Source organism: Panicum virgatum, chromosome 3N, assembly GCF_016808335.1.
Source record: "Panicum virgatum strain AP13 chromosome 3N, P.virgatum_v5, whole genome shotgun sequence".
Lineage (NCBI taxonomy): Eukaryota > Viridiplantae > Streptophyta > Magnoliopsida > Poales > Poaceae > Panicum > Panicum virgatum.
Genome location: NC_053147.1, coordinates 35,618,399 through 35,759,629, shown reverse-complemented (window position 1 = coordinate 35,759,629; position 141,231 = coordinate 35,618,399). Strand labels below are relative to the sequence as shown.

The window sequence follows — 141,231 nt, the reverse complement described above, 5'->3', positions numbered from 1 at the left end:
GTATAACCTATCCTCTGCCGGGCCTTTGCTTTCACCCAGCCTGAGTTTTCTTCTAACGGACGCCCCCCTTTTATAGACCAAGGGGTGCGGATACATAGGATGTTGGTGCCCCGACAAGTGGGCCCAACGTACTGTGCAGCATACTGTTCAGAGTACTCAAACGACTACAGTGGTTACGAATCTTTCCTCCGATATGCTTCCATGCCCTGCTGACTCTCTGATGAAAGGAGGTCTTCTCTTGTCCCGTCAGCAAGGTGACCGTTGGGGGAACGTAGCTTGCGGCGTGACCTGTGGAGGCTATTATGTAGGCGTCATAATGGGCGAAACTGAGCCGTCGTATCCGTCTGTTACGGCAGACTGTCAGGCGCGGCGTGGGCGGCGCCAGCAGCTCCACTATCTTGGTAATACGCGATCAATAGTGCCCCCTGGTCAAAGAATCGCCTCGACTTCTGCTACATCAATGCGGACGTCCACCTACCACAATAAATGCAGTGGTGGGTGAGGCCTTGTATGGAGACCAAGCGGCCTTGTATACGTATCCGTGCTTGTAGACACGTGTCGGCTCCGGACCACCCCGAGGCAGGGCGTCGACTTCTTCCCTTAGCGAGGGGTCCGGTTACTATACAGGTGGTCCGGGATTCCATCAGGGGTCCGGGTCTTCCGCGGGGGTCCGGGCTCCACGGGAGGTCCGGAGCTCCGGCTGCTGGCGCTCGAGCGCTTGCCTCTTCCGGGACACGCGGTGTCCCTGGACCTTTCCCAGCCGTGAGGCAGGTCCGGGACCGTTGACGGGAGAACAGGACTCCGGACCGCAGGGGTCCGGCTGTTTGGTCGTAGTCAAAGATAACTACAAGGCCCTTGCCTAGACACAGCAAGAGAGGGGGTACCCCAGTCCTGGGGTACCGACAGTGGCCCCCGGGCCCACCTCGGGAGAGGTACGAACCCGCGGGTGGGGCCACTACCGTGATGTGTTCCTACGCAGCTTGATTGCGTTGGTGTGCTCATGGAGAGAGCGGGCGTCCCGGACCCCTGAGGCCGGTACACCTGTTGCCAGGTTTAGGTACTAGAGTGTGGCGGAACCACCCAAAACTACTGGGCCCGGGTGCACTGATCTTCGTTGCTAAGCAACTCTGACCCAATTTGGCACTCACCGGTAGTTCCTCGAGTGAAGCCTCGATAAAAGCCACGCTATTCCAGGATCAGCAGACAACACTCACACGAAGGTGAGCCCAGAGATTACAACACAAACCATTTCATACAACTCAGAGTGATTGCAGCGGAAAGAAAATTTATTACAAACCATGTTCAGAGTAGCACAGTACTACGGAGTTCCAACTACTCAATTATTTAAGTCTCATGTTCAGCGGAAGCATTAAAAGATAACTAACGAAATAACGTGACGCCTCGGTAAAGCCCGTACGAATGCGTCACTCAGCGGGAGGGTGATTAGCACTAGCTGAAGGGCCATCCCACTCAACCGACCAACCCGGAGGCAGAGTACAAGGCCAAGTAAGACTCGCAAACAGATCTTCAAAGTTAGTACCTGAAAAACAGTGCCACAAGCAAGGCTGAGTATACTAATACTCAGCAAGACTGACCCGTCTCCGGATACAACATAGTCCGATAACTAGACATGCAAGGCTTTTTGGTTGGTAGGGTTTGTTTGCCAAAAATTCCGCTAAGTGTTGATCCTTACTTTCAGGTTTTACTTAGCCAGATTCTAGTGGAATTAACCATTCTAAATTTGCCACTAACTCTACTCAAACATGGTAGAGCAACCATTTAATCAACCAGCAGTATTATCATCATCCTGTTCCACTTGTTACTCTATGTGACCGAAATCATTAAGCAATCTCATGCCGTGAGAGGCGGACGATTCCGAATCGAATTTCAACCTGGCCAGGGGAACCTAGACCACACGCATGGGGATTGACTTCGCTCCCGCCCACGCTACTTTTCCCCTTTCTTTCCAGTCCGTGGATCCGGGTCACCCTCCCCGACTACAGAGTCCGACCACTCTGCACCCGTACGTCGCGACAAAAATATAAACCCTACTTCTACCAAGAGGGTGAATGGTCGTTCCACTCGCCGGTCCAATCAGGTACTTAAGCTTACCGATTACCATATTTCTCGGTATGTGGCTAGTACTTTCAAACGCTTAACGAAATGAGCCACACACCACGACCTTAGCCATTTTTGACTATACCAGCGGGGTATCACAACTACACAACCCCGCCCTTGTCCTTACATTTCAACAGGAATTAAAGACAGTACAATTCCTATTTGCTCGCGAGAGGCAGGAAACCACTCGACTTCTACCGTACCTATTTAGCATGGCAACTAGTCGATAAAAAGATCCGGTATCAAACATAGGTTCCTAGGGATCATGCATCTATGGTTTTCGATCAACGCCTAGAAAACTTAAATGCAGAAAAACAAAATATTACAGTACATTAATAAATAGATAGCTGAATGATAATTCGGAAAATAGTGGGATTATGCTCCGGGGCTTGCCTTCTTGGGCACTGTCAGGCAGAAAAACTTCGGGGGCTTGGCCCAGGTCTTGAGACAAGTTAGTACAGTTCAGATTAATCTCCTGCTCCGCACGAGAGTCCGCGGGCACCAGTTCGTAGTCTCCGTCCGCGAGATTAACCGTTTCTATATGCAATGCAAGATTATGAGTTATTCATGGATAACAATTTCTTTCCTTCACGATAAAGTTGTAGTCCACTTAAGTTATTTTAGTGCCGATTTCACATTTCAATGCATGGGCAATCGTTTATAGAGTAGTAAGCATAACTATGGTTATTCATGAATGAGTGGGGTTTTGGGTTTTTATTTTTAATTTCAACACATAACATGCTTTCATTATTTCTTAACATCACAACTACTAGAGAGCTAGTGATGAACACTAAAGTAACTCAGATTCAAAATAAGTAATTATGGTATAGATTTCAACATTTAACCATAAAGCAAAAACTATAACTAATCATGCAAAAGGATTACTCTAGTTACTTCATATTTTTGTACAGAATGTTCCACATGGATTCTGATGCTACAAATTTTATGCAAGCAACTTCAAAGCATGAACTCAGTACTGCAATTTTTCCAGATTTTATACACTTATATAGCAGAGGTGATAAAAAGATTAAAAACAGCAAGCCATTTACGAAGATTAATTCTACAGAAAGTTTTACTAAGGATTTGGTTCTAAAATTTTTACCAGAGACTATTCATGAGATAAACATACTTCAGAAAATTTTTCAAGATTTAACTCACTATGATAAATTAATTATTCAGTTAACTTAGCATGAGTTTGCATAAATTTATCAAGGTGCATTTGACCAGTATTGCATCTGAACTTTTTATTACAGATATACTATACTCTAAACAAGATCATGCCCAAAAATCATGCCCAGAAACATTGTGGATTACTCAAAACAAAAATAGTAAACCTAACCATAAGATGCTAAGCATGATTATTTGACAAAGCCAAACTCAGTAACTGCAGCTCAAAATTTTTAGACAGGAACACAGAGCTAAAATGAGACTCCAGAAATAAACATGGATTTTTCTGAGCATAACAACTATATATGAAGAATTAAGTTGATTAAACAAGCATAAATCATGGTATATAGCAAATGAACTCTAATAAATTTGAATTTTTGAGATTTGCAGGGATTCAGTGGCACAAGGCTGTAGTAAAATTTTCAGAGCAAGTTCATGCACATATTTTCCAGAATTAAATCGAGATTGCTAACAACAGATTAGAGAATCTTGATTGTTCTAACCCGATAACTGTTTTGGTTTGGTGTCATCTTTTTACTGTGATCTTAGCATCCCATTAGTTATAACATATCCAAAAATCAATGTCCTTTGATGAGCAGAACTTCATGAACATGCATAAAGTGGTTTTCTTAATCTTTTCCCTAGATTAAATTCGGTTGAGTTTCTGCAAATGTGAATGTTACAAAATTTGTAGATTTTGTTACAAGGATTCCAGATCAGTTGAGTTTGCATTTTTCTGATTTTTCTGTGATTTGTTTCGCATTTTAGAAGTTCCCTGGTATACACTGTAAATCTTGCAGAGACACCCTTGAACGAAAAAAACAAATTACAACCGGGTCCTTCGCCGGCCTTCTCCGCCGTGGCATCTTGCCGGTGGTGTTCTGCGGTGCAGGGCTTACCGGGGCTGCCACGGGGAGGCGCGTGGGGGAGAAAGGATCGAGGAACACCTACCCTGGTCGACGTTCGAGCGTTTGGAGCACAGGTTCGAGCTCGTCGGCGTTGATGGCGGGTCGGTTGTTCGGTTCGCCGGCGCTGGAGGCGAAGGAGGGCTTGGGGTAGGGGAACAAGGCGCGCACGAGCACCGCGTGAGCTCGTGGATGCTTCTGGGGTAGCTGTCGGGCTCGGTCTTCCCCGGAGATGGCCGGTCCGCGGTGAGCCTGAGCTCGCCGGCGGCGGCGCAAGAAGGGAATGGCGCCGGGAGGGGGTCTGGGTTCGATTCCGCGCGCGGGGAGCGTATCTAGGAGGTGGCGAAGCTATTGCGGTGGTCGGAGGGAGCAATGTGGGGCTGGGCTAGCCGGTCCGCGCGAGCGGGATCTCGGCGGCCATGGCGGAGCGGCGGGAGGAGGAAGAAGGGGAAGAAGGGGCGCGTCTGTGGGGTTCTGTGGGTCTTTATAGGCCAACGAGCTCCTGGGTGAGGAATGGAGCGACTGGGGGCGGTCGATTTGGGTCAGGGGCGCACGACGGCGAGCGGGCGGAGCGGCAGCGGCGCGGCGCATGGCGGGGTGTCGTGGCGGCTCGGGAAGCGGCCTGGGACGCGTGTGGGCGTGGGAGGGTGCCAAGGGGCGGGCCAGGTGGCGCGGAGAAGCTTCCCCGGGTCCATTTGGCCGCGGGCGCGCGGTGGACGAAGTCCACCGGCGGCGTACGGCGGGCGGCGCGAACAGAGCAGCCGGGGGAGAGAGAGATGGAGATAAGGGCATAAATGTGATTTCTGAAATTCCAGGGACCTCTCGGTAATCTAAAATTATCTCCTATTTGGAGGGCTCAAATGGAAAAGTGTTGAATACCACTTTTGCATAACTTTTCAAGATCTACAACTTTCGTGTTATGCAAATTTTCATTTGAAACTCACATTTCGAACTATTGGTGCATTTGCATATTTGCACAAAAGGACTCTAGTTTTATTCAGTTTTTGAATTGATTTTGGCTGAAGTTCAATTGAGCACATGTCAATTGAAACACCTCTCATGAGCCAACAAAAATTTGGTGCACATTTTTGAATTAAATTTTGAGTAGCTTTTCACTCCTTTTTCTTTTTCTTTTAATTTCTTTTGTATGATTTGTCTTTTACTTGATCCTTTCTCTTTAAATTAATTTCTCAAATTTTTCTTTTAACTTTAACTAAGGTACATTGATTGGATTTAAAGGTGCTAACACCTGAGGTGTCACAACCTACCCCCCTTAACAAGAATCTCGTCCCGAGATTGGATGATTGAATTTGAGGTGGGGAAAAATGATATACCTGAGGTAGAGCTAAGGAAACCCGGATAGTGTCGATTAAGATAATCCTCTGTCTCCCAAGTGGCTTCTTCTTCAGTGTGATGAGACCACTGAATTTTATACATTTTTACCACCTTTCGACGAGTACCTCTCTCTTTTTGATCCAGAATTCTGAGTGGATATTCGGTATATGAGAGATCGGGCTCCACTAAAATTTCCTGTTGATCAATGATTTCCGTAGGGACTCGAACACATTTCTTGAGTTGGGATATGTGGAAAACATCATGGATGGCGGCAAGTCGTGAAGGAAGTCGCAAGCGATAAGCCACGGGTCCACATTCTTCAATGATTTCATAGGGCCCGACGTAGCGGGGTGCGAGCTTACCCCTGACTCCGAAACGTTGAACGCCTCGAGTTGGGGATACTCGTAAATAGACGTGATTACCAACCATGAACTTCAAAGGATCCCTTCTTTTATCGAAATAACTCTTTTGCCGAGACTGGGCTGCTCGGAGATTTGCTTGTACTATTTTTACTTTCTCTTCAGCCTCGACCACTAATTCAGGTCCAAAGATTTGACGCTCTCCAGTCTGGGACCAACTCAAAGGGGTTCGACACCGTCGACCGTACAAGGCCTCGAAGGGTGCCATCTTCAGACTGGCCTGATAGCTGTTATTATAGGAAAACTCCGCCAAGGATAAACATTTGTCCCAGTTCTTGTCATAATGAATGACACATGCTCGAAGCATATCTTCAAGAATTTGATTAACCCTTTCGGTCTGTCCGTCAGTCTGTGGATGGTAAGCTGAGCTTCGAATTAATTTAGTTCCGAGAGCTTCTTGGAGTTGCTCCCAAAACCTTGCCACGAACTGAGGACCACGATCCGATACAATTGTTTTGGGTATACCGTGTAGGCAGATAATCCGATCCATATAGATCTCAGCATATTTCTTGGCTCTATATTCAGTATGCACTGGAATAAAATGAGCAGTCTTTGTGAGCCTATCAACAATGACCCAAATGGAATCATGGTGCTGAGAAGTATTTGGTAAGCCCACAATGAAATCCATGCTGATATCTTCCCATTTCCAGGATGGAATTGGTAGAGGTTGGAGAGTTCCAGCAACTTTCAAGTGACTAGCCTTCACTCTCTGACAGGTGTCACATTCTGCGACATATTTGGCAATCTCTCTCTTCATGCGAGTCCACCAAAAATTTTGTCTGAGATCTTGGTACATCTTGGTGCTACCCGGATGAATAGAAAATTTAGAGAGATGTGCTTCGTCTAGGATTTGTTTCCGCAGATCAGGATTCTTGGGAACGACTAGGCGATCCTCGAACCACAAAATTCCTTTATGGTCCACTCGGAAACACTTATATTTATTTTCACCTGCTACTACTTGCTGCTTGATGATACCAACACTTTTGTCGTGTAATTGTGCCATGATGACCTGGTCATAGAGTGTCGGTTCCACCGAAATATGATTCAAAGAACCTTGAGGGATGATCTCTAATTTCAGCCTTTGCATTTCAGCACACAATGTGTCATTATATGACTCCATTGATAGGCAATTGCAGTGAACCTTGCGACTGAGCGCATCGGCTACAACATTCGCCTTGCCCGGATGGTAATGAACCTCCAGATCATAATCTTTGATTAATTCCAGCCATCTTCGTTGCCTCATATTCAGCTCACTTTGAGTGAAAATGTATTTGAGACTCTTATGGTCGGTATAGATATTGCAATGAGTGCCCATAAGATAATGTCTCCAAAGCTTGAGAGCATGAATAACGGCGGCTAGTTCCAGATCATGAGTGGGATAATTCAGCTCGTGCGGCCGAAGAGCTCGGGAAGCATAAGCTATCACCCGATTGTCTTGCATTAGAACACAACCAAGACCAGTGCCTGAAGCATCACAATAAACGTCGTATGGTTTATTGTTGTCAGGTTGAGCCAAGACCGGTGCAGTGGTTAGATGTGCTCTCAATGTATGGAATGCTTCATCACACTTTGTGTTCCACTTAAACCTAACATCTTTTCTTAGTAGTTCTGTCATGGGCTTAGCAATTCTGGAGAAGTCCGGAATAAATCTGCGGTAATACCCCGCCAAGCCGAGAAAACTGCGGATCTGATGAACTGAAGTAGGAGGTTTCCAGTCCATCACTTCTTGTACTTTGCTGGGATCAACTGAAATGCCTTCACTAGATATAGTGTGACCCAGAAATTTGACTGTGTCCAGCCAGAATTCACACTTGGAGAATTTTGCGTACAGCTTATGATCTCTGAGACGTTGAAGAACAATGCGCAGATGTTGCTCATGTTCCGCCTCATCTTTGGAATAGATCAGAATGTCGTCAATAAAAACAACGACAAACTTGTCAAGTTCCGGCATAAATACCGAGTTCATGAGATACATAAAATAAGCCGGAGCATTGGTGAGACCGAAAGACATAACCAAATATTCATAGAGACCATATCGGGTTGAGAAGGCGGTCTTGGGAATATCGCAAGGCCGGATTTTAATTTGATGATAACCCGAACGAAGATCAATCTTGGAGAAAATCTTTGCTCCAGCCAATTGATCAAACAGTACATCAATGCGGGGAAGTGGATATTTATTTTTGATGGTCACCGCATTGAGAGGCCGGTAGTCAACACACAACCTCAGACTGTCATCCTTCTTCTTTACGAACAATGCTGGGCAACCCCAAGGTGAAGCACTTGGGCGAATAAAACCCTTGTCCAAAAGTTCTTGTAGCTGGATTTTTAGTTCAGCTAATTCTTTAGGCGGCATTCGGTACGGCCTTTTTGAAATAGGTGCGGTACCAGGCTGAAGTTCAATGATAAATTCAATATCCCGGTCTGGCGGCATACCAGGTAAATCGTCCGGAAACACATCTGCATATTCACGGACTACCGGAATATCTTCGAGACGAATATCTTTCATGGCATAGGCACAAGAGTTGTTGCATTGGTGATGAGGTAAATATAGAACCGATTGACCATGAGTTAGAGAATTTATTTCGACAGCTCGGGAAGTGATATCTAACACTACCCCATGTCTTTTCATCCATTCCATTCCCAAAATAACATCAATTCCTTCTAGTGGTAATAGGATTAACTCGGTTGAAATCGTTCTACTACCCAACTTAAGCGGTGCTGTTCTAACCATTTGGTTGGATGCTATTTTACCACCAGGAGTAGATATCATATAAGAGCCTTTGGTGTGGCAAAAATCTAAACCAACTTTTGCTCCAAACTTAGAATTAATGAAGCTATGAGATGCACCAGAATCGAATAAGATAACTGCGGGGTGATGGTTTATAGAGAATGTACCCGACATGATTGGTGCTCCCTCGGGAAGTTCAGCAAGATTGGTGAAGTTAAGTCGGCCCTGCCTGACTTGAATGGTTTGCCTCTTGCCCTTATTCTGATCGTTCCTGCGAGAAGCCTGCCCTTGAGTTTGTCCCGCCTGGGGGCACATCTTGGCAAAGTGATCTGGACTCCCGCATCGGAAACAGCGGTTATTGTTATCAGGGCGAGCGGCTGGCTGAGTATTCGGCCTAGGGCCGTTCTGCTGCTGCTGAGCTTGAACCAGCTGCCGCAGAATTTCCGTCTGGGCGGCAAGAACCTCAGCAATACCCACTGGTGGAGGAGGTGGAGGTGGATCGCCATTCCCTCCGGCTCCAAAACCACTAGGGGTGCCTCGAGTTGATCCAACCATCTGAAATGTGAGTACTTTTGCATTAGGCTCATCATTATCATCATTTCAAATGGAATATACAACTCAAATGACATGGAAATACTGGAAGTTGCTTAATCAGGTTGTGCAGCAAAACCAGCGATACGAAAACGCTCATAACTAGAGTTCGGTACATGATATGGACTTGAAATTTTTACAAGAGATAGGAAATTTCATGATCTACAACTTTGGTAGTCATCACAAAGTCAGATTTCCAAAGTAGGGTAGTCGAAAAATTCAATTACTCCTCCTCTGGTTTTTCTGCTTCACAGAAAACAGAGCTTCTGTAATTTGCGATTATCTCCTGCAATACCAATCCGTTTGGGCTGAAATTTTGCGAGCAGGTTCCTGATGAAATTTGGAACAACTTTGGTATTCAACTCAAGAGCTAAATCAGAAAGGAAAAGAGGATAAAAATTCGAACTAGCTGCTGCCTTCAGCCTTTTGCAGATCACTGATAATTAACACTAGTAGCATTAGGGGTTCATTACATCCATCGTGCTCTCATTTCTGCTTGGTCACTCCTAACATCAGTACTAAGGGGGGGTTACTCAACTCTAAGTTAGCCTAGTAGCCATGATCCAAAAGTAGGCCACACTAAGAGGAGTCTACAAAAGCTAAGAAACAGCGCCTCGGTCTACATGTTGACCGATGCCTCACTCGCCGCGGAAGTGTGAACCTCAACCGGTGCGGGCTGCGGCGCCTGGTCCTCGGAGTCCATCTCTGAAACGCCCTCTATCTCCTGGGGCTCGTCCTCCTCGTCCACCTGCATCTCGTCGGGAGGTGCGTGGAGGGCATCCTGCGCGTGCTGTATCGCGTGGAGCTGCCCCTGAGCCTCGTCCACCTCAAGCTGCAGGTCGTGAAACTGGTCCTCCAGGAAGTTGATCGTAGCGTCACGATCCGACACAGTGTCCTGAAGCTCGTGAACCTGGCCGTGGAGCTGGGCGATAAGAGTAGCCCTGCTCTCGAGCTCGGTACTAGCCTCCTGAAGCTGCCCATCTCTCAGCTGGACTGCCAGGTGCAAGGCCTGAGCGTGGTCCACCAACTGAGCGACGGCGTAACTCTGGTAAGTGTGAAGCCTGTAGAGGCCGTCCAAGCACATCGCTGTCGTCCGAAGTGCCCCGACCGGGTCAAGGGTAGCGACCACGTCCACGTGTGCCATCCGGTCGAGCCAAAGCGGGTCTGCCGGGTCAGGTGCAGGGAACAACCCGAACGCGGTCAGAACTACCTCCAGAGGGCGCAAAGAGCAAAAGGTGGTCATCGCCCTCATGGCGGTAAGCTCCCAGGTGTCCAACAGGTAGTGACCGACCATCTGAGTCACGATCGGCTCCCACCCGTTGAGCGGGTGCTGTGGAATCACCATCGTCACACTGCAGCGACGAACTCCGTCCTCCACAAACTCGTGGCCATCGTAAACCGGTGGCTGGAGGTATCCGGCTGCACTCAAAAGCTCCCAAAGACGGCGGGGAAACCCGTCCCAGTGCAGGCAGGCGGAGTGCACGTGCCCCTGCGCGTCAACGACCAGCAGCTCTTCCATCTGTCCCAACAAAAGACCGATGGATCAGCTGATGGTAACAAGAACTACTAACTCCGGAACAGTGAAAGAAATGGCCAAAACTGTAGAGAACTTGCTTCAAAAATTCTCAAAAATTTACACAAGATCCCTCTGATATTAAGGAACAATTCACCTAGTAATCACTAAGCTCAATTCGGATTCCATGGGGGTGATATGCTCAGGTATTCAGAGTGATGTCAACCAGGAAAACTGAGTGTCCAGAGAGGGTGTATTTTGACTATAACTCTCAACCCAGACGTCAAAATTTTTTCAAATTTTTATGGTAAGCTCATCACTTAGTTGTCTACAACTTTCATGTTGAACGATTTTTAGTTTGAACAACTTATAATGGTCGAAAAATTTCGTCTGTATAGACTGTTCAGAGTTACAGTTTTACACAGGGTTGATCCAAAAATACAAATACCATGCTAGAAGGCTTCAAAAATTCTCAAATTTTTACAGCAGCTTGATAACTTAGGAAACATCATTTAGTCTTACTACCCCAAGTCGATTTGAGTAACTTATCAGAAGGTTAAAATTCGTGGAAACCAGGTTACAGACTTTCTGGATGCTCCGTAGGATAGTATTTTCGCTGATTTACTTGCGATTTCTCCAGAGATTTATTTGCTAACCTTTTTGAGAATGAATGCAGAACCTATACGTCCTCACCAAGGAAAAATTTCCAAGTAACCTTGGTCTTACGCGATGACTTTGGTGGCATACATATTACGTCTCTCCCTATATAGCTACTCGATATAGCTAGATAGCCTATAATTCGATTTCGAGTTAGCGTACCTGCAGAAGATTGACAGTATATAAAATGAACCTTTCGTGCCAGCACTCACGAAAGCGTCCCCATACATTACCGATCACTATAGAATCGGCATCCATACCATTACCGCCGTATGGACAACGTTAAGCATACGTTATCGAAACAACGTATTGACTGAGTACCGTCTTTGACGGGGAATTGAATTCCAATTTCGAACCATTACTCCCCATATACTTAACCGAAGTTGGTATATGGGCAGCAGCTCAAGTAGGCCACTGCTTGAGCTCCAGCGTTCGGCTCGCATCACCGACGGGAAGGTCAGACTCCCTCAGCTGACTGAGTAAGCATACCTTCGTGGCGATGATGTAGTCGCAGAATTTAGATTACAGAATTTAAATACTGAAAAGTAATGTGCTGGAAGTTAGCCATACAAAATAAGCCACCTGATTATACCCATAAGATCCCATAGGGCTTTACGTTCTAGACTTGTCCTTGGAGATCCTAAACTCTTTCAAAAACTTTAGTAGTTTTGAAGTCAAGTTTTAAATTGTTGTTTTGAAAACCGAGGTTGCCATCTCTGGTAGGCTGTCTGCGAGCTCTGATGCCAGCTGTGGCGGAACCACCCAAAACTACTGGGCCCGGGTGCACTGATCTTCGTTGCTAAGCAACTCTGACCCAATTTGGCACTCACCGGTAGTTCCTCGAGTGAAGCCTCGATAAAAGCCACGCTATTCCAGGATCAGCAGACAACACTCACACGAAGGTGAGCCCAGAGATTACAACACAAACCATTTCATACAACTCAGAGTGATTGCAGCGGAAAGAAAATTTATTACAAACCATGTTCAGAGTAGCACAGTACTACGGAGTTCCAACTACTCAATTATTTAAGTCTCATGTTCAGCGGAAGCATTAAAAGATAACTAACGAAATAACGTGACGCCTCGGTAAAGCCCGTACGAATGCGTCACTCAGCGGGAGGGTGATTAGCACTAGCTGAAGGGCCATCCCACTCAACCGACCAACCCGGAGGCAGAGTACAAGGCCAAGTAAGACTCGCAAACAGATCTTCAAAGTTAGTACCTGAAAAACAGTGCCACAAGCAAGGCTGAGTATACTAATACTCAGCAAGACTGACCCGTCTCCGGATACAACATAGTCCGATAACTAGACATGCAAGGCTTTTTGGTTGGTAGGGTTTGTTTGCCAAAAATTCCGCTAAGTGTTGATCCTTACTTTCAGGTTTTACTTAGCCAGATTCTAGTGGAATTAACCATTCTAAATTTGCCACTAACTCTACTCAAACATGGTAGAGCAACCATTTAATCAACCAGCAGTATTATCATCATCCTGTTCCACTTGTTACTCTATGTGACCGAAATCATTAAGCAATCTCATGCCGTGAGAGGCGGACGATTCCGAATCGAATTTCAACCTGGCCAGGGGAACCTAGACCACACGCATGGGGATTGACTTCGCTCCCGCCCACGCTACTTTTCCCCTTTCTTTCCAGTCCGTGGATCCGGGTCACCCTCCCCGACTACAGAGTCCGACCACTCTGCACCCGTACGTCGCGACAAAAATATAAACCCTACTTCTACCAAGAGGGTGAATGGTCGTTCCACTCGCCGGTCCAATCAGGTACTTAAGCTTACCGATTACCATATTTCTCGGTATGTGGCTAGTACTTTCAAACGCTTAACGAAATGAGCCACACACCACGACCTTAGCCATTTTTGACTATACCAGCGGGGTATCACAACTACACAACCCCGCCCTTGTCCTTACATTTCAACAGGAATTAAAGACAGTACAATTCCTATTTGCTCGCGAGAGGCAGGAAACCACTCGACTTCTACCGTACCTATTTAGCATGGCAACTAGTCGATAAAAGATCCGGTATCAAACATAGGTTCCTAGGGATCATGCATCTATGGTTTTCGATCAACGCCTAGAAAACTTAAATGCAGAAAAACAAAATATTACAGTACATTAATAAATAGATAGCTGAATGATAATTCGGAAAATAGTGGGATTATGCTCCGGGGCTTGCCTTCTTGGGCACTGTCAGGCAGAAAAACTTCGGGGGCTTGGCCCAGGTCTTGAGACAAGTTAGTACAGTTCAGATTAATCTCCTGCTCCGCACGAGAGTCCGCGGGCACCAGTTCGTAGTCTCCGTCCGCGAGATTAACCGTTTCTATATGCAATGCAAGATTATGAGTTATTCATGGATAACAATTTCTTTCCTTCACGATAAAGTTGTAGTCCACTTAAGTTATTTTAGTGCCGATTTCACATTTCAATGCATGGGCAATCGTTTATAGAGTAGTAAGCATAACTATGGTTATTCATGAATGAGTGGGGTTTTGGGTTTTTATTTTTAATTTCAACACATAACATGCTTTCATTATTTCTTAACATCACAACTACTAGAGAGCTAGTGATGAACACTAAAGTAACTCAGATTCAAAATAAGTAATTATGGTATAGATTTCAACATTTAACCATAAAGCAAAAACTATAACTAATCATGCAAAAGGATTACTCTAGTTACTTCATATTTTTGTACAGAATGTTCCACATGGATTCTGATGCTACAAATTTTATGCAAGCAACTTCAAAGCATGAACTCAGTACTGCAATTTTTCCAGATTTTATACACTTATATAGCAGAGGTGATAAAAAGATTAAAAACAGCAAGCCATTTACGAAGATTAATTCTACAGAAAGTTTTACTAAGGATTTGGTTCTAAAATTTTTACCAGAGACTATTCATGAGATAAACATACTTCAGAAAATTTTTCAAGATTTAACTCACTATGATAAATTAATTATTCAGTTAACTTAGCATGAGTTTGCATAAATTTATCAAGGTGCATTTGACCAGTATTGCATCTGAACTTTTTATTACAGATATACTATACTCTAAACAAGATCATGCCCAAAAATCATGCCCAGAAACATTGTGGATTACTCAAAACAAAAATAGTAAACCTAACCATAAGATGCTAAGCATGATTATTTGACAAAGCCAAACTCAGTAACTGCAGCTCAAAATTTTTAGACAGGAACACAGAGCTAAAATGAGACTCCAGAAATAAACATGGATTTTTCTGAGCATAACAACTATATATGAAGAATTAAGTTGATTAAACAAGCATAAATCATGGTATATAGCAAATGAACTCTAATAAATTTGAATTTTTGAGATTTGCAGGGATTCAGTGGCACAAGGCTGTAGTAAAATTTTCAGAGCAAGTTCATGCACATATTTTCCAGAATTAAATCGAGATTGCTAACAACAGATTAGAGAATCTTGATTGTTCTAACCCGATAACTGTTTTGGTTTGGTGTCATCTTTTTACTGTGATCTTAGCATCCCATTAGTTATAACATATCCAAAAATCAATGTCCTTTGATGAGCAGAACTTCATGAACATGCATAAAGTGGTTTTCTTAATCTTTTCCCTAGATTAAATTCGGTTGAGTTTCTGCAAATGTGAATGTTACAAAATTTGTAGATTTTGTTACAAGGATTCCAGATCAGTTGAGTTTGCATTTTTCTGATTTTTCTGTGATTTGTTTCGCATTTTAGAAGTTCCCTGGTATACACTGTAAATCTTGCAGAGACACCCTTGAACGAAAAAAACAAATTACAACCGGGTCCTTCGCCGGCCTTCTCCGCCGTGGCATCTTGCCGGTGGTGTTCTGCGGTGCAGGGCTTACCGGGGCTGCCACGGGGAGGCGCGTGGGGGAGAAAGGATCGAGGAACACCTACCCTGGTCGACGTTCGAGCGTTTGGAGCACAGGTTCGAGCTCGTCGGCGTTGATGGCGGGTCGGTTGTTCGGTTCGCCGGCGCTGGAGGCGAAGGAGGGCTTGGGGTAGGGGAACAAGGCCCGCACGAGCACCGCGTGAGCTCGTGGATGCTTCTGGGGTAGCTGTCGGGCTCGGTCTTCCCCGGAGATGGCCGGTCCGCGGTGAGCCTGAGCTCGCCGGCGGCGGCGCAAGAAGGGAATGGCGCCGGGAGGGGGTCTGGGTTCGATTCCGCGCGCGGGGAGCGTATCTAGGAGGTGGCGAAGCTATTGCGGTGGTCGGAGGGAGCAATGTGGGGCTGGGCTAGCCGGTCCGCGCGAGCGGGATCTCGGCGGCCATGGCGGAGCGGCGGGAGGAGGAAGAAGGGGAAGAAGGGGCGCGTCTGTGGGGTTCTGTGGGTCTTTATAGGCCAACGAGCTCCTGGGTGAGGAATGGAGCGACTGGGGGCGGTCGATTTGGGTCAGGGGCGCACGACGGCGAGCGGGCGGAGCGGCAGCGGCGCGGCGCATGGCGGGGTGTCGTGGCGGCTCGGGAAGCGGCCTGGGACGCGTGTGGGCGTGGGAGGGTGCCAAGGGGCGGGCCAGGTGGCGCGGAGAAGCTTCCCCGGGTCCATTTGGCCGCGGGCGCGCGGTGGACGAAGTCCACCGGCGGCGTACGGCGGGCGGCGCGAACAGAGCAGCCGGGGGAGAGAGAGATGGAGATAAGGGCATAAATGTGATTTCTGAAATTCCAGGGACCTCTCGGTAATCTAAAATTATCTCCTATTTGGAGGGCTCAAATGGAAAAGTGTTGAATACCACTTTTGCATAACTTTTCAAGATCTACAACTTTCGTGTTATGCAAATTTTCATTTGAAACTCACATTTCGAACTATTGGTGCATTTGCATATTTGCACAAAAGGACTCTAGTTTTATTCAGTTTTTGAATTGATTTTGGCTGAAGTTCAATTGAGCACATGTCAATTGAAACACCTCTCATGAGCCAACAAAAATTTGGTGCACATTTTTGAATTAAATTTTGAGTAGCTTTTCACTCCTTTTTCTTTTTCTTTTAATTTCTTTTGTATGATTTGTCTTTTACTTGATCCTTTCTCTTTAAATTAATTTCTCAAATTTTTCTTTTAACTTTAACTAAGGTACATTGATTGGATTTAAAGGTGCTAACACCTGAGGTGTCACATAGAGTGCTCTCCACAGGGCGATGAAGGTGTAGGCTTAGGGTACGGAACCAATTTAAGCGGCTACACAGACTTCGGTTGCGCCTGCATCGCAGCTGCAGGGGCAGCAGCAACAACAGCAGCAGCCGCAAGAGAAGAGGCCCGGGCTCCGGGGACGCTGGGTACCCGGTACTTCTGGGTTAGTGTCATCCTGCTCTCCTCCCTTGCGCCGGTGCTCTGTTTTTTTTTGTTTTTTTTATGACTTTTCTGCTTTGCTACCAGGGCTACCCGCCCCAGCGGTTCTTCTACCATCGCTGGCACATCGGCAGGTGCCCAGGCGGCGGCGGCCTCGGCGTCGACAGCGACGACGACAGCAGGTGCGGGACCCTCAGGTACGGCGACCTATGCTAGCCCCGTGGTGCGTGACGTGATGCTGACTGGCGTGTCATTTTTAGACTCTGCAGCGCTCAGCGCGGCGGCGGCGGCGGTGGCGCCGGTGCTGGGTGCAGCCGCGCCCGACGCGACGACGGTGGAGACGCCGATACTGAACGCAGCCGCACCCGCCTCAACGGCGGCGGAAACGCCGGTGCTGGGTGCAGCCGCACCCGATGCCGCGGCGGCTGAAATGCCGGCTCTGGACGCCGCGGCCCCCGACGCTGCAGCGGCGGAGGCGCCAGTGCCGGGCGCAGCCGCACCCGACACGGTGGTGGAGGTGCCGGTGCTGGGCGCAGCCGCACCTGACGTATCGGCGGCGGGGGCGCCGGTACTAGGCACAGCCGCACCCGACGCGGCGGCCGCAACCGCACCCGACGCGGCCGCGTTCGCCACGGCGGCAGCGGGGGCGCCGGAGCTGGGTTCGGCCGCGCCCGACTCGGCGGCAGCGGGGGCGCCGGAGCTGGGCTCGGCCGCGCCCGACTCGGCGGCAGCGGGGGCGCCGGAGCTGGGCTCGGCCGCGCCCGACTCGGCGGCAGCGGGGGCACCGGAGCTGGGCACAGCCGCATCCGACGCGGTGGCAGTGGAGGCGCCGGAGACAAGTGCCGCAGCGGAAACCCCTACCTCCAGCTCCGGTCCTGTTGCAGAGGAGGAGTTGGAGGTGGTCTTTGGCAGGCGGATCCTGCAGCTTCAACTCCCGGAGGAGGATGCGACTCCGCTTCCTCAAGTGCTGTTGCAAGTTCGGCGGTCGATCGAGGAGGCAACCTCCTCCGCCGAGGTGGCCTTCCGGCGGGAGTGGTCTGCTCTGGAGAGCGAGCGTCAGCGCCTCTCCGACTGGCACACCCGCCTGGAAGCGCACACGAAGGCTGAAGCCTCCCGCGCCGCGGAAACTCGGTCAAAGCTCAATGCGGACCAAGAGGCCTACCGAGCCAACCTTAGGAAGGTGTTTGACCGAGAGTTCGCGGTGTCAAACCGAGAGAAATCCTTGGCGCAGCGGGAGCAGGACTTCACCCTGGAGGTTGTTGGCTTCGCTGCTCAGCGGTCCGACCTCGAGGCTCACCTCGCAGCCCAACAGTCCGAGCTGGAGACTCGCAGCGAGGACCTCGAGGTCCGGAGGCAGGAGCTCGACGTCTTCTCTGCGACTCTGCAGGGATGGCGTGAACAACTGCAGGAGAGAGCCCTCCAGCTGACTGCCAACGAGGCGGATTTGGAGGAGGGCCGGAAGTCCCTCGCCAAGCGGGAGGCCCACGCCACCGGCATAGAGAAGGAACTTGGGCGCCAGCGAGACTCGCTCAAGAAGCGGAAGGCATGGGCGGAGCAGAGGGAGACCAAGCTGGAGGAGAGGTCCCGCGAGCTCGAGGAGAGGTCCCGCGAGCTCGAGGAGAGGTCCCGCAAGGTGGAGGTGGCCAAGGCGGCCTTGGACACCCGGGTGCAAGAGGCGGTCCGGGAGGCGGTCCGGAAGCACCAGGAAGACCAGCGCGTTGAGGCCCAGCGGATCGCTGACTGGGCAACCGAAGCGAGCCTAGCGCTGGTACCACTTGGTCTGAGCCCGATCCAGGTGGCGGAGCCGCCAGCTTCGATAGCTGACGCCCTCTCGGTGCTGAGTTCTGCTTCGGATAGGCTCCAGCGCCTGGGGCCAGTCCTTGCTGGACAGCTTGAAACCGAGGGCCGCGAGCTGATCCGGCTGGTGGCGGAGCACATCCTGACCTGCCTCCGGAGCCACGACCCGACCATCTCGCTGGCGCCCGTGGTCAATGGCCCTGTAGCGGAGACGGAGGCCGCCGCTCGGGACAGCGTGCAGGAGGTCGTTGACTTCGTCACCGCCTACTTCAAGCGAGAGCCTGCAGACCCTTGAGCTGGGCATTGTATCTTTTTCCTTTTGCATTATGTAACAACTTGTACTAGCTGAAATTTTTTGGAGTAGAAAAAAACTTCAACTTAGCTGTTTGTCAGTTGTTGATTTGCAGTATGCAGCACCCCCGGCGCCCTGGCCCCCTGGCAGATAGGTTCAGTCGCTTAGACCTGTCTGCCATTTGAGCCGTAGAAGATACTCCGGACCTCCTTGGCATAGGACTGCATAGCCTGTAAGACGAGCAAGCGCCTTGTTCCCTGTGTAGTATACAGGAGTACAGATAGAAGAATCAAGTTCGCTTATATAGTAGCAACGATACTGCATCTTAGCTATTTGACGCATGCAGAATTCATCCATGATGTCTGGGACAAAGCGGATGCCCCGGGCCCCCTGGGAGAGAGACTCAGTTGCTATGAGTCTGTCTACCATCGAGACTGGCTCTTATCCTGCATGAAAGCTTTGAAGCGGATACCCGGACCCCCTGGTAGGTAGGCTCAATGGTTTGAGACTGACTACCACTAACCTGTGTACCACTTCAAAGTTATAGCTTAGTAGCAGACCCGCGGGGCTCATTCCTGACCAATCCCAGGCTGGTACCAGGTCCAGGGCTCTAGATGCGCAGGCCCAGGTAATTCAGTGCTTGCTTCAGAGTGGTGGAGTGCGCAGGCTTAGGGTACGGAACCAGGCTAAGGCACTACACAGGGCTCCGGACCACTCTAGGAAACAGCACGATCTTTCCGGACCTGGCTTCAGCGTCCCAGACCTTTCGCAGCAGTGGGTGAGGTCGCTTTGTTGTACTCGATCCTTTGAGATATAAGGCTGGACATGCCGTATTGGACTTAGGAAGCCAATTGCTGAGCTGAAACGAGGTCCGGGCCTCTAATTACCCGGTTCCAGGTACTAGAGCACTTGTTACAGGATGGTGGAGTGTGTAGGCTTTTGGGTACGGAACCAGCTAAGCGGCTACACAGGACTCTGGACCACCCCCGGAAACAAGCTCCCGCTCTCCAGAGTAGGTCCTTAGGGGTCCGGACCCCTCTTCGGCGGCAAGAGGGTCCGGATCTGTACGGCAGTCCAGCAGCTCAATGCAGATCTTAGTTGTAGCAACAAGAGTAGGGGTCCCCGCGGGGGTTAGAAAAACGAAGTTTCCGAGAATCAAAATGTGTAATTTAACCTTGACACAAAGACAGAACTAGGAGGAAATCTTTCCTTTGCAATCTTGATGTACATGGCTTGCGCGATGGATGCCAGAGGCCGGGTTTACGAGGTCGGACCTCTACCGCTCTGAGCCGCGCGTTAGCCGCTAGTGCGATGGATGCCAGAGGTCGGGTTTACGAGGGTGGCCCTCAACCGCTCTGGGCCGCACGCTAATTCTATCTTATTACAAAGGAAAAGTTTATTTCCCAGTTCTGCCTAGGTGTAAAACTTACGCAGATGCTCTATGTTCCATGGGTTGGGCAGCGGCACTCCATCTTCTGTGGCGAGGCGAACGCATCCGGGCCGGCATACCTCTGTAACCCTGAAGGGCCCCTCCCAGCTGGGGGAGAGTTTGTGGAGCCCTGCTCGGCTCAGGACCCGTCTGAGGACGAGGTCGCCAGCCCGGAGCTCCCTGCTGTGCACGAACCGTTGATGATAGCGCCGGAGCGCCTGGTTGTAGCGTGTGTTTCGGATTGCTGCTCGCCACCTTCGCTCGTCAACGAGGTCCACGTCGTCGCACCGCAGCTGCTCCTGCATGGATTCGTCAAAGGCCTGGACTCGTGGTGAGCCCAGGTGAATTTCTGGGGGAAGGCATGCTTCAGCCCCGTAGACCAGGAAGAACGGAGTCCCCCCGGTGGCTCGGCTGGGTGTGGTCCGGTTGCCCCATAGTACGCATGGAAGCTCGTCAACTCACTTGGCACCGTGCTTCTTCAAGCAGTTGTAGGTGCGGGTCTTGAGTCCCCTGAGGATCTCTGCATTTGCTCTCTCAACCTGTCCATTGCTGCGGGGATGTGCTACGGACGCAAAGCATAGCTGGATGCCGATGTCCTCACAGTACTCTTGGAAGAGCCTGCTTTTGAATTGGGTCCCGTTGTCCGCGATAATGCGGTTTGGGACACCAAATCTGCACACAATGGACCTGAGGAATGCGACTGCCGATTTCTTAGTGATATTCACCACAGGAGTAACTTCCGGCCACTTGGTGAACTTGTCGATGGCGACATAGAGAAACCGGTAGCCGCCGACAGCCCGGGGGAATGGCCCCAGAATATCCACACCCCACACAGCGAATGGCCATGAGGGCGGAATCATCTGCAGAGCCTGAGCTGGGGTGTGTATTTGCTTTGCATGGAACTGGCATGCTTTGCAGGACCTCACCAGCTCAGCCGCATCCTGGAGTGCTGTTGGCCAGTAGAAGCCATGCCGAAAGGCCTTGCCAACAAGCGTGCGAGAGGAGGAATGACTTCCGCACTCGCCTCCATGGATCTCCGCGAGCAACTCGCGGCCCTCTCCCTGGAAAATGCACCGCATGAGGACACCGTTGGCGCCACGGCGGTAGAGATCCCCTTCTACCACCGCGTAGCGTTTAGCCAATCGGACTATGCGCTCAGCAGAGACATCGTCGTCAGGGAGGATGTTATCTTTCAGGTAGTCCCGGATCTCGGAGATCTATGCATCGGGAGCTCCCAGAGTAGGTGGGGGTGGCTCTGTGAGGTCGCCAGGTTCCTCAACAGAGCACACAGCACAGGTCGGGCACCATAGGTGGAGTGCTGCCGGGACCGTTGGCTTCGAGGTGCCAGCTTGATCCCCTTCACCCAGCTCGGCAGTCTGGGCGGTAGATTTCAGCAGCCGTCTTTCGAAGACACCCTCGGGCACGGGTGCCCAGGTAGATGCTCTCGCGGAGAGATCATCTGCTGCTGAGTTGAGCTCGCGGGGAACATGTTGCAGTTCCAAGGCGTTGAAGTCCTTCTCGAGCTTCCTCACGTGTATGAGGTATGCCGCGAGCTGGGGATTGTTGCAGTTGCAATCCCCTCGGACCTGCTTGATGATTAGCTGTGAGTCCCCCTTCACCAGAAGCTGCCGGACCCCCAATGAGAGGGCTTGCGTCAGGCCGAAGATCAGAGCTTCGTACTCCGCCATGTTGTTGGTGGCCTTGAACTCTAGATGCACCATGTACTTCAGCTGATCTCCGTTGGGGTCGATGAGGACCACACCAGCTCCGGCCCACTTCTCGCGGGCGGACCCGTCGAAGAAGAGCGTCCAGTGAGGCTCGGTGAGAACTGGTGTCCTGATTTCCGGCTCTGGGGGTCCAGCGTTGACGACCGGACCCCCAGAATTACTTGGGGAAGGAGTCCACTCTGCTATGAAATCAGCCAGGATCTGGCTCTTGATTACATGGCGTGGCTGGAAGTCCAGTTGGAACTCTGCCAGCTCTGCTGCCCACTTGGCGATATTGCCTGTGGCGTTGGAGTTGTGCAGGATCGCTCTTAACGGGTAAGAGGTCACTACAACAACTCGGTGTGCTTGAAAGTAGTGGCGCAGTTTCCGGCTCACCATCCTTGGCCAGGAGGACCTTAGTGCTCCCCTGGCGAGCTTGCTCCGTCCTTTCAGCGACCAGCACCATGCTGACTGCCTCCGCAGACGCAGCAAGATACAGAAACAACGGCTCAACGGGTTCTGGAGCCACCAATACTGGCAGCGAGGTGAGGTGCTGCTTCAGCTCCTGGAAGGCCTGTTCAGCCTCTTCGGTCCAAGAAAATGGACCGGACCTCCTCAATAGCTTGAAGAAGGGAAGGGCTCTCTCGGCCAGCTTCGATATGAAGCGGCTAAGAGCAGCGAGAGATCCAGTAAGCTTCTGGACGTCCTTGATGCGGCCAGGAGGCCTCATTGCTTCGATCGCCTTGATCTTGGCTGGGTTTGCCTCGATGCCTCGATGTGAGACCAGGAAACCCAGCAGCTTCCCCGCTGAGACGCCGAAGATGCACTTCTCTGGGTTCAGCTTCGTGCGCGTGGCGCGGAGTCGGTCGAAGACGAGGGACAGGTCCTCCACTAGTGTTGACCCTACGTTAGTCTTGACTACAATGTCATCGACATAAACCTTAACAATATCTCTAATTAGATTACAGAATATTTTGTTCATAGCCCGTACAAACGTGGGCAAGGCATTCCTTAGACCATACGGTATGACAATGTAGCAATAAAGCCCATCTACTGTTACAAAGACAGTATGCTTCCTATCCTCTCTAGACATCTGAATCTGGTGGAAACCAGAGTATGCATCTAGAAAAGACAAAAGGTCGCACCCGGAGGTGGAGTCCACGATCTAATCGATACGCGGAAGAGGATAGGGGTCTCTTGGACATGCCTTGTTGAGGCTGGTGTAGTCGATGCACATCCGAAGCTTCCCGTTGGCCTTTGGGATGACGACTGGATTGGCCAGCCACTCGGGGTGGTGGACCTCCTCGATGAAGCCGGCGTGTAGGAGCTTGCGGACTTCTTCGCGGATGAAGTTCTGCCGCTCCACGGACTGCTTCCGAGGCTTCTGGCGCACCGGCGTGGCGTCGGGGTAAATCCTCAGATTGTGCTCGATCTCTTCCCTGGGGATCCCGGGCATCTGCGACGGTTCCCATGCGAACACGTCGACATTTGCCCAGAGGAAAGCGATGAGCGCGTCTTCCTATTTCTCCTCCAGGTTCCCCGCGATGCGGGTGGTCCTGGTGGAGTCCGCTCCAATCTGCACCGTCTTCACGGGAACATGGTCCGGATCGGACGGTTGGACCTTGGGAGCCTTTGCAGGCGCCTTAGGTTGCGAGGTGGACGGATCCTCCTCGGAACGTGCAGTCTCTGCCGCCAGAGCATGCAGTCTCTCAACTGCAGCGACGGCAGCGGTGCGGTCGCCCTGCACGGCGAGGACTCCGGCAGGGGAAGGCATCTTCAAGACCAAATACCCATAATGGGCAATGGCCATGAAGCGGTAGAGTGCCGGTCGGCCAATGATGGCGTTGAACGGAAGGTTCACCTCCGCAACATCGAACATGACGCTCTCTGTGCGGAAGTTCTCCTCGGTCCCGAACGTGACCGGCAATGTGATGCTCCCCAGAGGGAACACTGGGTGTGGGCCCACTCCGGAGAATGGGCGAGAGGGAGTCAGCTTGGACTCCGGGATCTGCAGCTGCTTGAACGCTGCATAACTGATGACGTTGAGGCCAGCCCCACCGTCAATCAGCACGTGGTAGAGCCTCACGTTGGATATGACAGGAGCAGTGACTAAAGGTAGCACACCAGCTCCGGCCATATTCTCCGGGCAGTCGGATGGCCCGAAAGAGATGGTGGTGTTCATCCACCTCTAGTGCGGCGCCGCCTTCGGGACCCCCGGTTTCACCGAAAGAACCTCCCGGCGAAGGGTCTTCACGTCCCGCCGGGAGAAGCTCCCAGCTTCCGCCATACATTACGTACAGCTTCTTGCGGCGGTCGCCGTTGTCGGAATCAGAGTCGTCGTCGTGATAGACGCCCTTCAGCTCTCGAGCGGGGGATTGGTACCCCAGCTCCTTCTCCCCGGTCGCGGCCCCGCCGTCGGAGGCCTTCTCCTTGCCGGCGCGCTGGCGAGGAGGGGGTGAACCGTCCTTAGAGGACTGCTCACGCCGCCCACTGACCCGCTTGGCGAGATTTTGGATCTCGCGGCAGTCAGCGGCGCTGTGGCGGGCAGTGGGATGCACTGGGCATGAACCTCCGCTTCCACCTTGCGGGCGAGGGCGTTTGCCGTGTGCATTCTGGCCCCCAGCGGCTGCCGCCGCAGCCGGTGTCGCCGCTGGCGCGGCCGCTGCAACGACTGGTCCGCCAGAATGCGGTTCCCCGCGACCCTGGTTCTTGTTCTTCTTCTTGCCACCGCCCTGAGCGGTAGCACTGGAGCCACCAGCCTTGGCGTCTCCGTCTTGGGGGGCTGAGTGCCATGCACGGCCCTCAGCGGCCCTGGCACACTTGTCTGCCAGGGAGAAAAGCGTAGTGACGCTTTCCACCTCGTGCGTCGCCAGCTTCTCGAGCATCTTCTCATCTCGTACCCCCTGGCGGAAAGCAGTGATAATAGACGCATCTGAGATACGAGGAATGGTACCCCGTACCTTGGTGAAGCGCGAGATGAAGGCCCGGAGCGCTTCCCCGGGTTTTTGCCTCACGGCGTGAAGGTGTGCCTCCACACCATGCTGCTGGTATGCACTGGCGAAGTTCGCTGTGAACCTCGCACAGAGCTCTTCCCAGGACTGGATCGTCCCAGGTGTGAGGTTCATGAGCCAGGTCCGGGCTGGCCCAGACAAGGCTACATGAAAGTAGCTCGCCATGACGGCGCCGTTACCACCAGCCGCTGTGATGGCGGTAACGTACACCTGCAGGAATTCCGACGGGTTAGTGGTACCGTCGTACTTTTCCGGTAGGTGGGGGCGGAACTTGGGCGGCCATGCCACGGCGCGGAGGTGCTCCGCAAGTGCAGCACAGCCCACCCCAGCCACCGGTGCGCCTGACTGTATCCGGGCATTCACCGGAGGCCTGGGTGCCAGCGCGTCCAGATCAGCATTGAGGTTGCGACCCTCAATGTTGAGACGGCGCTCTCGCGCCCTCTCGACGGAGACGTGGGCATCCTCTCCTGCGCGCCGGCGGTTGAGCTCCGCCCGCAAGTCTTCTGTTCGTGCACCCCTCACGGTAGGGGAGCGCACGGACGCCGACGCCCCGCCTTGACGCTGGCGGTAAGGTACCACCGCATTGCCGGGCGGAGGTCGTTGCCCAGTCCTTGCAGAACTGGAGGGGGCCTGAGCCAGGTGGAGGAGACGGTCAACGTCATCCCGCCACTACTTCAGGGCGTCTGGCGAGGCTGCCTCAGCCGGAGGGGTGCGGAGCAACTCCCTAGCCGCTGCCAGCGCTCCGCCGCTCGCAGCCTGCGAGGTGGCCCTTGATGGGCGCCCTGACTCTTGCCGGCGGGCGGCGCGCGCCGCCGCCAGCGGTGGCTGCTCCGCAGGCACAGTTGCCCCTGGAGCAGGAACGCGAGAGGCATGTGGCGTGGAGGATGCCACACCTTCCGTCATCTCCACGTCTTCCACGCGAACCATGGGGACGAAGAAGAGATGAACTGCGACCAGTTAATGCTGTCCCCACGGACGGCGCCAAATGTCGCGGGATTTCTGGGGTACCCACAGCCGGGTGGCGGAACGCACCCGCCTATTCCTAGTGAGGGAGGACTCGTGGAAGTACTTTGGTGATTGGGCTGATCTAGCTTTGGGACAAACTCACAAGAACACACGATTTAGAGTGGTTCGGGCCGCCGGAGCGTAATACCCTACGTCCACTGGGAGATGTATTGTTCTCGGATGTGTATAACCTATCCTCTGCCGGGCCTTTGCTTTCACCCAGCCTGAGTTTTCTTCTAACGGACGCCCCCCTTTTATAGACCAAGGGGTGCGGATACATAGGATGTTGGTGCCCCGACAAGTGGGCCCAACGTACTGTGTAGCATACTGTTCAGAGTACTCAAACGACTACAGTGGTTACGAATCTTTCCTCCGATATGCTTCCATGCCCTGCTGACTCTCTGATGAAAGGAGGTCTTCTCTTGTCCCGTCAGCAAGGTGACCGTTGGGGGAACGTAGCTTGCGGCGTGACCTGTGGAGGCTATTATGTAGGCGTCATAATGGGCGAAGCCGAGCCGTCGTATCCGTCTGTTACGGCAGACTGTCAGGCGCGGCGTGGGCGGCGCCAGCAGCTCCACTATCTTGGTAATACGCGATCAATAGTGCCCCCTGGTCAAAGAATCGCCTCGACTTCTGCTACATCAATGCGGACGTACACCTACCACAATAAATGCAGTGGTGGGTGAGGCCTTGTATGGAGACCAAGCGGCCTTGTATACGTATCCGTGCTTGTAGACACGTGTCAGCTCCGGACCACCAAGAGGCAGGGCGTCGACTTCTTCCCTTAGCGAGGGGTCCGGTTACTATACAGGTGGTCCGGGACTCCATCAGGGGTCCGGGTCTTCCGCGGGGGTCCGGGCTCCACGGGAGGTCCGGAGCTCCGGCTGCTGGCGCTCGAGCGCCTGCCTCTTCCGGGACACGCGGTGTCCCTGGACCTTTCCCAGCCGTGAGGCAGGTCCGGGACCGTTGATGGGAGAACAGGACTCCGGACCGCAGGGGTCCGGCTGTTTGGTCGTAGTCAAAGATAACTACAAGGCCCTTGCCTAGACACAGCAAGAGAGGGGGTACCCCAGTCCTGGGGTACCGACATACATATTTATAAGTTTGCAGATCTAGCTGTAGTTTTGCAAAACTTTACTCTAAATTTTCTGAAGATCAACATGTTATTGAGAAGGACATGTTCAGCCTGCCAAAGAAAAACAGGGCTTATGTATGTGTTATAAATGAAAGGTGCAAAGGTCATTTTCTTAGTACTTAGTTTATGTGCTCAAAGCAGCGACCTAATTTGTATTGGAGGTAGCACAATTCTGGGGGCACAAATGTGTTATTCCCACATTCAAGCAACACGTTTGGTGTTCATTTAGGTACTACAGCATCCTTAATAACAATAAGACAAAAGGTAACTTTAACAGCAGCCTAGCTTCGTGTGTGCACGAGTATTATTGTGTATGTGCGTGTTGGAATGGATTTGAGAATGGAAATGGGGCATTTGGATCATAATACTAACAGGAGTATTAGGGGAAGATAGCATCTTGAGTGGAACGCTGGATGAATCAGATGATTTGGAGTTCTCCAACTTCATTTGCACATCTGGCTCCATGTCCTGCAGACACAAAACATGATGATAATTAGTAGTTATGATTTGGCACCATTGCAATAACTTGCAGAAACTGCATAACCTGACAAGCCAAATTCTCATTGGAGAGATGTCCGGTTTCCATTAGTGCTGATTGTGAAAGGTTATCTGACTGAAAAAGAAGTTTAATTATGACTTGTATCATACAATATCATATTACTAATAGAACATGTTCAAATAAACATACAGTCATCATCTGATTCCAGGGTCCTTTGTTTGACCTAAGACAGCCTCCCTCACACGAGCAAGAGCAGGTGCCACCAAGAAAATCTGGCAGTTGACTGCATTTTGTTAAAAAAAAGAAATGTGAACTAATGACCTCATTTCACAAAAAACTGGGCCATTGTGAAATGTTCAAAATAACAAAAAATATATGTAGACCACTATCTATATCAAAACCTAGTACAAAGAAAGGCAGGAAAAAATGCCAGGCCATCACATATTGCCCTGCCATTGGTTCCGGCATGAGATTAACAAAATGGAGGGAGGGAGGTTGGGGCAGTGACCAGCCAGGCTGCCGGAGAGTTTAGAGTTTTACACCCTCCACTCCGGCTTTCCCTTTACCTCTAATAGGCTAACTTGATGCCTAAGTAATCTACTACATCTGGAATAATCTAAAAGGCACAAATATACTTTTCTTATAGTGGAATATCCTAATCTACTAAATGGCCAAGTAATAATATGTTTGAACAGTGCTGTGACCTGTCTGAGCTTATTGGGCACATGCAAGCCTTGGGCAAAATATGCGCCATTAGGGCAACCACAATGTATTTAGCAAAACTGGTCCAAATAGCTAGGACCCACAGCACTGATCTTTTGCTATCTCTTGCCGCACAATGTGTTGTCCATAGTGTTAGAATACGTGTGTGAATGGTTCTCTCCCTGTTCCCTGTGCAGCCCCCTAGTTTCTTGTGCTAGTTTAATTCCCGGCCAGACCTCTCCTGGTAGTGTGTTCACACCATGGACCCTTGGTCTCTTAGGCCTATATATATGTAATCTCCATGTAATCCTATTTCATTGAGAATCAACACTCTTTCATGGTATCATTCGCCTAGGTTCTACAGCCTTGGCCCTTCCCCTTTCTTCCGCTCTTCCTGGCGCTGCTATCAAGCGCGCCCCCACACAGCTCCACACGCGCCGCTTGGTGCTGCTCCGCTGTGCCCCTTCATCGCCGCTCCAAGCGCGCCCACCTGACGCTGCTCCAGCGCGTCCCATGGCAGGTCTGCAAGACGACGAGGCCGCCGCCGCCGCCGCCGAGGAGCGCGCCCGCGCCCAGGCCGCGCGTGATGCTGCCCTCGCTCGTGCAGCCGACGCCGAGCAAGAAGCCCTCCTCGCTCAGGCCGATCGTGACGCGGCCGACGCTCGCATCCGCGCCGCCCGCGAGCGCGCCGCGCGCGAGCGCGCCGCTGCCCACCTTCCTCCCCCGGACGACGGCGACAACCTGTCCGACCACGCCGAGGACGCCGACGCTCCGGACTACGACGCCATCGCCCACCATGAGGCCGCTGCGCTCCTCAACCTCCACGCGCAGGCCGTCTCGGTGCAAAACATTCGCGCCCTCATCCCGCTCCTCCTCGATGTGACGTCCACCTTCTACCCCCGCTGGCGCGAGTCTTTCCTCCTCACGGTTGGAAAGTACTCCCTGAACCGCCATGTCCTCTCCGACACCGCCGTCCCCACCTCCGCCGACTGGGTACGCATGGATTGCGTCGTCCGGACTTGGCTTCTCGGCACCATCTCCGACGACCTTGCCGACACCATCTCCGAGCGCAACACCACCGCCCGACGGATGTGGCTCGCCATCGAATCTCAATTCCTTGGCAACCAGGCGACGCGCGCCCTCTACGCCGACGCCGACTTCCGCGCTTTCTCTCAGGGCGACCTCCCCGTCGCCGAGTACTGCCGCCTCTACAAACGCAAGGCGGAGGACCTGCGCGATCTCGGTGAACCCATCTCCGACCGCACCCTCGTCCTCAACATCATCCGGGGTCTCAACGAGCGGTTCACTGCCATCGGTCTTCACCTCCGGCGCACCAACCCTCTGCCCAGCTTCCTGCAAGTTCGAGACGATCTGCGCATCGAGGAACTGACCATGGAGAAAGCGCCCCCAGCCACCGCCCTCTTCACCAGCTCCGGCGGGAAAAGCTTCACCACCGCCCGCTCGCCCGCACCCGCCCCACAGCCACCGCCGCATCAGCAGGTCCCCCATGGTTCCACGCATGGGGGGTCCTCCAAGCGCGGCAAGCGCGGTGGCAGGCGCGGCAATGGCAAAGGCGGGGGTGCCAGCGGCGGCGGCTCGGCGCCCCCTGCTCTCGGCGCCGGTTCTTCCCCTGCGCCAGGAGGGCCAGGCTGGCCCAGCTTCCAGAACCCCTGGGCCGGGTCCATTCATATGTGGCCCGGACCCCGGGGTCCCTCTGCCCCACACCTTGCTGGACCGGCCCAGCAGCCTCAGGCTCTTCTTGCTGGCTTCCCTGGCCAGTGGGCCGGCCAGTGGGGCGTTCCAGCGCCAGCACCAGGCCCCGCTGCCTACCCCTCGCCGGCCCTCTACAACAATGCTGGCTGGGATCAACAGGCTCTAGCAGCCCAATTTCAGACTCTCCAGCTCCAACAGCCCGCCCAGCAGAATTGGTATTTCGAAACTGGAGCCACCAATCACGTGGCCTCCGATGCTGGTATTCTTTCACCTACCACTTCTTCTGTTCATTCTCCTTCTAGCATTGTTGTCGGTAACGGAAACCTTGTACCTGTTACCTCCACTGGCACTGCCCATCTTTCGGACAATCTTCATCTTAATAACGTTCTTGTTGCCCCGAACCTTATTAAGAATCTAATTTCCGTTCGCCAGTTCACCATTGACAACAATTGCACCGTGGAATTTGACCCTTTTGGTTGTTCTGTGAAGGATCTTCCCACTCGGAGCGAGATCGTCAGATGTGACAGCTCCGGACCTCTTTACCCTTTGCACCTCCCGGCCTCGGCACTCCTCGCTTCGTCACCTTCCTCGCTTTGGCATCAACGTCTCGGACACCCGGGATCTGAAGCTCTTTCCAAACTCGCCATCTCCTCTGTCATTAAGCGTAATGCTACCACAATTGATGGTCTCTGTCATGCATGTCAATTAGGACGACATATCCGTCTCCCATTTCATGCATCCTCCTCCCGTGCCACTCACAATTTCCAGTTAATACATTGTGATTTATGGACTTCTCCCGTTGTTAGTGTCTCTGGTCACAAATATTATCTGGTTATTCTCGACGATTGTTCGCATTACCTATGGACGTTCCCATTGCGTCTGAAATCTGACACCTTTTCCACCTTGTCTAATTTCTTTGCTTATGTGCGCACACAGTTCAGTGCCACCATCCAAGGAGTTCAATGCGACAATGGCCGCGAGTTCGACAACCTCCGCGCCCGCTCGTTCTTCCTGTCCCATGGCATTCACCTTCGTATGTCATGCCCTTACACCTCCGCGCAAAACGGTAAAGCTGAACGCATCATCCGTACTACAAACAATGTTGTTCCCTCCTTGCTGTTCCATGCGCGCGTTCCCCCCCCCCCCCCCCCACTTCTGGGCCGCTGCCCTCGGGACAGCCACCTACCTCCTTAACATCTTACCAACCAAAACCCTCCAGTTCTCCACACCCCACTTTGCCCTTTTTGGCATTCAGCCCTCCTACGAGCATCTTCGGGTTTTTGGCTGCAAATGCTATCCCAACCTTTCCGCCACAACCCCCCACAAACTTGCCCCTCGCTCCTCCCTATGTGTTTTTCTTGGATACTCTTCACATCACAAAGGGTACCTCTGTCTTGATCGCAACACAAATCGGGTCATCATTTCCCGACACGTTGTTTTCGACGAGTACTCCTTTCCTTTTGCCGAAGATTCCTCACCAACTCCACATGAAGCCTTTGATTTCTTAGAGGACACTAACCCCTCGCTGGTGCCATTTCCACCATCTCCCCGTGTTGTTACTGCAGGTACATCGCCCGCACTGCCACGTGCGGCCTCCTCCCAGGCAACAGGACCGGAACCGGCCGCGCCATCCTGGGGCTTTGGCCTGCTGGACTCTGGTCCGGCTCCTGCGTGGGCTGCCCCTCCAATTGGGCCGTCCTCCGCCTGCAGGCCGGCGGCCCCCTTCGGCCCACAGAGTGCGCCGCCCCCAAGCGGCTGCCTTCTTCCCGAGGCCTCGACGCCCAGTAGGGCGTCCCCTGCTACCGTCGCCGACCCATCCGCCGCGGCTCCTCCCTCCGCCTCCGGCCGCTCCACCGTCGCTCTCCAGGCGCCCGCTCCTCCACCGCGTGGACGCTTCGGGGCCGTGTACACCCGACGCGTCGCTCCTGCCTCAGGGGTCACTACGCCCCCCAACGCTGCAGCAGCCGGCGCCGAGGAAGCGGCATCCACGGCTCCCAACGCTGCAGCAGTCGACGCCGCGGCCCCTACGGCCCCCAGTACTGCCGCAGCCGGTGCTGAAGCTGTGGCGCCGACGGCTTCCCCATCTGGCGCAGGCGCTACTCCACCTACTACACCCGCCCAACGCCTCCCTGCCGGTGCCGTCTCCACCATTCCGATAACAAATCAGCACACCATGACAACACGAGCCAAGCATGGTTTTCGTGTCCCTGCTCTCTATCAAGTGGCACCTCTGTCCCCAGTTCCTCGGACATATCGGGCTGCTCTCGCTGACCCAAACTGGCGTGCTGCCATGGAGGCCGAATACTCTGCTCTTCTCGCCAACAACACATGGGATCTCATCCCACGACCACCCAGTTCTAATGTGGTCACTGGTAAGTGGGTATTCAAGCACAAATTCAAGGCTGATGGGTCTCTTGAGCGCTACAAGGCGCGTTGGGTGCTCCGTGGCTTTTCACAACGACCTGGAGTAGATTTTGACGAGACATTCAGCCCAGTGGTTAAGCCAGCAACAGTCAGGACAGTCCTCTCCTTGGCCCTTTCGCGTTCTTGGCCAATCCACCAGCTGGACGTCAACAACGCCTTTCTCCAAGGTAATCTGTCTGAGACTGTGTATTGTGCTCAACCGGCAGGATTTGAGGATTCAGCTCGCCCAGGTCATGTCTGTCGACTCAACCGTTCCCTCTACGGCCTCAAGCAAGCACCACGAGCTTGGTTCAGTCGGTTTGCCTCCTTCCTTCTTCAGCTCGGTTTTGTTGCAGCCAAGACAGATCCTTCTCTGTTTGTTTACCACTCGGGTCCAGACACAGTCTATCTCCTGCTGTACGTTGATGATATTGTCCTCACAGCTTCCTCCATGGGACTTCTGCAACGGACCATCAGTACTCTCCAGCACGAGTTCTCCATGAAGGATCTTGGTCAGCTTCATCACTTTCTCGGCATGCAAGTCCAGCACACTCCCTCTGGTTTGTTTCTCTCACAACGTCAATATATGATAGACATTCTTGACCGTGCCGGGATGTCCAACTGCAAGCCTAGCTCCACTCCTGTGGATACGAATCCAAAACTCCCTGCTGATGGCCCTCCCGTCTCTGATCCGACAGACTTCCGCAGTCTAGCAGGCGCTCTTCAGTATCTGACATTCACACGACCAGACATCTCCTATGCAGTGCAGCAGATCTGCCTTCATATGCACGATCCGCGGGAGCCCCAACTTGCCGCCCTAAAGCGCATCCTGTGGTATATCAGTGGCACACTGCATCTGGGCTTGCTGATTCGACCATCATCCCATCCTGAGCTGATCGTCTACTCAGATGCGGACTGGGCAGGATGTCCAGATACAAGAAGATCCACTTCCGGATATGCTGTATTCCTTGGTGACAGTCTCGTCTCTTGGTCATCTAAGCGCCAGAACACAGTCTCTCGCTCTAGCGCTGAAGCAGAATACAGGGCCGTTGCAAATGCAGTTGCTGAAGCTTCCTGGTTGCGACAGTTGTTGTCCGAGCTGCACACCCCATTGCGCAAGACTACTCTAGTTTACTGCGACAACATCAGCACAGTCTACATGTCTTCGAACCCTATTCAGCATCAGCGCACCAAACATGTGGAGATTGATCTACACTTCGTTCGGGAGCACGTTGCCCTTGGCGATGTTCGTGTTCTTCACGTCCCGACGACCTCCCAATTTGCTGACATTTTCACCAAGGGGCTGCCCACTTCTGTATTCACAGAGTTTCGCTCCAGTCTCAATGTCTGGACACTAGACGCTTCGACTGCGGGGGCGTGTTAGAATACGTGTGTGAATGGTTCTCTCCCTGTTCCCTGTGCAGCCCCCTAGTTTCTTGTGCTAGTTTAATTCCCGGCCAGACCTCTCCTGGTAGTGTGTTCACACCATGGACCCTTGGTCTCTTAGGCCTATATATATGTAATCTCCATGTAATCCTATTTCATTGAGAATCAACACTCTTTCACATAGGGTGGGACCCCCGTGGGGAATAAACAAAGTGCAACCCTCTACAAAACCAATCCAGTCCATCATGCCATCGTCGTTTCTATCTGCCGCCTTCCCGATCTGCAGTAGATTTGTATTATTTTATTTCATATGGGCGTTCTCTGGCTACCTGGAACTACGGACTGCTATATAGATCAGTTGCACAATGTATTTGTACTGGTTGTAGGAATTGTTGTCTATGGACTGCTTTTGTCTAACATTGTGGACGCCCTAATAGATCCATTACATAGATCCTACCTCATTCTCAGAAGAGAACTGAAAAGACATGTAAATTTGTCTTTCACAGAGGTTCTTAGATAAATAACTAAGATTCTCAAAACTCGGCCGGGTGGGGAAAGACCGCCCCACCGGTATTATCTAAGAGAAGACTCGGCTTCCCCGACCGAGAAAATCCCCGAACCCTGGCCCTGCCCTGACACTGGGAGACGTAACCCCTAGGGACTACCTGCCTGGGCCATGTAAGAGGCCTCAGGCCGACCTGGGGCCGGCTCACAACCAGTGCTTTGGCACACAGGGCCAGCGAGGGGATTTTTTTAACCTCAGCCTGAAATTCGCTCCCACGGGGAGTCGAACCCAGGACCTGAGGAGTGCCGCTGGGTTCCTCTAACCATCTCAGGTAGAGGCCCTTTGGCAATAACTAAGATTCTCAACATCAACATCTATTCAGTTGTTGACAATCCCATAATTAAAAAGGAGAAAAATATTACTACAGACACATGTGGGCTAAATTCCAATAACCTTTATAGCACATCAATTAGTGGTTGTAAAATTTGTAACAAACAAGATATATACACACCAGAAAGAAAGGTGCCAAACCTCTTATCAATTTGTTCAAGCAGTCTGCATTGGTATGCTTCTCCCAATACCTGCAGTTATGGAATCAAAGTATTAAGAATTCCATAACCTTGATTTGCAAGCATTCTTGCAATTTCATTTCTATCTAACCTCTATCTTTTCAGCTGTATTTGGGTCAATTAAACCTCTTAATGCACCCCACAATAATCTAAAACCACTGCCAGCATTAACAATGAACATCCTATGCAAAATCTGCACACGAAAACTCATTAGATGAATATCAACAAATCCAAATGTTGAAATAGATAGGTGTTAAATTACCTCAGGATAATTGTCTCCATCTATTTTGTTTATATGAAGTACAACCTCACGGGCCAATTTGCTGACTTTCATCCAGTTCTGCATTATCAAATGTCATCATCAAGAAACTGACAATGGTATCTGCATCATCATCAAAATAATTAACAACGTACCACTCCTTTCACATCAAGTATTGTTGTTATGGTATCAACATGCTTCTTTGATGCTACAGAACATGCTGGATACTTCTCAGCAAATAGCCTCTCAAGTGACTGAACATGATATTTTAAGAATCTCTCCACTGTTGTCACATTCAAGAGCTTAGTTGGGTCGACCTTCCCAAGTATCTCAATGTAAATAGGTCTACCATCTCTATCCACTCCATGGAAGCCATGTGGATAATAAAGAAGAACATCTTCTAGTTCATCGAATACAAAATCCTGAAATATCTCTTCACTGTTATCCTACGATCTTCAGAATAATAGTTGTTACAAGTGACTAAGGTCACCACAGGAAGCTTATGCAATGAAGCAAGAAATTTAGTACACAGTTAATGCAGCCAAAAGGTGCAGTGAACCAGGCAAAAGCTGCAATTTGCAACCTCCAAAAAGACCCAGCTGTATATATGACAAAGCATTAATTCTATAAGAAAAACAAAAACGAAAAATCTTTAAAACTTCAGATCTTTCAATTTGAAAATGGATAAATGATGAGTGTTTTATGAAATATTGCCTCTTTTCTTTCAGTTGGCAGGAAAATGTGCAGGTTACAGGGCAACTGAAATAAATCACAGAATGGTCCGGTTTTTTTAATAGAAAATTTTGCACCTTGGTATTTATCATAATCAAGCCAACACTCTTGTAGTGTAGCAGTAACTCCTCTGTTGAGGGAAACATGGGCCCAGGTTTGGTACAGGCCCTAAACTGTATCACCTGGGGTTCATACCCCTTTCTTCTTCTTAATATATTGATGCGCAGCTCTCATACGCTTTCGAGAAAAAAGACATGGGCCAAGGTTCAACTGGCATAGGTTGAAATCCTGGTGGAACAAAAAAAATCCCCTTGCTAGCAACCCAGGCCTGTGGCACCTGTGGTTGGTTTGGGGCCTCTTAGGGATACTTGCAATGGTCACCCCTTGTGGTCGGCAGGTTACGATTCGGCCCTATTGGTTGAAGCTGGGGTTCGGGGGTTCTCTCGGACAATTTGACTAAGATTCCTTCTTAGTAAAAAAAACAAACTCTGGGGATGATCTTCCCCAACTGGCCTAGTTTTTACTTATCACAATTGGACAATGAGAACATACAGTAAGAGTTGTGTTGGAATATAAGTGAATTGCCCATGTTAGACATTGTGTGTGTGTGTGCATGCGTGATGGGCCCAGGCGTGTGTTGCGCCTGGGCCTTGGCCGGCGTCTGTGCCGTACCTTGATGATTAGGTTAGGCAAGGGGATCCTGATTGGTATATTCTATAAACCTCTCACCCCCTTGCCTATATATGTAACACATCTGTTTACCCTAATCAATCAATTTTTCCACGCAATCTCTATTGCTTTCATGGTATCAAGAGACCGGGATCCTGATCCCGCTTCCACAACCTAGGGCGCCCTCCTGGCGCCGCCAGCGCACGCGATTCCCTCGCGCCGCGCCCACCCTGCACTGGCCACCACCGGCCATCGCTGCCCCTACCGTCGTCCCGCACCGGCCCCCTCGCCGTTGTTGCCTGATGGCGGGTTCTACTGATGCCGCCGCCGCGCGCCAGAAGGAGGAGGAAGCTCACTAGGCTCGCCTCTCCGAGCGCGCCGCCGCCCTTGCGCGCGCAGAGGAGGCCGAGAAGGAGGCCGTCGCCTAATATACTCTAACAGCCCACCTCTCCCTATCAGCTTAAGGTTTTGGATTGAACTAGTCGGTGCATGCAACTCAATATGATATCAAAACCAGAGATCTTGTGTTCGAATCCTGGTTAACGCAATTAAATAAAATAATTGCTGCTCACTCCTATTCCACGTTTGAGGCCTGAGGGAGCCTCCACATGAAGGGGAGTGTTGGAATATAAGTGAAAAAAAATTGTGAATCTCCCTATCATCTTAAGCTTTTGGGTTGAACTGGTCAGTGCATGCAACTCAATAAGTTGCATTGCCAAAACAAATCAGAGTATGCATTGATCAGATAAAAGCGCAAAAACTTTTGCAAGAGGATCTGCTTTCATTTAATCCTTTGTTATCAATACTGTTGCAAGAAAAACATAATTATTAAATCTGGATCCACGGAGGAAGATAGCCACCACAACTTTCCTTAATTGTTGAGCAAAGGCCCTAAAAGGTGACAGCCACCACGGCTTTTCTATCTCTGGAAGCAGTTATCTCAGCAAGGGGCCTTTTATTGTGAGAAGAACATAAATTGAAGCAATAAATATCAGTCATTTTAACAATGAATTTCGTACATGTAATATTGGTGTCTTAATCAGATCAGCAGTAATCCATCTGACTGAAAACTGGAATTCGAAACTAAATTTTCTATACAATCATTGCAATCTGATGGAGAGAATAATGACTTCTATTCCTCCAACCCTAGAAGGGTGGGTATATATAATTCCTATACATGGGCCTCTGGAGAGAATAATGGCTTCTATTCCTCCAACCCTAGACAGACATGCTGAGTACAGGAGATGTCCACATGTCACAGTGAATAAGATCAAAAGCATGCGCAGCATGAGAAGAAGAAGAAGAATACGGAAGTCTAACATGACGACCTAACTGGCACGCATGACAGAGGTGCTCCGTAGGAGCCCTAGTACATGGAACATTAGTACTACGGCTGAGCTGAACCAAAACGTCGCGGCCGGGGTGACTAAGCCGGCGGTGCCATGTGGTGAACGAAGGCGTCACGGCAAAAGTAGTAGACGAAGAAGTCGAAGACGGAGCAACAGAACCAGGAAGCCGAAGAGTGTAAAGGGGCCCCGGGCAGTCACATCTGAGGAGCGGACGCCGAGAAGCCGAATCCTTCACAGTAAAACCAGAAGAGTCAAATTTGATAGAACATGAGTTGTCAGCAGTAAACTGGCGAATGGAAAGAAGGTTGTGAACCATTTGAGGAGCAAAACCGACGGCGGTGACAGGAAGGCAAGACCCATCACCAACCATGATAGAAGAAGGACAAGAGGGGTGTGGGGGTCGGACAGCAGAGAGGATACCGGCATCAGGAGTGGTGTGGAACGAGGCACCCGAGTCGGCGATACACTCGGTGCTGACCGGCGGCGTCAGTCCCATGGTGCTGAAGGACTGCGCCAGAGCGGCCTGGTCCCACCCCCCAGGCCAGGTCGGCTGCTGGCTGGGCTGAGCGGGCGGGGTCCAGTACGGCGCGGAGAGGGGAGCAGCACCGGTGAACATGGCCGCCGGCTGGAGCTGAGGACGAGGCCCCCCTCCCGGACCCTGGAACGGCCACATCGAGATGCGCCCTGACCATGGGTTGCTGAATGATGTCTAGGGCGTACCTCCAGGGGCAGGGCAGGGGCAGGGGCAGGGGCAGGGGCAGGGGCAGGAGCGGGAGTCGGAGCCTGAGCCGGAGAACTCGGCGCGCCCCGACAGCCCCCACCGGTACTAGTACCCCCAGAAGCAGGGCCACCAGTGCCACCACCACCACCACGTCCCCCCGTCGACGACGTCCACACCCCCCCACCTCCGGTCTGCCCGGCGGGAGCAGCACCAAGGAGAGGGGTGGCGGAGGAAGCCGGTGGAGCAGCGACGAGCGCGGTGGAGGTGGACGAGGGCGATCCGGGTGCGAGGCCCCGGGTGATCTCCTCGAGGGCGAGGTCGTCCCGGACATGCAGGGAGGGGAAGGGCCGCTGGCGGGCGATCCAACTCTTCAGGTGGTCATAGGTGTTGCTCAGGCCCCGCAGGACATTGAGCACCAAGACCCGATCGGACACCGGATCCCCGAGGTCGTGAAGAGATCCGCCGGCAGTACTCGCCAACGGAGAGATCCCCCTGCACGAAGGTGCGGAAGGTGGCGTCGAGCTGGAGGGCGCGGTACTCGGCGTGGCCGAGGAACTGCCCCTCGAGCGCCACCGAGGCCTGCCGCGCGGTCCCGCTGTGGGTCCGTACGAGGTCCTGAAGATCTAGGAAGATGGTCCCAAAGATCCAGAACATGGCGACGCTGTCGAGGCGCAGCCACGCCACGTCCCGTGCCTCGATCGGCGTGTCGAGGAGGACGTGGTCGCCGAGGGCGTAGCGGCGGAGGGTGAGCAGGACCTGGTCCCGCCAGCGTCCGTAGGAGGAGGACGTCGGGTCGAGGAGGACTGTGACCAGAGCCCTGATGTTCTGGACGCCGACGGCCTGGAGGTGGAGCTGGGCGACCATGAGGTCGGTCGGATCGTACCGGGCTCTAGATCCAGCGAGCGGGGCCTGGCGGGAGGAAGATGCGCCGGGCTCGGGGTCGATGGGCAGCTGGCCGGAGGAGACACGGAGGAAGTGCTCTGCCTCGGCGACCCAGAGAGCGGAGGCATCGGCCGCGGCGCGCTCGCGCTCCGAGGCGAGGGCAGCCACGCAGACCCGCTCCTGGGCCGCCGAAGCCTCCGACTTGACGGCGAGGAGGGCCGCGGCGAGAGCGGCGTCGGCCGGCTGCCCGCGGAGGGCGGTGGCGGAGAGCGGCGCATCCGCGGGCGACATCCCGATCCCGGTCCACGCGGGAGCAGGCGCGACGTCGGCGGCGGGCTGCTTGCCCGCGGCGATGGCGGTGCGGTGGGCAGCAGCGGCGATGGGATCGGCGGCCGCATCCCCTGGAGCAGCACCCGCGACCTACAGCAGCTGCGCTGCGGCTTGCAGGACCGCCGGATCGGCGCCCGCGGCCTGCAGCAGTTGCGCTGCGGCCCGCATGGCGGCCGGATCGGCGCCCGCAGCGGCGGCGGCGGCCAGGGGGTCCTGCACGGGCGGCACGGGCAGCTCCTCGACGGGCGGTGGCGCAGGCGGCTCCAGGACGGGCGTCTCCACCGCGGCAGCACCCGCCTCGGCGTCCGGCGCAGGCGAGGTGGCAGCCAGCGCGACGGCCGGGGCGCGCCAGGCCAGAGGAGGCCAGGCGGCGATGCCAGCAGGGACGACGGGCGGAGCTGTTAGAAGCTCAATTCTAACTCTCATTGAGCTGAGAGGATGACAATGAACTTGGGGCAATTTTCTGGGTTTTTCTTCATTCACAAACTCAAAGCCATGCCTTCCAACGGGAGGGGTGGCCACGCTTTTATACAAGGGCTGTAGGGCAGCCAAAACACACACCAAGGACTAGTCTAAGATGCTGTCCTCTAGGTCCTAACTGTTGTCCTCTAGATGCTGTCCTCTAGATGCTAAAGCTAGTCTAAGATGCCAATGTGCTGCAGCTGCAGCAACCACCACGCAGCAAGGACCATGCAAGGTCTGAGATGCTGGTCAAAAGAAAAACTGAAACCTGTCCTAAGTGGAGACCCACAAAGACCGAGATGACATAGACTTATTTCTTCATTCTCCCCCTAAGTCTTGTCCGTCGTCTTGTGGGAGGGTTGAACCATTCCGGTCCTGGAGCAAAGCTCAAGGAACTTGATCCTTCCAAGGGGCTTGGTGAGCAGGTCCGCAAGCTGATCCTTGGTGTTGATGTAGCTCGCCTTGATGCTTCCTTCCTCCAAGCAGCCTCGGATGAAGTGATATCTTACCCGGATGTGCTTGCTCCGTTCGTGGAAAACGGGGTTCTTCGCCAGGGCCAGAGCAGACTTGCTGTCCACCCTGAGCTCCACCGCTCCAGTGTCTCTGCCGAGGAGATCACCAAGCAGTCGAGCGAGCCAGAGCGCCTGAGTCGACGCGGTGGAGGCCGCTATGTACTCGGCCTCGCAGCTGGACAAGGCCACCACCTGCTGCTTGACCGACTGCCAGCTAACGAGGCACTCGCCGAGGAAGAAGAGGATCCCGCTCGTACTCTTGCTGGTGTCGATGTCGCCGGCGTGGTCGCTATCGCTGTACCCGACAAAGTGTGCCGCCCCAGGGCACCTCGGGTAGTGGAGACCGTGGTCGAGAGTCCCCGCAACATAGCGGATGATCCTCTTCACGGTCTGCTGGTGCTCCGTCGTCGGTCGCTGCATGAACTGATTGACGTAGCCGACGGAGAACGCCAAGTCCGGCCGTGTGTGGGCGAGGTAGCGGAGGCTCCCCACAAGACGCCGGTACTGAGTAGCGTCCACCTCCTCCGCCGTGCTGTCACGGCTCAGCTTCAGCCTCTCCTCCATCGGAGTGAGAGCTGGGTTGCAGTCGGTGAGCCCAGCGAGCTCGACGACGCGCTTGGCGTAGGCGGTCTGTCGAAGTGTGATCCCGGAGTCGTCCTGGTGCACCTCGATCCCCAGGTAGAAGGAGAGAGGCCCCAGGTCGCTCATCTGGAAGGTGGCCTTCATCTCCTCCTTGAACACCGCCACCTCCGCATCCTTGGTGCCGGTGATCACCAAGTCGTCGACGTAGACACCCACCAGCAGGGCATTGCCTCCTTTGCCCCGCCGGTAGATGGCCGCCTCGTGCGGGCATTGCTCGAAGCCCATCCCCTTGAGCGTGGAGTCCAGCTTGGCGTTCCACGCCCTCGGGGCCAGCCGCAAGCCATAGAGGGCCTTGCGCAGACGTAGCACCTTACCCTCCTTGCCGGGGATCGCAAACCCCAGCGGCTGGTGCACGTAGACCTCCTCCTTCAAGTCGCCGTTGAGAAACGCCGACTTGACGTCCATGTGATGGACACGCCAGCCCTCCTGGGCAGCTAGCGCAAGAAGGAGTCGCACGGACTCCATCCGTGCCACGGGAGCGAAGGCATCGTCGAAGTCGACTCCCTCCTGCTGCACGAAACCTCGTGCCACCAGGCGAGCCTTGTGCTTGACGACGGTGCCGGCCTCATCCCTCTTCAGCTTGAACACCCACTTAAGTGTGATCGCACGGTGACCGCGAGGGAGATCAGCAAGCTCCCAAGTGCAGTTCTTCTCAACCGCGTCCATCTCAGACTGCATCGCGGCACGCCATGCCGCGTGTCCCTCGGCCTCTGCAAAAGACCGAGGCTCGCCGTCGTCGCACGCGAGGTGCAACTGCGCCTCCAGGTCGTGAGGCACCAGTCCCGGCACCGGCTGATCGCCGAGAAGGTCCTCCATCGTACGGTACCGCAGCGGCTCACCGTCGTGGTACGCGTCGATGCGCTCCTCGTCGTGAGAGAGCGGAGTAGCGAACTCCACCGGGCTGTGAGCACGTGCTGGAGTAGGCGTGCCCGGAGGAGTGGATGTCGGTGCTGGAGTGCGCGGCGTCGCCGGCTATGGTGGTGCAGCCGAGGAACTCGGCGCAGCCGGAGTCGCAGCTGAAGAGCGTGGTGCCGCCGGTGTGTCGGGCGCCAGAGTCGGTGGAGGCTCGGGGACCGGGGTAGGCACGCTCGGCGAAGAAGAGCTGCCTACTCCCCCAGCTCCCTCGAAGTGGACATACTCGACGGTGAAGTCGTCGTACGTCGGAGCCGAGCCGTCGTCCACCGCCTTGTCCCACGCCCATCCTCGCCCTTCGTCGAACACAACGTCGCGCGCCGTGCGCACACGCTGTGTCTCCGGGTCGAGAATGCGGTAGGCCTTCGAATCCTCCGCGTAGCCAATGAACACTCCCGGAGTGCTCCTGTCGTCGAGCTTGCCGATGTGGCCAAGCTCCTTGGCGTCCGAAGACCCACAGGTGGGAGACCGCAAGCTTACGCCCATGCCAAGCCTCATACGACGTCATGCCGTCGAGTGCCTTGGTGGGCAAGCGGTTGAGGATGTAGACGGCCGTCACCACCGCCTCTCCCCAGAAGACATCCAGCATCCCCCTCTGCTTGAGGAGGGCCCGGGCCATCCCCACAACCGTCTGGTTGCGCCGCTCGACGACGCCGTTCTGCTGCGGGCTGTACGGCGCGGAGTAGTGGCGCTGGATGCCCTCATCCGCGCAGTACGCCGCGAACTCGGCCGCCGTGAACTCGCCGCCGTTGTCGGTGCGCAGCACGCGCAACTTGCGGCCGCTCTCCGCCTCCGCAACGACCTGAGCACGCCTGATGGCGTCCGCAACCTCTCCCTTGCTGCCGAGGATCATCACCCACATGAGGCGGGAGAGGTCGTCGACGAGCAGCAGGAAGTAGCGCCGTCCTCCTGGTGTGACCGGTGTCACCGGGCCACACAAGTCCCCGTGCACAAGCTCGAGCTGCTCCTTGGCTCGGAAGCTCGCCTGCTGGGGGAAGGAGTGCCGCTTCTGCTTCGTCAGCACGCAGACGTTGCAGAGCTGCTCCACGTGGTCGAGGCATGGGAGGCCTCGCACCATCTCCTTGGCGCCTAGCCGCTTCAGGGCCTCAAAGTGGAGGTGCCCAAAGCGCTCGTGCCACTGCCATGCCTCGTCGTCCCTGCGAGCTGCAAGACAAATAGGCTGGGCCACCCCGACGTCGAGGATGTAGAGGCGGTTCTTCCCTCGAACCACCCTGGCGAGAAGCTGGCGACGATAGTCCCAGATGCGGAGGACCCCGCTGTCGATCACCACGCGGGAGCCGCTCTCATCGAGCTGCCCAAGGCTGATGAGGGAGTTCCGCAGCGCCAGGATGTAGTAGACTCCGGTGAGCATCCGGTAATCTCCGGACTTGGCGGTGAAGATCACGGAGCCCACGCCCTTGATCTCCACGGCGGAGGAGTCCCCGAACCTGACGGAGCCACCTACGTCGACGTCCAGGTCGGAGAAGAACTCCCGCCGCCCGGTCATGTGGTGCGTGGCGCAGGAGTCGAGGTACCAGCCATCGACCCTGTCGTCGTCGGAGCCGTTGGCGAGGAGGACTCGAGCACGCGGCTCGTCGAGGTGGAGTAGAGCGGTGGCAGGCGGTGCCGCCGGATGCGGCACCATGTCCCCGTGGAGTAGGAACAGAGCCGGCTCGTCATCCGGCTGGGCCTCCGCGACGTGGGCTTGGCCCCCACGCCTCCGCTACGGGCAGTCCCTGGCCTAGTGGCCGGGCCTGCCACAGTTGTGGCAGGCGTCGTCTCGTGCCGCCTTGGGCCTATCGGCGGCGCCGCCCTAAGCATCTCCGCGGGCGCCACCCTCGGCGCGCCCTCGTGCCCCGGCTTGGGCACCTCCGCGCCCCTTTCGCGGCTTGCCGCGCTAGCGGCTACCAGTCGAGGAAGAGGGCTCCCCCCTCCTCCTGTCACCGCGCCGGGCCTCCCACTGCTCCTGAGTAAGGTGGAGCTTCCCACCGATGGAGATGCCTCCCGAGGGAGGCTGTGGCTCGTCGCTGTCGACGACTTTGAGGCGACCTATCGCCTCCTCGATCGTCATGGTGGAGAGGTCCAGCAGAGACTCGATCGAGCGAGCGGTCTGCCTGTACCTTTCGGGGACGCAGCGGAAGAGCTTCTCGACAGCTCTCTCCTCGTCGTAGGTGTCGTCGCCGAACTGCACCACCTTCTGCAGCAGAGTGTTGAGACGGAGGGCGAAGTCATCAACATCCTCACCTGGCTTGAAGGCCAGGCTCTCCCACTCCTTGCGAAGTGCCTGGAGAGTGGTCTTGCGGGCGCGGTCGCTGCCGATACGTGCGCAGCGATGGAGTCCCAGGCTTCCTTGGCAGTTCGCTTCTTGGAAAGCGTGAACTGCATCTCCGACGGGGCTGCTGCGATGAGAGCATCCAGCGCCCGTCGATCCTCATCGTAGTCGACGTCGCCATACCGGACTACCTCCCACATATGCCGCACCTGGAGCTTCACCTCCATGACCGCGGCCCACTCGACGTAGTTGGTCTTGGTGAGGGTGGGCCACCCACCGCCGGGACCGACGTCCCTGACCACCGCCTGGAGGCCGTGGTAGCCGGGGGCGCCTCCGCGCGCACCCCAGCCAGGAGCGCCGCCACCGCCCTGCGCGCCGCCGCCAGGGGCGCCGCCTCTGCCCTGCGCGCCGCCGCCAAGGGCGCGGCCGCCGCGTGGGGTGCGGCCTCCGCCGCCGGGCGCGCGGGCCCCTGGACCGTCGCCGGGGTGGGCTGCTGCCCACCGCGCGGTCCGCTCCCGCGCTCTCTCCCTCTCCAACTCCTCAAGGTCCTCGTCGGCGGTGGTGTCGCCGGCGATGGAGCCGCTGAGGCTGTCGCGCAAGGTCTCAACCTCGACCTCCACCGCACACGCTGCATCCTCCGCCGCCTCTGCTTCCACCTCCGCCCTGGCCGCCGCCAGCTCCGCTGCAGCCAGCCTGGCCGCCCTCGCCGCTGCTGCAGCGGCTTGTGCCGTCGCTCGCCTGCGCTCCTCTGCCGCGGCGAGTTCGGCATCTCGCTGACGTCGTGTGCTCGAGGCGACCGAGCGCTGAGACGGTGCGTCGGACATGGCGCGCCTCCAAGGGGCTGCTGCGTGGAGAAGACGCAGCCTCAGACGAGCTGCTGCTCGTCTGCTCGGGTGAGGAAGGTGGAGCAGAGGGTGCAGCAGGTGCTGCTGCGCTAGCTGCTGCTGCTGGTGGCTGAACTGCTGCTTGGGCGGGAGAAGAGCAGGAGATGTCTAACCTACAGGAAAGTACGGCTCTGATACCAGATGTTAGAAGCTCAATTCTAACTCTCATTGAGCTGAGAGGATGACAATGAACTTGGGGCAATTTTCTGGATTTTTCTTCATTCACAAACTCAAAGCCATGCCTTCCAACGGGAGGGGTGGCCACGCTTTTATACAAGGGCTACAGGGCAGCCAAAACACACACCAAGGACTAGTCTAAGATGCTGTCCTCTAGGTCCTAACTGTTGTCCTCTAGATGCTAAAACTAGTCTAAGATGCCAATGTGCTGCATCTGCAGCAACCACCACGCAGCAAGGACCATGCAAGGTCTGAGATGCTGGTCAAAAGAAAAAGTGAAACCCGTCCTAGGTGGAGACCCACAAAGACCGAGATGACATAGACTTATTCCTTCAGGAGCAGAGCGCGGACCCGGAGCAGAGGAAGAAGAAGGCCCCACGCCAGCTGCTGTAGCGGCGGCGGCGTCAGCCCAGGTAGAAGAGGCGCGCGGCGCTGTAGCAGTGCCGGCAGCAGAGGGTCCCGCGCCGCGCCAAGGACTGGCGGCGGCTGCCTGAAGCAGAGCAGGCGGCGGCAGCCCAGATCTGGGCGCGCCCAGTGCAGAGGAGGGGGCGCCGGCCATGGCTGAAGCAGAGGAAGAGGAGGGAAGGGGAGGGAAGGAGGAGAGGGAAGGGAGGGGTCGAGGAGGACGGTGACTAGAGCCCTGATGTTATGGACGCAGGTGGCCTGGAGGTGGAGCTGGGCGACCATGAGGTCGGTCGGGTCGTACCGGGCTCCAGATCCAGCGGGCGGGGCCTGGCGGGAGGAAGAGGCACCGGGCTCGGGGTCGACGGGCAGCTGGCCGGAGGAGATGCGGAGGAAGTGCTCCGCCTCGGCGACACGGAGAGCGGAGGCGTCGGCCGCGGCGCGCTCGCGCTCCCAGGCGAGGGCAGCAACGCAGACCCGCTCCTGGGCCGCTGAAGCCTCCGACTTGGCGGCGAGGAGGGCCGCAGAGAGAGCGGCATCGGCCGGCTGCCCGCGGAGGGCGGCGGCGGAGAGCGACGCATCCGCGGGCGACATCCCGAGTCCGGTCCACGTGGGAGCGGGCGCGGCGTCGGCGGCGGGCTGCTTGCCCGCGGCGATGGTGGTGCGGTGGGCAGCAGCGGCCGGCGGCATCCGTGGGAGCCGCAAGGCAGCGAGATCGGCGGCCGCATCCCCTGGAGCAGCACCCGCAGCCTGCAGCAGCTGCGCTGCGGCCTTCAGGACCGCCGGATCGGCGCCCGCGGCCTGCAGCAGCTGTACTGCAGCCCGCAGGGCGGCCGAATCAGCGCCCGCGGCGGCCTGCTCGGGCGGCTCCACGATGGGCGGTGGCACAGGCGGCTCTAGGACGGGCGGCGGGTGCACGGGTGGCCCAGGCTTCCCGCGCCCTGCGCGTCCGCGGGCTCCAGCAGCACAAGGGCGGTGGCGGGCAAGATCTGGGGCCAGGAGGCGGCGGCGACGCCCAGCACACCCGGCGCTGCGCCCCCCACGCCCGGCGCGCTCGCGCTCGCGCCAGCGGCTGCTGCGGCGGCCCCAAGTGGCACCGGCCCCCGAAGCTGAGGAGGGGGCGGCGGCCCAGGCTGGGCCGGCACCCAAAGCAGAGGAAGGGGCGCTCGGAGCAGAGGAAGAAGAAGAAGGGAGGGGAGGGAAGGAGGAGAGGGGAAGGGAGGAGGTCGGCGGCGCCGGCGGCCGGCCGGCCATGGCCGGCGGCGGCGGCTGCTGCGGGCTGGATGGGAGGGAAGGAGGGAAACCCTAGGCTATTGATACTATGATGGAGAGAATAATGGCTTCTATTCCTCCAACCCTAGAAGGGTGGGTATATATAATTCCTATACATGGGCCTCTAGATGGGCCTCTATACATGGGCTCTATATACTCCAACACAATCTATATGAGAGAATATCTAATAGTAGCAATTTGATTGAGGTATAATTACACCTATAAATCAGAAAGATAACTCTTTAGTGTTTTGGCATGTTTCTTTTGATCGAACCTTTCAACTATATAGCCAGAATGTATATACACATCAATACGCTTAGAAAACAAAACTTACTGTCAGGATAGAATCTGCACCAAATTCTTTTCTCCATTTTAGCATTTCCGACCACATGTCTATTGTCTTGTCAATATCAAATCCCCTTGCCTTTAGAAATCTGCAATAACATAAGCCAGGTGAGCAAAAGAACTATACTGGTAGTCTCGAGAAAGGTAAGAAACATAAAATTGTAAATAAAACTATATCTAGGGAACAAAACTATTATATTGTTGGTTTGGGCCCTCCTACCAGGGGGTAGTTGCAGTGGTTGCTAACCTAGTGGGTTGTGGTCGGCTTAGGTTACAGTGCAGCCCTATAGGGTGAAGCTGGGGTTTGGGGGTTTTCTCGGCCGGCTTGGCTGAGATTTCTTCTTAGTGCAATGCTGTGGGGGCGGTCTTTCCCCCGCTGGTCGATTTTTTTATATTACCAAGTAAACACAACTTTATGTACAGGAACATTTGCCTAAAATCCCTGAAGGACAATGCCCAGGGATTGCTGTTAGCATCATTACAACCTTGTTTAGCTTCAAGAGGCTGATGGGCTACAGAACTTTGAAAGACAGATTACAAAGATTTGTCACATTTTCATGCATGGTAATATTACTAGACTCTTTATTGGGTAGCTTTTGTGCTTTTATCATTCTACCACGTTTGGTCCAGTTGTCAAGCATGTTAAATACTTTGGCTATGAGGCCCTCATAACCCAGTTGCCATTTTTCTGAGCAACATATGGATACAAAAAGAAAATGAGATACTTTCTCAGCAAATGTCAGATAAATTCAGCGGGGAAAGAAAGAAAGCTCTCGATACATTATGACACTCTGTGATATACCCAGTCTGGTAGAACCAGACAACCAGCATTACTCCTTTTGATGCCCAAGAAAGTCTCGATGAAAATGTAACTCAAAATCCCAATCCAAATCCAACTCTCAGCATCCCAAATAGAAACTACATGTACTAGTCCTCCTGGTTAAGCTAGCAAAGGTAGCTGCATTTATCATAGGAGCATGCACAGACACCCATCAGGCTCCAACTTCTAACCATGGTCATTTACCAATGTCCTGCCGCTACTTGGAGGTCAACTTGCCACTCATCATTGAGGCAGATAAACAGGAAGCCCACTTTCCCACTTGGAAGGAGCATGGCCTGTAACCCCGTCTGTTTTCTAGCTCACCATCCACTGATTTCTTCCTCCTAGGTGCATTTACTCATTTTGTGCTTCAATGTTGCATGTTCTTCTCTAGTAGATAGTACATTTAATTATTTCATTTTTTTTATAAAAGTAGATAAGTGCAAATCGAAGACAACATAACACCACACCACATCTCACAAGAAATCAGTACATGCACGCAACTGACTTAAGAAATAAACAACCCGACCTAAACCAAACAACAAGGCCGCAAGGATAACCATATAATTGAGGGCTTTTCCAGTTTGCTTGTCCATCTGTCTGAGGGATCGGCTCCACAATCCTGAAAACAGCTAACATAAGGAGGCTGTGCCATCTGCCATGAATTCAAGCCTCACTTGCTGGACTATGAAGAACCAGACTTGCCACAGAACACACGAGAGATATGAAGGTGCTGCATGATTTCATCTCTTTGATCACAAAGAGGGCAGCAAGAAGGGTGAGGAAGGCCTCACTTGGGCAGCCTATCAGCTGTGCAGCAGCAATTCAGTAGAGCCAACCACAGGGAAAATTTACCATGCACAGTGGCCAGGATGCAAACTCTCCAGCAAGCCATGAATTTGTTCATCTTTTAACCCTAGGATGATATGTGGAGTTCTGAAATTCCTGATCTGCACAGACAGTAGTAGTAGGATGCCTCCCTGTTAAGCATCAACAGCTATTGCTCTACTGTCACCCACTCACCCCAGTTGCTCTTCTGCCTTGCACACCATGTCTGTGTTAGCCTCTTTTGCTCTCAAGGGGCGCCAGGAAATGATCTAGGCACTAGGACATTACATGGAATAATGAGGTGATTCTGGGGATAGATACTGGAGGAAGCGTGCAGTTCAGATGCAAGTATGCCTGGGAATACAGAGACAGCTATAGCAAAGTTAAACGACCTTCCGAGTGTGATCAGTGTGTGCAGCATCCAAAATCTTCATAAGGCCCAACTCCCACATGGAATGAGCCTGAATATGCAATTATGCATAGGCCCTCTCTTACATCTCCGTCATCGCTTCATGTAAAAAGTTTAACCCAGAGGTACTATGTAGGAACACAAAGCTGCCACAGACCTATTTCAGATAAGGTGGTACTAGTCCCGCTACACCAGAACATAGGTGCCCCAGACCTCTATCTCGAACACAAATCAAAGTTGCTGTTGTTGAAGGAGATGAGTAGGCAACATGGCCAATTGCTATTTGCTAGGACTAGGAAGCAAGGAATATAGTTTCAGCAAGGTAAATGAGTTCATGCAAAGTACCACTGACAAACAGCAATTGCAATATAGTTACTTTCACCAGATACAGAACAAGTACCAAAAGTCCAAAACAATTCGGTTTGACCAAATTTAATTGCAATATAGTTCCTTTCACTGGTAACTTTTCTTTGAGGAAATTTCACTGGTAATTTGAAATGCTTTATATAATTCCGTAAAATTCTTTCTATCAAGGAAGCAGGAAAGACACTTCTGGCTTAAAACATTATGGTAGTTTTGGTTCTCGTGTTAAAAGTTGGCCCATCCCCTGCGAATAAATTGTTGTGAGACAAAATGTTGTCCCAATTTTTAGTGACACAGTTTTGGCAGCTAAAACATAACTTCAGAACCCATTAGAAATGCCGAATTTTGTTAAATTCTGGTAACAAGAGCTTTTAAGAAGTTACAGATGTGTGCATTTGTTCCCAACCAAGTGTTTCATACCTCAAGAAACAAATCTCATCTCTCCAACCAGTAGGTTACAAGCATGAAAGAGACAGATGTAACGAGTCACCTAAGAGCAGCTAACAGGCGCACACACCCATTGAAAGGAATTTATTATTTATTTTTTGTAAAATTAATAAGCATCTAACTTGGTTCATCTCCTGGTCCATTTCTGAAGAGAGAAAAAACATGGCATGTCTTTTCCTTTTGTGAACAGATGAAAGGAGGGATCAGTGTTAAGTTGTTACCCATCACACCTCGATCAGAGAGAAACCCAAGACAATCAGTGTATTATTCTTCTGGAGGGAAAAGCAATGAATGGTCGCCACAAAAATGCCTGGTGGCTAACTCCAAAACAAACACAACATCCTTTAAAAATCTGTGCCTTTTTGAAAAAATTGAACCAAACCTGGAGAGAATAAGAAACAAGCAGAAACGACATGGAGCGACAACCGCATACCTCCTCATAGTGTGTTTGTCATCAAACTTGGGCGGCAGCAGATCGCGCGCGACCAACGCCTGCCGGAGCTCCTCCACGGCCCTGGCCTCCTCCTCCTCCGCGCCTCCCCCCTCCATCCCGGCCCGCCCTCCCCTCTCCAACTCTTTCTCCTGCGCACAGATTTGCCAGCAAATACGCAAATAATTTGAGAAGGTTAGAGCCGAATCTTGGGAGAAGAACACTCGAGAAAAAAGAGGAAAATTTTGATAAAGGCGGAGAAAGATCGGGACGCGCACGTACGCGGGTGAAGAAAGAGCCGAGAGGGGCGATGCTGGGTCCACCCTTTCGTGGTCGGTGCCGCGGCGGCCGGCGTGGTGGCGGCCTCTGGGTGGATTCGGGAGGAGACGCGTCCAGATTTCATTGCTAACGGGGATGACTAGTCGGATGCCAAAAAAAGGCTGGGCGGGGAGAGGAGGGGCGGCCGGCCAGGTCGGAGAAAGCCGCGAGCTTTCGGAAAGAAGGAACCCAACGGTCTAATAACGGTTGCGCATGGATACGCCCATGCTGGATCGTGGCTGGGCCAGTTTAGGCTGCGTTTAGTTGCGCGGTTTTTTCTTTTTTATATTTAAAAAAATTAAAATTACAAAAATATATGTCTGTTTTGGAAAATTTCAAAAATATATCCCGGTTGCCCTCCCATAGGGCGACATGCCCAAAGTGTAATTTTTTTTCTCTAAATTTGCAACGAAGTCCCTGGAGAAAAAAAGAGGGCCTGTCGCCCCCCCAACGGGCGACAGGGGGGCCTGTCGCCCCCCCCCCCCTCGGGCGACCAATGGGCTCGGCCCACGAGCGCGGCAGGGGGGCCTGTCGCCCCCCCCCCCTCGGGCGACCGGGGTATTCCCCCCTATATAACCTCCAACCCTCCCCTTCCCTCCTCATTTGAGTCCGAAAATTCCACCAAAAATCCAGAAAAAAAGAGAGGAGTGGGGAGAAGGAAAGCGTCGAAGCCCTGCCGGATTCAGCACTTGTGATCTGCAGGTTAGTAAATTTAGTTTATATATTTTTATATTTAAGTAATACGTATTTAAGTAGGAGTAATTTAAGTATGGGTGAGTAATTTAATTTAATTAGTGGTATAGTAGAACCATTTAAGTAGGAGTTTGATGACACTTTAGTTTGTAGTTACGTAGTAGTAAATTAGTTTAGAAAATTAGTACTACACATTTATTATTACAATTGCAGTACTATTAGAGACGTGTTTATAAATTAATTATGATTTAGAATAGAATTTGGCATATGCAGTATAGAATTTGAGTGTCATCACGTAGTTATGAATACTTATACGTTGTAGTTGAATTTCATACTTAGTTTTTACGTATTATTGAATAAGGTAGTGAAGTAAAGAGTATAACTCGATAAGTATTATGTGATATACAGATATGTCGAGCAAGATGCATGTAGCGAAAATGGCCTCTCATGCCATATTTCAATATAATGTTTTGGCGATTAATGACACACACAACACTTGGACTAATATGATTGTTAAGATGACCATTCTCAGGCTTTTAGGTTCAAGTGATGACAAAGAGAAGATAGGCGTAGCTAGGCCCAAAGGGGCCCCTACGGGGGTTCCGCTACCCGGTTAGCGGACGGGGGACGAGGGGGAGCCGCCCCTCGCGGGTCTCAGGGCAGCGCCCTGAAAGCTCTTCGATTCAGGAGCACCGGAAGAACCGACGCCAGGGCATCGGAGCATCCGATGGTAGTCGGAAGAACCGACGCCATGATACTTTGGTGCAATGGCCGTCCTTTGTACCAGAGACGATGTCAAGTGCCCAGAAGAAGTTTCTTCAGCACCGGTTCAACCGACGGTGCATCGGTGCATACCACCGGTGTAATGACGTCAGCGTCCAGGAAAAGATTCCTTCAGCACCGGTTGAACCGGTGAGGCATCGGTGCATTGCATCGGTTCAACCGGTGGTCTCTGCGTCAGCTGTCAGGACTTCAACGGCTACTTCATGTTGTGAGTGACCGGATGAACCGACGCTACCCTGCCAAGAGGCATCGGTTCTTCCGGTGATATGCATATTTTCAGCTAACCGTTGGAGCAACGGCTACAAGACTTGGTGGCCTCTATATACACCTCACCCCGTCCATTTGAAGTGTGCTGGAGTTGCTGAACATCCCAAACACACCCAAGAACATCTCCAACCACCATAGAGCTTCATTGTACATCATATAGGCTTAAGCACACTTGTGAGAGTGCTTAGTGCTTGTTTAGGGATTAGTTCTTGCGAGAGCTCCCTTGAAAGAAGTCTTGCTGCGGCAAGCAAACACTTGTACTCGTCGTGTGACCCTCCGACTTGGTGTGGAGTGGCAACGACACTTTGTGCGAGGAAGGAGGCCCCTACTTTGTGTTAAAACTCCAAGATAGTGAAGACGGTGCCGTGGTGACGCTTTGAGAGAGACGGTGGCGGTGGCCTTGTCTTGGTGACTTGGCGCCACTTAGCCTTTGCTTGCAGGAAGCCTTGGTGGCGAACGCAAGACGGTGATCAAGTGAAGAGACTTGGCATCACACTTGTTCGTGTTGGACAAGTGGCCGTGGACGTAGGGAGAGACTTGTGTGTCCTAACCGAACCACGTTAAATCGTGTGTCTTGGTGTCTTCACGGGAGTTTGCATATCCTCTCCCTTACCGCTTTACTTACTACATTACGTTTCCGCATTTACTCTTTCTTGCTCACCTTTACTTTCCTAATTACTTTGATTAGGATTGGCTATAGGTTGCAAGTCTTTTGGGGTAAGTAGAGGGTAGCATAGATAAACCTTAGTCATAACTAGCATGTGTAGGACGTGTTAGGTTTATCTTATGCAAGTAGTTTGAGCCCTAGGTTAAAAAGCGATTAGCGACCCTATTCACCCCCTCCCCCTCTAGGGTCGGACACCCCGGTGATCCTTACAATGCAGTTTCAAGTATTTTATGGTGAATACAATGTTATGTATGGGCCAAATGGAGTAGATCTTTCTGCCTTTAAGTGCACATCTAGCGGCATAGATAAACCTCTGGAAAGGAGTTTTGGTTCCATATGTAAGTGGCTGCAGCGTGGGTTCCGTATTGATCCGTTGACACATGTGATCACTGTCCAGTCTCTTGTTAATTGGGAGGTAGAAAGTGAATTATGGGAATTGATGATGATACACAGCACTGATGACTGGCAGAAGTACATGCAAACAGCTCTAGAGCGTGGGTGGCCTCTGGTCATTCTTGTTCAAATCCGGGAGAAGACACAAAATGAAATACAACATTGTGCAGATCAAGGAACTCCGAGTATTCGAAGAGAGACCAATTATGTTGAGCAAGATGAGTCAGAAGAGACAAAGAACCAAAACATGGGACCACAGGGCCTTGCTGATGAGGGAGAGAGGATACATATCATTGTGGACGAGATGGAGGCAGAAGACCAAACCGCAATAGAGATGGAAGAATATGAGGGCTCATCTGATGACGAGCAGTACTCATTGCCAAAAGAGTGGAAGGAGTATGGTTTTGGCAGTCATGTCGCAGAAGATGTACGAAATCAGGAGTGGGAGTACAGAGGGGATGAGGTAGTGCAAGGTGCAACATATCCAAACATTGAAGCTGTAAAAGATGCTGTGAGACTATGGGCAATCTCATTGAAACGAGAATTCAGAGTCGTAAAGTCTGGCAGTAAAGAATATGAGGTGAAGTGTGTGAATGCTGGATGTCCATGGCGAGTACATGCATTCAAAGGAAAATGGAAGTCAAACTGAAAATGTTCCATTGTTACAGAGCACACTTGTTTGCTGTCAGAAGTTGTTCCCTCGCATCGCAATATATCATGCGACTTTGTTGCAAAGTAAATGTATAGGTTTATTATGGACAACCTAAATTATGAGCCAAAAATAATTGTTCGACACATTGAGCAGACTTACCAGTACACCATCAGTTATTTGAAGGCATGGCGGGCTAAACAAAGGGTGTTGGAGATGCGGTTCGGCACATACGAGGCATCATATGATAACTTACCTCGTATGTTATCCCAGGTTGCTGCTAGAAATCCTGGAAGTTTTTATGACACATACCTTGTACCAGCCTTGAATAGGGGACAAAGAATTATGCAACGAGCCTTCTTTTGCATAGGTGCTTGTGTTAGAGCATTTCAGTTTTGTCTTCCGGTGATCTGCATTGATGGCACATTTTTGACTGGAAGGTATAAAGGTCAGATACTCACCGCAATCGGTGTAGATTGCAACAACCAAATAATTCCGCTCGCATTTGCATTTGTTGAGAATGAGAACATAGACAGTTGGTATTGGTTTCTTGAACGAGTGAAGATTCATGTTGTTGCTGCACGTCCAGATGTGTGCCTTATTAGTGATAGGCATGCAGGTATCCTGCAATCAATAGTGAAATTGCAACGTGGAACTGCGACAACGCCTCCATTATGGCCCGATGTCCAAAACAGGTGGTGCATTAGGCATATGGGTGCAAACTTCTATGAACACTTCAAGAACAAGGATCTTAAGAACCTGTTTAAGAGGTTGTGCACCCAAAATCAACAGAGAAAATTCAATGCATTATGGCAGATGCTTGATCAGTTGACTGCAGAGCTAGTGAAGGTAAGGGCATCAGCAGCAGGCACGAGTCAGGCTGCAGAGTCTAGGGATTTAATTGAGAAGCCATTTTCACACTAGATTCGAGGTGCACCTAAGGAGAAATGGTCATTCCTTTATGATACCAACGGAATACGGTATGGTATTCAGACAACGAACCATGCAGAATGTTTCAATATGGTTATGCGTTCTTGTCGTGCCTTTCCACTTGTGGGAATTGTTGAGTTCATTATGTATGGGTGCATGAAGTATTTCAGAGAGCGTTACACGGCTGCAAGCATAAACATCAGCAACCCCCAAATTCAGTTTTGCAAAAGAGTGACACAATATATGCAAGAGAAGATTGAAAAGGCCAAACTGCACCGCGTCATATCCACAGGTACAATGGAGCATAGATTTGAGGTTCTATGCAAGGATAGAAGTGGTCGTGGTATCCGTAGAGATAGGGTGGTACAGGAGAGTTTGATTACAGTTGATGGCAAAGCCTTCTGCTCCTGCATGAAGCCTAAGTTATTGCATATGCCATGCTCCCATCTCATTGCGGCATGTGCAGAGTCTGCGTTGCAGCCAGGACTATTTGTTTCACCGTACTTCAGCAAGGAAGCAGCTGTATCCACATGGGGACATGAGGTATACGGGATTGGAATTGTGGGGCCTTTCACTCAGGATAATGAGAATAAGATGTTTATTCCTGATCCAGCCACTAAGAAAGGCAAAGGCCGCCGCCAGACACATCGTATTCGGAATGGTATGGACGAGTCGGAAGCAAGCAAGGCAGAAAAGCGTTGCAGCCAATGTGGAGCATTGGGTCACAACTACAAGAAGTGTCCTCAGAATGCACTTCACGATGCTGCTGACGTCAGTCCTTCCGGAAATCCCAGAGATGGAGCACCTCCTACGTTCAGACAACCATCGGCGAGAATTGCTCGTGGAAGGCATTCGGTGTCATGATCCACAATTGTATTTCATTATTTGTAATATGTAGTAATGAAATATTGCAGGTATGTAATGAAGTATTATTGTATTTATGTGTCCAGTTTGTATGAAATATATATTTACCTATGTGTTCTCATATATTTTTGAATGCAGGTATGGAGATGGACTCCTTGCTAGACCCAGTGATCGACTCGAGCCACAGGTCTTACTTTGCAGCTGTTGAGCACCGAGCCCTAGAGGTGCTAGGTCCTCGTCCACCCGGCGAGGCGATCTCTATACACTACGATTGGTGTGACCGGTATGTAATGAAATATTATTATTTATCACTTATGTATTCGCCGGTATTCTTTTGTTTCGACATTTTTTGTTTTTTTTGCAGGTTACGTGAGGCCGGACTACTGACTCTGAGCCGTCTTGTCGAGGTTGGGCCTATTCAGCTCGACCGATCCCTCCTGACGGCGCTCGTTGACAGATGGAGGCCGGAGACACACACGTTCCACCTCCCGTGTTGGGAGATGACTCCTACGCTGCAGGACGTGGCCTACCTCCTCGGCCTCCCTATCGTCGGGGAGGCTGTAGGTCCGCACTGGAATGTTTAGAGGGACAGCACCAGTTGGCGGACCGTATCCATGTATGGTACCGGGGACACAGATACCGGTCTACACAGGTTAGTTTATGTTTCGTATTTCGGTTTCTACATGTCATTACAAAATATACGAGCGTACGCTAACATCCACATTTTTTGCGTAGGATTCTACCCCGATGCGGGCGCCGGACCTTCTTCTTCCTCCTTTCGACCAGATAACGAGACCTTCACCTTAGACGACTTCGACAGCTTTTCTCAAGAAGAGCCTGCCGCGCAAGGTGACCCCGATGTTTTGGGGTATTCACAGCTAGGAGGAGCACCATTTGGGATCTCTCAGCAGCAGACACCGCAGCCCTTGCGCGTCCTGAGCGACAGGTGAGGTCTCCGGATGTTCTCACCTACTCCGAGGGCCATGTCCGTGCCCAACAGAGGGCTAAGAGGGCCCGACGCCCTAGGGGTGGTTAGATATATCTGATGTTTATTTGTAATGAGATAGCTGTGGACCGCTTATTTGTATCCGATGTTTATGATTGTGCTAGTTTACTTGTCATTTGTTTCTATAGATACTATTGATGTGAACTTGTTATGTTTGGGGGTTCCATAATGCTCGTGAAATAAGGGAAGTTCTTGCGATTTTTTTCCGTGATTTAATAAAGGACAAGTTAGGTGCGGTAGGAGTTAGCGGCCGAGATCCTGCCGACAATGAGGACGACTACACGCTCGAATATCGCATTCTATAGATACTATTGATGTGAACTTGTTATGTTCCGGCGATCACGGGTTTTCCAAATATCGCATTCTTTGCCCAGACATATGTGACCAAATAGCAGTGCCCTTCCACCATTTCAAAAAGATGTGACAACACGGCAACCACTCCAGTTTTTTTCATAAATTTTAAGGCTCAAATGACAAAGGGAATGGCGGCTAGGGCTGGTTTTTTTCTGAATTTTTAGGCTCAAATCACAAAGGGAATGGCGGCATACGGCGGCGGAGGGGCCCCTGTCGCCCCCTCAACGGGCGACAGGCCCCTGTCGCCCGTTGCCCGTTGGGGGGGCGACAGGCCCCCCCCTTTTTTTTTCTCCAGGGACTTCGTTGCAAATTTGGAGAAAAAAAATTACACTTTGGGCCTGTCGCCCTATGGGAGGGCGACCGGGGTATATTTTTGAAATTTTCCAAAACGGACATATATTTTTGAAATTTTAATTTTTTTTAAATATAAAAAAGAAAAAACCGCTTTAGTTGCCGAACAATTTCAGCGTGGCCCAAAATTTTTCGGGTTGGGCTGTTTGGAAACTTAACAGCACCCAAAATTTTTCAGCCTGGTACTGTAGAGGAAAAAATTACTGTAGCCGGCCCATCCAGCCGGACAAAACTACCCAGCGCAACCCCCCGCACCCCTCGTCCATTCGCCCGTCGCCCTCATCCATGTGCTGCATTAAATAGGGGCAAAATAGGAAATTTGCTGCTACTGTCCCAAAAACGTGTGGGAACTAAACACCACCAAAAAAAATGGACCCAACCGATTTGGCAGGGGTAACTGAACGCGGTAGCTTTTTGGATTTGGGCAAAAAAATTTGCCAACTAAACGCGGCCTTAGATGCAGTCCAAACACAAGGGCCCTGTTTGGTTCGGCGTGGCCATTCTAGAGTTCCTAGTGCACACGTTTTCCGAGAAAAAAATCTCGCATGTATGGAGTACTAAATAAAATCTATTTGCAAAACCTCTTTAGGGATGGGTGTAACTTTTTGCGACGAATCTAATGACGGTAATTAATCGATGATTAGCTACAGTGATGCTACAGTAACCATCCTCAAATCACGGGGTCAAAAGGCCTCATTAGAATCTTCAGGGTTCCTAACGCGGGGTTCTGAAGTTGGTTTTGTAAACTGACTTTGTTTGACACCGTAGTTAGCGGTCAAAGTGCGTTCTAGCCCATTCTAAAAAAACCAAACATGGCCAAGAAATCTGCCTCAAGGCCCAATACAAAGTTGATCCTCCATTCCTCCTAGCTCAACTAAAGAACGCCCACTGTCATACCCGGGGCAGCGGGACTGTTTATAGACACAGAATGTTCTAGAGTAAGGAATATCTCATAGATGTACCTTACCTCTTTTGTAACTACCCGCATAGAACTAGCTGCAGTACAAAGGAAATTACCCGATTGTGTTATAGTAGGACTCCGCATAGAACTAGCTGCAGTACAAAGGAAATTACCAGATTGTGTTATAGTAGGACTCCAACTGTACTCGGCTAGGACTGTCCATGTAACCCAGTCCCCCGAATATATAAGGGTGGGTAGGGATCTCCTCAAAATATCATCAACACCTAAGGCAATACAAACAACCACACAGGACGTAGGGTATTACGCAACTCGCGGCCCGAAACTGTCTAAATCTTTGTGTTCCTTGCACCATCGAGTTCCAGAGCAGTCAATCCATACCTACAAACCTTACTATTAAGGGTATCCCTGAGCAGGCTTGGCGGTAAATACCAACAGCTGGCGCGCCAGGTATGGGATTCGGCGAGTTCATCAGCGAATTCGATGGCCGGATTAAGCGACGCCAACAACGTGCCCGAGGGCACAACTCTTGTTTTTGGCTCCTGGGCCTGTACGGCTGACGGATCGGGGGGTTTCTCTAGCCACCTTGTCATGCCCAAATCGCCTGAGCTGAAAACCACCAACCAATCCGCCGAAATCTGCAAGACTGTAGAACTCAACGGAAAGTAAGCTCCACTCGAGCTTAGTTCGGATATTCCAGAAAACGTGTCGACTCCAACTCGAATTCTCGAGTTAGCCGAGTCCGACTCAAACTCTGACCCCGAAAATCTTCAATTTTCTAAAACCCTCGGAAAATACCTGACTTATCTCAAGTCAATCAAACGCCCTAAGATCGACAACTCGAAACTACTCGATGGAGTAGATCGAGTTTCACGATCAATAGAGGGATGCATCAAGCTTGTAGAATCCACTCTTGGCTCATCTAAACCACAGCAGAACACAGAAGCATTGAACCCACCACACGAATGGTTAGGCGATATACTCTCAGGGATCGATCAAGTAGATTCTACACTCATCGACTGCATCAAGATGGTTGAAAGCACTCTGCAAAACAAGAAGAAGAAATCGGGAGGAGGAATCTGCGGGGATCTGGAAAGAGAAACCCCCGGCTTGTTCGGATGGGACCGTCTTTCTCCAGGAAACTTCAGAACCCTTCACCAAAACCTACTCACAGTCGGATTCCTGAACCAGCCGAATCCTTATTCAACCAGGATTTCGACCAATTCATGAACATCCTCGACAACTTTGAACCATTCGATAACCTCGAAGATTGGTCCGACATCGTCGATTTGTTCTTGGACACTATGGCCCAACTACACCAGAATGCTGACACTCTCTGGGAACTGGCCAAGTTCAAAAAGGGAAAATCCAAAACTTCAGAACAAACCAGCAAGTCGATTTTCGACAAACTCTGGATTAAGAAGCCTGAAGGATTGACTCCCAAGCAATCATGGCTACATTGGATGAACGACAACGCCCTCCGTGTAGAGATGGGCATTCCACTTCTCGCCCACCCAAAGCACACATATTCAAAAATCGGTGGCTTAACCGATTCCGACTCCGAGTACTCTTCTGACCCGGAGGATGAACTAGACGACCTGATCCAGTACAGTAAGGAAGTCGAATCCAACTCGACTAAGAATTCCAATTTCGATCAGAACTCCCTCCTAAACTTGGTCATATATGCAACCCCGCAAGGACGGACATTGAGTTTGAAGGAAACACAAGATTCTAAGGCTTCCAGCTCTCAGCCAACAGATCTTCCCTTTCAGCAAAGCACTCCGCTAGACCCGTCTTCAAGTAAACAAGACTAAGAAATTCAAGATCTTTGCCGTGAAATCCTCATGGTTTGCATCTCTGAAGTTCATGAACCAGAGGATGACTCCACGGAGTGTCTCAATCTCGACGACTACAATTCTGATGACTTCGACGAGTATCTTTCCGACAACATGGAAACTACTCCCCCCACGGTCACAGAAGCCCAAGCTGCTACCAGACAAGACCTGCCTGCACCTCCTCCAGCAGTAACAGTTACTGTCCAACTGGAAGAGCAGCACGCAGTAGAGGATCTCTATGAGCGTCGTCGCCTGCTTAACCAAAAAAGGGCGTTCAGGCGCCAGCGCCTCACCAACCGCTAGCAAGAACAGCAAGGCGATAACTATGACTAATCCAACAGCGACCTTCGCAATGTGATCAACATTGACCGTGATGCTCGCAACGTCATCATCTCAAGGAGAAAGGAGCATGATGAAATAGAGACTTATAGCCCTTCTTCCAACTACTGCATCCCAGCAAATGCTTCTGCATCTTTTAAGAAGCGCAATCCGGCAAGTACCCTTCCCTAGGGCAAACTGCACACTTAACAACATTGAAACTACTTAGCATGAGGAAGCTTCTCGTCGCCCCCTTCCTCCGAAAGCTTGTCGCTTCCACCACCCTCCGGGAGCCTTTCATCGCTCCTCCCAGCATCAGGGAGTGGAGAATTCCGAAGCATGGCATCTGCCATCTCCTCCGCCTCGTGAGCACTCATCTCCAGAGTGCTTGGGGGCTTCTCCACTACCGACTTGGGGGCTGAATCATCTTCAGTTTCCTCTCTAGCCTCCAGGAGTGCATCACTGAAAAGACAAATCTGTCAAGATGTACTCGACACAAAGATAACCCTACAAGTACAAGTTTTGAAGAACTATCGTAGGGGCCCTTGTTAGGGCAAGCTTCCTTGTGCCAAATTTTTGGGTCGGCCTCACGATAACGGCCTTGCTACCCGTATCCCCGGCATCACCTATACTAGAACTACTCATCGATCGAGTAGTTACAGTCCCCTTTGACGGGTCCACTGTGGTGGAAGGAACGGTTTGTCCCACCACAACATCATCCCCAGATGCTGTAATCCGTGGCACTTTAGCCGCCGGATTTAACAAGCAAAAAGTTTCTGGTCAAAATAAGCAAGTCGACAAAATTATCAAATTACTCGATTACAACCAAGAAGCTACTTACCTGTTGCTTGTAGCTTGCGAGGAGCTACTACGCTTCCTCACAGTCGAACGAGTACCCTTCGGATGACCTGCATGGGTATCTTCGCTTGGGCTGGCACTATGCGCCTGACCATCATCCCCGGCTGATTCCCCAGCTTCTACATTAGTAGTTTCATCATCAGAACTAAATCCTTCAATTTTTGAAGAATCTTCAGAACCGGGCAAAGGTTCGGCATGAGCACTTGGAACAAGGTAGGACGGACAAAATATACCTGGCAGAGGAGGACTACTCCTATATACATTCACATCATCCTACAAAAGGATTGGGAAGTTGTCAGTCACAATAACAAGTACTCGAAATTGCAAATCGACTACTTGTCGCTTACCTCCTTCGGACGATTCAACACTGAAAATGTGTTGAGGAGGTGTGGAACATGTTCCATCTTCTCGAAAAGTCGCTGCACTCGATGAAGAACTTCTCCGTTGGAGATTTCTTTTTCTGAGCATCGAGATGGATCATTTATTCCTTGATACTCAAAGCCAAAAGTTACTCGAGCCTGGAGAGGCTGGATTCTACACTTCATCCAATCAAAGGCCACAGCCTCTCCACTTATTCCTTTTTGCTTTAAACTTGCAATCATTTCCAGTAATTCTGGAATTTGGCTCGTATCAAGAGGCTTCTTCAGCCATTCAGCTCTGTGAATTGGGGGGCCAACCAGTATGGATGGAAGGCTATTTCCATGATTTTCGACATAAAACCATTTTGGTTTCCAGTCGATTACTTTTTGTGACAATTTGTAAGGGATGTAAACCCTATCCATCCTTTGCCTCAGCTGAATCCCTGCCCCACCAACTACATCTAGTCTAGTCGAATTAGGCTGGGGCTTAAGATGAAAAAGGTGGTGGAAAAAAATCGAAATGGGGCTCAATGCCCAGAAAAGCTTCGCACAATTGTACAAAGACAGATATTTGAACAAAAGAGTTGGGGTGAGATGATGAAGCTGTATCCCATAATAATACAAGAGCCCAGAAAATAAATTACAGCAAGGATGACCTAATCCTCGCTCAAAATATGGAAGAAATCCAACAATCTCGCCCGTATTTTCATACGGACGGCGTCGCCTAGCACAGGCCACCATTGGATTATGGATTTTGATGGCAAAAAGCCCTGCTTAACAAGGGTTTCCAAGTCAGAATTGGAACACTTACTTGAAACCCATCCCTCTTCACGAGTTGGCTCCGCAGCTGCGTCCTTTCCCTTGCTCGATTTCTTCGGATCCATCTGGAAATCTACAGAGTGCTTCACGCGCATACAATGGCTAAATCCCTAAGGGAGTTGGGAGCAAGCGGAAAGCAAGGAAGTTTAGATCTAGAAGCTTGAGGATGAGGGCAAGAACAGATGTAAACAGTAAAAGGAGAATGGCGGTCGGTGGGGTAAAACCTAGTCACCGTTCTATTTTATAGTAGGCGGTGGCAACACGGTAAATACCCAGAAGGTTAACAGTCAGTTACCAATTGCGGAAAAAATGGGATTTTTTGAGACATTTCTTTTTTCTAAGATTACATTCTGGAAAAAGAAAACACTCACATCCCTTGACAACTACTCGATTCATCTTCCTTCTACTGGGATTACATTCCAGAATAAAAGGAAAAGTACTCGGCATAGTACAACTACTCGATTTTACAACTCGAGTACTTCTTCCTCCCAAGCTTTACAACGACTCGGACCTGCATGCACACCGCTTGGATCTCTTGGAGCTTCTAGTCGAGGCCTGCTGCAGCTAGATTGGCCCGAGGCCGTGACAAAGTACAAACTTGTTATTCCCATCAAAGGAATAATGATACTCGTATTTTTGGAGAAAAAGATTCAAAAGTTTGGAGGCAGATTATAATAATCGCCTCGCAAGATCTCTTGTAGCATCTTGCGGAGAAATTTTTCCTTCTCTCTAAATACGTTGTGACAAGATTAAGTCTCCTTACCAGAGATGTCCGTTCTTGGGCAACCAGAAATAGGCAACTCCAAGGATGTGACACAATAAGACCCAATCCATCGACAAAGAACCTGTCTCATTGGAATATGCAAGGACATGATGTCCAGCATGGATCCGTCAAAAGAAGCAGGGTTGCAGGGTTTGACAGCAAAGACTTTTCTTGTCACTCGCAAGTTCTCTTCTAACATCTTTTTGCTGGAAGGACTACACGAATATCAGGATGATGAGAGCAAGAACACCAGATGCAAGCCATAGCTTCAGAACATTGGTGCTTCTAGTAAAGGCCTCTCACCTATCTTTTATAGCCACAAGGGGTCTTACTGGAGAACAACCCGTGAAGCTACAGTAGCAGCGCTCACAGATGCAATAATGCAGATTCTTCATACAGTATAGTCACATGTGAGCATACAATAAAGAGATATACATCCCGGGTTTTATTTCTGAAGATAGTGTGGCGTATCCAATCGAATCATTTTTCTGGGATCTTTTACCCGAAAAAGAGGTCTTTTTGGATACCGGATCTGATTAATCCTGCAGATATTCTGAAAAATAAAATCTGATGCCACGTCTTAGATCCTTAATTCCAAATCTTTGCTCGGGGGCTACCCGCAGAAAAAGGGATCTTGATTTAAGGCTTGGGGGCTGCGGGATATGTGCATCAGAGATTTATTTTTCAATTTTTTTGGAAAATAATGAAAGAAAAAGACTGAAGTGACCCTCAGCCTGATTCTGTGATTCAACCTAAGACTCGAGGGTTACTCCATATGGAGCGCGAGTATTTCGCGCACCATATATGGGTGGGTTTTTTCCAACCCCGCGGGTTTGCCTGTGGGCGGGTTTTCGCCAAATCCGCACCCATATCTACAAGCAAACCCGCATCTGCAAGCAGACCCGCGGGTGCAGAAACATTTCTGCACCCGTACCCGCACCCATGGGTTTCGGGTGTCCACGGGTGTGACAACATATATAATAAAAATACACAAATTCATCAATTTAAACAGTCAAATAGCACATTTCTATAAGTAACAAGGATAAATTAACAACAAATCCGTAAGTTCAAAGTAATAAGGACAAACTAACAACAAATTCATAAGTTTTTGTGCTCATTTTATAGTTAGGATAGTTGGGCTGGGCATTATCTAAGCAGGTTGGGCTGGGGTTTTTTTATTTTTGGATGGGTGCAGGTCCACCCACGTGTGGAATCTCAAACCCGCACCCGCAATATGCAGGTGCGGGTGCAGGTCCACCACCCACGGGTGGAACATTGAACCCGCACATGCACCCGTCGGGTCTAAAATCCGTGGATACCTGCAGCCGCGGGTGGAATTGTTATCCCTAGCACTCCGTATGGAATAGCCCCAAGCCTTATGTTGAATTGAAGAATTAGGCTAAAGGTCAATTTTAAAGTCTTTTGACTTAATCTGATGTTTTTCAAATATTCTGAAAAATAACTTCCTTTTTTTGCCACATACTTAGCAGCCCCCGAACCTTTTTGTTCTAATTCGAGAATTTGGAAAGAAGGATCCAAGACAGTGTGGCATTTTGGAAGTGGCAACACAGTTTGGGTTGTCCTTACCCGTTCCAGGATAAAAAATCCTGAGGCAGTCACCTAATAAGAGTCAAAATAGGCATTGTACCGTTTGATATTTCATATATTTACAGAATTGCCACTGGTTAGGTTTATAAAATCAGATTTGATAACTTTTTTCCTTTACCTTAGCCGCCACTGTTCCCCTCTGCCTGTTGCTTTCCTACCTCCTTAAACCAAGCCAGGGATCTGCAGAATCCTCAGCATCTGCAGCCCCCGAGCATCAAAGAACCCGAGGAATTTGAGATGGAGAAGTCCACGGACTCCAGCCGTGGGGAGAAGAGGAAGCGCGAGGAAGGGAGATCCGTGGAAGAGGGAGCATCTTGGCCATGAAGTAAGTGTTCCCATGATGATTTGGAGTTTATATGGAGCGAAGGTTTTTCTTGCAATCGGAGGAGGGAATCCACTGGCGGAGTGCTGAGGGAGAAATTTTGCCTTCTCCTGGAGGTTCGAAAGCTGTTTTATTCACTTCTTTCCTAAAGCATGGTCTTTCGCTGCCTGCTAGTCAGTTTTTGGAGGGTCTTTCTTTTCTATTTCCCTATAAAAATTTAAATCCACCATTTGACCCCACAGTATATCTTGCACATTTCTGTATTTGTGCACTTTTGTGAAGCTTTTTTTTTTGGGATTGAGCCCCACTTCGAGTTCTTTCGAAGCCTATATACCCTGAATCCGTTGCCGTCTGCCAACAGTATGGGCAGAGTAGGGTGCATAGATTTGGAGCTGCGTCAAGAGTACTCGGAAAGTACCTGGAGACTGGAGTGGCCTCCAATTTATGTAAATCCAAACTGGCAGAATGACTTGTTTTACATTAGTAGTCCTGCATTTGGTCTGCCCAAGTTTGCTGCTAAACCGCCCGACTGGCTTCGTGGGTGGTATATGGAATTCCACGCTGGATTTAAGGACCGATTGCAGAGTTATTGGAGCGCATAGTCCGCTTTCGGAAGATGCGAGTGACTGCTGCCTTCGTTGTGCTTAACTACACTCAGCGCAGGATCCGGCCGCTGCAGAAGCATAGAAATTTTGGTTTTTAGTATCAAGGTACTGAATATGTTAACCGGTTGTCTGCAGAGCTGGTGGAACGTGCCGCAGGGTTGAGAGTAATTAAGCGCATATTTCTGGATCAACTTAGTGTTCCGTATGTGCCCACCATCTTCCGGGCGTCGAATCCTCCTCCAGAGGTAAGATTGTTCTTCTCCGACTACTTTCTGTAGCCTAATTTGGTTTTTTGACTGGTTATTCATTGTGATCTTCTTTCCGAGCAGGCGGATGTGGGGGTATACAGGAGCGATGCTCCAATCCCGGGCTCTGTGGCCATAGAAGGCCAAAATGTTTTCCATTGGCCTGGGACTACCCGGATGTTCGATGCCCGGTAGTTGACGAAGATCCATTGACCTTGTCCAACGAGTTTTTTGCTCATCAGAGTACGGTGGTGCCGCGGGCGAAACTGCTCGAAGCCGAAGCCCCCCGAGGCGACTTCTCCGAAGGCGACTGCTCGTCCAAATGATGCGGCGCCGAATGCAGAACCTGTTGGGACCGAAGCCCCCAGGGCGGCTCCTCCTGAGATGTTTGATGAGATCCCCGATGGGCTCAGCCATGACGATCTTTTAGAGGAGCGGCTCTGTAAGAAGTTGATGAGCTCGCTGAAGCGAGTGTATATTCATCACAAGGTAATGTTTTTCCTTGGGATGAGCAGTACTTTTATTTCCTGTTTGGATGTATTCGTGATGACCTGCCACTATCATGGCTGTGCAGAAAATGGCTCAGCGCTCCCGGGTCAAGTCGCCCGCTCTAGCTTCTTAGATTCATATCGGTCCACGGTTTCCATGTAACCTCGCTCTCGCAGCCTATATAAGGGCGGGCAGGGACTCCTCCAACAAAGGTCATTCCCCTCAAGCAATACAAACCACACATGACGTAGGGTATTACACAACTATTGCGGCCCGAACCTGTCTAAACCCTCGTGTTGCTTGCACCATCGTGTTCTTGATCTCGACAACTTTCCATGATCATCCATCTACCTAAGGGTATCCCTAGGTAGACGTGACAGTAAAACACCGACACCCTTCGCGGTCGGGTCTGTCTGACCGTGCAGTCCGCGGAGGGGGGGGGAGGATGGACGTGGTGGTGCCTTGGTCGTGGTGTGGCATGCCCTACCCTATGTCCTACTCTGTTGTAGGCCACGACGTGGAAGGGTGCCCCACTGTACTCTATGTCAGCGCACGCCGTGTCAGCGACGCCCCATGCTGCTGTCAGTCCCACGCGGTGCGGGTCGTGGTGGTCCCTACTCCCAGGTCAGGCATGTCCCCCTCATCCAGCCGGCTGCCTGACGAAGTGGGGCCCTTCCCCGTAGGTCGGGCGAGGCGAGGACTCCTTCCCTGGGTCGGGTGAAAGGGAGTCCCCTCCTTTGGTCAAGCGAGGCAGAGCCCTCCCACGTAGGTCGGTCCGGTTGGCCCTGCCGCGACTATCAGTTCACCTGATAGAGTGGCTTAACCGTCTAATCCGTCGTCTTTAGATATTCAAAATATTTATACCCAACACTCAGTGGGCTCTCGCCTTCTTTCCTGACTTGACCAATACCATCTTCATGATTGTGTACTCTTAGCCCTTTATATGCACGATGTAGATCACTTATGGCCTCGTGTGGACTTCTTGTGTCCCTCGGCCCCAACTCCTTGTTCATCCTTTACCATGCACGGTCCCTCAACTTGATCACTTGCTTGACCTTCACCACTCAATGTCAACCGCCATGTTGTATCCATCACTTGCACATCAGAACCCAAGCGACGCTACACACAAGATATGCTTTTGAATAGAAAAGAAAAGAAAAGAAAAGAAAACTCATTCAAGTGACCAAAAATGAAGTAAAAGCAAAATAAAAGATCCACTTGAAATGAGAAGGAATCATGAAGGCTCCACATAAAAACTATCGGTTCCAAAGAAAGGATAAAGGCTAAACACAACCGAACAGTCAATAAAGAGACATAAGAGTTTTATGCGATCCCAAAAGCCTTCAAATTCATTTCACCATTTGTCCAATCATTCATCACAGTCAAACTAAGGTTCAAATCATCTAATTAGTTTCTAAAATGTTTTCTATATTTAGTTTATGCATATTCTTTTTTGATTTGGAAAATAATATATTCTTCAACAAAACACACTAAATTTGCATAACTTGATAAATATAGTGCATGCATCACCTTTTTTTTTGCGGGTAAAGAGAGAGCTTTATTAAATACTCAAATAAGAAGAGTTACAATCTTCAGCAACTAAGGGTTCAACACAGATTGGGCATCGATTGCGCCACACTGCACTATGGAACAACCGACTAGCAAGCTGTGCTAATTCATGTGCTACAACATTCTGCTCTCTCTTTACATGTTTGAACAATATCTCAGGAAGACTTCCTGCCAACTCCTTTGCTTCTCTGATAACAAAAGCTGATGAAGTACGTTGCTCTTCCGGATTGGACAGATATTTGATTGCCCTAGAGCAATCCGACTCCAGTATAGCCCGACGAGGAGTCCATTGCGCACAGGGGCGGGCCCAGGATTTCAAACGTGGGTATTCAAAATCTTGAAGAGCAATTTTTCTACAAACTAAATTCTAGTTTTTTTTTTGCGAAAAAGGATGCAACCATGTATTAGATGAAAGTAATCATAGTACACCCCTTTCTTGTGGAAAGGACCCTGATGAAACACAAAATTACAACAAGGCCCAACCAACCGCTACTGTTCTTCTTCTTCGTCGAAACTGGGAGCCGTCGGTCTTCCGAACGCAGCGAAGCGCACCACAGCAACCAACCACCATCCGCAGCCATCCAGAACGAGGAACAGACACCAAATAAAAGACTGCAAGAGATCCTCGTTAGTAGCCCATCAGCCGTTGGAACCATCGAACTGGAGCAACCCCTCGCCTCCTCGTGCCCAGTCGCCGCAGACTGCCGCACCAGCAGCACAGAAGTGCCCGAAAGCAAACCCAACAAAGACAAAGACAGAAGAACCAAAACCACCACCGACAACGGCCAGCAGTGAACTCCTGTACAAGGCGAACTCCCAGACCCGACGCCAGCACCAGAGCACACACCGGCGAAGAAGAGAGAAGTCTGGAGTACCTTATTCCACAGAAGCGACGCCAGCTCCCTCATCCAAGCGCCGCCGGGAAACCCTAGCTCCGCCACCATTGCCGGCGACGAGCGAACCCTAGGACTAGAAACTAGCTATCCTATACTAGTCCGCACGTCGATTCCCCGTCCCCCTTCCTCTCCGACGGCGTAAGCCACCGGAGAGGAGGAGGGACGGCGGAACCGCGCCGGAAGAAGCTCCGCCTCGCGCTTCGCCTTTGTCGCCCGCACAGCACTGTTGGGGGAGATAAGGACGGACGCGAGAGGAATGCTGCCCTCATTGGTAACCTAAATTCTAGTTTTTAGCATGTCAAATTGATTATAGCATAGCTTATGCAACTGACATACAAGTTAGGTTAAAAAGCATAACTAAATTTTTGAACAACCACAAACTTAGAGCATCTCTCCAGCAGTCCCCCAATAATCATTTCTTGATAACTGGTATCGGGAGATGTCCCTGTACAAGTTTTAAGATTATTGAGGGACTTGTTTTTGCAGTCTCCCAATAACTTTCTCCCAATCCAACTATTTTATTGGGAGAGTCACAATTCTCTCTTTATTTAGGGAGAGTTGAGGTGAATTATTGAGTTGTTCCAATAATTATTGGAAAAAGAGAAAGATTTTGGGAGACTGCTGGAGAACTATTTTCTTATCTAGTCTGCTAATATGGTAGTTGGATTGAGGATTGAAAGACTACTGGAGATGCTATTAGAAAAAGAAGGAAGAAGAGCAAACCACTCGCTGATGCCCTGTCGTTGTGCGCTTGTCGATGAGCTGCTGCTCACCGCCGCAGAGGCGCAGCGCCCCTGCAGGCCCTCGCCCTGCACGCTGTACGCACACGTGCTGGCGCGCTCAGCCGCCACCGGACATTGTGGAGGCGCGGCACCCCTGCATGGATGCGCGGCTGCCGCAGAGGTGCGGACTCAGCTACCGCAGGCCGCTGTGAAGGTGCGGACTCAGCCGCCGCCGACCAACGTGGAGGCGTGGCGCACCTGCAGGCCCAACGTGTGCACGCGCGGCTGCCGCCGGCCGCTGCCGGCCGCCGCGGAGGCGGACTTGGCCACCGCTGGCTGCTATTCACTGCTCGGTAATGCCCGCCGCCGCCGTGTATTCAACTATGGGAGCTGGGGGCAGGGGCATGGCCGCATGGGGAGCAGCTGGGCTCTTGGTGGACCTGGTGCAAAATTGGGCCGTCGTGTATGAGAGGAGGGAGATGGAGACAGTATTATTTTAGGGCCGGAAGAGAGGAGGTTGACAATCTATTACGTATCTTTTTCATATTTTGAATACCTAGAAAGATATATACTATCTATATATATAAAAAATTGCTCAAAATAAAGGGTATTCAACTGAATACCCTTGAATTAAGGTAGGCCCGCCCCTGATTGCGCAGCAAGTGCAATGCCTTCCCTACACGCCATAATCTCTACCTCCTCTGCACATGATGCATTGGCCACCACGCGCCAAGCAAATAGCAAAACTGTCCCAGCATCATCTCGGATCACCACACCTAGGCTAGCGTCCCCATTACTCTTGAAAGCACCATCCACATTGATTTTGATCCACCCCTCGGAGGGGGCAGGCCACTTTCCAGCCACATTGCTTCTCCTCTCACCAGCAGGTTGCGGCATGGAATTAATTGGCGCCTTTCCTTTATCATCTGGGATACCCTGTTGTCGGGTTCGGCAGAGTGTTTCCCAGTAGTTCTCCAAGAAGGAGATGGAGCCTTCGATCGAGATCTTCTGGAGCGAGTGTGTGAGCTCGTTACGGATGAACCAGGCACGCCAAAAAATTAGGAGACAAGCAGCCTTGTCTACAGGCTGTGCATCAACAATTCTAAGAAGCCAGATCGGCCCAGAAAATTTCAAATCTCTCTCAGCCGGTAGTTGCCACTTCATTCTCATTGCTGTTTGCAGATTTACTGCATGAGGGCATTGCATGATTGCATGATATCCATCCTCACATTCATCACCGCAGACAATACAAGTACTTTGGTGCTCCAAACACCTTGCCTTCTTATTTGCCTGGGTAGCCAACCCATTATGGATCACCTTCCATGCAAACACCTTGACCTTCTGTGGGATTGGCAGCGCCCACAACTTCTTCCATCCTGGTCTTGTGCCATCAGTAAAACCCTGAACTCTGAACTCTGCATGCCTGTCTCCAAATCGCGCAAGTCGACTCCCAACTTATATGCACTTCTTACAGAGAAGTATCCAGTCTTCTCATAATGCCATCCCACAAAGTCAGTATCAGCTCGTCTTGGAATTTTTATTTTCAATATTTCATCGATGTCATGCTCATAAAAGTAACGGTTGAGAACCTGCATGTCCCATTCTCTAGTATTTGCATCAATCAACTGTGACACCCATTTGAGTCTGCACGGCCGTTTACTCCGGGAAGGTTTTAGTGACCAGCCGAGTGTCGCCATATTTTAATCCTGGTTCCATCCGCAATTCTCCAGATCACTCCCTTTTTCAAAAGGTCCAATCCATGCACAATGGCTTTCCAAACCGGGGAGGATTGTGATGGAAAAGCTGTGTCGAGAAGGTCTCCATTGGGGAAATATTTGGATTTCAGCAACCGAGCACAAAGGCTATTTGGATGTTCAATGAGTCTCCAGGCTTGTCGTGCAAGAAGCGCCTGGTTAAAAATCTGAAAATATCTGAAACCCAATCCTCCTCGGCTCTTACTTCTTGTAAACTTCTCCCATGCTAGCCAATGGGTTTTGCGGGTGTTCGTGTCTGCTCCCCACCAATAGTTGCGAACACCGCGAGCAAGCTCCTCACAAAACGAGGCTGAAAGATGGAATACACTCATTGTATAAGTTGGTATAGCTTGGGCAACTGATTTAATTAGCACTTCTTTTGCTGCACTCGATAGGTGTTTCTCTGTCCACATTGCCATCCTTTTTCCAAAGCGTTCTCGTAATGGTTGGAATCGTTCATTCTTCATCCGGCCATCTGGTGTGGGTAGACCTGTATTTGGCCTCAAATTCCACATGTTGCACTCCGAGTATGTTTCTGATTTCCTATCTTTGTTGTGTCCCTATGCTCTCACGGGTGAGTAGGGAGCACTTTTCTGGGCTGAGTTTCTGTCCAGTGCTCTCTTCAAATTTCTGCAGCACTATCTTAACTCTTTCTGCTTGCTCAGTATTTGCTTTGAAGAAGAGTAGGGCATCATCGGCAAACAATAGGTGTGAGATTCCTGGTGCATGCCGTGAAATTTTCAGCTCCTTCAAAGTGCCATCCTGGACATCCTTTTGCAACAACAAAGACAGAGCATCTGCTACAAAAAGAAAGAGATATGGCGATAGTGGGTCACCTTGGCGCAATCCACGGGTAGGTTGGAAGGATTCCAGGGGAATCCCATTGAGACAGACTGAGTAACGAACAGTGGTGACGCAGCTCATCACCCCTCGCACCCAAGTATAATGAAAGCCCAGTCTCAGCAACATTTTTTCCAGAAAGGACCAATCCACCCAATCCACCCGATCATACGCTTTTGACAGATCCAGCTTATATGCTCCAAAATTATTTCGTTCAGTTTCCCCTTGCTGAATTGCATGAAGGAACTCGAAAGCAATGATTGTATTATCTGTGATCATTCGGCCAGGAACAAAGGCGCTTTGATTTGGTGAAATAAGTTCATGTAGGAGCGGTCGTAATCTGTTCACTAGCCACTTCGCTACTATCTTGTATATTACATTGCACAAGCTGATCGGTCTGAATTCTGATAGTTTCTCTGGATGAGCAACTTTTGGAATCAAGACAATGACAGTATCTTTCACCCCTTCCGGCATGAGATCGGAATTGAAGAATTCCCGAACAGCTCGAATTACCTCATCCTTCATAACTCCCCAATTTCTTTGGAAAAAGCGTGCCGGAAAGCCGTCCGGGCCCGGGGCCTGTAGAGGCCCAATTTGGAACAAAGCGTCCCCAATCTCCTCAGAAAACTCTTTACAAAGCTGGTCATTCATACCATCATTAACACGCTTTTCCACTAGTGGCATCAAGACATTAGGATTAACACAATCGTCTTTGGTAAACAAATTTTGGAAGAAGAGCCGAGTCATCTCGCTCATACCTTCCATATCTTCACACCATTGACCATCAGCCTTTTTCAGTTTTTCTATCTTATTTTTCCTTGTACGCCATTGGGCTTTCCGGTGAAAGAATTTTTGTTTCGATCACCTTCTCGTAGCCAAGTGATTCTCGATCTCTGTAACCACATCATCTCCTCTCTATAGAGTAATTCATTCATACGATCTTTGGTCTTCCTATATTCCTCGACATTCCCATTACCCTGTTGGCCCTCTAATTTCTTGCACAGGTTCTCCAACTCCTTCCTGACCGAGCCAAAATTCTGCCTGCTCCAATTCTTTAACGAGTTCATCACCTTATTGAGGGCCTTAGAAATAGAGCCCAAACAAGTTTTGGGTCCTGCAGTCACCCAGGAAGCTTCAATTTCTGATCCCAAAGATTCCTCACGCTCCCACATTATTTCATACCTCATAATTTTGTGTTTTCGTTTCACTCGTCGCTCTTTATACAGCTGGAGCAAAATTGGGCAGTGATCAGAGCAAGGAGAAACAAGATGGTGTACCTCGGCTTGATCAAACAACTGCGACCAGGCAAGGTCGGCTACTGCTCTGTCCAACCTCACTATTAGAGTATATTTGGTAGTTGTAGATATACGTATCGTAGACTGCCATATGTATCCCGGGGAGGCTTGCTCCCCAAGTCTTGTACTCTTATATATACTGGCCGAGGCCTCAATGAAATCATCCATTATACACCAATTCTATTCTCCTACATGGTGTCACGAGATTAGGGTTTGGGATCCTAGGCTAAACCTTCCGCTGCCGCCACCCACGCCCCTGCCTTCCTCACGTTGGCAGTCGTCCTCCACGGCGCGCCTCCTGCGCGCCACCTCGACGGCCTCTAGCGCGCCCCCGGGGAGGTCGCCCATGACCTCCGCCGGGGGCAGCGCCCTCCCCATCTATGCGGTCGATCGAATCGATCCGCCGCCGTCGTAGAAGGTCGTCCAGCAGCAACAGATCGTGAAGAACTCACCCGGTGTCGTCCACGAGCTGGCCTTGGCCTCCCTCCTGCACCTCGCAGCTGGCTCCTCTGCCTTTCTCCTGGCGGACCCTCTCCGCCTCAGCCTCCTACCCCGATCATCTCCGCCGCCGGCGGGATCCGCCCCGATGGATAATCCACGCCGGGGTCCTCCACCACCGGCGCACTGGCTCCGCCAGACGGGCCCTACCCCGTCGGTGGCCACGGCCGGCTGCGTCCCCACTTCTCCGCCCCGTCCTGCCAGTCTCCCTCCCTCCGTTCGCGGCTCCTTCCTGGCAGGGATCCGCCGCCCATCGGGCCCTGGCCCATGGCCGCGCCAGGCTGCGCCCCTTCCCTGGCGAGGATTCCACTGCACCAGCGTCGACTCCTCCTAGCGCCCCCTGCCTCCTCTGTTCTCTCTCTCGCGCGCAAGATGATTGTGCTGGCGTGTTGTGCCGAGAGGAGAAAAGATGAGATGGGTGAGGCGCTACGTGCATCTAAGAGTTCTACACGAGACATTGCTGCTGGTTCATTTTTGGTTAGTTTCTCTGATTTTTACTCGATCACTGATCGAGATTGAGTCGCCCACCGCCCGTCGACCTCGCGCCTCTACTTCGACGTCGGCTTCACCGGCCTCTTCTTCGTCTTCGACATGCGACATGGTGACATGGACGGTGCCCTAGGGGACGTGTGGCAGTACTGCCCAAATTAATCCGGCTCAAGTGCGCTAACCATCATTTTAAAGGTAAGCCCGGTTAACACGCACTTCAAACGGAGTAATCCGGCGGGGCTGTCGGGTAAAGTCCCGAAGAATCCACCTGAGCGTCGATCGAACCCAAAGCTTACATGCAACCCACACGAAGGTGAGTCCAGAGAGTACGATACTTCACATATACATTACATTACAGAGTCTTAGCTTAATTATTACAAACCAAGTTCGAAATTTCCGAAAGGTACTTGAAGTTCAAAATGAAAGTAATTCAGAGTTCACTGCAGCAGAAATAAAGCGAGTACTAAACGACGATATAAGATGTCATGATGAAGCCCGTACATGACATCACTCGGCATTGTCATCGTTAGCCAGAGTCGTATCCCGCTCCACCGACCAACCAGGAGGTAAAACACACGGCCAAGTTAAACTAGCTATCTGATCTTCAAATGTATCACTTGAAAACAAAGTGGAGCCACAAGCAAGGCTGAGTATACTAATACTCAGCAAGGCTTACCCGACTAGGATATAAATAGCCCTCTAACTAGACATGCAAGGCTTTTGGCTTGAGGGGTTTGTCTTTGCCGAAAAGCAATAAAGAGTAAGTCCTTATTTTTCGATTTTAGCTTTCAAGTTCTAGTTTGATTAACCATTCTATATTAGCATCTATCCTAAGGCATACATGGTGAAAAACAATTATTTTTCATCATTCAATCATATTTCTCATCATCATTGTTCCGCTTCTTACTCTATGTGGCAAAAGGGTTAAGCAGTCTCAATATCCGTGAGAGACGGACGATTCGAATCGAATTTGTTAACCTGGCCAGGCAAACCTAAACACACGCATGGGGAATGCAATCACCCACGCGACTTTTCCCCTTTTTCCCCGGGCATGAAACAAGCCCACCGCCCTAGGGTGCCCTGCACCCGTGCGTGACCAAAGACCAGACAGTGGGGAGTATGTTCCACGACCGGTTCCATCAGATACTTCAGCTTACCGATTACCATATTCTCGGCATGTGGTTAGTACGTTCAAACGCTTAACCACCACTACCACACACCGCGGCCTTATCCATTTTCACTAAACAGACGGGGTATCATGAGTACAACAACCCCGCCCGTAAACCTTATATTGCAGTGCGTAGTAGTCATTCAACTCCTATGAGCTCGCGAGTGACAGGAAATCACTCGACTTCTACCGAACCATTAGCATAGCCAACTAGCGACCTACACCTACTAGTGTTCAAGCATAGGTACCTAGGATCATGCAACTAAGGTTCCAAACAATTCCTGCAACTTAAATGCACAAATAAATAGGAATATAAATTGTTGCATAAATTAAAATAGGTAGGACATGCTCCGGGGCTGCCTTCCTGAGCGGAGCTAGCCTTGGGCTCTTCTGAACTCTGGTTCAGGTCTTCAGTGATTTCAGTTAGATTCACTTGAGCTTCATGCTGCTCACTCTCGGACTCCGGCACCAGCTCGTACGTACCGTCTGGGAGAGTAGTCGAATCTATATGAAATGCATATGCGTGAGTTACTTTAGTGATACGATTTATTCAATTCTTCACTAAAGAGTTGTAATCCAACGCAACTTAAGATGATTTGAAAAATATTCTGTTACATCATTTTGGGCAATCATTTATAGAGTAATAATCGTTATAACTGACTTCACAAAGTAACTAGGGTGGATTTTATCTTTTCTCCCTATGCAGCAAAAGAAACGATTTTTCTCATTTATTACTAGGTTAAGCATATCCTTATCATAAATAAAGTTACACAGAGATTCTGTATTTCAAATTTTTATGCTAGGTACATATCTGAGTAACTTGCCTACTGTGAAATTTTCAGCCCATTTCAAGCAGCCTATTAACCATGAAAAATAAAAAAAACATCTACTGCTAGAAACAAAACTGAATTTTACAGGTCAAAATATGCAAGTAATGGTAATGAAATTTTAAATGATTGTTGCCTACCTAAAGATGAGCTTGCCCTAAATTTTTCACAAATAAAAAAGCATTGTACCGGGCATGAAAAATAGAGAAAAGTACAACTGCCGTAAAGAAAATTAATTTCCACAGGTAGCTCTATTGAGTTTCAGGGGTCAAAATTTTTCTAGAAAGATACAGTACTAATATAGCAGCTCTTCTAAAAACATCAGATTTTCCCAGGCAGAGGAACTATTTTTCTTAGTTTAGTGCATTTATTCATTGCATAAAACACTTGAGCATGTTCTGCTTGGGTGAAAAGTCCCTACATTTTTCTAGAGCATCCAGGTAACAACTCAGAGGCACTGAAAAAGTTTCAGCTTGTGGTTCAAGGTGGAACAACTTGGAAAAAAACAAAACTATTTATACTAGGCATACATCAAGATTTAAATAAACTGATAGCTAGGCATGTCAACTATCCACGAAACTTTTACACAAGGTTATACATCTAACATGTACCACACTGACCAAAAATGGCTAACAACTCATGCTTGTAACTTGATATCTAATATAAAGTACATTTTCTTTGTATTTTAAATGAAGTAAAAACTATTGAGCAAATGAAAAAGTGTATGTAGAAAAATTGTATATCTCTTTGCAAATATTCCAGAACAGTTGAGTTTGCATTTTTCTGATTTTTCTACGATTTTTAAACGAATTTACAAATTTGCTGGTTTTCAAAATAAAAAGAAAAAGGAAATGTAAACTTGCATCTAGGCCCCTGGAAGAAATTGGGGGTTCACACATAACCCCTTGGCCGGAGTTGGGACAGAGGAGGCGGCGGCGGGGGTTTCCCGGCGAGGAGGAGGCTCGCCGGCGGCGGGGATGGCGTCCAGGGGTAAGAGCTCACCGAGCTCTACCTGTGGGTGGGTGTTGTGGTCGACGGGGATGGCCGGAGTAGGGGCGGCGGCGTAGCAGCGCGGCCGGCGGCAGTGGCGAGCTGCGGTGGCGGTGCTCCGGCGGCTTTGGGCAGTGGGGATTGGGTCGTCGAGCACCGGTGGGAGGTGAGGGAGCACGTAGGCGAATCAATTCGGGTCGAGGAAGGGCGGAAGAGGGAGTTCCGCGGCGGGCGGCGGCGGGCGGCGGCTCTGCCCACGACGGCGGCGCCCGGCGGCGATGGGGATGGACGAGGCTTGGCCGTGGAGCTTCACCGCGGCGAGGAAGTCCCGTTCCGGGGTTCAATTGGGACTGAAGGGCACCGGGGGTAGGGGCTCCACGGTGAGCTCAAGCGGCGGCGGCAATGGCGGGGCGGCAGCGCGTTCTGGCACGAGGGCGGCTTGGCTCGTCTTGGGAAGGGAAGGGGAGCGGAGTGGGAGGGTGGAACGCCCTTGGGCGAAGCAAGTGGGGAGGGGGAGCTCGGCAGGAGGGGGCGTAGAAGAAGGGAGCGGCGGCGCGTGCACGGCGTGCGGTGGCGTGCTCGCCGAGCGGCCTTGATGGCGTGCCAGGGCGCAGCGAGTGGGTTGGTGGCGTCGGTAGTGCGCGGCAATGAAGGTTGGCCGTGGTCCGCGGCTCGGCAGGGCACGGCTGGCCTGTTTGGGTGCCACGGCGGCGATGGCGGCGCGTCGCCGAGCGCTTGTCTCGGCGTGCTCGCCGACGGCAGGGTGCGGCAGGCTTGACGGGACGGGGAAGGGTCAGCGGGCGGGCGAGCACTCGAATGCGTGCGCGGGGTCAAAGGCGGGGAAGGGCGCGTGTGGCGTGGCCGGGCGGCGAGGCAGCGCTGGCGCCGCGGCGCGCCCTCGCTGGTGGCGAGGGTGCCGTGCGGGCGGCGTCCGGGCGCGTGCGCACTAGAGCGGGGGTGGGGGTCAGCGGCGCAGCGAGGCAGCAGGGCAGCGAGTTCGGCGTGCAGCGGCGCAGCGAGCGGGTGGCAGCAGCGCGTGCTCTGCCGCGCGCAGGTAGGGGAGGGTCAGCGAGGGAGAGAGAGAGGAGAGAGAAAAAGGAGTGGAGAGAGAAAAACCAAGGTCAACCGTTTGGCTTAGCCCAAACTCAAGATTTTCAAATGAAACTCGAAAAATTTTGAACACGAAAGTTGTTCAAAATTAAATTTCCTACAACTTTCCTTTCAGGCAAAACTTCATTTGAGCGATGATTTGAAAATTTAAAATTTGAATTCAAGTTTAATGATCCCGCTCATTTTTTCGGGGTTAACTCCAAATTTCATGTTGTAACTTGAAAAACTTTAAACACGAAAGTTGTTTATCTTGTCAAACTCTACAACTTCCGTTTTGGGCAAAAATTCATTTGAGCAAAGGTGCGAGAGTTGACTTTTTGGTGTATTTAAACGGAACTCGGCTTTTAAGTAATCACCAAAATAGGGTTTACTGTGTCATTTGATGTTAATGGCATGTTTTAAACAGTGCCAAACACCAGAGGTGTTACAGCCTTCCCCCCTTAAAAGAATCTCGTCCCGAGATTCAGATAAGCAAGCTAAGTGCAGGAAAGAGGTGTACCTCCAGTTGAATTCAGAAAACCAGGGAAATTCTGATTTATGTAGCTTTCAGTTTCCCAGGTAGCTTCCTCTTCGGCATGGTGACTCCATTGAATCTTGTACATTCTAACTGCTTTTCTTCGAGTGACCCTTTCCTTTTGATCAAGAACCTTGATAGGATACTCGACATAAGAGAGATCTGGTTCTACCAATATCTCTGTTTGTTCAATGATCTCGGTGGGGACTCGAACACATTTCTTGAGTTGAGAAACATGGAAAACATCATGTACTGCTGCCAGTCGAGGAGGAAGTCGTAGTCTATAGGCTACGGGTCCACCAATCTCAGTGATTTCATAAGGGCCAACATATCGGGGAGCTAATTTGCCCTTCACGCCGAATCTCTGCACACCCTTGGTTGGCGAGACTCGAAGATAGACATGATTACCCACTTCGAATTGCAAAGGGTCCCTTCTTTTATCAAAATAACTCTTCTGCCTAGACAGGGCGGCCTTTAAATTCTCTTGTATTACCCTCACCTTCTCTTCTGCCTCTGTTACGAGATTGGGTCCGAATACCACTCGTTCTCCGACTTGCGACCAGCTCAAAGGGGTACGACACCTTTGACCATATAAGGCCTCAAATGGTGCCATTTTCAAACTCTCTTGATAACTATTGTTGTATGAGAACTCCGCTAGAGCTAGACATTTGTCCCAACTCTTGTCATAATGAATGACGCAAGCTCTCAACATGTCTTCCAGGATTTGGTTCACCCTCTCAGTTTGTCCATCAGTTTGTGGGTGATAAGCTGAGCTTCGAATTAATTTTGTCCCAAGAGATGCTTGCAACTGTTCCCAAAAGCGTGCAACGAACTGTGTCCCACGATCAGAAATGATTGTCTTGGGTACCCCATGCAAGCAAACAATGCGATCGAGATAGATCTCAGCATACTTCTTGGCAGTATAAGTAGTATGTACTGGAATGAAATGTGCCGTCTTGGTTAGTCTATCCACGATAACCCAAATGGAATCATGCTTATGGGATGTGTTGGGTAATCCAACAATGAAGTCCATACTCATGTCTTCCCATTTCCACGATGGGATAGGCAGAGGTTGAAGCAAACCGGCTACTCTCAAGTGGCTGGCTTTGACTCTCTGGCAGGTGTCACATTCTGAGACATATTTAGCAATTTCCCATTTCATCCCAGTCCATCAGAAATTTTGCCTAAGATCTTGATACATCTTGGTACTGCCCGGGTGAATAGAAAATTTGGAAAGATGTGCCTCGTCGAGAATTTGCTTCCGAAGATCATGATTTTTCGGAACAACTAAACGACTTTCAAACCATAGGACTCCGTGATGGTCCTGACGAAAACACTTATACTTCCTTTCTCCTTGAGAGAGTTTTTGTTTAATGATCCCAACACATTTATCATGTAATTGGGCCATAATTATTTGATCATGAAGAGTTGGTTCAACTGAGATGTGATTTAAAGTACCTTGGGGAATCATTTCCAACTGGAGCTTCCTCATCTCATGACAGAGGGTTTCAGAATAGGATTCCACGGACAGGCAATGGCAATGAGCTTTGCGACTTAGTGCATCTGCTACAACATTAGCCTTGCCTGGGTGATAGTGCACCTCAAGATCATAATCCTTAATTAATTCTAGCCACCGTCTTTGTCTCATATTTAGGTCAGCTTGAGTGAAGATATATTTGAGACTTTTGTGATCGGTGTAGATATTGCAATGAGCACCCATAAAATAATGCCTCCATATCTTTAGAGCGTGAATGACAACTGCTAATTCAAGGTCGTGAGTAGGATAATTCTGCTCATGGGGTCGAAGAGCTCGTGACACATAAGCAATAACTCTATTGTCTTGCATGAGCACGCAACCAAGACCAGTACCCGACACGTCACAATATACGTCAAAGGACTTGGTATTATCAGGTTGAGCTAAGACATGTGCTGTAGTCAACTGCTCCTTTAGGGTGTGGAAAGCCTTTTCACATTTTTCATCCCACACAAACTTTACTCCTTTCTTCAATAGTTCAGTCATTGGCTTAGCAATTCTGGAAAAATCCTGAATGAATCGGCGATAATATCCGGCTAAACCAAGAAAACTGCGAATTTGATGAACGGATGTAGGAGGTTTCCAGTCCATCACTTCTTGCACTTTGCTAGGATCCATGGCTATGCCTTCGCTGGAAATAGTGTGGCCCAAGAATTTCACACTATCTAGCCAGAATTCACACTTGGAAAATTTAGCATAGAGCTGATGGTCCCGAAGACGTTGGAGAACAATGCGCAGGTGCTTAGCATGGTCTTCCTCATTCTTGGAATAAATAAGGATGTCATCAATGAAAACCACGACGAACTTGTCGAGCTCAGGCATAAATACCGAGTTCATGAGATACATGAAGTGGGCAGGTGCATTTGTGAGACCAAAAGACATGACTAAATATTCATATAGTCCATATTGCGTGGAGAAGGCGGTTTTAGGAATATCACATGGACGAATCTTGATCTGATGATAGCCGGAGCGAAGATCAATCTTTGAGAAAATTCTAGCTCCAGCCAGTTGATCGAAGAGAACATCAATGCGGGGAAGAGGATATTTGTTTTTTATTGTCACCGCATTGAGAGGTCGGTAGTCCACACACAACCTCAAACTATCATCCTTTTTCTTCACAAAGAGAGCTGGACAACCCCAAGGTGATGCACTGGGGCGAATGAAGCCTTTGTCCAGAAGCTCTTGAAGTTGAATTTTTAACTCGGCCAACTCCTTAGGTGGCATTCTATACGGTCTCTTTGAGATAGGGGCAGTGTCTGGTTGTAGTTCAATAATAAACTCAATCTCTCTATCTGGTGGCATTCCTGGCAAGTCATCCGGAAAAACATCGGTGTACTCGCATACCACAGGAATTTCTTCTAGTTTGGATGCGCTCATGGTAAATGCACAAGAATTAACACACTCTCGGAATGGTAAATAGAGAGTGGTGGCTCCATATTTTGGCGAATTTAATTCAACAGCTCTGGCGGGAATATCTATTATAACCCCATGCTGAGTCATCCAGTTCATCCCTAAGATGATATCTATACCCTCAAGTGGTAGGAGTATAAGGTCGGTGTTGATGATTAGGCTACCCAACTTGATTGGCACAAGTCGTATTATTTGGTTTGAAGCAATTTTACCCCCTGGGTTGATATCATGTATGACCCTTTCGTGTGAAGAAAATCCAAACCCACTTTTGCACCAAATTTTGCACCAATGAAGCTATGCGATGCACCATAATCAAACAATATAACTGCAGGCTTGTTGTGGATAGAAAATGTACCCGTCATCACTGGTGCGCCCTCAGGAAGTTCTGCAAGAGTGGTGAAATTGATGCGTCCTTGCTTGACCTGAATAGTTTGCCTTCTGCCCTTGTTCTTGTTGTTCTGATTAAAGCCTTGGCCCTGGTTTTGTCGCTTGGGTTGCGGGCACTCCCGGACGAAATGAGTTGAGCTCCCACAATTGAAACAACGATTTCCCTCACTTGGATGGGCTGGCGGTGGAGCAGTTGGCCTTGGGCCAGTTAACTGAGGAACAGGGAAACGTGCAACGCTCTGCTGCAGTGGAGGCCTGATAACCCAACGCCCTGGCTGAGGGGCTTTCTGAGGAATCTGGGGTGCAGCATTCTGCACTACGCGATACCTCTGTGGCTGCGCACTAGAGGGTCCAGCTGGCGCTTTCCTCTTTTTCTCAGCACGGTGAGCCATGATACAGTCTTCTTGAGTGAGTGCGAGATTAACCAGCTCGTTGTATGTGTCTACCCTAATGGGCTTTAGTCGTTCCTTGAGCTTGGTGTTTAAGCCTCTACGAAAACGATCACATTTCTTAACCTCTGTGTCAGCATGATAGCCCGCGTACTGACAGAGATTGTTGAAAGCTTGGGCATATTGGAGAACTGTACGTGTCCCTTGAGTAAGAGCCAGGAACTCATTCAGCTTCCTATCCATGAGTCCTTCTGGAATATGGTGACCCTTGAATGCAGCCTTGAATTCATCCCAAGTGACAACGTGATCAGCTGGGAGCATGCCAAGGTAGTTATCCCACCAAAGACGTGTCGAACCGCGAAGCTGTTGCGCGGCAAAGCGAGCCTTGTTTTGCTCTGAGCATGGTGCCAGAAGTAGTGAAAACTTGGACTCAATTGTGCGAATCCAAGCATCCGCATCCAGTGGCTCTTCTGTCTTGTTGAACAGAGGGGGCTGAGTTGCCAAGAATTCCGGGTAACCAGCAGCTTGAGGTTGATGAACATTGGATCCACCCCGCTGCTATTGCTGTTGTTGCTGTCCCTAGACGAGTTGACGGAGTAACTCGGTTTGGGCGGCCAGATATTCCGCAAAGTTGGGTGGCGGTGGTAGCGGTCGCTGCGAACTGCTACCATTCGCATCCCCGAAACCCTCAGGGTTGCCACGTGTCGCTCCCACCATCTGGAATGACAAATTCTCTCATTAGTAGGGTGACATATGACTTCCCCAAGTACAGAAGGGTAAGCGCGGAAAAGTACAATTGGAATGAGTATGATAACAACAGGGACAGCAACGCTGCTCGTTACAAGAAAATCCATAACTTGCACTCTGTTCATCGAATTGCACCCAAATTTTGACAGAAGATAGATAATATATCATACTACAACTTTGGTATTCAACTCCAAAGCTAAATCGACAGTTATGGTGGGCGAAAAATGCAATTTCTGCCGCTCTGTCCAGTCTGCGTTTCAGCAGGCCGAGGTACACTGTTCTGGCCATAACTTTTGGCACACAAGTCTAATGATGCTGAAATTTTGTGATCAGCTAGATCATGAAATTCACAACAACTTTGGTATTTAACGCACAGCCCAGAAATGCAAGGAGACATGGATAAAAATTTAGACAAGTTTCTGCAGCGATAGACTCAACTGCAATTAAACTATTACAACCATCCATCAAGTTCTTAGCCAAGGCCTAAGCGATTAAGGTACTTTTACATATGAGTGGCACTCTTTTACAAAAGCGAGGTACTCAACTCTTAGTTAGCCTATTACATCACCATTGAAAGTTAGGCTACCATATAGAGGAGTATGCGCGAAAGACTACTTAAGACATAATCTAAAAGTCGTCCAGGTTGTTGACTGAAGACTCGCTCCTCACTGGAGAGTGAGCTCCCGGAAGTGGTGGTAGGGGCACTCCAGACGTAGTGTCAAGTCCTGAGATACCCTGAACCTCCTGGGGCTCCTCCTCCATGGCCTCGGGCTGGGCCTGCTGAGCCTCCAACATCTCGATGTGATCAAAGGCAGCATTCAGCTGAACCTGTTGGGCGGTGAACTGCTGCTCCAGAAGTGCAAAGTCAGCATCCCTGTTGTCCAAGAGAACATCACGCTCCTCAATTAGACCCTCCAGTTGGCCAACATGGGCATCAAGATCCCTGATCTGCTCATTCTTAGCAATCACTATCTCATGGCTGGTCCGTGCAGAAGCAATGATCTGGGTCATGGCCTTGGCCTGTAAAGTCTGCAAGCGGTAGAGTGCATTCATGCACTTCACTGACATGGAGATAGTCTCTGCAGTTTTGTTCTGCTGAAGGTACCCAATGTGTCCGACCCGACTAAGCCAGTTAGGGTCATTGGGCTGCTCTGCTGGGAAGAGGCCAATAGGGGCTAGGGTGACAGCTGCATAATTCTTTTCACAAAACTTGTTGAGTGCTGTCATGGCTGCAATTTCCCAAGTGTCAACCAGACGGTGTCCAACTACCTCCAGCTCCAAGGAAGCCCAGTGAGTGGGAAAAGGGTGGGGAGCATGAGTCATGCGCACTCGACAGCGCGCAACTCCCATTTCATGGAACTCCTCGCCCACATAGCGCGGGGAACTGGGATATCCGGCATCGCGCATCACTTCCCAAAGAATGGAGGGAAAACCCTGCCAGTGTGTGCACTTGGAGTGTGCACGCCCATCCTCATCAAACACCAGGAGAGCAGGGGCAGCCATCTGTACAAATAGATATGCACAAGTGAGTGATGGCTAAAACAGGTTTTGGGTAGTGCACGAAAACGAGTAGAACTGAAAGCACAGAGCTCTAAAAATTCTAAAACTTTACAGGAACATTCCTAAGGTTCTTAGGCACAACTTTTCTAGTCAACGCAAGAGCTAGATTAGAGCCTAAGAAGGTCTTATCCTTATAGTTTTGCTTTGCTGTCAGCCCTGAATTCTCAGTGACCAGAGTGCTAGTAAACTGAGTGCTGAGAACAAACCACTAAGCCTAAAATCACCAAATTTTTACAGAAGGTTGGTGAGTAAATTTGGCACAAGTTTTGTGTTGAACACTTCTGCAGAAAACATATCTAAGGAGGCCTAAAAATTCGTGCAACCCAAGTGCTCAAAGCTGACAGAAAAACAGGGTGTCAATGTTTCTAGTGTACCCCACTGTATACTAGTCGAAAATTTTTCAAATTTAAACAGCAGCAAGTAGACAAGTTTTGGAGCAAAATTATCCACTGGCACTTCTACAGCTAGAGCCATCTACCATGTGAAATAATTTCATCTTCCAGGATATAGCAGAAATGACAGATTTCTAGATAGACCTTAATTGAGAGAAGATGAACCGTGCTAACGTGCAAACCTTAACCTTACCGACTAACCCACATCTATTTTCAGTGGCTTTCAATTATATGAGTATGATGCATGCACGACCTAATTGTCCTCCCAAGGAAAATAATTGCCAAATAGTTTTGGACTTACGGGGTTAGCACCGGTGGCATGGCACAATTTACGTCTCTCCCTATATATATATTTCTAGCCAAGTTCTAACCGTGCTTAACTTACGTAATCGCGGTTAGTGTACCTGCAGAAAATTGACAGATATATTCATTGAACCTTTCATGCCAGCACACATGAAAGCGTCCCCATACATTACCGCTCACTATAGAAGCGGCATCCATGCGTCCAACACTGCATGGACAGCGCTCATACGCCACCGAGGTGACGTATTTACGGTTTCTTTTACTCCCAATATAATCGACTGATGGTCAGTATATTGGTAGCAGCTCAAGTAGGTCACTGCTTGAGCGCAGCGTTCGGTTCGCATCACCGACGGGAAGGTCAGACTCTCTCAGCTAACTGAGTATACTTTACTCCCAATATAGCCAGCTAATCGTTGGTATATTGGCAGCACCTCAAGTAAGCCACTGCTTGAGGGCAGCGTTCGGCTCGCATCACCGACGGGAAGGTCAAACTCTCTCAGTTGACTGAGGATCCTTACCGTCTTACCTTAGCGTAGGTGCGTCGTTACATAATGCAAGTACTGAATTTAAAGTACAGAAAGGAACGTGCTGGAAGTCAGTCATAAATAAACCATAAGTTAGATAGCCACCTAGTAACTCCCATAATTCTCCCTAGGGCTTTACGTACTATACACAATTCTTAACGAACCAACGTATTTACCAAATGCGATTATGTGGCTAAATTTTAAGTAAAACTTTTAAAATCTAGTCGCACTCTCGGGTGTGCGCCATGTTCGGCTCTGATACCAGCTGTGGCAGTACCGCCCAAATTAATCCGGATCAAGTGTGCTAACCATCATTTTAAAGGTAAGCCCGGTTAACACGCACTTCAAACGGAGTAATCCGGCGGGGCTGTCGGGTAAAGTCCCGAAGAATCCACCTGAGCGTCAATCGAACCAAAAGCTTACATGCAACCCACTCGAAGGTGAGTCCAGAGAGTACGACACTTCACAGATACATTACATTACAGAGTCTAAGCTTAATTATTACAAACCAAGTTCGAAATTTCGGAAAGGTACTTGAAGTTCAAAATGAAAGTAGTTCAGAGTTCACTGCAGCAGAAATAAAGCGAGTACTAAACGACGATATAAGATGTCATGATGAAGCCCGTATATGACATCACTCGGCATTGTCATCGTTAGCCAGAGTCGTATCCCACTCCACCGACCAACCAGGAGGTAAAACACACGGCCAAGTTAAACTAGCTATCTGATCTTCAAATGTATCACCTGAAAACAAAGTGGAGCCACAAGCAAAGCTGACAAATGTATCACCTGAAAACAAAGTGGAGCCACGAGCAAGACTGAGTATACTAATACTCAGCAAGGCTTACCCGACTAGGATATAAATAGCCCTCTAACTAGACATGCAAGGCTTTTGACTTGAGGGGTTTGTCTTTGCCGAAAAGCAATAAAGAGTAAGTTCTTATTTTCCGATTTTAGCTTTCAAGTTCTAGTTTGATTAACCATTCTACATTAGCATCTATCCTAAGGCATACATGGTGAAAAACAATTATTTTTCATCATTCAATCATATTTCTCATCATCATTGTTCCGCTTCTTACTCTATGTGGCAAAAGGGTTAAGCAGTCTCAATATCCGTGAGAGACGGACGATTCGAATCGAATTTGTTAACCTGGCCAGGCAAACCTAAACACACGCATGGGGAATGCAATCACCCACGCGACTTTTCCCCTTTTTCCCCGGGCATGAAACAAGCCCACCGCCCTAGGGTGCCCTGCACCCGTGCGTGACCAAAGACCAGACAGTGGGGAGTATGTTCCACGACCGGTTCCATCAGATACTTCAGCTTACCGATTACCATATTCTCGGCATGTGGTTAGTACGTTCAAACGCTTAACCACCACTACCACACACCGCGGCCTTATCCATTTTCACTAAACAGACGGGGTATCATGAGTACAACAACCCCGCCCGTAAACCTTATATTGCAGTGCGTAGTAGTCATTCAACTCCTATGAGCTCGCGAGTGACAGGAAATCACTCGACTTCTACCGAACCATTAGCATAGCCAACTAGCGACCTACACCTACTAGTGTTCAAGCATAGGTACCTAGGATCATGCAACTAAGGTTCCAAACAATTCCTGCAACTTAAATGCACAAATAAATAGGAATATAAATTGTTGCATAAATTAAAATAGGTAGGACATGCTCCGGGGCTGCCTTCCTGAGCGGAGCTAGCCTTGGGCTCTTCTGAACTCTGGTTCAGGTCTTCAGTGATTTCAGTTAGATTCACTTGAGCTTCATGCTGCTCACTCTCGGACTCCGGCACCAGCTCGTACGTACCGTCTGGGAGAGTAGTCGAATCTATATGAAATGCATATGCGTGAGTTACTTTAGTGATACGATTTATTCAATTCTTCACTAAAGAGTTGTAATCCAACGCAACTTAAGATGATTTGAAAAATATTCTGTTACATCATTTTGGGCAATCATTTATAGAGTAATAATCGTTATAACTGACTTCACAAAGTAACTAGGGTGGATTTTATCTTTTCTCCCTATGCAGCAAAAGAAACGATTTTTCTCATTTATAACTAGGTTAAGCATATCCTTATTATAAATAAAGTTACACAGAGATTCTGGGTTTCAAATTTTTATGCCAGGTACATATCTGAGTAACTTGCCTACTGTGAAATTTTCAGCCCATTTCAAGCAGCCTATTAACCATGAAAAATAAAACAAACAGCTACCGCTAGAAACAAAACTGAATTTTATAGGTCAAACTATGCAAGTAATGGTAATGAAATTTTAACTGAGTGTTTCCTACCTAAAGATGAGCTTGCCCTAAATTTTTCACAAATAAATGAAGGCTGGCTGCGGTCCGTGGCTCGGCAGGGCACGGCTGGCCTGTTTGGGTGCCACGGCGGCGATGGCGGCGCGTCGCCGAGCGCTTGTCTCGGCGTGCTCGCCGACGGCAGGGTGCGGCAGGCTTGACGGGACGGGGAAGGGTCAGCGGGCGGGCGAGCACTCGAATGCGTGCGCGGGGTCAAAGGCGGGGAAGGGCGCGCGTGGCGGGGCCGGGCGGCGAGGCAGCGCTGGCGCCGCGGCGCGCAGGGCGCTGGTGGCGAGGGTGCCGTGCGGGCGGCGTCCGAGCGCGTGCGCACTCGAGCGGGGGTGGGGGTCAGCGGCGCGGCGCAGCGAGGCAGCAGGGCAGCGAGCTCGGGCGTGCAGCGGCGCAGCGTGCGGGCGGCAGCGGCGCGTGCTCTGCCGCGCGCGCAGGCAGGGGAGGGTCAGCGAGGGAGAGAGAGAGAAAAAGGAGTGGAGAGAGAAAAACCAAGGTCAACCGTTTGACTTAGCCCAAACTCAAGATTTTCAAATGAAACTCGAAAAATTTTGAACACGAAAGTTATTCAAAATTAAATTTCCTACAACTTTCCTTTCAGGCAAAACTTCATTTGAGCGATGATTTGAAAATTTAAAATTTGAATTCAAGTTTAATGATCCCACTCGTTTTTTCGGGGTTAACTCCAAATTTCATGTTGTAACTTGAAAAACTTTGAACACGAAAGTTGTTTATCTTGTCAAACTCTACAACTTCCGTTTTAGGCAAAAATTCATTTGAGCAAAGGTGCGAGAGTTGACTTTTTGGTGTATTTAAACGGAACTCGGCTTTTAAGTAATCACCAAAATAGAGTTTACTGTGTCATTTGATGTTAATCTCATATTTTAAACAGTGCCAAACACCGGAGGTGTTACAGGACGCCCATCTGCACTGCCCTCCTCGCCGCTTCGTTCGCACGTCGACCTTCGCCGGCTCGTCATCGCTTTCACCGATCGGGACGCCTTCACCGACTTCGCCCACCGTCGTCTCGCCTCACGCTACTCGGTTTGATCAGCCGATGTGCGTGATCCACCCGGCTCCCGTGACGTCCGTCCTCGTACTGCGCGCCTCTTCCCTGAGTATGGAGGGCTGCCGCTGCTTCACCTCTTCGGGCAGCCGCGACGCCACCCGTGGTTTCCTTCGCCGTTGCATCCTCACCGCCGCCGACTACGTCCACGACCTCATCGTCGACTTATCGCTGCGCGTCCCGCGCATGGTCTTCGTCAAGCTGTACGGGTTCTTCGCCATCTCCTTCGAGCACCGCCGCCGCGCAATCTGGATCATTCGGCCTTGTGCTGGAAAATCTGGGTTCCCTTCCTCACTTCGTCTAGCACAACCACGTCGCTAGCGTCGCCATCTCGTCCCCGACTACTTCGTCTACTCCAGCAACAACAGGCGTTGGCACAGACCTCGCCTTCTTCTGCGCCTGCGACCGCCATGGAGGCCTTCTCTGCTGGTCCCCCTCGGCGATGGCGTCTGGTTGTGCATCCTCCCTTGCACGTCCGGTATTGGCAACACCGGTACGTGCCCATCGTCCCCGATGCGTTCCCGAGCCTGGCAAACTCGGGCATGTGTCACCCGATGGCCTGACTACATCGACTTTGGCATCGCTCCCTCGACGCGTCGCCATCTTCGTCTCCGGCGTCTTCTCCATTACGCCACCACCATGGCGCCTCCTCGTGCGCCCGCGGCTTCATGTGCGGCTTCCTCGTCTTCGGCAATCTCAACAGCTCTACATCGACCTCGGCTACTCCACGCACGACATCTTCGACCATGGCTCCTCGCCCTCCAGCTCGGCTACCCTGACATCGGCACAAAGGGCTACCATCCGCATGAGTTATTCGCCAGTTTTCTCTCCAGTCGCAGCATCCACACCACATAGACGTTATGACTGCGGGGGGATGTTAGTCCGTTGGCTCCTGCTTTCGGCCTCTTCTCCAGTCTCACCGTTTGTGGTGCTCCCGCTGTGACTGCGGGGGAGTATTAGAGTATATTTGGTAGTTATAAATATACGTATCGTAGACTGGCATATGTATCCCGAGGAGGCTTGCCTCCCAAGTCTTGTACTCTTATATATACCGGCCGAGGCCTCAATGAAATCATCCATTATACACCAATCCTATTCTCCTACACTCACCTTCACATTCCTATTGCCTCCTCTGTTAGTATCATAGGTCCAAGGGAGGCCCGAGAAACCTAGATCTTGCAGTCCACATAAACCAAGGACATCACGAAAATCCTCCATTTGCTTTTCACCCCGTTTAGTAGCTGAGAAATGCTCAAACTGCCAGATTGCTTCATTGAAATCTCCCAATACCACCCATGGGTCACAAGATTTATGCTTAATACGTTGCATGAGCTCCCACATGAGATGCCGATCCTCCACACGTGGCTCGCCGTAGACAAAAGTCATTCGCCAAGATGGGCCAGAAGGTGTTTCCTATACTGTAACATCAATTAATCTATTACAAATACCAATCAGTTTAACCGAGATGGATTCATCCCAGAATAGGGCAATACCACCACTATTACCTTCGCTCCCAACAGCTAGACACCCTTTCATACCAATTCTCCATCGTAAATTTTTCATTCTTTCCTCGCTCTGTCTGGTCTCCGATAGAAAGACCAATTTGGGGTTGTGCAACCGCAACAAGGCGGTCAAGTCGCAAACTGTCCGGGAGTTCCCCACCCCCCGGCAGTTCCAAGCTATAGCATTCATTGCTCCTGGTGGGGCTCACCATGAGCTCCCACCAGGTTTGCCGACGACTCAGCATCCTCCTCCTTTGTTTTCAGTCGCTTTGCTGGAGAAATAATTGTTTCCTCTTGCAGTTCGCCTTTCTCCATCTCGAAACAGCTCTGTTCAATGCACTCTTTTGTGTCTCCTCCCGAAGGAGTGTTGCAGATCAGTGGCGGAGCTCGCCTCAAATTTTAGGTGGGGCAGAATTACACTTCAGATTGAATCAAGAGTATGGACGAGTATTTGCTCTCGAAACAACCAAATCGAGCTCTCCCACATCACTCAAAAACCAGCAGGTTCTTCTTTGTATTAGCCGCCGTGGGTGCAAGCACGTTGCGAGACATCCGAGGCCGCGCCAAGCAGTCGGCCTGCCCATATTTCATCATCGCCGCCACGGCTCCCCTCCACGAAATCATTATCATTATGCAATGCAGCCGTAAGCTGGGAGTTGGCCAGCGGCCGAGGCAGCCGCACCAGCACTAGGCCTAGGCCGGCATCAAGGCAGCAGCAGCAGCCGCGCCGGGCATACGAGCGTGGTGCTTGCCGAGGAAAGTCGCCTTGCGCATAGATAGCATGCGGCCTAGTATTTCAAAGCAGATGATCAAGAGGCTTCAATTGCGGGCTAGGCCAAAATTTAAATTAGGCAGTCTGCTTGGACACTGTCACCGCCCATTACAAACATCTTCAGCATGCTGCGTTGCTGTGGTCTTCTTCCTCCTTCAGCCAACATGTTGCGTTGCTGTGGTCTTCTTCCTCCTTCAGCCAACATGCTGCGTTGCTGTGGTCACTACCCTGGCTACCTAAACGCTATGGGGAGGATGACGGGTGCAGGGTCTTTGCTCCGCCAGTAGCTGGGGCAGCTGCCCCACTGTGCCATATGGGGAGCTCCGCCTCTGTTGCAGATCAGGTCCATAGCCATGCCCTTTTGCAAGCTCATTAGTAGAGTCATTGGCACTGGTACTGCCACTCCTTTCCAGTATTTTCCCCTCACGACCAGGACCCGGGGTGTGCAAGCTGCCCATTTTTTCTTCTTTTACAGCAGATTTACCAGACATATGCTTCCCATATTTGTGTTTCTCTCCGGGCCCTCGCTCTTTCGACTCTGCAGATGGTTCATTGAAGCTTACACCTTTGGTAAAACCGTTACTGGAGCAGGAAAGAGAGACGCACTCCCTGCTGAGAGGATCAATGTTTTTTGGTGGCGAGGTCAGCCCCATCTCATCCTCTACCACGTGCAGCTTCACCACAACCCCAGCTAACTTATTGGTTGCTCCCATTGGTAATGCTTCCTTCTCTTTGCTCTCCTGAACATCCTTCTGATTTGGCTCATGTTGATATTTTTCTTTGCAATTTTTCCCATCATGTATGGGAGACTTTAACCCATCATCCCCTTTCCTTATAGCAGCCTAGGTACTGTGCTTCCCATTATTGTTTTTCACATGTCTGACAGCTAAAAATTTGTCTCTTTGTACTCTACTGAGATTCATAGCCTTTTGAGCTTTCAGTTCACCAGCTAAGCTATAAAACTTTTTCATAGCTTCTTTCTTCACAGGGGACACCCTCGGTCTCCTGCCAAAGTGTTGCTTTGATTCTTCTTCCCCTCCCTCTGTGCACTTCCTTTCAGCATGGCCCAATGGACCACAGCAAATACAGAAGTAAGGCATATTTGCATACTTCACCATTAATAAGCGCATTAAACCTTCCTTCTTCACACACACCTCTACCTCATACTTCAGTGCATCCGTAAGAGGAAAACACACCTTCATACGTATATAGTCCACCACACCTCCAATTTCCAAAATCTCTCCTACCTTTTGGCCAAGAACATTGGTTATGGCATTAGAGGCAGAATAAATAGGTGTATCATAGTACCGAACCTAGAATTCAAACTTTTCAATGACTCTCTCGGATGGGCAGAAGCCAATAGTCTCCTTAGCTGTTGCCAAAGCGTTCTCCAAATGGGCTTCATCTGGCTCCCATGGCCAATTTGTCGAACATCTTGGCTGCAGGGTGGGGTAGTGCTTTTTTTAGTGTTGTATCACTGGGGAATTTTGCACGCCGTTCTCTTCTTCTTGTAAAGGTTGTTTCTGAGCTTTATAACTGATCTCTCGAAGTCTAATTTTACTGCTTGGAAATACCTGTAAATCCATCTTGTCGCACAGCATCTAGGTTGTAGGTTCCTCTTGTTCTTCATGCATTCCCTTATCCGCGAAATTAGTGTCACGCTCAGACGATCTCGTAGGGCTTGGATCGGGCGGATCTCTGTAGACATCAGCAAAGGATTTTCCTAATTTGGATTTGAGAAATTCCAGGTGGTGTCTTAGGATCTGTAGACGGAGGGCTAAGTTCCTTGAGTTTTTGGTGGCTAGCTCTACTCTGATTTCAACCTGATTGTGGTTTTTTGTTTGATTGGGAGAGGTGTTTCTGGCTTCAATGTTAGATTTCCGTAGGTTTCGGGTTTCTGGGGGTTGATTGTAACGATCTGTGGAAGGGGTTTTCAGATCGCCATTGAGGGGGCTCGGGAGAGGAACAGTCACGGCCATTAGCTATGCTAAAAAAGAATGCGTGTGCATGCATGCATCACCTTGACAAGGATTGTAGATTGAAACATTGAAAACAAACGAACTTTCCATGGTCTATTTGTTTAGATCAATTCAATCTACAAAGTGAATTTTATACCATGTTTCTCATGCTAATTTGATCTACTCCACGGCAGTAATTATTAGATACATACCGTGCAGGGCATTAGACATTGTCAAAAACCTACCTGCTTGATGGTGAGTCAGTGTAGATCAGATTGCTAACGATAAGATCAATGGCGCTGATCTTGTGACTCCCGGATGTGCGTAGTCGATGAAGAACAGTCGTGTTGATAATGTTTTGTAAAATACATTGTCAACGGTTGGATCCTCTCCTCTCATGACAAACGCAAGAACAAGTAGAAGACACAAGTGGAGACTATTTTTTATTTTCTGAATATAAATGATATATATTGAAGTCTTCCCTCTCGTGTATATACTCTGAACTCAGCCTAAAGTCCAGAAGCAACTGTAGTAGAACTAGATTGCTTGTTCTTCTTCTGGACTTGGGGTCCGGTTGTTTGCAACAAGCATTTCCGTTATTGGTCCTGTTTGGAGAACTAGCCAAGGGCTATTTTGAGGGCTAAAGATTAGCCCAAAGAAATAGCTCTCCAATGAAATAGCACTTGAGTTATTTGGATCTAAGGACTATTTGACCATTAATGTATTTTCCCAATCATTTAGCTCCCACTACTACCTTTCCTCCTCTCTTCCTGCCGGATTTGGCTTGCTCTGTTGCTTTGTTGCCCTTGCTGTGGCCGCGGCCATGGAGCGCCGACTGCTTGGGAGCAAGCAAGCCAACCTCGGTCACATGGAGCGCCGACTGCTTGAGAGCAAGCAAGCCAACCTGTCGTGGCCGTAGGCTTGAAGGTGGGTGGGGGTCGTAGCCGTCGTAGGCTCCAAGAGGGGGGAGGAGGGGGGGAGGGGGGTCGTGGCCGTTGCCACTGTGGGCGAGGGCCGTGTGCCGCCCGACGGGACCTGGGCGGCGACCTGTCCCATCCAACATGAAGAAGGGCGCACGCTCCAGATCCACACCACGCGCTGCCCATGGGGATGTTGACGCAGTGCGTCGCTGGGGGATGCCCGTCGTCGTCATTGTCCTCATCCTTCGCCGCCGTGGCCCTGGATCTGGGGTGAAGCCCGGCGGCGGTGTGAGTGGAGGGAGGCAGCAGAGCGGGTGAAGCTCGGCAGCGGCACGAGTGAGGGGAGGCGGTGGCACGAGTGGGGGGTGGGGAGGCTGGGAGGATCTTGTGTGATGAATGCGACCGGAGAGAGAAAATCCATTTTCTAGCTCCATCCCAAATAACCTCAAATAGGACTCATTGGTGGGGATAATTTTTTGAGTGAGCTATTTACAAATAGTCTAGAAATAGCCCTCTTTTGATTTCTCTTGGGCTATTTTTTAGCCCGGGTTAAAAAATAGCCCAAAGATCCCAACAGGGTCATTTTAAAGATCTTAGCTAGCCAAACATCCTCCGTGTCCAGCGTTCAGGAAGACTGCAACATATGTAGACCGCCGAATGGCAGATCGAGCCCACCTGAATTGGCGCTAAATTCAAATCCTCACGGCCGTCCTGCTCAACCAGTCGCCACGTCAAACGGCTCAAGCGAGCTGTCGACCAAATCTAGTCCCCCAAAGCAGCCGTCGTCACCTTCGTCGCAGCCGCGCAGCCACGTCAGGTTCTTGGGGTCCTCACGGAGCAGCATGGCGTCGTACCGCGTGCTCGGGAACGCGTCCGGCCTGGAGACCTTCGCCATGGTTGCTGCTGGAGCTGCATCCTGATTACCACTGGAGATCGAGCCGCTCGTGGAGGTCGCGGCCATGAGACCGAGACGGCTTCTTGACGTCACCGAGCGCCTCGTCTCCTGGTGATGCGCCGGATTCCGGAGGCCTGGAGCATCGGCACCACCGTGCCTGGCGTCCTGCCTTCGGCAGTCTTCGTTCTGATTGTTCACCGTGCGTTTGACTATGGTGGTGCTTTCAGACTTCCTGGAGCCAGTCCTCGTGAGACCGCTGCCAATGGCGGCGGCGGCGGTACGATGTGGCCTTGTCTTCTCGTCATTGACCTTTCGGCTGGCGCTGTATATTGGTGAAGCGTTGTGCAACGAGTTCTCCCTGCGCACGTTCCGAGCGGCAGCGATCGCCGGGGCCAGGGAATGCTGCCACCTCTGGGTCGTCGTGCTCGCCGCTGCCGCGCCGCCTTGCTTCACGGGCGGCGCCACCTGCCGCGACTTGACGGCGTTGCTGGACAATGCCACGCCGGATGCGCCCCTGCTGGTTGGATGCGCGTCACGCGGCTGCGGCGTTGACCCGGTGCCGCTGCTCTGGCTTGCCAGCCTCGAACGTGCCACGGCGACGTCGCCACGTCTGGACAGCGACGACGGTTGCCGAGACGTGGAGGCGGTTGACCGTGGGCTCGAGACACACCGCGTCGGGTGTGCTCGGGTGCACGTCGGTGCCGGGGCCCCAGGTTTGGTCTTGGACGACGCCCCGGATTGGACTTGGACCGCGACATAGCTCGTTGCCACCCGTGCTATGTCGCGGCGGCGACGAGTATGAGCGATCGCAGTCGCCGCCGGGCTCCTCGCTGTGCCCGGGGTGCGAGGGCTCGACCCCGCGGACCGCACCGGCGTGGAGCTCACGGAGGCATTGCTTGTGGCATTGGTATTGATCGACGATGCCGACGCCGTCCGGACGCTCAACAGGCGACCGGACGGCAGGACGTTGTTGGTCAAGGTCGCGGAGCTGCAGTTGGACAGCCTCGACCTCATCGGCCTCTCCTTCTCGAGGCCCGTTGGGTCTAGCTGATTCAATGGCAAAACGTAGCAACCAAATTCAAAACCACGAACACGTACATGGTCTGATCGTTCATGAACTGATCTAGAGAAAATTTATTAGGTCTACTAGAAATTAAAGAATCTCGATTATTGCAGAAGAACAACGCATACCCGTGAATTACTTTTCCCATGAGACGACGATCCAGCCTTTGCCAGCCGGCTCAGCACCGCGGCGGAGACCTGAAGATGGCCTGAGGAGGAGAAGCTCGCCGCCGGCGACCAGAAAGGCGTCCCCGGAGGAGTCAGGAGCCTATATATCGATGCAATTGAACATGTAAAAAAAAAGAAGGATCAACTTTTCACCTACGGAGTACATTTGTAAGGTTTGGGATGGAGGATCATTAACCGTCACAATGTGTCGATCCATCCACAGTTCCATACCAATCATAGTCATGTTTCCCGATCCCCGAGGACAGCGGCAGCACCTCGTCGGTGTTGCCGCCGCTGCTTCCCCGCCTTGCCTTTCCCTTCACGTCGGCCGGTTGAGCCGCTCCTCGTGCTGCTAGTGCTACGTCGTCGTTGCAAGATTTCATTTTGCTTTGAGCAAACCAATCAGGACATCGGAACATGGTAAGAGCAGTTACGCAATTGGTCTCACCGTTTTGACCGGAGATGTGAGGATCAGGCAGGCACTTGCGCAGGGCGGAGAAGAACTCGATGCTCTCACCGTTGGCCGCCTCCGTCTGGCTGTGGCGCAGGAGCAGACGAGCCGCGGCCGACGTGAAGCCTGTTGATGGCTTCCTTGTTCTCGGGTGCGGATCCCCGGGAAGCCTGCTCATTCCTTCGTGTTCGAAGTAATTGAAATGGGGAACTCGGCATGCAAGATTGTGCCAAACTGCCAATGGTAATGTCAGGAGGGGGAGGATTGGAAATGCCAAGGTCGATAAACTAAAAGAGAGTTCCGGGAGAATGGAAACGGGATGCAGCCTTTGAAACTGTGAAGTTGCAACTCTATGAAGAAAGCTACATTTTTTATATAACTTTTTAATGTAATTTTCATCCAAATCCCATTTTTTAACTAGACCTTTCGATCTATCAGGAGACGACTATACACCGAGCTATGCTTATGTCTTAAAAAATTGAGCTATGCTTGGGTCCTAAAAGAATCCTGTAGCTATCAGGTGACGACTACACGCTGAAATGGCAGAAACTGAAGTTCTTAATACTCTAATCAAATGGTTCTGATTACAAGCCATGTATGTAACTATGTATGGAGACGACATTTGCAAAGCCATCTTTAACATTTCAAAAGGTTATTAGCAGCTTCCTTTTCTGATGAATATAGCTGCTGCCGCCGCCGCCTTTTGAAATTTAACCTGGGTACTGGATGCTTTAGTCAGCAGCCTTTTCCACTCCGATGCCATAATAATAGTTATGAATCTATCAGATTCCAATATAGATAATTATCTTGTGTTTATCTTCCATTGACCACTGCGTTGTTTCAAAGAAAGAGCACCCAAGTTCTACTTGAAAATTGATATCACAAATTTAAGAGATTGGCGAAATTGAAGTTCTAGCTATTGTTCATAGCTACAATTTCTTAATGGCCCTCCTCAAGCATAATTCGTTTCTATGTAGCATGTATATATCAATTCTTCGACACAGGTTGCTACGGGATTTCTGCCGAACTTGAGTCTTCCAGCAGTTGATGTTTTTAGTGCACTGCTTGAATGGACCAGGTGTTTGTCGGTTGCGATTTCTTTTGTAATGGCTCCGCTTGTTTAGTGTTTCTGTAAGTTCTCATCCAGTGATTTTGTAAAGTGGAGTAAATACTTTAAAACTGTTCTGCAACTCCGGGTGTGTGCTTATTTCTGTTCTTATAAGTTGGCCTATTACCACAACAATATATCATCTTTTGGTTTGGTTGGGTGATTATACGATGGCGCTGTAGCACGGGCGTTAAATTTGATTTTGCTCTATGAATATGGTTGTGTAATTAATATAATAACTTTGTTTCAACCAAGCATGTTTCAACGACAATATATGCATTTACCAGTTATTACAAAACAGTGCAACAAACGTATCAACAGCTAAGGGCAGCTCCAGTGTTGCTCTGAAACGAAACGTGGAGCGAGAGAATCGAATTTTACACACTGGAGGGGTTGACTCCTAGTGTCAGACATTGAAATCGATCTTCCAACGCAGTTCGAACCATAATCCACACAAATACATAAAAGAATCAAAAAGTGGCAGTAGCAGGGGTCAACTTTGGCATTGATCAATTAAATTTACTGTAGTAGTGTGAGTGGCTAGGAAAGAAGCGCCTGAGATAGTTTCACATTTGTTTAACTGAGCATGGGTCCCAATAAATCGATACTCACACTGTGGCTAAATTCTCTGACACCCTACCGACTTTGCTCAGTAAATTCGATTTGCACGCTGGAGGTGCCCTAATAGGTGGGGGGGAAATCGACTAAGATGACAATAACTGTACAGACCTTTTCAGAGTAAATGTACAATCATGACCATTTTATTCACTGAACAATCATACAATGATGGTGTACTTGTACATGCCCCAGAAATTCAATATACAGAGTCTTAAAACGTAGAGATAGCTTTTATGATATGGAACACAACAATAGGTAATGCTTATTTTAACCCTCGCCTCACAACACCTTTTGTACTGTGATACTGCACACTGAAAGGAGACATTCATTCATACCAGGGAACACAACTATTTCCCAAGCCACTCGAAGCAACAGCAGAGGCCCCAGCAGAACTTGGAAGGATAGTCCCTTATAAACAAATCCCTGCTGTAGCCGACGACATAAAAGTTAAAGGACTGCTTGCGATGGGCCATGGTAATACGGGTTACAGGCACAACTGAAATGATGTGTCTCTCGGAGATGACCCTCGCAGATGGTGGAACTGGCAGCCGGCTGGTGATGACTTCTGAAGAGAATTGGTTAAGTGGGTATGAATCAGCAAAGAAAGCAGGAGTGCACTGATATGCCTGTATGTTGCATAGTTGCACCCCTTTGGCTCTATGGAATACTTCTTCAGGCACCGAGGCGGCCCCTCTAGTTGCACTAACTTTTCTAGCTGATAGCGTCTTCCTGGAAACAGAATAGCTGCCAGTTAGGTCACTATATCAGGTGATTATTATAACAGCTATGGGAAGTAGTTCCTTAAAATCACAAAACAACACAAGTATACAAAAGACGAATTGGGGCTTGTAATAATGTGGCCTGATTTCGTCTCTAGAGACGAATGAAGCTGGATCGACACTATCCTTTATCTAAAAAAAAAATACAAAAGACCAGTCCCAGCTAGGAGGACAGCTGGAGTGACAACTCGTAATCTCTAACTGAGCCTCTCTGGTTGTGGAATACATCTTTCTGCAGTTATTATCTGTTGATATTTGATTTTTTTCCTCAAACAACACAGAACTGCGTGCCATTTCATTAATAAGAAAAAATTATAAAAAGGTGTATGAAGTGCAGAACGATGTATGAAGTACAAAAATTACAAAATCTGACAACCTAAACGACCATGCCCCTGACACTAGGAGTCAGGAGCCAAGGACCAAAGGAGGAGATGATGAAGTGCAGACTGCAGAAGTTCCAGCCATGCGCCCATGCACCACAAGCTGCTCTCATTGACCATCACATACAAGGCCATCTGAACATTTGGCCTTTCCCCTAAAAAACAGCTGATATTTGACTTGACATGTTATAGAGCATGGGAATACTAACAAATTGGTTTCCTCGACAACAATGAATCTCAATCAATTATTTTCTATGATGTAGCACTGCACAGCATGGCATGGTATGCTGAATTCACAATGAAAGTGTCGGCTGAAAAGATCTGCAACTTCAAGTTTTGAACTGCTCAGCAGCAGTTTTGCTAACCCAGATGTTTTCAGGATCATTTGGTAGGAGCTGCAGGTCGACTGCGTAGAATGTATGAATGCGAGGGTGGAGGCCGAGGGTTTGGAGAACAAGGGCGCCGGCAAGACGTCGTCGCGTAGCTTGGGGGCGAAGAGGAAGAGAGGAGGCGGCTAGGGCTCCCTTGCAGAAGCCGGCAACAATAGTTGCTTCTTGCCTACTCAATCAACCACGTTTTACAGAGTTTATAACCCTCTAGGGTTTTTCCCACGACAAGGCCAAAACAGGGCCAAAAGTGAAGATTATTGGGCCTTTCCGGCCTGATACTCAAATACTCAAACACGACTCCTCTAGCCACTTCTACGGTGCCTGGTATATGTAATACCGGTCATAACATCATTAAACAAGGCATCAATTTACACTATTGAAGCATTATAGCAACATTCTACTGGAACTTACCAAACAAGGGATGAATTCAGACATTAAGATGTTTTGGCTTTTTTTTTGGTTGTTCAACAATTGCCTGAATTTAGAAACAGAAACCATACTTATGAAAAACGGGTTCAAGATTACCATCGACAATGAGCAATGCTCTGTGCAAGAAGGGAGCCATATCCAGTACATGTGTTGCATGTCACCAAGCCACGCGATCCACATGCTATACAGGGCAACATTCCTTTACCATTGCACATTCCGCATCTGTGACAAAATAAAGGATATACAAGCTTAATAAACATCTGCGGTTAAGATGGTATGAGTTTATGTAATTATGCTGAGGTGAAATAATAGTAATAGTAAAATTTATTTTGAAATAAGAGTACATTGCGATACCAGGTTGTTTTCTGTATGTCTACTCAATATGAATAACTAAATTAAGATAAATTATCAAACTTTCATTAATTACCGAGTCTTGCGAACCAAAATACAAAAGCAACAATATCGCAATAATAAATTCAATATTTGATAAGCAAACAAATGGGTTGCATTTATGATACATGTGAACAATAATAGTCTTCATCAAGGAGTTGTACATTCCAGGACTGAGCTGAACTGCAAACTTCAGATCTGAGGGAGAAGAACAACTAACACTGAATCAGATCCATCTTGGTGAGCGAGTAAACCTCTGCCATGACATGCACCACAGCGGGTCATCTGATTTGCTTTGTAAAACCCGTGCTCCTGACCAGCATTGCAAGTAGGACACGGGTTTCCTCCACGACCCTCACAATCTGTCACGATAAAGAAATCAGTGATACAACAATAAAAGCTTTTCAAAATGGAAAGAACAATATGAAATAATTAGTAATTACAACTGTACCATGTTAAAATTAATATAGGTTTAAATACAGAGGAATCAATGTTACGAAAGAACACAAGTACGGGGGGGGGGGGGGGGGGGGGGGTTGTACCATGCATATAAAAATCCAAAACCTAACTAAGATGAAATTAACGAACTGCGAAATAAAGACACAAATACAGCACATGCACCTTTTTTCATTCCAAGATATTGAAAAATTGCGACTAAGCTTCTTCCATGTAGACAACCACATAAAAAAAGAAATATTCCAATAGTTCTTGTAAAATAAAATGCACTGCCATTGTATGAGCTTTCAAAATGCAGTAATTAAGGCTATAAGCCTACGTAAAGCTAGCACATGAATGATATATTCGATCTTTTGGAGTACACACATCAATGTGAACATCTTAAGAAAATCAAATGGCAACAACAACAACATTGATTTGATTTTTTGAAGAAAATCAAATGGCAAAGAAAGCAAAATAAGACATTATACCTGAGCACTTCTCAACAACTTCTGAATGAGGAATCTTGATCATTACTTCTTTTTCTGGTACAAAAAGCAAAGGAAACTCCGATCTCAAATCTAGTTCCCACACCCCAAGCACAGGACCCTTGTCCCTTCCATCTATTTTCCCACTCTCATAGGGTTCTTTCTTTGTTACTATGTCTCTTTCCTCGATGAAGGTTTCCAGAGTCCCAACATAGACATTGCAGTCTTCGATGGAGGTAATGTTCCATGTGCGGGCAGGACGACTTCCCCAACAGCATCGATGCCCAACATGATCAATGAGCAGCTGTCGGATCTCCACCTCATCAAGTACATCCCTATCAGTACACCCAACCATTCCATTATCAGGACAACAAAGAGCAATGCAAATATAAAGACATGGCAAAGGGGAAAATGATGAGAACCACAGCAAAATTGCACCTTTTTTGGTTTTTTGGAAAAAAGATAGGTAAATTTTTAATCTATTTAAGCTTATTGCAAAACTGGAAACTCTTGTTCTGGACATCATTTAACTGTTTTAGCCTCAGTACTCCATTAACCTGACTGATAATCCAGAAAACTGACAATGTGAGTTCTTCTGCAGGCATATGCACCAGCTGGTTCCTGTCACTAGTGTTAGCGAGTACTTTAGGCAGGCCCTATGGGCCATGGGCAGTAGACTGCTCCGGCCCTTAGGCCATGCGCCTCCCTCCTTCAGGGGCTGTATACAATATTGGATTATGCAAGGATCTCCTCTGGCTCTTATTGTTTCCTAAACCCTAGGCCATCCTTGCCTATATATGTACGCAAGCTTTGCCTCTCCATAATCAATCTATCATTTACCAAGCAATATTTGCTTTCAACTAGTTGTGTGTGGTTGCACAAGTCAATTATTATCACTTAATTTAGGGCAATATTTTCAAATTCCTTTCAAATACAAAAAAATTGACCTTTTGGCTTTTGTCATCTATTTGACAAGTTTTAGCTGGCTATTTATGGGATGTCTGATTGTCAAAGGAAGACAATCTGAAATTAGTTGAGTTTCAAATAATTCTGGTGATAGTGGCTTTCGTGTATAGTATCAGGATTTTTAATCATCATGGAAGTTATCACCAAGTGTACTCAGATGCAGCCAGACATCTTTTTCTGGACTCCTCCAAAAGAAGCAGCAAATGGAAAAGTTGCAAGTACAGACATTTCAGAATATCAAGGAACCTTTCCCTCTGAATGACGATTTGTAGCTGTGCATGGATTCTATACTCATGGTCAACCTTAGTATTCAAATATTTTAGACTGCTATCGTTAATAAACCTATTCAAGGGTTCTCCATTGTCTGAGAGATTAATTTACTTTTAAAGTTTTCACCACAGTGGTCAGTGGAAACTAATAGCACATGCACTGTCTCTCTTTATCATCGGTACAAAAGACTTTGTTTGAAGAGTGAGCCCGTGGGAACAAGTACCTATTAACATTAACAAACAACGATTCAGAGGATAAAAGGATCACAGCTATATTATATCATTGCATTAGTTATCAAAAATGCGAAATTCAAGGAAAGCATCCTCAATTATGGCATGTCAACTAGTGAGCTATGCCCAGAGTACACCCCAGTAAGGCAGCAAGAACATTACCGCGACCAGGAATTTTGACTGAAAATGCTCACCTCGCGATGCTCTCCGAAGGCTGGTAACCACCACCATACGGGTACGGCCCTTGAGGAACAATCGCCAGCCCCTCTGCATTTGCAACCCAATACAAACTGTAGAAACGCAACGAAGGGCGAGCAAGTGGCGGTGGGCGGTAGGGGAGGAGCAGAGCACCGTCGAAGACTCACCAGTCGGGTGCGGGGACGACGGGGCGTGAGACGGGGACGGGGAGAGCACGGCGCTGTGGATGGACGGCGGATAGGGGTAGACACGGTCGCCATGGTGCGCCGGGGCCTGCGGCGGCGGCGGCGGCGGCAGGTAGCCTGCGGAGGAGGAGAAGGAGGCGGCGGACCTGATCTCGTCGGCGCTCACCTCGGGGGCACCCCAGCCCAGGCCGCCGCCAACGCCGCGGAGCACCGAGGAGCTGCTCCGTCCGAGGAACTGGTACTGCTGCTGGTGCTGCTCCGCCGCCGCCGATGCTGCCGAATCGAGAGTCAACGAAGAAGATACGGGATGCTATGAGGCGAGATGAGCCGAGACGCGTCGTCGGCGAATGGGGGCGGAAGAACCCACCTGGCGGGGGGGAGGACGAGGAGGAGAGGAGGGGGCGGCGCTGCTCCTCGCCGTCGCGCTCCGGCTCCGCGCCCATGGACGATTGATCGACGGATTGGGTTTGGTGCCGGAGGGGAGGGCAGGGCACGCGGTGGTTATCCGGCTCGGCAGTAGACTAGTGTACCACGGGCAGATGCCGAGTGTGTGTGGAACCGGAGAAATATATTGATGCGGTCTGCAGCCTTCGTTGCGAAGGAAGCAGCGCGTCTCGGGTCTCCTCTAACCTCTCCTCTCCCCACTCCCCCGTTGCTGTCTCTGTGTTGTCGTTGTTGAGGCTCAGATCAAACTGCTATCCGTGCTGATCGCAATGCCTAATGTTGACGCGACGTTAGGCATTGCGATCAGCACGGATAGCAGTTTGATCTGAGCCTCAACAACGACAACGCAGAGACAGCAACGGGGGGAGTGGGGAGAGGAGAGGTTAGAGGAGACCCGAGACGCGCTGCTTCCTTCGCAACGAAGGCTGCAGACGGCCGACGGTGGAGGTGGCATGGAATTGACTTGCCATCCAGCCTATCCGTGGGTGTGTTTAGTTTCAAATTTTTTTTACTCCAAACTTCATTATTTACCTATCACATCAAATCTCTTTCCTCATGCATGAAGTATTAAATGTAGATAAATAAAAAAACTAATTGTATAGTTTTAATGTACACGACGAGACAAATTTTTTAAGCCTAGTTAGATCATGGTAGGACAACAATTACCATAAATAAACGAAAAGTGCTACAGTGTGCTACCAGCAGCTTCTTACAAACAATTACCAGCAGCTTCTTGCAAACAGTCAATGGTGGAAAAGATGCGATAAGGATTCTTCAATTGACAAGTTGCAACAGACGCAGAAATAAAAGAGAAGTGCCATATTTTTCCTCTTAAGCAGTTCCCTGGTGGACAATTTATCATGCATAAGGAGCAAAAAAAAAAGACTTTATGTTTGTTTTGACATGCTGAGTTCCGAAGCCACTTAAAGGCAATATGTGTCACTCTGTGTCCTGTCAAATGGCTATAAGCTTTTGATGAAGAGAAATATGGAGATCCCCGGATGTAAGACCAAATATCAGATTCGGATGACTGTTGGAAAGAAGTGAGCTCCTGGGCTAGAGTTGTTAACTGCTATAGAGCAATATCTGAGATAGGGAGGCGCAAGAGGTGTTCAGGTCCATCCACATCCAGTGCAAAACGTAGAGAGATTTTTGGGTTTTTGGCAAAGGAGAAGAGTTCAGGAAAATGTAATTTAGGGACTCTATTAGTTCAGAGGTTCTCTCAGAAGAGACAAGTCCTTCCATCCTGAATGTTTATCATGGCCATCCCCTTAAATGAATCTAGAAGTTTAAGAACATTTCTCCACCAAAAGGATCCTTTTTTCTGAGTGGAAGGTAATGATCCATTGTAGTATTTTTCCCAAACAAGATTAACCCAAGGTAAATCCAAACGATTGAAAATTTTGTGAAGATTCTTTAAGAGAAGGGCTTCATTCTGTGTTCTGAGGTTAAGGACACCCAGTCCCCCTTCTTTCTTTGGCAAGCAGACAAGATACCATGCTGCCTTTGGTGAGTTCTTAGCATTAATGTCTCCTCCTCTCCATAGGCAATGTTTTCTATATTTGTCAATCTGCTTAATGACTGTATTGTGAAGACTGAATGTACTCATAAAGTACATAGGTAAAGCTGTAAAGATGGAGTTTGTAACTTCAAATCTTCCAGCCTGAGATAGAAAAGTAGAAGTAGAGGCCAGTCTTCTCTCACATTTGTTCACCAAAGGCAAGAAATCAATCACTTTGGGCTTAGTGTGTCCCAATGGTAGACCTAGGTAAGTGAATGGCAGAGTTCCAACCGTGCAACCAAATGTCTGTGCCAACACTGAAGTTTTTGCTTCATCAATGTTGATGGGAATTAGCATTGATTTGGCAAAATTAACTTTGAGTGCAGTAGATGAAAAAGACAGAAGAATGTTTTTCAGAGTCTGAAGTTGACTGACATTGCCTTGCATGAAAATAAGTGTATCATCAGCATATTGTAGAATGGGGAAGTCCTGGGTGTAATTCAGAGGAATTGGGAGCTGAAGATTGCCAATATCTTTTTCATGATTCAATATGCTTTGCAGCAAGTCAGCAGTGAGCACAAAGAGTAATGGTGAAAGGGGATCACCCTGTCTAACACCCCTTCGGCAGTGAATGGTTTTACCAGGTACACCATTAAAACGTACAGATGAAATACCTGAGTTAAAGATGAGATTCATCCATTGGAGTCATTTGGGGCCAATATTTTTATGTTCCATTATTTTTTATCATGGCTTCATGTTCTACTTTGTTAAAAGCCTTCTCAAAGTCCAATTTCAGGATAATGATCTGTTTGCCAGATTTATGGCAAATGTGGAGGTACTCTAAAGCCCATGCTAGACAATCTTGTATTGTCCTAGACTGTATGAAACCATATTGATTTTTATGAATGATGGATTGGATCACAGTTGTAGTGGACTTCAAATATTTATCGGCGATCGGGGAATGGGTGCCCTGGCAATACGGATCCTAGTGCTGCAGACTCCTCGCATGATATTAATAATCCAAATAATACACGAAATTGTCCAACAAACGTGTCTAGGGAAAATAATGAACCAAAATATCACAAGTACAACCATGACATGTGAACTTCTGAGTTCTTGGAAGCTAGAGTCTAAGTACTGATTAGGTATGTAAATACATTATAATATACTTGAGGACTAACAAACTCTAGAGTAAAAGAAAAGATATGTTGCTCTTTGTAACACCCTAAAAATTTACTTTTAAAATTGTTCATAATAGTTATACAATTTTTGGAGTCAAAAGGAGTTAATTTTGCAATATTTAAAACTCACCATAGGCTTTAAATTGATTTGTTGCATTCATGCTTATGCATATTTTATTTTTGTATGATTGTGTGCGAGTTTATTTAGCTCCCAGAATTTTTTCCATAATTTTCTGGGGTTTCTATCTATTTTCTACGATTTTTATCTTGTGTTCTGGTCACTGGAAAACTTTTTCTATTTCTTTTACCCTTTTTCTCTTTCTCTTTTCTTTCTCTTCCTGGGCCGCCGGCACGTTTCCCCCGCGCCGGTCTTTTCTTTTTTTTCATTCCTTCCGCTGGCCCAGTTTGGCCCGTTACCGCGCCCCTCTCCTCTCTCGCGCCGACCGACGGGCCCCGCCCGCCAGCTCTCTCTTCCTCCCCGCGACGGACTCGGGTTCGAGCCCGAGCTCGACCTAGCGCGCCTCCCGAGCGCCAGGCCCGCACGCCAAGGCCCCTGCTGACCCCTATAAAAGGCGTTGCGACCCCCCTTGACTCCTTTTTCCGAAGTCGCAGCCGCCGCCACTTAAACCCTAGCTCGGGCCATCGCCGCTGCTCAATCTCGGAGCCGCCGCCGTCCCGTCGCTCTGCCGCCATTCTTCGTCGTCTTCGCCGCCCCGCATCTTCGCCGCACGGTATAGGAGCTCACCGGACCTTCCTTTCCCCCTTTTCCCCTCTCGCGCTCGCGGAATAGCTCGCCGGAGCGGACCCCGATGGCTCGCTCCACCGCCCGCCGTCGCACGCCTTTGCCGGTCCCCGACTCGCGGTGCCGATGCCCTAAGCAAGTTTCTCGTCGCGCTCTCCTTCTCCCCAACCAAATCTGAACCAAAAACAAGGCCGGAATCGCGTTTTCGCGATGCGCCAGTGAGCCCACCGCCGTCGGACCTCGCCGCCGGCGCCTCGCGCCCCCGCCAGCCCAGTCCCTTTCACCCCAGCCGCCAGATCTAGATCGAACGACTAAGATTAGATCCAATCCTGGGTCAAACACCAGGGTACCGGTCAACCAAACTTCTTTTGCAAAAGAGCCCCTGCGTTTTTTTGGAATCAACCCGCGATCCAATATAGTTCAAAGATATTTGCGAAATAGTCCTGTTATTTATGTTTAAACCCATGCACTTTTCTATATTAGAACCCGTCGTCCAGAGTAGGTAGTTTTGCTTTCTAGCCCCTGAAAATTAGGTTTAATTATGTTTACGCCCTCGGTTTCTTTTACCAGAGCCCCTGTTCTTTTAATTTCTTCGCAAATAAGCCCCTGTAACACCGTTTTGGCCATAACTTTCTCGTTTCAACTCTTCTTAAGGGATTCTTGTGCTCAAGCGATCGTTATAACGCATACAACAGTTTTGTAATGTCTTTTTGTACTGTTTATATTGACTAGTGTACTGTTTTCTTATTTTATTCTTTGTATACTTGTATGTACCGTTGTGTGATGTGTAGACAACGAGCAGTTCGAGGAGTTTGCTCAAGGTGAAGGTTTTGAAGACTCTGAGCAGCTTCCGGATCCTGTGGAAGGCAAGTGTCCTTGACACATACCCGCTTTACCTATGCAACATGCATTTCAACTACATTGTTTATTTATTGCTTGCATTAATTTTGATGGGTTCCTACCAAGGATGACTAGATTCTTTTACCCTTACCTTGTAGCCGGGTTATTTAGTTAATTTTGATGGTAGATGCTGCTTAGTTTGCTTAACTGGGATGGTATTAGACAATATTAATACTTATTTATGCTCTATGTTCAACTATGACGATGTAATTGCAAGGCCATAAATATTAATTGGAACATGGAGCGACCACCCAGGACAATAGTGCAACCACAAAGCTATATGGCTCTGGCTTGGTCAATTAATTAGAAATCTTAGTGTGTGATATGCTTTACCTGAAAAGGGCTGGGGTGTCGGTAGTTGGTGTATAGACCTGCTCGTTTGGGTTGTGGGCTTAGCTAAGACACGTTATCCTTAAGGGAGCTTTATACACTGCGCTGTTCATGTAACCTAGCGAGCAGTCCGCACTAGGGAATCTTTGTAAAGACCTCGTAGTGAATCCCTAGCCACTCACCAAAGAAAGTGTTTAAGGGCTTTACAAATCCGGGCAACATGGGAAACACGACTTGTGGGTAAAGATGTGCTACCTCTGCAGAGTGTAAACTAACCGGTTAGCCGTGCTCACGGTCAAGAGCGGTCTGGACCCTCACATGATTAAACTATGGAAGATGGACTTAAATTATGCATTTAATTTATGTTGGAGATGCTTTACATTAATTGTGGGATGGTATACACTTATACTTGCTAGTAATTAAGTTGCTTAATAAAATTTGACCAATTAAAATGCTAACTGCTTAAACCCATCAGCCTTTCCACTTATAAAGCCTTGTATGTTTATTATACTATTCTTCTCTTGCTGAGTACGACATGTGCTCACGCTTGTGTTTATTTATTTGCATCTACACTACCCGGACTGCTGCTCAGACGAGAGATTTGAGGATCTTCCTGGAGATTTCGACGAGTTCTAGGCGAGCGTACTTTCAGTCGACTGCCTGTGGAGACGTCCGTGTTATTTCCGCTGCTAGTACTCGCTTATTTGTTTAGTTTATGAGACTTTCGGTCATATAATAATTATAATACTCTCTTTATGTTTTGGCACTGTTTTTTGGTATTCACTGAGTTGTTACATGTGTGTAAATTTTGATTCTGGCGCACATGTAATATATGCATCTGATTTTTGCCTTTGAAACTGGGTGTGACACTCTTCCAGCCAACAAAATGCTCTGAGCTGAAACAAAGTGCACAAATTGGCATCTACTTGGTTTATCTCTTCTGACAGCCCTTATTTACATATATGCATAAATCAGCAAGTAACGTTACTTCTCTAGAAATTTGGATCTACTGAAAACAATTTATCACCATTGAAATTTTTGGTAATCACCAATCAATTTGCAAGCTACAAAGAAAATCAAAGTGCTAATTATACAAGAACTGTGAGGAATAAGTCATCACAGCAGCTAGCCATAACCAAGAGCTAGCAGCGAAGCACAAGCTGCACAAGCTTCATCTCTCTTCTCACAACTAACAAGACCAAGCTCACACCACGTAGGCTACTAGGTAGTGAAGAATTCAATTTGTTGTCCATACTTGGATTCATCTGGAGAAATCTTATTTTCTCGAAACACTACATCAGATTCAGGTTGTTGGAAATGCAGGTTGTTGGAAAAGGAGTAGGAGGGCAGAAAAAGACTCTGAACCCAGCAAATCCTTATTTTGTCCGTCGCATTGTTTAGCTTTAGGATTAATCTGTAATAATCTAATCCCTTGAACTGACTAGCGGAATTTGAGCCAGCCAACTCGGCCAGCTGCAATGATAAATCAAATCCCTTAGGTATAAGTGAACAGAAAACATAACAACCCATATGATTAAAAAGTGTGTTTATGTGTACAAGGATGTATAATAGATTCTAGCTAATGTTGTGGAAACAGTGCATAGGATGTTATTCTTTCGAAAGGGGACGATCAAAACTCAATTAGTCAGCCAACAATGGATAATCTCAGAAGAGTAAAAACCACATGTAAAGAAACATAATGTGACGTTGTGGAGCATTCTCAACCCCAACCACTAAATTCCAACAGCCAGGAGCTGGTTTGCCCCTCTTGAGTCTTGATGGTAGATGCTGCTTAGTTTGCTTAACTGGGATGGTATTAGACAATATTAATACTTATTTATGCTCTATGTTCAACTATGACGATGTAATTGCAAGGCCATAAATATTAATTGGAACATGGAGCGACCACCCAGGACAATAGTGCAACCACAAAGCTATATGGCTCTGGCTTGGTCAATTAATTAGAAACCTTAGTGTGTGATATGCTTTACCTGAAAAGGGCTGGGGTGTCGGTAGTTGGTGTATAGACCTGCTCGTTTGGGTTGTGGGCTTAGCTAAGACACGTTATCCTTAAGGGAGCTTTATACACTGCGCTGTTCATGTAACCTAGCGAGCAGTCCGCACTAGGGAATCTTTGTAAAGACCTCGTAGTGAATCCCTAGCCACTCACCAAAGAAAGTGTTTAAGGGCTTTACAAATCCGGGCAACATGGGAAACACGACTTGTGGGTAAAGATGTGCTACCTCTGCAGAGTGTAAACTAACCGGTTAGCCGTGCTCACGGTCAAGAGCGGTCTGGACCCTCACATGATTAAACCATTGGGGGGGGGCGACAGGCCCCTGTCGCCCATTGGGGGGGGGCGACAGGCCCCCCCTTTTTTTTCTCGGACTTTTATTTTTGCAGGGACCTATTTTGAGCTATTCGAGCGTGTATTCGTCATCATCGTCGGCAAGATCTCGGCCGCTAACTCCTACCGCACGTTACTTGTCCTTCATTAAATCACGGAAAAAAATCGCAAGAACTTCCCTTATTTCACGAGCATTATGGAACCCACAAACATAATAAGTTCACATAAATAATATCTATAAAAACAAATGACAAGGAACCTACCACAATCATAAACATCGGATACAAATAAGCGGTCCACAGCTATCTCATTACAAATAAACATCATATACATCTAACCACCCCTAGGGCGTCGGACCCTCTTAGCCCTCTGCTGGGCACGGACATGTCCCTCGGAGTAGGTGAGAACATCCGGAGACCTCACCTGTCGCTCAGGACGCGCAAGGGGCTGCGGTGTCTGCTGCTGAGAGATCCCAAGTGGTGCTCCTCCTAGCTGTGAATACCCCAAGACATCGGGGTCACCTTGCGCGGCAGGATCTTCTGGACTCAAGCTGTCGAAGTCGTCTAAGGTGAATGTCTCGTTATCTGGTCGAAAGGAGGAAGAAGAAGGTCCGGCGCCCGCATCGGGGTAGAATCCTACGCAAAAAATATGGATGTTAGCGTACGCTCGTATATTTCGTAATGACATGTAGAAACCGAAATACGAAACATAAATTAACCTGTGCACGCCGGTATCTGTGGCCCCGGTACCATCCCTGGATACGGTCCGCCAACTGGTGCTGTCCCTCTAAACATTCCAGTATGGCCGAACGCAGTAGCTAGATCGTATCCTGTATGTGATATTAGTAAATATGTAGGAACACTTGATGTAATTTTAAAGAGATATGTATGTTACCTGTACTTGGGAAGAACTGCGACGTCGGCCCGTGTATGGTCGACGGACACGGGAACGACGACGACGCCTGAGACGACCCGTGGCTGTCTTCGTACTGCACACGGCTTCCGAAGTTGTGCGTTACCTGACGCAACTGATCACGCTGCCTCGACCATGCCTCTATCTGCTCAAACTGGGTCATTGGGGATCCGGCACGTACCCTCGTCAGGTAAGTCGAGCAGTCCGTCTCCATCATGTTGCAAAGGCGAAACTGCATCAATTCAGTAAAGTTACAAACACATGAATTATCTTATGAATATGATTATATATATATATATATGCAAATATGATCAAGAGACTCACCGCGCCAGCTAGTGCCTCCACGTGGTGCCGGGCATAGCCATCCTGAGGCCTCGCCTGGTGTGGCTGCGGGTGAGTGTCAACAAAAACCAGACGAGCCCGAGTCCGGGGTAAGTACCAGGTGAGGTAAGCCCTAAAGGAGCTATCTGTGTGTGGTCCTGTTGGATGGACCAAGTGCTCGTCTGCCTGTTCCCATTGGTCCACCCACGGCTGGATCTTGGTGAGCCAATCATCAGAGCACGGCAAGCCACTCCTTGACAACCTATAAAGTGGACCACGAAGAATCGTTAGAATCGACACGAATGTATGAGCCAAGTTCATTCATAATTACCTGTGGTCCTGGCGACTGACACGCTCCAACGCGGTGGGCACCGGAAACTCCTGGCGCTGCCCAAACTGTCTCCTGACTCTCCAGGGGCAATATGCCTCAACCGCGATGTCATAAACCAGGACGGCGGAAGTAAGCCACAGGGCTCGGTGCACAACAGCTGCAAAGTAAGACCTGTGGCTCGAGTCGATCACTGGGTCTAGCAAGGAGTCCATCTCCATACCTGCATTCAAAAAAAACAAAACTGAAATGCTCTAACAGAAGCACCTATGCAAAAGAAGGCTCGTTGCATAATTCTTTGTCCCCTAGTCACGGCTGGTAAAAGGTATGTGTCATAAAAGCTTCCAGGATTTCTAGCAGCAACCTGGGATAACATACGAGGTAGGTTATCATATGATGCCTTGTATGTGCCGAACCTCATCTCGAACACCCTTTGTTTAGCCCGCCATGCCTTCAAATAACTGATGGTGTACTGGTAAGTCTGCTCAATGTGTCGAATAATCATTTTTGGCTCATAATTTAGGTTGTCCATAATAAACCCATACATTTGCTTTGCAACAAAGTCGCATGATATATTGCGATGCGAGGGAATAACTTCTGACAGCAAACAAGTGTGCTCTGTGACAATGGAACATTTCCAGTTTGACTTCCATTTTCCCTTGAATGCATGTACTCGCCATGGACATCCAGCATTCACACACTTCACCTCATATTCTTTACTGCCAGACTTCACGACTCTGAATTCTCGTTTCAATGAGATTGCCCATAGTCTCACAGCATCTTTTACGGCTTCAATGTTTGGATATGTTGCACCTTGCACTACCTCATTCCCTCTGTACTCCCACTCCTGATTTCGTACATCTTCTGCGATATGACTGCCAAAACCATGCTCTTTCCACTCTTTTGGCAATGAGTACTGCTCGTCATCATATGAGTCCTCATATTCTTCCATCTCTATTGCGGTTTGGTCTTCTGCCTCCATCTCGTCCACAATACTATGTATCCTCTCTCCCTCATCAGCAAGGCCCTGTGGTCCCATGTTTTGGTTCTCTGTCTCTTCTGACTCATCTTGCTCAACATAATTGGTCTGTCTTCGAATACTCGGAGTTCCTTGATCTGCACAATGTTGGATTTCATTTTGTGTCTTATCCCGGATTTGAACAAGAATGGCCAGAGGCCACCCACGCTCTAGAGCTGCTTGCATGTACTTCTGCCAGTCATCAGTGCTGTGTATCATCATTAATTCCCATAATTCACTTTCTACCTCCCAATTAACAAGAGACTGGACAGTGATCACATGTGTCAACGGATCAACATGGAACCCACGCTGCAGCCACTTACATATGGAACCAAAATTCCTTTCCAGAGGTTTATCTATGCCGCTAGATGTGCGCTTAAAGGCAGAAAGATCTACTCCATTTGGCCCATACATAACATTGTATTCACCATAAAATACTTGAAACTGCATTTTGCTCGACATATCTGTATATCACATAATACTTATCGAGTTATACTCTTTACTTCACTACCTTATTCAATAATCCGTAAAAACTAAGTATGGAATTCAACTATAACGTATAAGTATTCATAACTACGTGATGACTCTCGAATTCTATACTGCATATGCCAAATTCTATTCTAAATCATAATTAAATTATAAACATGTCTCTAATAGCACTGCAATTGTAATAATAAATGCGTAGAACTAATTTTCTAAACTAATTTACTACTACGTAACTACAAACTAAAGTATCATTGAACTCCTACTTAAATGGATCTACTATAGCACTAATTAAATTAAATTACTCATATTTAAATACGTAGTACTTAAATATAACAATATTTAAACTAAATGTACTAACCTGCAGATCACAAGTGCTGAATCCGGCAGGGCTTCGCCGCTTTCCTTCTCCTCACTCCTCTCTTTTTTTTTCTAGATTTTTGGTGGAATTTTCGGGCTCAAATGAGGAGGGAAGGGGAGGGCAGGAGCTTTTATAAGGGGGGAGACCCCGGTCGCCCGGGGGGGGGGGCGACAGGCCCCCGGCCGCGACTGTAGGCCGGGCCCAGCGGCGGTCGCCCGTGGGCCGGGCGACAGGCCCCTGTCGCCCCCCAACGGGCGACATGGCTTGTTTTTTTTTTCTCCAGGGACTTCGTTGCAAATTTGAAAAAAAAAATTACACATTGGGCCTGTCGCCTTATGGGAGGGCGACCGGGGTATATTTTTGAAATTTTTGAAAACGGACATATATTTTTGAAATTTTAATTTTTTTTAAATATAAAAAAGAAAAAAGTTCCAGAAGGTCTCGTGACGCGGAACGATTCCTCGAGGTTTGAGGTGTGGATGGATTCCGGACTGAGGATGAGGCGGAAAGGCTTGGAACGGCCCATTTTCATTCGAAGCCGGACTTAAACGAACGGTTATTCCGAATCAGACCCGTTTTCGAAAAAGGCCGGACCGATCCGGGTGGAACGGGCTACATTCCGGGTTGTTCCAGGCCGAACTGAAGGAGGCCTAAGTGGGCGTGGGGAACTTTACCCGTGGGCCGCCAAATCAGCAGCTATTGAGCCCAAAAGAACGGGAGGAAAGGCCTGTCGGCGACGACCGCGGGTCTGACCGTACAGTAGCCGCGGTGCAGACAAAGGGGAGAGGAGGGTGGAAATGGCAAAGAAATCGCAAGGGAAAGTGAAGCTCAGGGCAGCCAGGAAATCGCCAATCCCAGAATCGCTCGCCACCTAGCCAAGCAAAGCTCCGCTTCCCAGCTGCTTGCCGCTGCTCCCTTCACCACCCAGTCAGGCAAACCAGCAAGCTCCCCTCCACCCACCTGCTGCCGGCCGCCGCCGAGGCGAACCATCCAAAAACCCAGGCACCAGGCAGGAATCGCCGGCGGCGGGAGCAAGCAAAGCATCCCTACCCCAGCATCGGATCCGCGTCCCGTCCATGGCGGATCAGGAGGCGGCGGAGGCGGCCTGGCCCCCCTGGACCTCCCTCCTGCTGCGCGCGCTGAGCCGGCGGCGGACCTGGGTGGCGCTCTTCCTGGCCGTGTACGCCGCGCTGCTCTGCTCGTCCTGGAGCCTGCTGGCCTCCGTCCGCGCCTGGTACTACCACTCGGCCTCCGCCTCCGCCTCCGGGCCGCCGCCCCCGGCGTGGCCCGCGGCGCTGTACGCGTCCGTGATGTACGGCGCCGTGTTCGGGCTGCTGTCCATGGGCGCCGCGCTGGCCGTGGCGGCTCCCGCCATGCTGGTGACGTGGATCACCGTGCTGGTGCTGCTGGCCTTCGCGGGGCGGCCCCGGCGGTCGCTCGTCGCGGAGGGCCGCCGCGCCACGCGGGACATCGCGGGCCTCGCGCTCCGCGTGCTGCTGCGCGAGGGCAACGCCGTCGCCGCGCTCTGCGCCGCCGCCAGCTTCGCCGCGCTCCTCCTCGGCCGCCGCGACGACCACGACGACGGCTCCTGACCGCTGCCGGATTCTCTTCTGGCGCGACCTCTTCCCACCCCAATCTCTTCTCCCTCTTTTTCCCCTCTTCGCATCTGTTCTTGGCGTCCGCTAATTTGTTCGTTACAGACTTACAATTACTAGGTAAATATTCACCTTTTTTTTATCACACGGAGTTGTTTCTAGTTAGGGTTAGCTTTCGCTTTGCGCGTCGGCGTGGCATCTTTGGTGGTTTGCCGAATTGCCGAGCTGCACCATGGGGACAGCTAGAAAGCAGAGTACCGTGCTGGCTGTAATGGAAGCTGCTGGGCGTGCTGACATTGGTGAATCTTGATGGATGAAGGTGTCAGTTCGCCCACTTTGATTTCCCTGTGAAATTCGCTGCTCGTAAATCTTCAGTAGCAATCTCTGCAAAAGCCGGATGCCTAGGCTGTTCGAAATGGAACGAAGCAATTACGCGACTGTGAAAGTTGCCAACTCACAGCAAGCAAAGATGACCCTTGAAAAGAAAAGAAGTCAAAAAAGAAAGGCAAAATTTGCCCAGAGACACCGTTAAAAGCATGGCTTTGCCAAAGACCACTAAAAAATTACATCCCTGCCGAGAGGCACTGTAAAATCAGTTGCATTGGCTAGAAGACACCAGAACTAATATTATAATCAACTTAATTATATTATAATCAACTTAATTGGGAAGTGATAGGAAATGACACTTTTACCCTCCTACCTTATCCTCCTGTCCACGAGATTTCCTCCTCCCGTCCAACACAACATCGCAGGCTGCGGCCCTCCTCGCGGCCACACCAACAGGCGGACGGCCGATCTCGCCGGCGGCCGGCCCTTCGCCGGCAGCGGCCACGCCGGCGGCAGGCCTCCCCAGCACGTAGCTCTCCTCGGCACGCGCGACTTGCTCCACAGAGGCCCTCCCCCCTCCCCTCCCGTAGAGTGCAGCTGCGCCACTCCGTCGCCGCCCCTTCTGAGCGGCCAAATCCGACGGCTGCCGCAAGATGGAGGCTCCACGATACCTCAGCGATATTTTCCCGCAGGAGGCGGCCGGCCTTTCGTGGATTCCTGATGGGTACAGTCTTCTCTCATTTCCCTCTAGGGTTATTTCTAATTTTGAGCAATTGGACTTGTTATCGAACAGTTAGACTCATTTTTTCTAAATAAATCATATATATTGTGTGTTGATTGTACTATGGTTTGTGTCACTGTTTGTGTAGGATGGATCCCAATTCGTTATACAGGCTTGCTGTTCGTGTAGGCGCTTATGTTAAAATTAATGATGATGGCAGTCGTGAGTATTGTGAGGCTCTTAACATTGCTAGGATCTTAGACAGGGATATCTCGAATTGGGATGATATGCTAAATGAACTTGCAACAGACATTAACCTAGGGTGTAACCACAAGTTGCGTGTCACCTATTGGGACAAAATGAGTCGTAACTATGAAGAAATTACATCTGATCAGAAATTGTTGCATGCAATTGACATGTATTGGGAGATAAGAAGACTCTCATTGCAAGTGTGTGTTATCAAAAAGAATGATTCTGAATTTATGCATGATGTTGGGCGGCAGGAGAGCATGCCTTGTGTTTTACAAGGAAGCACTGATGCCCCAGCCAAACAAATTAATGCCCAACCTCCACTTGAAATTGCATCACCTCTTCTGGAGTTGCAAAATCAGAATAGTGCTGCAGTGCCTTGGGTGGATGATGATATAGAGTATGTCGGTTTGGATGATGAGGATCCTTTCAAAACTTTGCTTTCTGATTCATCCGATTCTGAAAATAATGGTGATGTGGAGTGTGTTGGCTTGGAGGACGATCTAGTTGTTGACGATGCATGGGGTTGTGAGACTATTATCCATGTGACTGACTTAGACAACCCAACAATAGCAGTTGGTATAACTTTTGGGGATGGTGATACTTTCAAGAAGGCTATTAGACAAAATGTTCTTGAGAAGAAAAATTGCACGGAAGCTTAAAGATAAGATGTTGCCTAACATCATGAATGATCTCAACTCAAGGAGTAGGGGGCTGAAATATATGTGGAGGTATTCACACAAAGATGGTGGTCAAAATGATGAGATGTTAGGTGAAGTCGAAGGTGTTACAAAGGATCTATTTCATTGGAGGCATACTGTTGATCTTCAAGAGAGGAAGTGTACCTGCAGGCGTTGGCAAGTTACTGGTCTTCCATGTACACATGCCTTGTGTATTATCACCTCAATTCGAGGTTGTAATATCGAAGGCTATGGTCATGAGTACTATTCTGTTGCCAAGTTCAAGAAAGTCTATGAGAAGAGTGTGAAGCCAATGACAGATAGCAAACAATGGCCTAAAGTTGACCCTGGGTTTAAGTTGTGGCCTCCAATTCTAAAGAGGGCAGCAGGAAGACCAAGGAAGAGAAGGTACAAATCAGCTGCAGAAGGAGGAACTGTAAGAAGAACCACAAAATGCACAAGATGCAAACAGTTTGGACATATGGCAAAAACATGCAATGAATACGTATATGATTCTGATGCCCCACCACCTGCTCCTCCAAAGCCAAAGAAAAAGCGAGGCAAGAAAAGTGTCACTGTAGTACCATCTAGTGTTGTTGCCTCGCTGCAAGAACAACCATCAAGTGCTGATCCATTGTGAGCTTCTTTAACTCAATCTTTTGTGAGTTTTTTACAATCCTTACATGTATCTTACATATCTAAATAACTCGCAGCGCTACACCAACTAGAGCCATCAGTTGTGCTTCTACACCAAGCCCTATGACAAGAAGGTAGACCTTTAATTTGAATTTGAATATTCGTCTTTCTTCTCAAATCTGCAATTTCACATCTTTCTATCTTCGTGCAGCATGTCAAGGAAGTTGTTGGAACTAGAGCCATCTACACCAACTAGAGCAATCGCTACAGTTTCTACACCGAGCCCTATGACAAGGAGGTATAACTCTTCTACCCCTTATGCATTTCTATTTCTTATGTCTACTGTGTTGATATGCTTTTATATCCACTTGCAGCCGCAAAAGGATACTAGAACTTGAAGACATCATAGAGCCAGTTGCTTCTCAAACCACATCTCCGGTTGCTATTGAGAAGGGAAAGGCAAAAAAATTGAAGGTTGTCAGGTCCAGGAAAAATTAGAGTGTGCTGAAAAAACATGAAGGCAATATTTTGGAGCACTATAGCTCAAATTATGTTATTTTCTATTGCTGCACTTGCTAGGGAAATGTGGCTGAAACATGTGATGTACTTGCTGTCAAATGTGGCTGAAACCATGTCATTTTGTATTGCTGAATCTGATACTTAAATATTGATGAACCATGTATTTTCTATTGTTGGATATGCTCCCGTTGCAGCTAATAGATCTATTTGAAGCACAGGGGTATTCTTGTCCAGATTTATATGTCTTGTGACTTGTTTGAGGTGAAATTGTTATTATATGAGCCATAGTGTCTTTCAACAAAGAGATATGTATTTATAATGGCTTTGAGCAAAGATAAACATTTTTAGTGGTTTTCAGCAAAGTCGCGCTTCTAACAGTTTCCTATGGCAAATTTAGCAAAAAAGAAAAGAAAGGTAAAAAGCCTGTAACCTTAAAGCAAATCCGACGATTCACGACCGCCCCGTTCCTGCACCCATAGAAGAGTGATGGACGACGTGTCCGTTACACTTGCACTCTTCCAAATAGAACAAATAGTAAGAAACAACAACAACAAAAAAAAAACTCATCACGCTTTCTCTGTTCTTTGTCAAGGTGTTCCCGAGTCCCGACCGTCCAACCATCATTCTCCCAAGGGGATCACCGGAGGCGATGCTGTGTAAACCAATTGATTGCGGCAGCCGGAAGCCGGCCGGAAACCACACGCTTCACGGCTGGAAACACATTGTTGGACTCATGGACTCCAACAGCCAAGCTGAACTTTCTTTAAGTGGTGCGTTTAGGGTCGCTTCCAGAGGTGTGTGTGCGTGTGTGTCAGGTATAGAATAATCAATCTTCATCTCTTTGTTTTTATTAAGCGGAACGAGTCTTCGCAATAATATAAATAAATAAATAAATTGAAACCAAGGGTTGTCCTTGGAGCATTATTGCTCTAAGCAAGACCTTGCATCGCGCGAGGATCCTCTGCAGTACTTCACCCGGCAGTTGGGTCACTAACCCACACGTTAGTGACAGGAAGTGCTGCAGAGGAATCCCTTTGAGCAAAGGTAGGTGCCATGCTAAGAATCATTAGCTTCTTTTATTTTTTACTAGGTGTATGCGCATTGCTACGAGAGCTTAAAAAAAGTTTCAATGCAATAAGAGAAGTGTGAAAAAAATATGGAAATTGAAAATTGTAGACTTTTTTACATAGAAAATTATAGCTCATATATGTTAGTGAAGAAGTGAGCACCTATCTTCTAAATTTGCCATTTTGAATGTACTTCTAGCAATACACATAGGTGTAATAGTATATTGACCACAAAATAAATCATGGGAAGTAAATATAGCAAAAGCAATGGTAACTTAAGTGCAATTGCAAAAGAACATGGGATGTCTAAGTTTGCATATTATTCACACTCAGCATCATCAAGATAACTCAGAGGTTTGTCTAGAAAGCATGTTAATCGGTGGCAACTCTTTTCAACGATCGGTAGTCATCCTTTGGCCCGTATCATGTATTGCCGGGCAACATCTCCAAACGACCCCCCACCCTCCCCCGCGTCGCTCCCACGGGGGCGACCCGGGCGGGCCTGCCGCCGCAGCCGCCACCCCCTCCCTCCTCCCTCCCATTCGCCGCGCCGCCGCCTGAGCGGGCCAGCGGAAGTCCGTGCGGCCCGCAAGGACGGCGGCGGCGGGGCACCCCTGTTCCACTTCGCGTTCCGGTGGCTGACCGCTTCGGTATCGGACAGAGCGCAGCTCGTGGCGGCACCGGCGAGGGAGGCCAGATCCGGCGCTGACGGGCGTAGATCTGGTGTCCCCACGGCCGGATCCACCGGCGGTGGCTGCTCCCAAGGCGCGTGGGCGACGACAAGGCGCGGGATCGGCGCCCGCGATGGACGACTGGCGGCGGCTCCTGGCGCGGCTGCGCAGCGCGTGCCGGCTGTGCTTGGAGGCGGCGCGACGGCGCAGTGGGCGGCTCCGGTGTGCGTGTGGAGGCAGTGCGACGGCGCCGTGAGTGGAGGAGGCTTGGCAGCGCCAGAGGCTGCGCGATGTCTGCGGGTGCCGGCGTGGTTGGGCTAGCCTGGCTGGGGAGGCGGTCTGCCGGCCTCGCTCCAGCGCGGCGGGCCTGGCCATGTGCTCCCGGCGGCGGCCGCGGCAAAGGCGGTTGCGGAGCTTGCAGGGAGCGGAGGTGGTCGCCTGGCAGCAGTGTTCGGCTCCCTCGGCAATGCCCGCGTGGTGACGGCGACAGGCAATCCGGGAGGCGAGGTTGGTAGTGGTGGTGGCCATGGCTGGCAGTGAACTGGGCTTGTGGCGGCTGCGGGCAGTTGGGTGCCGGGAGAAATCTTGCTCAGCGGACGCTGAGCTGACAAAGACGACGCCTTGGGTGCCGTATTCCTGCTGAGGACTTTGTCAAGGCACCCCTCCTTGCTTCGATGGTGGATTCTCGGGGTGAAAACCTTGCCAGCTCAGGCGGGTGGCGTTGGCGAAGCTTTGCGTCATGTTCTTCCTGAAGACGCCGTCTTTGGAGTTCCCCTTCTTCGCAGTGCGTTGGAGCCTTCACTTGTTGGTTTGGCGGCGAGCGGCCATGCATAGCGTCGGCCGTGTCGGTGCTAAACCCCAACCATGGTCAATGGGTCATGTGGTACAGTGGGTGGACACCAAGTCTTGGACTTGAGGGGTGGGGGTACGTGGTGGCGGATGGCGGCCAAGAAGTGGACATTGCCGCAGTATTGTGAGGGCAGGACCTCTGCTTGGCATTTGAGGGCGACGGTTTGGCCGGACCGTGCGCTAGAGGAGACCACGAAGTTGGCAGAGGGCGGCGTGGTAGGAGGTGGCCGGCGGAGGTGCCTTGCTGATGTGTTTGTGTGGTGGTGGTCTTTTTGGTTGCCGGAGGCCCCGTGCGACATTGCTGCTTCTTGACGAGACGACTGGGTGATTTGGGCTCCAAAAGTGTTCTATCAAATCTAGTGGACGTTGTGCAACAGATGGATGGCTTGCGGCAGCTATTCGAGTATCGATTTGACAGCTTGCAGCGACCTATGGCGGCCAGCCCTGCTCGGCGGGTGTTGGTCTGGTGTAGGGCAACTTCGTGAGGAGGCACAAGCAGACTTGATGGTCTGGTAGCTACACAGCTTGCAGCGGACCACGGCAGCAAACCCTGTATAACAGTGGCTAGTCCGGTGTGGGACATCGTCGGCAACGACGGTGCTGGCGGTGACAATGGTTTATCCTCTGTGGGCCTTCGCCATGGTGATGGTGGTGCGTTTCTGGTGCTCGAGCGTTGGCGACGTGAAGTGTTTCCGGTGGGTGCTGCCCCAATCCAACCTTCTGGGGTTGTTTGTGTGTTGTGGTGTCGATGTCCCAATCCGACCTGCTAGTTGCTAGTTGTTTTTCTTTAATTTCTCTTTGTTTTGCCTGATTATGGCCTCCCAGGGTCATAGTCTTGTATTTTTCTGCTATATTAATAGAAACGCACACGTCGTGTGCGTTCAAAAAAAAAAGTATCATGTATTGTCTTTTAAATTGTACAAGTTGTGTTTTCGTGTTCTTCTTTGTCAGTTGTACCTCTCTGCTATGTAATGAGTGGTTTGCCACATCTTCTAATAAAAGTTTAGGCTGACATCTTGCCTGCCGTAGTTCTCTTAAGAAACAATGGAGGCCGTGCGCCCGGTCACCCAACCAGTTTGAAGTTTTTTTTTTCCATGTGTTTCGATTTTTTATCCATTTGCGGAATTCCAATCTCGTAATATCACATCACCCATCAGAATGAAGAGAAGCATCTGGTACTGATCGGATTCAAGTATGGATAGGGAGAACTGGTTGGAAGCCGCGAGGTTCTTCGCCATGGCATGGCGACATGCTCGCGATCTGTGTTGCGATGGTATCAGGGAACTCAAATCTTTATCTTTACTTATTTCTAAAGCAAAGATTGTTTCCTTAGGCCATCAATCGGAGTTCTAATCGAAATCCGAGTAACCGCTTGTTGAGTTAAGGGTTCGAGACTGTTTTAGAATTAGCATTTGGCTAGTAAAATAGAAAATAAAAAACTAAAATTCTCCACCGATATGTACTATGCTAATTAATATATTTATATAATTTTCTGTAGCAAGGCACGTGCATATTAGCTAGTATATATAATTCTCCGATCTAATCATTGGCAAATTTATATCTATAGCTATTTCTAAAACGATTAAAGTTTCCATCTAAATTTGTCCCACAAAAAATAATAACTTTGACCTGCCTCAATTTTCGGAACATTCTCACGAAAAACTACTATCACCTCATCCACTCACCACAAAAGACAAATGACATTTTGGTAATTTTACATCTAGCATTGGTTTGCAACTTTGCATGCTTATCCTAAATTACATTTATTTTGGAACGGAAGTAGTAGAAAACAGTAGATGACTGTCCGGGAATCCAACTCAATTTGATCTTGTAGATCCGGCCTGCATGCGATTTCCAAATGATGTGAGCCTGTGCAGCGTGCCAGTCAATATATGTTTTGTGCCTCCGTATCTAAACTTTACCACTATCTTGTAACCTGATTATGTATGTTGTGGTAATGGGTTGTCAGTTCATGGATTTAGTCCATAGGCGCCATAAATGCAAGCTGTGATAGCTGCTGCGTGATCGATTGAGTGGAGAAGAAGTGAGCGAGGGTTTTGGGAGCCGCATGCGCCGACGGGTTTTATTTCCAAGGGGAAGGTTCAGTTGGATTATGGCGGCTGAGACTGCGCGAGCCAATTATCAAGCTGATGGAAGTAGGCGCCTCATACGAAATTACGATTGAGCTTTTTTTTTTAACAACATTTTGTTGTGTTTTTAAGACATAGATTCCTAAGTACTACAAAATATTATGCATTACTCCGATATAAACATAATTTTAAAAATATAATTCTCGTTGCAACGCACGGGTATATACGTTAGTTTTCTATTCTAAATCGAGTAAAGTTTCCACTAAAATTTTTGGTTTTGATCCGTTTGATTTGGTCCGTCTCATATTATTGACAGGTGGGTCTTGATCCATCCCGTATGTGAATCGGACTAACTCTCTCTGTCCACAACTCGATCATGTAGGTCCTTACAAATTAACATACCAGCACAAATATGTATCAATACTTATACCAACTATATCCGTAGCAACGCAAACAATTGCCTAGTCATGGTACATTGAGTTCAAATGGTAAGGGTTGGGCTGGGCTAGGACTTCGGGTGCAAATTATATATATTTCAGGTTATTAGGTTAATCTAAAAAGTTGATAAAACGAACAAAAATGACATTCTGTGTAAATAATTGTAAAGGAGGAATGAACTAAAATAGCATACTATCGTAATTAATTAGCTGACTAAAAAATACTATTAGATTCCCACCTGCATAATTAGCTAGGTACCATAACACCACAAAATAAAATAAGTAAAGTTGCTTTGGAATTCATGCTAAATTTTGAGAAGGGATTACCGGAGCAATTCTCATAATTATATTTATTACTGATAAGATGCAACGGACGGTGAATTCAAATAGAATGGCCTGGTAGTTTTCCTTTTCAGGTCACGCGCTTGGTACACCAGCCGATGAAAACTGGAATGAACTAGAAAAAGCATGCGACCCAAAAGAGGCATCTCCTATGGACTTACTGTTCAAAGGTATCCCATATGCACATGCTACGTCCGCGCGAGTATCGCTGAGCTGGCCCAAATGTTACCATTTACCAAGCTCAATTTAGATAATGCTACCAAGCTCTGAAGCTTCAGTACTCTAGTTTCCATGAACTTGGATGGATTTGATAACTAGTCCCCGTGAACTACGGTAGCATTCTCAACCATTAGTGTAAAAAAAGAACAGTTACAATGTTCTACGGGGATATACCAAATATGTTGATCATGACCTAGAACTTTAAGCATGAAGATAAGCATGCTCACACAGCACACACACAGGGCTTGCTCTTTTCAACGGCAAATGTTACACAGATTTGTTCTTGGCGGCTAGTATGGCTGATGTCGGCTTTTGGTTTTCTTTTGCAGCTTCGAGACTAATGAACTCGAGATCCAAGACTTGTTTGTCTCTGCAATTTCGTCGGATCGCCAGCAGCAGAGACGGCCATCCTCACCTCCTGTCCATCCAAAGATGCCCCTATTTTGCCCAAGGCTGCCATGGGTTCCTGCGGCAGGGTACACGGTCCTAACAACCCCTGTATGGCCTCCTTCAAGGATAGCTTCGGCGGGACCAATTGCTCCGGCAGGATCATTTCTTACAGGGAAGTAACCTAGAGTCCCTGCACTTGTGCCGGCAATCAACCATAGCCGTTCATCAGGCAGAGAGTAATGACAGTCAACAAAGTAGTCAACCTGCCATACAAAGAAAAAATAGAAACTGAGGAAAAGGGGGGAAAAGAAATACTAGAAGGTGAGGAAAAAAGATTAATTGTCTTTGCTACATTTTCAAATGTAAACATGCAAACAAGCTTTTCCTTGGTGCTAACTATGCCCTTGGGAAATGAGTCATAGGCAACCATAATCTTTGACGGATGAAACAAAATAGCAATTTGTATGGGTTGTACGAAAATAAAGGGAAACAAGAATTGATGGATAAGATGATGGTTTCACTAGATATCTAAAGGAAAAATACAACCTACTAGACAGGTTCAGCCGGACTAAGAATCAAACTAAGTTTGGATGCCTTTTTCATTACATACCATAAACCAAAAGAATCAAGAGAAAAAGTAGCACAAAAGTTGATAGAATCTCACTACTGACAATTCTTTCTAAGAATCTATATCATCAGCATACATCAAAGCTCCCTACAAGGCTGAATAACATAAATGTACAAATAAATGCATGCAGTACTGGTTCTAGTGGATACTCACATGGTCAAGGTTCCACTTATCAGTGGCCAAGGAGCGAGCATCTTCTATATTCAACTCTCTAGACCCGTCATTCCAGTCCCAAACGCTGCACAACATAATTGTTCAAGCTTTTGTACTTGATTATTTGAACGTCTAAACAGATAGGGATGCTTCCTATCCTAATTATATTGTGGTAAAGGGCAGAAAGCTCAAAACTAATGTTTCTAACAAGTGTATATATTAGATGGTCTTTTTGGCACAGCTCTAGGTGTCTGGATAATCAAAGCTCCAAGAATTCACGGAGCTAGAGCTGGTGGTGCACCGAGAGTGTTTGTGGGAACCATTTTTTTTTCGATTTTAGACTAAAAAGAATTATTCAAAAGACTTTATTTTACAAACTACAGATCTAACGTGGGGCTGAGACCTGGAGCTCTGCCAAATGGGGTGAGAGATAAAACTGGCGCAATAATGAAAACATGCACAAAATCCAAAGAAGGTACCTCAATGTCTCAATATGGGTCAAACACCAAAGCTTCTGATACATATTCCCAAAAAACCCCACTTTGGCAACAGATGTTTCTGCATTCATAACCTATGGGGGGATTAGTTATCAGATAGCAAACATCAGAAATTGATACAAATTGTGGAAAAAACTGTCAGAACAAGTAAAGAAAATACAAGAGCGTAACCTTGTACAGAACATGAGTTATAGTATGTTATTTGACAAAATTTTACTTGTCAACCAACAAAATAAGTACACCCGCTATATAGGATTATGTAGCTTAACAATAACAGGACTACTATACAAGTTCACCAATGTTAACACTGCTATAGAGAACTAAAAGGAACGTAACTTGAAGCTCTATGGAATAGGTCAGTAGGTCACTAACAAGTACAGCAGATTGAACACCCCATAACTTTTTGGCAAGTTAAAAGATGACAAAGAATTAAAGAGACAACAGGAGCAATACGAGTCTATGACATACAGATAGCAGATGATTGTCCTCATCAATGTCGCCATCAGTGTCAAAAACACATACTAATCCATCCACTGCTGCAGAAATGAGTTTGCTCTGTTGATTTGGTGCAAATTTGACCTGTCCAACAAAAAGTAATAAATCAGAACAACATAGATAAATAATTATTCAGTCCAGAAGTTGAACCCTAAGGCAGAGATGAATTGAGCCAATGCAAAAAAAGAAGAAATAAACACAATTGCACATTGATGAAGTATCTGGTTCTAAAGGGGCCAAAGCAACTATGACTTTCTATGCAGTGGGAGAACATACAGATTATATGACATCACATTGTAAAAATAAGCAACGACACCATCTTGGCTTCCATGAAATGTTGAGTCTTGCCAAATTTTTTTTTAAAAAAACACACTCAACTTCAACTGTGCGAATCCTACTCTCCAACAATCTAAACAACCTCAACCCCAAACACATTCCCTAAACCATTCTGGTATTATGCCCATGAATGACCTGGCCACTGAATCAGCTAGTAGTAAAGAGGAAACCCTTTTCCTTTTTACCCTTCTTTCCTTCTTCCAGAAAAAGATGTGCTGTCAGTAGAACCTCTGATCCTCCATTGAGGTGTTGTGCCACTTGTTCTGCCAGCAGCTGGGTCACACTATGGTAGTTAAAAATAAAATAGGAGACGACCCTGTTACATCAGACAAATCAATGCCAGTACTTCAATGTCTTTGCCACCTTAGGTTTAATTTCATTCCCAGGAAATTGCTCCAGACTTCTGATGTTTTCAGTTTATAGCATGCTTTCTCATCTTCTCCAAAGAAAAGAAAACCTTCGCGGACTTTCAGGGTGATATCTCTAATCAATAAAACAAAACACTCAGCCGGTGGGGGAAACCCTTCCCCACGGTATTTCACTAAGAAGAGCTCAACCAGGGCGTGGCCAAGAAAGGTCATGAAAGCTGGACCCCTCATACAGTCATACATGTATACCTGATCATGGGCCGCCCAAACTACCCGAAAAAACCCAACCCGAACCGACCCGAACAGCAGATCGGGCGGGCTCGGGCCGTCATTCTTGACTCAAAGTAAAAATCAGGTCAGGCGCGAGCCTAAATTTTAGCCCATGGGACGACCTGACGGCCCGAGCATAAAGCCCGTGCCACCTTCCCACCAAACCCAACAACCAACTAGGTCTGCATCTTGCACATTGCGGCCCAGCCCAACAAACCCAAGCAACATATATATTGCGCACTTTAACCCTAATCATCCCCTCATCTACGTACTCTCCTTCCCATCTCCTCTTCCCCTAGCTGCCAGGCAGCCGGCGACCCCAGATCTCACCAGGCCTCCTCCACCAACTGCCGGTGGCTCGTACTCCACATCACCAGCGGCTGCGGATTAGGTACTTCTCCCTGCTCCGACTGTGTCTCCCATTCTTTACTGGACATACTCATTTGTCGTCTCTTTCTTGCTGTGCAGAGCTCACATGTTTGTGCTACTATGCATGCTAGTGCAGATGGCCAGATGGAAGTCACCGAGAATTTGCCTGCATAATTCCGGCTTGTGCTACTTAGATTGTGCTCGTCTTTTGATCTTTTCTAGAAATCTATGAACGGATTGCGTATGTACTACTGAGTATACAATGTTGATTGAATTCTGTACACATCTTATCTGTTAGCGTCGGGCCTTCGGGTCAGCCCGGGCCGTGAATCAGGCGGGCTGTCGGGTCAGGCACGGGCCAGATAAAAAAAACCATCAGGTTTCGGTTGGCCTGACCCGGGCCCAGCCCAGCCCAGCCCTGACTATGATCAGGTCTACATGGGGATGCCGCCCCCTTAATTCAGGTCTTAACTTGTGCTTTGAGACCCAACCCACTACCAGCCCCTGACACAAGGGTCCACTGAATATATGCTCATTCTATAATCATTAGTCTACTTGTTCACCTGAATCTCCGTGGTCAACTTATCTGGTTTGCAGAACTTTATTGCTATGCAACCATTCTGCTCCTTGTATCCTTGGTCCAAATAAAAAAAGGCATTCCTTTTCATTGAAGCATCCTTATTTGGCACATTTGAAAATCCACATGGCAATACATACACAGCAGGCTGCAACCTGTTCTCAATAAGCTGACAGGTGTATTAGTGGATGGTGGTGTTAGACAGATTCTGTATATACTTGTGTGTGGGTCCTGCGCTAAGCATGTATAAGCCGGCCGGCCCTGTGTTTGGTTAGGGAGATATGGTTAGTTAGAGTCTTGAGTAGATTTGGTTTCGGGGTTTCCTTTAGCCCCAAGCTAGAGATATGGTTAGTTAGAGTCCTGAGTAGATTTGGTTTCGGGGTTTCCTTTAGCTCCAAGCTATTCTCAGCCCTATATATGTAACCTGTGTATCTCCCAATTAATCAAGCAATTATTCCACACAAATTACATCTCTTTCATGGTATCACGAGACTAGGTTTTCGACTTCCGCTGCTGGCGCCGCTGTACGCGCGCCCCACCTCACCGGCGCTGCTCCTAGCGCGCCTCTGCGCTGCCCGCCGGCGCTGCACTTTGCGCGCCCGCCCGGCCTAGCGCCATGACTTCTGGCGACGATGACGCCGCCAAACCTGCTGCCGACGCTGACGCTGCACGCGACGAGGAAGCACGCGCAGCCGAGGCAGCCCGAGCTGCTGCTCTGGCCCGCGCCGAGGAAGCTGAGCGGGAGGCCGCCTCCGCTCAGGCCGATCTCGACGCCGCCGCCGCTCGTCTCCGTGCCGCGCAGGAGCGCGATGCTACCGAACGTGCCGCGGCCGCGGCCTCCAAGGAAGATGACGCCGACGCCTTCCACCATGGCGAAGACGACATCGACCTCCAGGCCGCTCTTCTCCAACAGGAGGCCGCCGTCCTCCTCAATCTCCATGGGCAAGCTGTCTCTGTCCAGAACATCCGGACTCTCGTCCCGCTGCTCCTGGATGTCAACTCCACCTTCTACGCCCGCTGGAAGGAGTCCTTCCTTGACGTCCTCGGAAAGTACTCGCTGGAACACCATGTTCTCTCCGACGCCGCCGCCCCTGCTTCTCCTTCCTGGGTGCGGATGAATTGTGTCGTCCGCACCTGGCTGCTCGGCGCCATCTCCGACGATCTCGCAGACTCTGTCTCCGAGCGCGGCGCCTCCGCTCGTGCGATCTGGCTCGCCATCGAGTCCCAATTCCTTGGGAACCGTACCACTCGAGCTCTCTACGCCGACCAAGAGTTCCGGGCCTTTTCCCAAGGCGATCTCTCCGTCATCGACTACTGCCGCCGCTTCAAACGCATGGCGGAAGATCTTCGGGACCTCGGCCAACCGATCTCCGAGGAGACGCTCGTCCTCAACATCATCCGTGGGCTCAATGAGCGCTTCAGCACCCTTGGTCTTCATCTTCGCCGTAGCACCCCTCTCCCTTCCTCCAGGTGCGCGACGACCTTCGTCTCGAGGAGCTGACCATGGCCAAAGCTCCCCCCGCCGCTGCCCTCACCGCCCTCTCCGGCTCCAGCACCGGCGGCTCTGGCGAATCCAAGCCACCCACCCCAGCGCCGCCTCGACCACCCCAGCAGCAGGACTCCTCCCCAAAGACGCCACAGCAGTCGGCGTCCAACTCCGGGGGCGGTGGCTTCTAGCGCGGCAAGCGCTTCAACAAAGGCGGCGGCGGCGGGGTTTCCTCCGCTGGCGGCGCCTCCGGCAATGCATCTGGCGGCGGCTCCTCCTCCCTTGCGACGGCTCCACCGACCGGCACCAGCTTCTACAACCCGTGGACCGGCGCGATCTACATGTGGCCGGGTCCACGGGCCCCGATGCCTCCGCGGGCCGCTCCTCCAGCTCAACACCAGACCTACGTCGCCAGCCCACCTGGCCAATGGGCTGGCCAGTGGGGTGTTCCCTCCCCTGCTGCGCCTCTGTCTCCGGGCTGGGATCAGCAGGCCCTAGCAGCCCAATTCCAGACCATGTCGCTCCAACAGCCGCCGCAACAAGATTGGTATTTTGATACCGGTGCTACCACTCATATGGCTTCCGATGCTGGTATACTCTCGACCTCCACTATTCCTTCTAGTCACTCTCCTTCATCTATCATCGTTGGCAATGGGAATCTCCTTCCCGTGGTCTCCACCGGCAGTACTGTCCTTCCACATAACCTCCATCTTAATAAAGTTTTGGTTTCTCCTAACCTTATTAAGAATCTTATTTCCGTTCGTCAATTAACTATCGACAATAACTGCACTGTGGAATTTGACCCCTTTGGTTGCTCAGTGAAGGATCTTCCCACTCGGAACGAGATCGTCAGATGTAATAGCTCCGGACCTCTCTATCCGTTGCAGCTTCCGGCATCCGCCCTCCTAGCATCTAGCACCTCCTCGCTTTGGCATCAACGTCTCGGGCACCCTGGTCATGAAGTTTTGTCTAGATTAGCACACTCTTCCGCCATTCGCTGTAATAAAAGTGCTAGCAACTCTATTTGTCATGCGTGTCAACTTGGTCGTCATGTTCGTCTTCCCTTTCATATGTCATCATCCCGCGCCTCGCGCCCCTTTGAGTTAACACATTGTGATCTCTGGACCTCGCCAGTTACTAGCGTCTCGGGTCATAAATATTATCTCGTTATTCTTGATGATTTTTCTCACTATTTATGGACCTTCCCTCTCCGCCTTAAGTCTGACACCTTCTCCACCTTGTCTGATTTCTTTTCCTATGTGCGCACACAATTTAACACCAGTGTGCAGGGCCTTCAGTGTGACAATGGCAGGGAGTTTGATAACTCCAGCTCGCACATCTTCTTCCTCGCCAATGGCGTTCGTCTGCGCATGTCCTGCCCCCATACTTCACCACAGAATGGTAAGGCTGAACGCATTATTCGTTCCATTAATAATGTCATTCGCTCCCTTCTGTTTCAGGCTAGCATCCCCCCAGGTTTTGGGCTGCCGCACTTAACACTGCTACATATCTCCTGAATATTCTACCCACCAAGACGCTCGATTTTTCTACTCCACATCTTTCCCTCTTTGGGACACCACCGTCATATGACCGCCTGCGCGTCATTGGGTGTAAGTGCTACCCTAACCTTTCTGCCACCGCCACAAATAAACTCGCTCCTCGTTCTGCCTTGTGTGTATTCCTTGGCTATTCTCCTCACCACAAGGGCTATCTCTGTCTTGACCGTCATACTAATTGGATCATCATCTCTCGCCATGTGATTTTTGAGGAGACTTCCTTTCCCTTTGCGGAAACATCTCCCTCTCCCTCACGTGCGGATTTCGATTTTTTGGACGAGTTCACTAATCCAGTGGTTGTTCCTTTTCCACCATCACCGCATTTGCTGCCTATAGGTACTACCGTAAGCAACATGCAGTCCCGCATGGTTGCTACCCTTCCCAGCGATGTACCTCCTACGCCACCTGCGGTCCCTGCACCAGCTGCGCCACGCGCGGCCTCGACCCCCCCTGCTGCGCCACGCGCGGCCACGACGCCCTCTGTTGCGCCATGCACGGCTTCTTCACCGAGTTCAGCTGCGCCATGCACCGTCGCCACCCACGGCTTCATCCTCCCCCAATGGTCCTGATGCTGCACAGCCACTGGGACGCTTTGGCTTGGTGTACTCCCGGCGCCCCGTGGTTCAGCCTGCTGCTCCAGCGCCCGTCACGACTACACCTGCTGCTCCCCTCCCTCGTGGCGCCGTCCGAGTCAACCCTATGACCAACCAGCATGCCATGGTCACTAGGGCCAAGCGTGGTATTCGCCTGCCGGCTTTGTATCATGCGGCGCCCTTATCGCCGATTCCTCGGACGTATCGTGCCGCCCTCGCTGATCCCAATTGGCGTGCTGCAATGGAAGCTGAGTACTCTGCCCTCCTGTCTAATAATACATGGGATCTTCTTCCTCGACCATCTCAGTGTAATGTTGTCACCGGCAAGTGGATTTTCAAGCATAAATTCAAGACTGATGGATCTTTTGAGCGCTATAAAGCTCGTTGGGTACTTCGTGGATTCACTCAGCATCCTGGAATTGATTTTGCTGAAACCTTCAGTCTGGTGGTCAAGCCTGCTACAGTTCGGACGGTTCTATCTCTGGCTCTGTCACGCTCCTGGCCTGTTCATCAGCTTGATGTCAACAATGCTTTCTTGCAAGGCAATCTGTCTGAGACGGTCTATTGCGCTCAGCCTTCTGGATTCGAGGACTCCGCATATCCAGATTATGTGTGCCGGCTTAATCTCTCACTTTATGGTCTTAAGCAGGCGCCTCGTGCATGGTACAGTCGGTTTGCTTCACATCTTCTGCAGCTTGGTTTTGTCGAAGCTAAGTCAGACACTTCTTTGTTCATCTACCATCGTGGCGAAGATGTGGTCTATCTTTTGCTGTATGTTGATGATATTGTCTTGACGGCTTCCTCCGCTGATCTTCTGAGGCGCACCATCACCTCTCTCCAACAAGAATTCTCACTAAAGGATCTTGGCGCCCTTCATCAGTTCCTTGGAATGCAGGTTCAACGAGTGGGTTCAGATCTCTTTCTATCTCAACGGCAGTACATGATTGAGATCCTTGAGCGGGCTGGCATGGCAGATTGCAAGCCCTGTGCGACTCCTGTAGACCTGAATCCCAAGTTGTCAGCTGATGGTGCTCCTGTTTCAGATCCCACGGATTTTCGCAGTCTTGCTGGTGCCCTCCAGTATCTTAATTTCACCAGGCCAGATATTCCTTATGCAGTTCAGCAAGTCTGTCTTCACATGCATGATCCCCGGGAGCCTCATCTCACTGCTCTGAAGCGCATTCTGCGTTACATTCGTGGCACATTACATATGGGTTTGTTCCTGCGCCCCTCTTCTCAGTCAGATTTGGTGGTCTACTCTGATGCTGATTGGGCTGGCTGTCCAGATACACGCAAGTCTACCTCAGGCTATGCGGTTTTCCTTGGTGATAATCTGATCTCCTGGTCGTCCAAGCGTCAGAACACTGTTTCTCGCTCCAGTGCAGAGGCTGAGTATCGAGCTGTCGCTAATGCAGTTGCTGAAGCCACCTGGTTACGCCAACTCCTGTCTGAGCTGCACACTCCTTTGCGCAAGACAACCTTGGTGTACTGCGACAACATCAGTGCTGTCTATATGTCCTCCAATCCCGTTCAGCATCAACGCACCAAACATGTGGAGATCGATCTTCATTTCGTTCGGGAGCGTGTTGCACTTGGTGATGTGCGTGTTCTTCATGTCCCGACGACATCTCAGTTCGCCGACATCTTCACCAAAGGGTTGACTTCATCCGTCTTCACGGAGTTTAGGTCCAGTCTTAATGTTCGGTCACCCGACGATTTGACTGCGGGGGCGTGTTAGACAGATTCTGTATATACTTGTGTGTGGGTCCTGCGCTAGGCATGTATAAGCCGGCCGGCCCTGTGTTTGGTTAGGAAGATATGGTTAGTTAGAGTCCTGAGTAGATTTGGTTTCGGGGTTTCCTTTAGCCCCAAGCTAGAGATATGGTTAGTTAGAGTCCTGAGTAGATTTGGTTTCGGGGTTTCCTTTAGCCCCAAGCTATTCTCAGCCCTATATATGTAATCTGTGTATCTCCCAATTAATCAAGCAATTATTCCACACAAACATCTCTTTCAGGTGGGGCAAGCTGGGATTGCTGGAAAGAGACTAGACGCCATCTTGGAACAACAGAAACTAAACATGGCTTGGGAGAGCTGCTTATTGGTCGTTCTACTCTGTCTCGATGGCATCCTAGGATATGATCAGACCTAGTGGAGTCAGACAGGAATGTTGTACTGGGCCAGTGGTGCATGGTGGGAAAGGTGCGGAGATCCCCAGTGGCAAATTAGTGGTTATCGAAAGAAATTAGAGGAGGGCAATCGTCTTCTTTATTTGCTGACCTTAATATGTAATGTTAACTGTCATTCCACGTCATCAAACTATTTCAAGTGCGAGAAAAACTGTCAAAGGGATAGTAACTAACTCCGGTTTACATTGTTGGAGAGTAAAAAGTGAACAAAAGGTTTGGAAGTCAAGTGGTATTTTCCAAAACAAAGGAAAGGTGTAGGGATTAAACAAGATACAATATAATTTCACACATGTCCAACCAGTCAGCCGACCTTTGCCATCAACAGTATCATATTGTTCGGGACAGCAACAGTCTGTTACTGAAACAGCCCAAATATATCCTAGGATTTTAACATCTTATGCGTGCCAGAACCATGAATAATGGTCTTTGTTGGGTTTCAACTCTAGCCTACCCCAACTTGCTTGGGATTAAAAGGCTTTGTTGATGTTGATGCATTCTAGTAACATCCAGAATGCATTTAAGAAAACCAGATCATGTCAATTCTGAACTGATCAACTCTTTCTAAAAAAACAATCATTCAATAGCAACACCACAAAAAGGACACAAGATTTCCAAATAACAGTACTATATTATTTGTTATATATTAGTATAAAATGATTAGCCTGGAACTAAGCTTTCGTCAAATATGTGACATGCTCTACGAAGAAAAGATTCAGCGCAGCATTACATTAATTATTAGTATCATATACCAACAGTTCTTAGGACAAGAAACAAAATTCTTAAGGAAACTGCATTATTTAAAACAAGTAGACACACTATGATATACTCCCTCCGCCCCAAATTATTAGTCGTTTTGGCTTTTGTAAGATGCATAGCAAAATCTATGTATCTAGAAAAGCCAAACCACAAATGATTTGGGATGGTGGGACTAGTTCTTTGGTTTGAGATAAAATTTTACAAATATTTCACAATAAAAAAATGCAAATAAAGTTAGTCAACATAGTGTCATACATACTTGTGTCACATCATCCATGTGGCTTTCCTCTAAGCATGCAACTTGTTTTGAATTTCTCCAATCCCACAATAGAACCTACAATGAAGTGATTAGAATGAGATCCAGTACAGCTAATCAAATAACAATTTCTCCATGTCAACTAACATGCAGGTCACCATGCGAACTAACGTGCATACTTCAAACTACCATGTTTGCATGCTCGGATATGTTTATAAGCAGAAGATTCCTGAAGCTTACGATCTTTAATAACATAAGGTTAGCAACACTGGAAATATGGGATTCTCACAGCAAAAATGTGTAGCTTGGTGTGAGAACCCAAAAGACTAACTTAGATTGCACATAAGAAGAATTTAAAAAAAGCTCCACATATAGATTAGACCTATTGAGATAAAACAGAGATCAATTACAAGGCTTTACACATAGGGGTCACCAATCTTAGGGAAACATATCAGTGATATGGTGATTAACTCTTACGAAAATGCAAGAAAAGAGTTTTTCATTGACATCAAAGGAAACAGAAGAAAAAAAATTACTGCCATTCTTATTAAGGCCCCAATTAATTTCTAAATTTTGTCCAAAAAAGATGTACAAATAGGATCAACTAAACATATAGTGCATAAGAATCATTTTGTGCATATATGCACCTTCTTTTTTTGTACAATCAATATAAGAAAATCAAAAGAAAAGCCTCAGAGATGTAATCATCAGCGAGTTGTCTCAACCTCTAATATTTAAAATCTAAATTTTCAAAAGTTTGGTAGAAAAAGATATGTTGGCTGTGCAATTTTCCTTTTTCTTTCTATAATTTAACATTTCGACAAAAGTTCTCATCATGGTTACCTTATATGCCGAATGTAATTGAACTTGGGATTCATATTAAAAAGAGGAGTTTCAGAAGTACATCAACAATTTCTTTTGAATTTTTTGTACTGGTTTGACCTATAAGGTAAAAGTCTGTATATTTTTTATAGAAACATAAAAAAGTGCAGGTATAGGATGATAAATATAAGAAAAACCTAAGCTAGTAAATATTATCTAATCAGTGAATATGTATTACTCAGTTACCTGGGCATTAGAGCCAGCAGCAAGTAGGTTACCACTTGATCCACCAAAGGAGAAGGTAAACATTTCTTGCGATGCGCCTCCTCTTAGCAGAGAGATCTGGTTAAACATTTAGAGAATAGTGAGTGGTTGAACTTAGAACGTGCGTAAATGTTAATGTTGAAAACATGCCAACAGTCATGTAGTGTAGTGGTAAGCTTCCTAGTTGAGGAAGACACCAACAAGGGTTCAAATCCTGGTGGTGGAGAAAAAAACCCTAGCAGGCAACCCAAAAGATAGTGGTAGGCCGCCGGCCTGTGGTATCTGTGGTTGGTTTGGGCCCTACTACCAGGGGGTAGTTGCAGTGGTCGCTAACCCAGTAGGTCGTGGTCGGCCCAGGTTACATTGCGGCCCTATAGGGTGAACCTGAGGTTCGGGGGTTTTCTCAGCTGGCTTGGCTGAGATTTGTTCTTAGCGCAATGCCATGGAGGTGGTCTTTCCCCCACCGGACGAGTTTTTTTTTATGAAAAAAAACATGACTTTGTTGAGTATAAGAATTACACAGCAAACAAAAGAAATTACATCCAGACAATCTTGTCCATATGTACAACCTAACAAATAGTCATGGCACCTGACGGCTTTAAGTAGCAGTCCATCAACATGGCACCATTATAACAATTTTCTGAACATAAGAGATCAACAAAACAGAAATATCTACTATTTCCATTTTCTCTGTATTTATAATAAAAAAGATGGGGCTTTTGTGTTTGTGCCTCTATTTTGAAGCCACCTGTGATTTTGCCCTCATTTTTTTAACTTTGTGATTTTGCTAACAAATAATTGAAATACTGACAAGAATACTAACAGACATTAAGTACTAGTAGGAAATACCTGCTTAAAGTTTCTTGTATCCCACGCTCTGACAGTTCCATCAGAAGAACAAGAACAGATTACTTGTGGTGATGATGGAACTGAGAAGGAGATTTCATGAATAGTTCCTTCATGTCCTTTACATTTCCCCAGATATTGTCCAGTTGCTGGAGAATAAAACTTCAGCGCATTTGATGACAAGGAAACTGCGAGTGTTGAGATCTCCTGGCTTGTTATCAGATTATCCAACAGAAGCAAAAAAGCACAACAGCATAAGTACTGGAAGCACAGAAGTTTTACACTACAAGACATTAATGAAAATAGGAGCGGGTGGTTACGACCACATAACAAAATAGTCATCAGAAACACCCTGTTGCAATCCAGGGAGGGCCTGATATATATCAGAATAAGGACGAAATTGGAGATCTTACGTCTATTTGCAACCTTCAATGGACCACATTGGATCATATGAACCCACCTTATCCATTCTAACACCACAAAACGAAAAGGGTAAGGGGGAGCACAGGGTTCTTACCAAGAAGCAATTTGGAAGACATAATCATCTCCGAAATTGGTCTGGATTCTGTTCTTGAGGGCGAGCCGCCTCGAGGTCACGCTTCCATCAGGGTTTCGAGATGGGGAATCCGACGTCTCAGGAGAGAAGAGCCCCGCGCACGGACTGGCCTCGGCCTCCACCTCCATGGCCGCCGTGGCCGCCTCTCCGTATCCATCCATCGCGCAATCCCCACCGAGCTGGCCGCCTCTGGTAGATGATGAGGCGGGGGAGAGAGAATGCGCGCGGAGGAGCGGCAGGACTTCACCGGCGGGCGCGGAGGGGGTGCCGGCGGCGGGTCGGAGGGGAAAGGAGCGGATGCTGCGTAAGGAGGCGCGCGGGGCCTGAGGCTCGGGGCACAAAGTTAGGGCAACTTCTCTCCACGGATATGTTAGCACTGTTTGGTTGGAGTGTGGAAAAATTTTGATGAGAGAGAAACGATACTTTGACTACTAATTAGGGGTATTAAATAAAGTCTAATTACAAAATTATTTCCACAACTGTGGTACTGTAGCAGTTGCTCTAGCTAACGAGGTCTTTGACCGCATGATTAGAGGATGATTGAGCGCGGTTACTGTAGCATCACTGTAGCCAATAATGATGAAACTTGGCTCATTAGATTCGTCTCGAAAAGTTACACTCATTCCTAAAAAGGTTTTGCAAATAAACTTTGTTTAGTACTTCATGCATGCATTCGTCTTTTTGTGCAAATGTTTTCATCCATTCATCCAAACACGGCTAGAAAAATTGACGGTCAAAGGTGGAAACCCCGTTGATGACAAAAGTTGACCAGATTTCTTAATTGACGTGCGAGCGCCGCTAGCGGAGCGAGCGGCGCCGCTAGCCGCTAGCGGAGCGCCGCTTCCGGTGCCGGCGAGCTGCGGTCTTGGGGAGGGGGCGGCCAGGGAGAGTGGGAGGTGGGCGGAGCGGTCGCCGGCGGCCGGGGTGGTGGTGGGAGGCGGCGGCCTTCATGTTTTCGTGTTGTCTGGGGGTGGGGGCGGCTCTCATGGCCGCCGGCTATAGAGGAAGGGGCCGGGGGTGGCGGCGGCCCGGCGGAGGGCGCGGCGGCGCGGGAGCGCCGCCGGCCAGGGCCGGACAACCGGTGGGCGGTGGCCGGCGGCGGGGGCGACCGGACGGCGCGACGGCGGCGCGGTGGCGGGCTCGGTTAGGGAGGGTGGCGGCGGAGGCCACCGGAGCCGGAGGAGGCGGTCGATGGCAGGGACGACGGAGGAAGAATGAAGGAGAAACGAGGAGG

General features: G+C 49.4%; 7 protein-coding genes and 1 long non-coding RNA gene across 13 annotated transcripts in view; 4 read left to right on the top strand and 4 right to left on the bottom strand.

Annotated features, from left to right (window-relative positions):
* LOC120665845 (phosphatidylinositol/phosphatidylcholine transfer protein SFH9-like) overlaps positions 1-51,458 on the bottom strand; it is a 55,801-nt gene extending 4,343 nt beyond the window's left edge. The window contains exons 1-10 of one of the 3 annotated variants that reach the window (XM_039945527.1): positions 51,292-51,451; positions 51,013-51,161; positions 47,702-47,801; positions 35,305-35,580; positions 35,153-35,230; positions 34,982-35,083; positions 34,853-34,902; positions 27,802-27,895; positions 27,658-27,726; positions 27,486-27,581 (exon numbers count right to left, since the gene is read on the bottom strand). In XM_039945527.1, the coding sequence (XP_039801461.1) occupies positions 27,486-27,581; positions 27,658-27,726; positions 27,802-27,895; positions 34,853-34,902; positions 34,982-35,083; positions 35,153-35,230; positions 35,305-35,580; positions 47,702-47,801; positions 51,013-51,128 (981 nt within the window). In that variant the 5' untranslated portion in view covers positions 51,129-51,161; positions 51,292-51,451. Of the gene's footprint in view, positions 1-27,485; positions 27,582-27,657; positions 27,727-27,801; positions 27,896-34,852; positions 34,903-34,981; positions 35,084-35,152; positions 35,231-35,304; positions 35,581-47,701; positions 47,802-51,012 lie in introns of all 3 variants that reach the window. The other 2 variants (XM_039945528.1, XR_005671373.1) reach the window with 2 other exon arrangements.
* A 14,415-nt stretch (positions 51,459-65,873) lies between these two features.
* Positions 65,874-95,653, top strand: LOC120665844. The gene is made up of 2 exons (XR_005671372.1): positions 65,874-66,088; positions 95,182-95,653. It is a non-coding gene; the product is annotated as an uncharacterized LOC120665844 (long non-coding RNA).
* Positions 66,063-73,346, top strand: LOC120665843. 2 transcript variants are annotated; one of them, XR_005671371.1, is made up of 4 exons: positions 66,063-66,201; positions 66,826-66,935; positions 67,020-67,424; positions 73,031-73,346. XR_005671371.1 is itself a non-coding variant. In XM_039945526.1 (3 exons), exons 1-3 carry the CDS (start codon positions 66,120-66,122, stop codon positions 67,128-67,130), a joined length of 303 nt encoding a protein of 100 aa, XP_039801460.1. In that variant the 5' UTR covers positions 66,063-66,119; the 3' UTR covers positions 67,131-67,684. The 2 variants fall into 2 exon arrangements, 1 of the variants encoding a protein (XP_039801460.1); XM_039945526.1 differs by lacking the exon at positions 73,031-73,346 and having other exon boundaries at positions 67,020-67,684.
* Positions 95,654-96,597: 944 nt separating the features above from the next.
* LOC120667779 (mucin-5AC-like) lies at positions 96,598-98,636 on the bottom strand. Its single transcript, XM_039947781.1, has 3 exons — positions 98,239-98,636; positions 97,969-98,107; positions 96,598-97,824 (listed from the first exon to the last, which is right to left on the bottom strand). Exons 1-3 carry the CDS (start codon positions 98,634-98,636, stop codon positions 96,598-96,600), a joined length of 1,764 nt encoding a protein of 587 aa, XP_039803715.1.
* A 1,660-nt stretch (positions 98,637-100,296) lies between these two features.
* On the bottom strand, positions 100,297-105,991 carry LOC120665842 (protein SSUH2 homolog). The gene is made up of 7 exons (XM_039945525.1): positions 105,691-105,991; positions 105,306-105,596; positions 105,135-105,207; positions 103,478-103,809; positions 102,772-102,913; positions 102,258-102,383; positions 100,297-100,913 (listed from the first exon to the last, which is right to left on the bottom strand). Exons 1-7 carry the CDS (start codon positions 105,764-105,766, stop codon positions 100,532-100,534), a joined length of 1,422 nt encoding a protein of 473 aa, XP_039801459.1. The 5' UTR covers positions 105,767-105,991; the 3' UTR covers positions 100,297-100,531.
* A 10,962-nt stretch (positions 105,992-116,953) lies between these two features.
* Positions 116,954-118,139, top strand: LOC120665841. The gene has a single exon (XM_039945524.1). It carries the CDS (start codon positions 117,268-117,270, stop codon positions 117,781-117,783), a length of 516 nt encoding a protein of 171 aa, XP_039801458.1. The 5' UTR covers positions 116,954-117,267; the 3' UTR covers positions 117,784-118,139.
* A 517-nt stretch (positions 118,140-118,656) lies between these two features.
* LOC120665840 lies at positions 118,657-121,135 on the top strand. Of its 2 annotated transcripts, XM_039945521.1 has the most exons (5): positions 118,657-118,837; positions 118,983-120,399; positions 120,477-120,533; positions 120,611-120,697; positions 120,774-121,135. In XM_039945521.1, the coding sequence occupies exons 2-5, from the start codon at positions 119,678-119,680 to the stop codon at positions 120,895-120,897; spliced, it is 990 nt and encodes a 329-aa protein (XP_039801455.1). In that variant the 5' UTR covers positions 118,657-118,837; positions 118,983-119,677; the 3' UTR covers positions 120,898-121,135. The 2 variants fall into 2 exon arrangements, with proteins under 2 accessions (XP_039801455.1, XP_039801457.1); XM_039945523.1 differs by lacking the exon at positions 118,657-118,837 and having other exon boundaries at positions 118,855-120,399.
* A 5,366-nt stretch (positions 121,136-126,501) lies between these two features.
* Positions 126,502-140,353, bottom strand: LOC120665839 (WD repeat-containing protein GTS1-like). Of its 2 annotated transcripts, none has more exons than XM_039945519.1 (8): positions 139,959-140,353; positions 139,445-139,652; positions 138,578-138,673; positions 137,513-137,587; positions 128,730-128,840; positions 128,244-128,335; positions 127,765-127,849; positions 126,502-127,246 (listed from the first exon to the last, which is right to left on the bottom strand). In XM_039945519.1, exons 1-8 carry the CDS (start codon positions 140,156-140,158, stop codon positions 126,884-126,886), a joined length of 1,230 nt encoding a protein of 409 aa, XP_039801453.1. In that variant the 5' UTR covers positions 140,159-140,353; the 3' UTR covers positions 126,502-126,883. The 2 variants fall into 2 exon arrangements, with proteins under 2 accessions (XP_039801453.1, XP_039801454.1); XM_039945520.1 differs by having other exon boundaries at positions 139,445-139,629; positions 139,959-140,346.
* Between the last annotated feature and the right edge of the window lie 878 nt (positions 140,354-141,231).

Coding starts and splice junctions, on each gene's coding strand:
- LOC120665843 (XM_039945526.1), top strand. CDS start 66,120: ATGGAGCGAAGGTTTTTCTTGCAATCGGAGGAGGGAATCCACTGGCGG. Junction 66,202..66,825: donor AATTTTGCCTTCTCCTGGAG/GTTCGAAAGCTG, acceptor GGTTGTCTGCAG/AGCTGGTGGAACGTGCCGCA. Junction 66,936..67,019: donor CGTCGAATCCTCCTCCAGAG/GTAAGATTGTTC, acceptor CTTTCCGAGCAG/GCGGATGTGGGGGTATACAG.
- LOC120667779 (XM_039947781.1), bottom strand. CDS start 98,636: ATGAGCAGGCTTCCCGGGGATCCGCACCCGAGAACAAGGAAGCCATCA. Junction 98,108..98,238: donor GGGAAACATGACTATGATTG/GTATGGAACTGT, acceptor ATCGATATATAG/GCTCCTGACTCCTCCGGGGA. Junction 97,825..97,968: donor ATGGGAAAAGTAATTCACGG/GTATGCGTTGTT, acceptor CCATTGAATCAG/CTAGACCCAACGGGCCTCGA.
- LOC120665842 (XM_039945525.1), bottom strand. CDS start 105,766: ATGGGCGCGGAGCCGGAGCGCGACGGCGAGGAGCAGCGCCGCCCCCTC. Junction 105,208..105,305: donor GTCGTCCCCGCACCCGACTG/GTGAGTCTTCGA, acceptor TTGCAAATGCAG/AGGGGCTGGCGATTGTTCCT. Junction 102,914..103,477: donor AGTTGTTGAGAAGTGCTCAG/GTATAATGTCTT, acceptor TTATCGTGACAG/ATTGTGAGGGTCGTGGAGGA.
- LOC120665841 (XM_039945524.1), top strand. CDS start 117,268: ATGGCGGATCAGGAGGCGGCGGAGGCGGCCTGGCCCCCCTGGACCTCC.
- LOC120665840 (XM_039945521.1), top strand. CDS start 119,678: ATGGTGATACTTTCAAGAAGGCTATTAGACAAAATGTTCTTGAGAAGA. Junction 120,400..120,476: donor CCATCAAGTGCTGATCCATT/GTGAGCTTCTTT, acceptor AATAACTCGCAG/CGCTACACCAACTAGAGCCA. Junction 120,534..120,610: donor CCAAGCCCTATGACAAGAAG/GTAGACCTTTAA, acceptor ATCTTCGTGCAG/CATGTCAAGGAAGTTGTTGG.
- LOC120665839 (XM_039945519.1), bottom strand. CDS start 140,158: ATGGATGGATACGGAGAGGCGGCCACGGCGGCCATGGAGGTGGAGGCC. Junction 128,841..137,512: donor ACATGGATGATGTGACACAA/GTATGTATGACA, acceptor TTTGTTGGACAG/GTCAAATTTGCACCAAATCA. Junction 127,247..127,764: donor ATAAGTGGAACCTTGACCAT/GTGAGTATCCAC, acceptor TTTGTATGGCAG/GTTGACTACTTTGTTGACTG.